This window comes from Salmo trutta, chromosome 20, assembly GCF_901001165.1.
Source record: "Salmo trutta chromosome 20, fSalTru1.1, whole genome shotgun sequence".
NCBI classification, from domain to species: domain Eukaryota; kingdom Metazoa; phylum Chordata; class Actinopteri; order Salmoniformes; family Salmonidae; genus Salmo; species Salmo trutta.
Window position 1 is genome coordinate 1008371 of NC_042976.1, and position 101801 is coordinate 1110171.

Below are 101801 nucleotides of genomic sequence, written 5' to 3' on the forward strand. Positions count from 1 at the left end.
GGTCCACTCGGGCTGGGCCGGAGGGCAGGAGGGTCCACTCGGGCTGGGCCGGAGGGCAGGAGGGCCACTCTGGCAGTTCAGGGCAGTCTGGCCACTCTGGCAGTTCAGGGCAGTCTGGTGACTGTTGACTGGCGGGCAGCTCTGGTGACTGTTGACTGGCGGGCAGCTCTGGTGACTGTTGACTGGCGGGCAGCTCTGGTGACTGTTGACTGGCGAGGCTGGGCTGACACACTAGACTCCTGATGCGTGGGGCTGGTATTGGACGTGCCAGCCTGGAGACACGCACCTCCATGCTAATGCGTCTAGCGGGAAACACCGGACCGAAAGGGCGTACTGGCGGTCTTGAGTGCAGGGTTGGCATCACCCCTTCCGGCTCGATGCTCCTCTTGCCCTGGCACCTGCGGGGCGCTGGTACTGGGCGAACTGGGCTGTGCGTCCGTATAGGCGAGATGGTGCGTACCACAGCGTAACATGGCGGCCTCCACCTCATACGCACCTCCCTGTAGTCACGGGTAGCTGGCTTACGGCTCTTCCCTAGCCTGGCCAAGCTACACGTGTGCCCCCCCCCAAAAAAAAAATCTTGGGGCTGCCTCTCGGGTTTCCTTAGCTCCCTCTCCTCATAGAATCGCCTCTCCGCTCTCGCCGCTTCAATCTCCCACTGCGGGAGGCGATAGTCCCCAGCCTGAGTCCATGGTCCCTCTCCGTCCAGGATTTGCTCCCAAGTCCATTCCTCCTTTTTTCTCTCCTGTGGCTTCCTCCTCTTCTGCTGCTTGGTCCTTTGGTGGGTGGTTCTGTAACGGTTGTCTTCATAAATGGACCAAGGCGCAGCAGGTATGTGAATACTCATGGTTTTTTATTACCAAAAAAGAGTAACGCATCCACTTGAAAAAACAATAAAGTTGACAACAGTAACAGTTTTACATGCTATGAACGCAGTGCAAAAACAACCACCCACAACCGCCAGTGACAAACATACTCCTACATATATGACTCCCAATCAGGAACAACGATCCCCAGCTGTTCCTGATCAGGAGTCACAAGACACAGAGAACATTCAAACACACACACAAGACTGCCACGTCCTGACCCCCAAACTACTACAACAGCTCCATCTGCTGGTCAGGACGTGACATCAAGGCCTACCTTCAAACTCAGTGCCTCTTTGCTTGACATCATGGGAAAATCAAAAGAAATCAGCCAAGACCTCAGAAAAAAATGTAGACCTCCACAAGTCTGGTTCATCCTTGGTAGCAATTTCCAAACGCCTGAAGGTACCACTTCATCTGTACAAACAATAGTACGCAAGTATAAACACCATGGGACCACGCAGCCATCATACCGCTCAGGAAGGAGACACATTCTGTCTCCTAGACATGAACGTACTTTGGTGTGAAAAGTGCAAATCAATCCCAGAACAACAGCAAAGGACCTTGTGAAGATGCTGGAGGAAACACGTACAAAAGTATCTATATCCACAATAAAACGAGTCCTATATTGACATAACCTGAAAGGCCGCTCAGCAAGGATGAAGCCACTGCTCCAAAACCGCCATAAAAATGCCAGACTACGGTTTGCAACTTCACATGGGGACAAAGATCGTACTTTTTGGAGAAATGTCCTCTGGTCTGATGAAACAAAAATAGCACTGTTTGGCCATAATGCCCATCATTATGTTTGGAGGAAAAAGGGGGAGGCTTGCAAGCCGAAGAACACCATCCCAACCGTGAAGCACAGGAGTGGCAGCATCATGTTGTGGGGGTGCTTTGCTGCAGGAGGGACTGGTGCACTTCACAAAATAGATGGCATCATGAGGTAGGAAAATTATGTGGATATATTGAAGCAGCATCTCAAGACATCAGTCAGGAAGTTAAAGCTTGGTCGCAAATGGGTCTTCCAAATGACAATGACCCCAAGCATACTTCCAAAGTTGTGGCAAATGGCTTAAGGACAACAAAGTCAAGGTACTGGAGTGGCCATTGCAAAGCCCTGACCTCAATCCTATAGAAAATGTGTGGGCAGAACTGAAAAAGCGTGTGCGAGCAAGGAGGCCTACAAACCTGGCTCAGTTACACCAGCTCTGTCAGGAGGAATGGGCCAAAATTCACCCAACTTATTGTGGGAAGCTTGTGGAAGGCTACCCGAAACGTTTGACCCAAGTTAAACAATTTAAAGGCAATGCTACCAAATACTAATTGAGTGTATGTAAACTTCTGACCCACTGGGAAAGTGATGAAAGAAACAAAAGCTGAAATAAATTATTCTCTCTACTATTATTCTGACATTTCACATTCTTAAAGTAAAGTGGTGATCCTAACTGACCTAAAACAGGGAATTTTTACTAGGATAAAATGTCAGGAATTGTGAAAAATCCATTTGTGGTTTCAGGGTGGGTCGGAAAGGAGTTGGGTGCAGTTGAGTCAGTAAAGGTAACCTTTAGTGGACTTGTGACATTTGTTTGTGTTTCTTCTGCCCAGCGGAAGGGGGCTGTCCATGTCACGGAACTTGTGTCAAGATCTGTTTCCTGCTCTTAGGGACAGGGCACCATGGAATCGGTGAGGGGAAACAGAGTTGGGTGCTGTGGAATCGGTGAGGGGAACCAGAGTTGGGTGCTGTGGAATCGGTGAGGGGAAACAGAGTTGGGTGCTGTGGAATCGGTGAGGGGAAACAGAGTTGGGTGCTGTGGAATCGGTGAGGGGAAACAGAGTTGGGTGCTGTGGAATCGGTGAGGGGAACCAGAGTTGGGGTGCTGTGGAATCGGTGAGGGGAACCAGAGTTGGGGTGCTGTGGAATCGGTGAGGGGAAACAGAGTTGGGTGCTGTGGAATCGGTGAGGGGAAACAGAGTTGGGGTGCTGTGGAATCGGTGAGGGGAAACAGAGTTGGGTGCTGTGGAATCGGTGAGGGGAAACAGAGTTGGGTGCTGTGGAATCGGTGAGGGGAACCAGAGTTGGGTGCTGTGGAATCGGTGAGGGGAACCAGAAGAGGTCTGGTGATAATTGTTTGTGTTTCTGCTGGTCAGAGGTAGAAGGAGCTCTGTGTTAAACGAACGGGGGCAAGAGATGGGAATTGTTTTGCTCTCTAGAAAAGGGCTCCACTGAAAGGAGTGATTACTGGGGGTAGAGGTAAATGTGAAAGGAGGGATTACTGGGGGTAAAGGTAAATGTGAAAGTTGACCAACTGAAGAGGAAGATTCCTGGTGTTTGTGATGCTCGTCGTTTGGTACGACGCAGACAGGGTGGGGAGACTCAGACAGGGTGGCGAGACTCAGACAGGGTGGGGAGACTCAGACAGGGCTGCGAGACTCAGACAGGGTGGGGAGACGCAGACAGGGTGGCGAGACTCAGACAGGGTGGGGAGACTCAGACAGGGCGGGGAGACTCAGACAGGGTGGCGAGACTCAGACAGGGTGGCGAGACGCAGACAGGGTGGGGAGACGCAGACAGGGTGGTGAGACTCAGACAGGGCGGGGAGACTCAGACAGGGTGGGGAGACTCAGACAGGGCGGCGAGACTCAGACAGGGTGGGGAGACGCAGACAGGGTGGGGAGACTCAGACAGGGTGGGGAGACTCAGACAGGGCGGGGAGACTCAGACAGGGCGGCGAGACTCAGACAGGGCGGGAGACTCAGACAGGGTGGGGAGAGTCAGACAGGTTGGCGAGACTCAGACAGGGTAATGAGTGTAGGGTTAGATGGTAGATGGTAGGGTATTTAAATAGTGAGTAGGGTGGTGGGTTGGTAATGGGTGTAGGGTTAGATGGTAGGGTATTTAAATAGTGTAGTAGGGTGGTAGGTTGGTAATGAGTGTAGGGTTAGATGGTAGATGGTAGGGTATTTAAATAGTGTAGTAGTGTGGTAGGTTGGTAATGAGTGTATGGTTAGATGGTAGATGGTAGGGTATTTAAATAGTGTAGTAGGGTGGTAGGTTGGTAATGAGTGTAGGGTTAGATGGTAGATGGTAGGGTATTTAAATAGTGTAGTAGGGTGGTAGGTTGGTAATGAGTGTAGGGTTAGATGGTAGATGGTAGGGTATTTAAATAGTGTAGTAGGGTGGTGGGTTGGTAATGAGTGTAGGGTTAGATGGTAGATGGTAGGGTATTTAAATAGTGGAGTAGGGTGGTGGGTTGGTAATGAGTGTAGGGTTAGATGGTAGATGGTAGGGTATTTAAATAGTGTAGTAGGGTGGTGGGTTGGTAATGAGTGTAGGGTTAGATGGTAGATGGTAATGAGTGTAGGGGTAGATGGTCGATGGTAGGGTATTTAAATAGTGTAGTAGGGTGGTGGGTTGGTAATGAGTGTAGGGTTAGATGGTAGATGGTAATGAGTGTAGGGGTAGATGGTAGATGGTAGGGTATTTAAATAGTGTAGTAGGGTGGTGGGTTGGTAATGAGTGTAGGGTTAGATGGTAGATGGTAATGAGTGTAGGGTTAGATGGTAGATGGCAGGGTATTTAAATAGTGTAGTAGGGTGGTGGGTTGGTAATGAGTGTAGGGTTAGATGGTAGATGGTAGGGTATTTAAATAGTGGAGTAGGGTGGTGGGTTGGTAATGAGTGTAGGGTTAGATGGTAGATGGTAGGGTATTTAAATAGTGGAGTAGGGTGGTGGGTTGGTAATGAGTGTAGGGTTAGATGGTAGATGGTAGGGTATTTAAATAGTGTAGTAGGGTGGTAGATGGTATTGAGTGTAGGGTTAGATGGTAGGGTATTTAAATAGTGGAGTAGGGTGGTAGGTTGGTAATGAGTGTAGGGTTAGATGGTAGATGGTAATGAGTGTAGGGTTATATGGTAGATGGTAGGAATATTTGTTGATTTATTCATTTTAATTTTCAAGCAAAGTGTAAAGGAGTTATACTCCAGTCTAGTAAGTGGCAGTAATGCAACAGTTATTGGATGCCAACCACCGTTAAACCTCCTCGAAGAAGAAGGAGGAGTAGGAGGAGGAGGCTATCAGCAAAACGACCACACCTTCACATATTGTGCAGTCTTGTTGAGGCGGAGTCATTTCAAAAGGCTGTCAGCCAACACAAGGAAAGTCACCGACAGCACTGCCTGCACCAGCTCCTAACTTGTATTTCAACGAGAATAATTATTATTTGACAGAATTTCTCCAGTCGAAGTTGATCCGTATTCCAGTCGCTGCTGAAATGTCTGATTTAGAGAGACTGAAGATGACGGGCGCTGGGAAAGCTATCGCCTTGTTGACAAGTGGCGGAGATGCACAAGGTACAGGATGATTAGGGAAACGGACAAACATCTCTCCAGTTATTTATCAACTAGGGCTATGTTGTGTTAGTTGTGTAATCCCTACAGCTCGTCGGTCATATGTTAACTGCTAGTTATTTCACTTTGATCATGATTTTAAACTATTATTTTACGCAAGTTGTTGACATGGGGTTTTGACAGCTGAAAGGAAAGAACGAAGGGCTTGACAATATTATCAAATAAATGTGTTTTCGTGCATTTTTGCAGATATGACTCGTTCCATTTATAATGTTGTAAAAGTCGTAATATCCAGGTTTTGTGTCCTTATCCATCGATTTAATAGAATCAGTTTGCAAAACGTTTGTGGAAGCGCTACTTTAAACTGAAGGTGCGTTTGATTGAGATCACTCAGTACGCCGGGTTGGCGGATTTCGTGTTTAGAACCAATATAATGCTGTGAAAAGTGTAACCTCTGGCAGTATTTCGCACCGGGCGAGCTAGACGAGCGCACCCCTATTAGCGCACTACGTCAGTGAGTGTGTATTGGACCATACGTGCAGCATGTCAGGTAGGAGAGAGGAGGAGCCATTTATTACATTCCCGTTGCATGTTTGAGCAGAGACCTTCAAGGTTACAGACTCAGCCTACTGCAGAACTAGACAGTGGAGGACCATCCTACTTAGTGAATTTCATACAATTCAAATCAAAGTTTTTTTGATACAGTGAAATGCTTTACTTTCTCTAACCAACAGTGCGATTTTTTTTAAGTTAAAAAAGGTATTAAGTGAACAAATTAAAACAGTCAAAAAGACAGTGAAAAATAACAGTAGCGAGGCTATATACAGGCACCAGTTAGTCAGGCTGGTTGAGGTAGTATGTACATGTAGATACGGTTAAAGTGACTATGCAGATATGATGAACAGAGAGTAGCAGTAGCATAAAAGAGGGGTTGGTGGGTGGTGGGACACAATGCAGATAGCCCAGTTAGCCATTTGATTAGCTGTTCAGGAGTCTTCCAGTCTTCCACCAGATCAGAGGCAGTAGGGACGACCAGGGATGTTCTCTGTTTAGTGAGTCCTCCAGATCAGAGGCAGTAGGGATGACCAGGGATGTTCTCTGTTTAGTGAGTCCTCCAGATCAGAGGCAGTAGGGATGACCAGGGATGTTCTCTGTTTAGTGAGTCCTCCAGATCAGAGGCAGTAGGAATGACCAGGGATGTTCTCTGTTTAGTGAGTCCACCAGATCAGAGGCAGTAGGGAGGACCAGGGATGCCCTCTGTTTAGTGAGTCCTCCAGATCAGAGGCAGTAGGGATGACCAGGGATGTTCTCTGTTTAGTGAGTCCTCCAGATCAGAGGCAGTAGGGATGACCAGGGATGTTCTCTGTTTAGTGAGTCCTCCAGATCAGAGGCAGTAGGGATGACCAGGGATGTTCTCTGTTTAGTGAGTCCTCCAGATCAGACGCAGTAGGGATGACCAGGGATGTTCTCTTGATAAGTGTGTGAATTGGACCATTTTCCTGTCGAGTACTTTTGGGTGTCAGGGAAAATGTATGGAGTACATTTGAAAAAAAGTACATTATTTTCTTCAGGAATGTAGTGAAATAAAAGGAAAAGTTAAAATATAAATAGTAAAGTAAAGTACAGATACCCCAAAAAAACTACTTAAGTAGTACTTTAAAGTATTTTTAGTACTTTACACCACTGATTATTATCCATAGTGTCCATCATTCTGCTGGCACTGGTCGCGCTGAGAAGTCTGAAATATAGTCCAACCTGCAAGTGGTTTCACTAGTAAAATATTCTCAATCCCTTTTGAGAATGAAAAAGGCCCACAATTCCAGTTTTCAAGCTCAAACTAACAAACGTCAAAGAAACGACAAGAATCCACCAGTGTTTTTCAAATCTGGGCTCCTGCGTATCGCCAGCTGTTTTGCACAGACAGACAGGAGACAATATTATTAACTGTTACGACGTGAACTTGTCTGCTAAATTACATGTTTATTCTGTGTCACTCAACTCTCATTCATGAGTCTTGTTTGTACTGAGAGGGATATAGCTAGATATGTTAATGTGTTTGCTGTAATCGTGGATGGAGACGGACAGATAGAACCTGGTAGAACAAATGATCGATAGGCCTAATTCATCATAATTATCTGTAGAAATCTGACCTGATCGATAACCCTAATTCATCATAATTAGCTGGAGAAATCTGACCTGATCGATAGGCCTAATTCATCATAATTAGCTGGAGAAATCTGACCTGATCAATAACCCTAATTCATCATAATTAGCTGGAGAAATCTGACCTCATCAATAAGCATAATTCATCATAATTATCTGGAGAAATCTGACCTGCAATTTATAAACAAAATTGCTGTAGTTATAATTCGTAAAACTTTCATTTGTATTACTTTGAAGGGATCCAAATGGCAAATTAATCTATACATTTCTACATATATTAAACCAGGGGGGAAAAAAGTAACATTTTATTTAGGACTTACTGAGTCTGGCTTTAAAATGAATAAAATGCCATGATCTGCTATTGGTCAATATTGCCCTTGGTGACCTACCATGGGTGAGCTACCATGGGTGAGCTACCATGGGTGAGCTACCATGGGTGAGCTACCATGGGTGAGCTACCATGGCTGCCTTATGGAATTGTGTAAGGGATAATGTAACGAGGGGCTATGCATTCTCTGGTAAATATTGAAGGGCATGGAAGGTGTGGCAGAGTGGAACTGATCTTCCAATAAGTTGCATTATGTCCAGAAAACGCATAGAGTCCTGAGATGATTATCTCTTTTGTACCATGGCTATAATTTAACACATTTACCACTAAAAATGCGTTCATTTAGGACTCCCGAGTGGGGCAGCGGTCTAAGGCACTGCATCTCAGTGTACGAGGCAGTCCCTACAGTCCCTGGTTCGAATCCAGGCTGTATCCCATCTGGCCCGTGATTAGAAGTCCCATAGGGTGGCCCAGCATCGTCCGGGTTTGGCCCGGGGTAGGAACAAAACAGAACAGACTAGGACCCAGTGGTCAATGGCTAACTGCTATCCTAGTCCCTACAAATAAGAGTTTGTTCTTAACTGACTTGCCTAGTTAAAGAAAAGTTCAATAAAAAATAAGGTAGAAATGGGTTTAACGTCAATTTACTAGATACTGTAGCTACAGTAGTTGCCGGGGCTAACCAAACCGTCACTTTTGTTATTATGAAAATCAAATTCAACAATACCAAAACTGTTTTCAATTCCCACTTTTTCTTTCAAATGCAGCTCAAACAAAACATGTAAAAATGAACTATAGCCATTGAATTCTACCGTGCTGATATACCATGCGTTATTGGGAAATAATACACACTCTAGAATGCCCTTCAAGCCAACCAGAAACGAGTATTCAACAATGCCATGGTATAATAGATTGTAGTGTCATGTAAATGCTTCATAATGCAGAAACCTCAATGTCCTAACTATCTAAACACATGACTCTGGTAGCTAGTCCCTCCTGTCCTGTCCTGTCCTGTCTGTGTATAAACCATCTACTGATATTGTATGAACTCTTGACCTGTAGTATGTTCTGACCCCTGTCACATGACCAGGGTCAGAGCCTCAGCTATGGGCCACTGTCCCTGATCAGGTGACTGGGGTGACACGGTAATGATGTGAGAATTGAAGGATCGATCAAACCTACTACGGATGAAGATGTAGAATACCAGTATAGACTGGATATAACTACGTCCTAAATGGCACCCTATTCTTTTTATAGTGCACTACTTTTGACCAGGCGCCCCCATTGGGACTATATAGGGACTAGGGTACCATTTAGTCATCGACCACTTGGTCTGTTGTGTTTTGTTCCACACCATCCTCCTTCAATGTGTTTTGTAATAATTTGAATCAGACGTTCTATTAACAATGTCTTGCTGAGTCCTGTAAAGTACAACTGTTGGAATATTTTCATATCATTTTTCTCTCTTTTTTGTAGCTGGCCTACATGATGATTAATTTATTATGGATGACCTCTCCTGGAGAGTTTAGTTCTTTTCATTTCAGGAAGCTTTAGAATGATTGGTTGTCTTTAACACAATAATTATTATAATTTGACAGAAAACACAATTACACGCTGAGTGATGAAAGGTGTTATTAATGTACATGTCATGTCTTTGGATTTACTTTTTATTTTTTATTTTGTTGATCAGTCTTGGGTATGTATGGTTGAAGAACCTAACTATCTCTCTAGTATTATCCCTCTATTGGCAGCTGCTCTACCTAACTATCTCTCTAGTATTATCCCTCTATTGGCAGCTGCTCTTCCTAGCTATCTCTCTAGTATTATACCTCTATTGGCAGCTGCTCTACCTAACTATCTCTCTAGTATTATACCTCTATTGGCAGCTGCTCTACCTAACTATCTCTCTAGTATTATCTGTCTATTGGCAGCTGCTCTACCTAACTATCTCTCTAGTATTATCTGTCTATTGGCAGCTGCTCTACCTAACTATCTCTCTAGTATTATCCCTCTATTGGCAGCTGCTCTACCTAACTATCTCTCTAGTATTATCTGTCTATTGGCAGCTGCTCTACCTAACTATCTCTCTAGTAGTATCCCTCTATTGGCAGCTGCTCTACCTAACTATCTCTCTAGTATTATCTGTCTATTGGCAGCTGCTCTACCTAACTATCTCTCTAGTATTATCCCTCTATTGGCAGCTGCTCTACCTAACTATCTCTCTAGTATTATCCCTCTATTGGCAGCTGCTCTACCTAACTATCTCTCTAGTATTATCTGTCTATTGGCAGCTGCTCTACTTAACTATCTCTCTAGTATAACCCCTCTATTGGCAAATGCTCTACCTAACTATCACTGTACTATTATCCCTCTATTGGCAGCTGCTCTTCCTAGCTATCTCTCTAGTATTATACCTCTATTGACAGCTGCTCTACCTAACTATCTCTCTAGTATTATCTGTCTTTTGGCAGCTGCTCTACCTAACTATCTCTCTAGTATTATCCCTCTATTGACAGCTGCTCTACCTAACTATCTCTCTAGTATTATCTGTCTATTGGCAGCTGCTCTACCTAACTATCTCTCTAGTATTATCCCTCTATTGGCAGCTGCTCTACCTAACTATCTCTCTAGTATTATCCCTCTATTGACAGCTGCTCTACCTAACTATCTCTCTAGTATTATCTGTCTATTGGCAGCTGCTGGGAACCAGAGCCATATATACATGTGTATACATATAGTACGGCTCTGTTGGATCTATTACAAAATAATCATCTGTCTGATATGAGTCTGGGGTTAGTCAGTAGTCAGTAGTCTGGGTTAGTCAGTAGTCTGGGGTTAGTCAGTAGTCTGGGGTTAGTCAGTAGTCTGGGTTAGTCAGTAGTCTGGGGTTAGTCAGTAGTCTGGGGTTAGTCAGTAGTCAGTAGTCTAAGTTAGTCAGTAGTCAGTAGTCTGGGTTAGTCAGTAGTCAGTAGTCTGGGTTAGTCAGTAGTCTGGGTTAGTCAGTAGTCATTAATCTGGGGTTAGTCAGTAGTCTGGGTTAGTCAGTAGTCAGTAGTCTGGGGTTAGTCAGTAGTCTGGGTTAGTCAGTAGTCTGGGGTTAGTCAGTAGTCAGTAGTCTGGGTTAGTTAGTAGTCAGTAGTCTGGGGTTAGTCAGTAGTCTGGGTTAGTCAGTAGTCTGGGGTTAGTCAGTAGTCTGGGATAGTCAGTAGTCTGGGTTAGTCAGTAGTCAGTAGTCTGGGTTAGTCAGTAGTCAGTAGTCTGGGGTTAGTCAGTAGTCTGGGTTAGTCAGTAGTTTGGGATAGTCAGTAGTCTGGGTTAGTCAGTAGTCTGGGGTTAGTCAGTAGTCTGGGTTAGTCAGTAGTCAGTAGTCTGGGTTAGTCAGTAGTATGGGTTAGTCAGTAGTCAGTAGTCTGGGTTAGTCAGTAGTCAGTAGTCTGGGGTTAGTCAGTAGTCTGGGTTAGTCAGTAGTCTGGGGTTAGTCAGTAGTCAGTAGTCTGGGGTTAGTCAGTAGTCTGGGTTAGTCAGTAGTCTGGGGTTAGTCAGTAGTCTGGGGTTAGTCAGTAGTCAGTAGTCTGGGTTAGTCAGTAGTCTGGGGTTAGTCAGTAGTCTGGGTTAGTCAGTAGTCTGGGGTTAGTCAGTAGTCTGGGGTTAGTCAGTAGTCAGTAGTCTGGGTTAGTCAGTAGTCTGGGTTAGTCATTAGTCAGTAGTCTGGGTGTCAGTAGTCTGGGTTAGTCAGTAGTCAGTAGTCTGGGGTAGTCAGTAGTCTGGGGTTAGTCAGTAGTCTGGGGTTAGTCAGTAGTCTGGGTTAGGGTTAGTCAGTAGTCTGGGGTTAGTCAGTAGTCTGGGGTTAGTCAGTAGTCTGGGTTAGGGTTAGTCAGTAGTCTGGGTTAGGGTTAGTCAGTAGTCTGGGTTAGTCAGTAGTCTGTCTGATTAGGAACCTTCAGGAGGAAGTAGTAGCCAGCCTTCCTGTTTTGTACTGTGTATCTTAACTACAACCAGCACTATGCTGACCCATGTCGCCTGCTGCCTGCCTGCTGCCCTGGTTTGTCAGCATTGTCTGTCCATCATTCTATCTAGAGCCATCACTATAACACTTGCTGTTGAAGTCACATACACTACATGGACAAAAGTATGTGTTCACGCCTTCAAATTAGTGGATTCGGCTATTTCAGCCACACCCGTTGGTGTATAAAATCGAGCACACAGCCATGCAATCTCCATAGACAAACATTAGCAGTAGAATGGTCTTACTGAATAGCTCAGTGACTTTCAATGTGGCACCATCACAGGATGCCCACCTTTCCAATAAGTCAATTCGTCAAATTCGTAGGTAGGCCACACAAGCTCACAGAACGGGACCGCCGAGTGATGAAGTGCGTAAAAATTGTCTGTCCTCAGTTGCAACACTCACTACTGAGTTCCAAACTGCCTCTGGAAGCAACGTCAGCACAATAACTGTTCATCGGGAGCTTCATGAAATGGGTTTCCATGGCCGAGCAGCCGCACACAAGCCTAAGATCACCATGTGCAATGCCAAGCGTCGGCTGGAGTGGTGTAAAACTCGCTGCCATTGGACTCTGGAGCAGTGGAAATGCGTTCTCTGGAGTGATGAATCACGCTTCACCACAGTCCGATGGACAAATCTTGGTTTGGCGGATGCCAGGAGAACGCTACTAGCCTGAATGCATAATGCCAACTGTAAAGTTTGGTGGAGGAGGAATAAGGGTCTGGGGCTTGTTTTTCACGCTTCGAGCTAAGCCTCTTAGTTCCAGTGAAGGGAAATCTTAATGCTGCAACATACAAAACATACAATGACATTCTAGATGATTCTGTGCTTCCAACTTTGCAGCAACAGTTTTTATTTTATTTGTATTTATTTAACGAGGCAGATTTGGGGAAGGCCCTTTTTTGTTTCAGCATGTTAATGCCCCCGTGCACAAAGCGAGGTCCATACAGAAATGGTTTGTCGAGATCGGTGTGGAAGAACTTGACTGGCCTTCACAGAGCCCTGACCTCAACCCCATAGAACACCTTTGGGATGAATTGGAACGCCAACTGCGAGCCAGGCCCTAATCGCCCAACATCAGTGTCCGACCTCACTAATGCTCTTATGGCTGAATGGAAGGAAGTCCCCCGCAGAATGTTCCATCATCTAGTGGAAAGCCTTCCCAGAAGAGTGGAGGCTGTTATAGCAGCAAAGGGGGACCAACTCCATATTAATGACTTCCCAGAAGAGTGGAGGCTGTTATAACAGCAAAGGGGGACCAACTCCATATTAATGCCTTCCCTGAAGAGTGGAGGCTGTTATAACAGCAAAGGGGGGACCAACTCCATATTAATGCCTTCCCAGAAGTGTGGAGGCTGTTATAGCAGCAAAGGGGGGGACCAACTCCATATTAATGACTTCCCAGAAGAGTGGAGGCTGTTATAGCAGCAAAGGGGGGACCAACTCCATATTAATACCCATGATTTTGGAATGAGATGTTCGACGAAAAGGTGTCCACATACTTTTGGTCATGTAGTGTATCATGGTTGAATTTCACAGCCTTTATATCAAGGCTCATGACAATAAATGTTTTTAATGGTGTTGTTACCAGAGTATGCAGATAGCTTGGATTGAACAGTTACTGTTCTGGGGTAGCTACAACAAATGGGCTTCAGAGCAAAGCAGGTTTAAAGAGATTTTATCAGGTCTATTTATATATATAGGTTAATCAGACTCATGTTTTTTTTCTCTCTCTCTCTCTTTCTGTCTCTCTTTTCTCTGTCTTTCGCTTTCTTACGCTCTCTTTCTTTCGCTGTGTTTCTGTCTCCCCGTCCCCCACGTTACAGGTGACTTACCCCTGTGCTTCTGTCTCCCCGTCCCCCACGTTACAGGTGACTTACCCCTGTGTTTCTGTGTCAGTGTCTTCAGCTGTAATCATTCTTCTCAACTCGAAAGTACCCAACACATGTTTATTTTTTGTCCCGCCTTCCTTCCTTCTTCTCCTTTTGAATGGCATTATGATCAACCAATCCTGTCAATTTCCTATATAATCCAGTGTACAGTGCAATGGGAACCAGGAAGAATAATAAAATCAAAGCAAATAGCTGCATGGAATAAACTCTGATGTACTGTACCAAACACATCTCTTTTCTGATCACTCATTTGTTGTCCTCTTCAGTGTTTCTGTGTGTGACTGTGAGTTTTATTGTCTTTATTGTGAAGATATAATATATTCAAGAAACCAATAGAACTGTCTTGTGGACGTTTTGATGACGTCATATATCACGGAGACTGTTTACGCTGATTATGACAGTAGGCAGATTATGGCATTAGTCATGTAAACATCTTATTTTGCTTATATTAAATCAGTGTAAGGTTAAAAATCAAAGTAAGCACGTACCGATTAAAACACCTGGTTTTCTGAACAATCTTTCAAATTATTAGGACATGCAATCTTTCAAATTATTAGGACATGTAAACACCTTATAATCGGTGTTCCAGCGGTGTGTTTGATCTGACTTGCTGCTGGCACCAGCTGAGCGAGCCTTGCTCTTTAGCACGAGTGAAGTGAGTTCGGAACAACTAAATGTATGTGTCACAGAAGTAGCTTTCACAAACAAACTATATGTCCGAACTTTTTATGGTAGAACTTTATATGGTAGAACTTTTTATGGTAGAACTTTATATGGTATAACTTTATATGGTAGAACTTTTATAGTAGAACGTTATATGGTAGAACTTTATATGGTAGAACTTTTTATGGTAGAACTTTATATGGTAGAACTTTTATAGAACTTTATATGGTAGAACTTTATATGGTAGAACTTTATATGGTAGAACTTTTTATGGTAGAACTTTATATGGTATAACTTTATATGGTATAACTTTTTATGCTAGAACTTTTTATGGTAGAACTTTATATGGTAGAACTTTTATAGTAGAACGTTATATGGTAGAACTTTATATGGTAGAACTTTTTATGGTAGAACTTTATATGGTAGAACTTTTATAGAACTTTATATGGTAGAACTTTATATGGTAGAACTTTTATGGTAGAACTTTATATGTTAGAACGTTTATGTCAGGCGCGTCGTAAAAAGTGGACCAAGGTGCAGCGGGGATCATGCTCATCTTCCTTTTTTCATTTGGATAAACGTGAACACTGAACAATAGAAACAAACAACGACGAAAAACAGTCCTGTAAGGCCACACAGCCATACATGGAACATTACCCAAAAACCCAAGACACAAAATAACCCCTTACTGGTCAGGACGTGACAGTTGATTTTGATTTTGATTTTCTGCATTTATTAGATTACCATCAGGCAGCCTGATTTCATATGTGTTCATGTAAACAGGATTATTATTATGGAAATCGTTCTTGCAAAGCATGTAAACGTTTTAATCAAACTATTATATTAATCTGACTATCCATAATAATCACATGTAACCATACTGAAGTATAAACTCATCTTGTCTACAAGTCTGGTAGGCTATATTATATAATTTAATATTTATTGCACATTTGCAATACAAATGTATCTAGTCACATTTTTTGTTGAAAAAGAAAAATGACCATGAACATACTAGCTAATAGATATAGTTGAAGTCGGAACTATAGTTTTGGCAAGTCAGTTAGGACATCTACTTTGTGTATGACACAAGTAATTTTTCCAACAATTGTTTACAGATTATTTCACTTATAATTCACTGTATCACAATTCCAGTGGGTCAGAAGTTTACATACACTAAGTTGACTGTTCCTTTAAACAGCTTGGAAAATTCCAGAAAATTATGTCATGGCTTTAGAAGCTTCTGAAAGGCTAATTGACGTCATTTGAGTCAATTGGAGGTGTACCTGTGGATGTATTTCAAGTGTAACGGTTGTCTTCATAAATGGACCAAGGCGCAGCAGGTATGTGAATACTCATGGTTTTTTTATTACCAAAAAAGAGTAAAGCATCCACTTGAAAAAACAATAAAGTTGACAACAGTAACAGTTTTACAGGCTATGAACGCAGTGCAAAAACAACCACCCACAACCCCCCAGTGACAAACATACTCCTACATATATGACTCCCAATCAGGAACAACGATCCCCAGCTGTTCCTGATCAGGAGTCACAAGACACAGAGAACATTCAAACACACACACACAAGACTGCCACGTCCTGACCCCCAAACTACTACAACAGCTCCATCTGCTGGTCAGGACGTGACAGTACCCCCCCTCAAGGTGCAGACCCCGGAATGCACCTAACCACAAAACAAAACACCAACAAACAAAATCCCCAACAAAACCCATAAACACTAACCCTTAAACAATAAGGGAGGGAAGGGAGGGTGGCTGCCGTCACCGACGGCACTGTGCTACACCCTCCCTCCCCAACCGACCTATCCTGGAGGTGGCTCAGGTGCAGGACGTTGACCTTGCTCCACCTTCGGTGTCGCCCACTTTGATGGCGCCGATAGCTGCGCCGGGCAGACGGGCCACTCGGGCTGACCCTGGCAGACGGACCACTCGGGCTGGGCCGGGGGACAGGAAGGCCCCTCGGGCTGGGCCGGGGGGCAGGAGGGCCACTCGGGCTGGGCCGGAGAGCAGGAGGGCCACTCGGGCTGGGCCAGAGGGCAGGAGGGCCACTCGGGCTGGGCCGGAGGGCAGGAGGTCCACTCGGGCTGGGCCGGAGGGCAGGAGGGTCCACTCGGGCTGGGCCGGAGGGCAGGAGGGCCACTCTGGCAGTTCAGGGCAGTCTGGCCACTCTGGCAGTTCAGGGCAGTCTGGTGACTGTTGACTGGCGGGCAGCTCTGGTGACTGTTGACTGGCGGGCAGCTCTGGTGACTGTTGACTGGCGGGCAGCTCTGGTGACTGTTGACTGGCGAGGCTGGGCTGACACACTAGACTCCTGATGCGTGGGGCTGGTATTGGACGTGCCAGCCTGGAGACACGCACCTCCATGCTAATGCGTCTAGCGGGAAACACCGGACCGAAAGGGCGTACTGGCGGTCTTGAGTGCAGGGTTGGCATCACCCCTTCCGGCTCGATGCTCCTCTTGCCCTGGCACCTGCGGGGCGCTGGTACTGGGCGAACTGGGCTGTGCGTCCGTATAGGCGAGATGGTGCGTACCACAGCGTAACATGGCGGCCTCCACCTCATACGCACCTCCCTGTAGTCACGGGTAGCTGGCTTACGGCTCTTCCCTAGCCTGGCCAAGCTACACGTGTGCCCCCCCCCAAAAAAAAATCTTGGGGCTGCCTCTCGGGTTTCCTTAGCTCCCTCTCCTCATAGAATCGCCTCTCCGCTCTCGCCGCTTCAATCTCCCACTGCGGGAGGCGATAGTCCCCAGCCTGAGTCCATGGTCCCTCTCCGTCCAGGATTTGCTCCCAAGTCCATTCCTCCTTTTTTCTCTCCTGTGGCTTCCTCCTCTTCTGCTGCTTGGTCCTTTGGTGGGTGGTTCTGTAACGGTTGTCTTCATAAATGGACCAAGGCGCAGCAGGTATGTGAATACTCATGGTTTTTTATTACCAAAAAAGAGTAACGCATCCACTTGAAAAAACAATAAAGTTGACAACAGTAACAGTTTTACATGCTATGAACGCAGTGCAAAAACAACCACCCACAACCGCCAGTGACAAACATACTCCTACATATATGACTCCCAATCAGGAACAACGATCCCCAGCTGTTCCTGATCAGGAGTCACAAGACACAGAGAACATTCAAACACACACACAAGACTGCCACGTCCTGACCCCCAAACTACTACAACAGCTCCATCTGCTGGTCAGGACGTGACATCAAGGCCTACCTTCAAACTCAGTGCCTCTTTGCTTGACATCATGGGAAAATCAAAAGAAATCAGCCAAGACCTCAGAAAAAAATGTAGACCTCCACAAGTCTGGTTCATCCTTGGTAGCAATTTCCAAACGCCTGAAGGTACCACTTCATCTGTACAAACAATAGTACGCAAGTATAAACACCATGGGACCACGCAGCCATCATACCGCTCAGGAAGGAGACACATTCTGTCTCCTAGACATGAACGTACTTTGGTGTGAAAAGTGCAAATCAATCCCAGAACAACAGCAAAGGACCTTGTGAAGATGCTGGAGGAAACACGTACAAAAGTATCTATATCCACAATAAAACGAGTCCTATATTGACATAACCTGAAAGGCCGCTCAGCAAGGATGAAGCCACTGCTCCAAAACCGCCATAAAAATGCCAGACTACGGTTTGCAACTTCACATGGGGACAAAGATCGTACTTTTTGGAGAAATGTCCTCTGGTCTGATGAAACAAAAATAGCACTGTTTGGCCATAATGCCCATCATTATGTTTGGAGGAAAAAGGGGGAGGCTTGCAAGCCGAAGAACACCATCCCAACCGTGAAGCACAGGAGTGGCAGCATCATGTTGTGGGGGTGCTTTGCTGCAGGAGGGACTGGTGCACTTCACAAAATAGATGGCATCATGAGGTAGGAAAATTATGTGGATATATTGAAGCAGCATCTCAAGACATCAGTCAGGAAGTTAAAGCTTGGTCGCAAATGGGTCTTCCAAATGACAATGACCCCAAGCATACTTCCAAAGTTGTGGCAAAATGGCTTAAGGACAACAAAGTCAAGGTACTGGAGTGGCCATTGCAAAGCCCTGACCTCAATCCTATAGAAAATGTGTGGGCAGAACTGAAAAAGCGTGTGCGAGCAAGGAGGCCTACAAACCTGGCTCAGTTACACCAGCTCTGTCAGGAGGAATGGGCCAAAATTCACCCAACTTATTGTGGGAAGCTTGTGGAAGGCTACCCGAAACGTTTGACCCAAGTTAAACAATTTAAAGGCAATGCTACCAAATACTAATTGAGTGTATGTAAACTTCTGACCCACTGGGAAAGTGATGAAAGAAACAAAAGCTGAAATAAATTATTCTCTCTACTATTATTCTGACATTTCACATTCTTAAAGTAAAGTGGTGATCCTAACTGACCTAAAACAGGGAATTTTTACTAGGATAAAATGTCAGGAATTGTGAAAAATCCATTTGTGGTTTCAGGGTGGGTCGGAAAGGAGTTGGGTGCAGTTGAGTCAGTAAAGGTAACCTTTAGTGGACTTGTGACATTTGTTTGTGTTTCTTCTGCCCAGCGGAAGGGGGCTGTCCATGTCACGGAACTTGTGTCAAGATCTGTTTCCTGCTCTTAGGGACAGGGCACCATGGAATCGGTGAGGGGAAACAGAGTTGGGTGCTGTGGAATCGGTGAGGGGAACCAGAGTTGGGTGCTGTGGAATCGGTGAGGGGAAACAGAGTTGGGTGCTGTGGAATCGGTGAGGGGAAACAGAGTTGGGTGCTGTGGAATCGGTGAGGGGAAACAGAGTTGGGTGCTGTGGAATCGGTGAGGGGAACCAGAGTTGGGGTGCTGTGGAATCGGTGAGGGGAACCAGAGTTGGGGTGCTGTGGAATCGGTGAGGGGAAACAGAGTTGGGTGCTGTGGAATCGGTGAGGGGAAACAGAGTTGGGGTGCTGTGGAATCGGTGAGGGGAAACAGAGTTGGGTGCTGTGGAATCGGTGAGGGGAAACAGAGTTGGGTGCTGTGGAATCGGTGAGGGGAACCAGAGTTGGGTGCTGTGGAATCGGTGAGGGGAACCAGAAGAGGTCTGGTGATAATTGTTTGTGTTTCTGCTGGTCAGAGGTAGAAGGAGCTCTGTGTTAAACGAACGGGGGCAAGAGATGGGAATTGTTTTGCTCTCTAGAAAAGGGCTCCACTGAAAGGAGTGATTACTGGGGGTAGAGGTAAATGTGAAAGGAGGGATTACTGGGGGTAAAGGTAAATGTGAAAGTTGACCAACTGAAGAGGAAGATTCCTGGTGTTTGTGATGCTCGTCGTTTGGTACGACGCAGACAGGGTGGGGAGACTCAGACAGGGTGGCGAGACTCAGACAGGGTGGGGAGACTCAGACAGGGCTGCGAGACTCAGACAGGGTGGGGAGACGCAGACAGGGTGGCGAGACTCAGACAGGGTGGGGAGACTCAGACAGGGCGGGGAGACTCAGACAGGGTGGCGAGACTCAGACAGGGTGGCGAGACGCAGACAGGGTGGGGAGACGCAGACAGGGTGGTGAGACTCAGACAGGGCGGGGAGACTCAGACAGGGTGGGGAGACTCAGACAGGGCGGCGAGACTCAGACAGGGTGGGGAGACGCAGACAGGGTGGGGAGACTCAGACAGGGTGGGGAGACTCAGACAGGGCGGGGAGACTCAGACAGGGCGGCGAGACTCAGACAGGGCGGGAGACTCAGACAGGGTGGGGAGAGTCAGACAGGTTGGCGAGACTCAGACAGGGTAATGAGTGTAGGGTTAGATGGTAGATGGTAGGGTATTTAAATAGTGAGTAGGGTGGTGGGTTGGTAATGGGTGTAGGGTTAGATGGTAGGGTATTTAAATAGTGTAGTAGGGTGGTAGGTTGGTAATGAGTGTAGGGTTAGATGGTAGATGGTAGGGTATTTAAATAGTGTAGTAGTGTGGTAGGTTGGTAATGAGTGTATGGTTAGATGGTAGATGGTAGGGTATTTAAATAGTGTAGTAGGGTGGTAGGTTGGTAATGAGTGTAGGGTTAGATGGTAGATGGTAGGGTATTTAAATAGTGTAGTAGGGTGGTAGGTTGGTAATGAGTGTAGGGTTAGATGGTAGATGGTAGGGTATTTAAATAGTGTAGTAGGGTGGTGGGTTGGTAATGAGTGTAGGGTTAGATGGTAGATGGTAGGGTATTTAAATAGTGGAGTAGGGTGGTGGGTTGGTAATGAGTGTAGGGTAAGATGGTAGATGGTAGGGTATTTAAATAGTGTAGTAGGGTGGTGGGTTGGTAATGAGTGTAGGGTTAGATGGTAGATGGTAATGAGTGTAGGGGTAGATGGTCGATGGTAGGGTATTTAAATAGTGTAGTAGGGTGGTGGGTTGGTAATGAGTGTAGGGTTAGATGGTAGATGGTAATGAGTGTAGGGGTAGATGGTAGATGGTAGGGTATTTAAATAGTGTAGTAGGGTGGTGGGTTGGTAATGAGTGTAGGGTTAGATGGTAGATGGTAATGAGTGTAGGGTTAGATGGTAGATGGCAGGGTATTTAAATAGTGTAGTAGGGTGGTGGGTTGGTAATGAGTGTAGGGTTAGATGGTAGATGGTAGGGTATTTAAATAGTGGAGTAGGGTGGTGGGTTGGTAATGAGTGTAGGGTTAGATGGTAGATGGTAGGGTATTTAAATAGTGGAGTAGGGTGGTGGGTTGGTAATGAGTGTAGGGTTAGATGGTAGATGGTAGGGTATTTAAATAGTGTAGTAGGGTGGTAGATGGTATTGAGTGTAGGGTTAGATGGTAGGGTATTTAAATAGTGGAGTAGGGTGGTAGGTTGGTAATGAGTGTAGGGTTAGATGGTAGATGGTAATGAGTGTAGGGTTATATGGTAGATGGTAGGAATATTTGTTGATTTATTCATTTTAATTTTCAAGCAAAGTGTAAAGGAGTTATACTCCAGTCTAGTAAGTGGCAGTAATGCAACAGTTATTGGATGCCAACCACCGTTAAACCTCCTCGAAGAAGAAGGAGGAGTAGGAGGAGGAGGCTATCAGCAAAACGACCACACCTTCACATATTGTGCAGTCTTGTTGAGGCGGAGTCATTTCAAAAGGCTGTCAGCCAACACAAGGAAAGTCACCGACAGCACTGCCTGCACCAGCTCCTAACTTGTATTTCAACGAGAATAATTATTATTTGACAGAATTTCTCCAGTCGAAGTTGATCCGTATTCCAGTCGCTGCTGAAATGTCTGATTTAGAGAGACTGAAGATGACGGGCGCTGGGAAAGCTATCGCCTTGTTGACAAGTGGCGGAGATGCACAAGGTACAGGATGATTAGGGAAACGGACAAACATCTCTCCAGTTATTTATCAACTAGGGCTATGTTGTGTTAGTTGTGTAATCCCTACAGCTCGTCGGTCATATGTTAACTGCTAGTTATTTCACTTTGATCATGATTTTAAACTATTATTTTACGCAAGTTGTTGACATGGGGTTTTGACAGCTGAAAGGAAAGAACGAAGGGCTTGACAATATTATCAAATAAATGTGTTTTCGTGCATTTTTGCAGATATGACTCGTTCCATTTATAATGTTGTAAAAGTCGTAATATCCAGGTTTTGTGTCCTTATCCATCGATTTAATAGAATCAGTTTGCAAAACGTTTGTGGAAGCGCTACTTTAAACTGAAGGTGCGTTTGATTGAGATCACTCAGTACGCCGGGTTGGCGGATTTCGTGTTTAGAACCAATATAATGCTGTGAAAAGTGTAACCTCTGGCAGTATTTCGCACCGGGCGAGCTAGACGAGCGCACCCCTATTAGCGCACTACGTCAGTGAGTGTGTATTGGACCATACGTGCAGCATGTCAGGTAGGAGAGAGGAGGAGCCATTTATTACATTCCCGTTGCATGTTTGAGCAGAGACCTTCAAGGTTACAGACTCAGCCTACTGCAGAACTAGACAGTGGAGGACCATCCTACTTAGTGAATTTCATACAATTCAAATCAAAGTTTTTTTGATACAGTGAAATGCTTTACTTTCTCTAACCAACAGTGCGATTTTTTTTAAGTTAAAAAAGGTATTAAGTGAACAAATTAAAACAGTCAAAAAGACAGTGAAAAATAACAGTAGCGAGGCTATATACAGGCACCAGTTAGTCAGGCTGGTTGAGGTAGTATGTACATGTAGATACGGTTAAAGTGACTATGCAGATATGATGAACAGAGAGTAGCAGTAGCATAAAAGAGGGGTTGGTGGGTGGTGGGACACAATGCAGATAGCCCAGTTAGCCATTTGATTAGCTGTTCAGGAGTCTTATGGTTTGGGTGCAAAAACTGTTGAGAAGCCTTTTGGTCCTAGACTTGGCGCTCCGGTACAGCTTGCCGTGCGGTAGTAGAGAGAAGAGTATATGACTTGGGTGGCTGGGGTCTTTGACAATTTTTAGGGCCTTCCTCTGACACCGCCTGGTGTAGAGGTCCTGGATGTCAGGAAGCTTGGCCCCACCGATGTACTGGGCCGTACGCACTACCCTCTGTAGTGCCTTGCGGTCGGAGGCCAAGCAATTGCCGTACCAGGCAGTGATGCAACCAGTCAGGATGCATGTTGCAGCTGCAGAAACCTTTGAGGATTTGAGGACCCATGCCAAATCTTTTCAGTCTCCTGAGGGGGAATAGGTTTTGTCATGCCCTCTTCACGACTGTCTTGGTGTGTTTGGACCATTCTAGTTTGTTGGTGATGTGGACACCAAGGAACTTGAAGCTCTCAACCTGCTCCACTGCAGCCTCGTTGATGAGAATGGGGGAGTGCTCAGTCCTCTTTTTCCTGTAGACCACAATCATCTCCTTAGTCTTGATCACGTTGAGTGAGAGGTTGTTATTCTGGCACCACACTGCCAGGTCTCTGACCTCCTCCCTATAGGCTGTCTCATCGTTGTCAGTGAGCAGGCCTACCACTGTTGTGTCGTCAGCAAACTTAATGATGGTGTTGGAGTCGTGCCTGGCTATGCAGTCGTGGGTGAACAGGGAGTACAGGAGGGGACTGAGCACGCACCCTTGAGGGGGCCCCCGTGTTGAGGATCAGTGTGGCAAATGTGATGTTACCTACCCTCACCACCTGGGGTCGGCCCGTCTTGAAGTCCAGGATCCAGTTGCAGAGGGAGGTGTTTAGTCCCAGGATCCTTAGCTTAGTGATGAGCTTTGAGGGCACTATGGTGTTGATGTGAGTCATTACCAGCCTCTCAAAGCACTTCATGGCTGCGGATCTGAGTGCTACGGGTCTGTAGTCTTTTAGGCAGGTTACCTTAGTGAATAAGTGAAACCTTAAAGTTAGCCTTTTTTTGATAAAACTACACTAAATATGTCAATGTCACCAAATAACTGTTTTGCGGTGAAGGTCTACAGTAGCCTAAACAGCACTCTGTAGCTGGAGGACGGCTATTTTCCATCCTCCTCTGGGTACATTGACTTCAATACAAAACCTAGGAGGCTCATGTTTCTCAACCCCTTCCATAGACTTGCACAGTAATTATGACAACTTCCGGAGGACGTCCTCCAACCTATCAGATTTCTTGCAGCATGAACTGACACCCAATCAAAAGATCACAGAATGAATCTAGTACTGAAAGCATAAACTACAGCTAGCTAGCATTACAGTGTATATAACATGCAGTAGTTGACTCAAAGAGAGAGAGACAATAGTTGAACAGTTTTTAACAATGAGAAGCAGCAGAGAGAACAAGAGAGAGCTAGCTATATTCTTTTGTATTTTTTTTCACTTTCACACTAGCTAGTCATTGATGTCCCCAGACCCGGGCTTTCTGGGTTTTAAGCCCGAATGATTTTGTCTCAGCTCCGACCGAGTATTCTGCCCTGCTGGGATGGTGTAAAACAAACTAGGCTACACTGCAATACTCCAACATGAGCCCCGGACTGCCCTGCCTTTTTAATGCTGCCTAAAACCAGCATTTCTGTAAACGGTGGTACTTTAGGAAGCAGAGTCAAAATAGTTTTCCAAAGTCATTTTTGATTCGTCCAAAGAAATTATATTTCGGCGCGTGTGGGGCGACTGCTCATTCCCTGAGGGCGAGAGCGCAAAGATGAGAAGGACGGAGGTAAACTTTGTTAGCTTGCTATTACTATAGCCCACGATGATGTAATTCAGAGTTATTGACCTCGCAGTAAGCCAGATGTAATTCAGAGTTATTGACCTCACGGTAAGCCAGATGTAATTGAGTTATTGACCTCACGGTAAGCCAGATGTAATTCAGAGTTATTGACCTCGCGGTAAGCCAGATGTAATTCAGAGTTATTGACCTCACGGTAAGCCAGATGTAATTGAGTTATTGACCTCACGGTAAGCCAGATGTAATTCAGAGTTATTGACCTCGCGGTAAGCCAGATGTAATTCAGAGTTATTGACCTCGCGGTAAGCCAGATGTAATTCAGAGTTATTGACCTCGCCAGATGTAATTCAGAGTTATTGACCTCACGGTAAACCAGATTCCAGTAATTTACATTTCAACATGTTGACTCAAAAGCTGCACTGACAGATAATGTCATTGTAAATAAGAATTTGTTCTTAACTGACTTGCGTAGTTAAATAAAAGGTTAATACAATATTTAAAAAAATGACGAGTATAGACATTTTTTATGAGCATGGCCTCATTACTGGCCCAGCGCTCTGACCACTAGGCTACCTGCCACCCCGATATTAAACAATATATGATCAAAGAAATCTATAGTATGACAGATGTATTTTTTTTATTGCAGTTTGTAATCTGACCCTCTGATATCCAGGAATGAATGCAGCTGTCCGCGCTGTGACCCGGATGGGGATATTTGTTGGAGCCAAGATGTATCTCGTATATGAGGTACTGTTATCCATACACCATCTATTTTACCAAGATGTATCTCGTATATGAGGTACTGTTATCCATACACCATCTATTTTACCCCACTCCAGTTTTAAAACATATCGTTCATTACCCTGTGTCTTACAGTTAGTTACCCTGCGTCTTACAGTTAGTTAGCCTAGTTAGCCTGTGTCTTACAGTTAGTAAGCCTGTGTCTTACATGGTCCCATGTGGCTCAGTTGGTAGAGCATGGTGTTTGCAACGCCAGGGTTCTGGGTTCGATTCCCACGGGGGGCCAGGATGGAGAAGAAATGTATGAAATGTATGCATTCACTACTGTAAGTCGCTCTGGATAAGGGCGTCTGCTAAATGACTAAAAATGTTTTTTTGTTTTTTTAAGTAAAATGTCTTACAGTTAGTTAGCCTGTCGGTTAGTTAGCCTGTCGGTCAGTTAGCCTGTATCTTACGGTCAGTTAGCCTGTGTCTTGCGGTTAGTTAGCCTGTCGGTTAGTTAGCCTGTCGGTTAGTTAGCCTGTCGGTTAGTTAGCCTGCGTCTTGCGGTCGGTTAGTTAGCCTGCGTCTTGCGGTCGGTTAGTTAGCCTGCGTCTTGCGGTCGGTTAGTTAGCCTGCGTCTTGCGGTCGGTTAGTTAGCCTGCGTCTTGCGGTCGGTTAGTTAGCCTGCGTCTTGCGGTCGGTTAGTTAGCCTGCGTCTTGCGGTCGGTTAGTTAGCCTGCGTCTTGCGGTCGGTTAGTTAGCCTGCGTCTTGCGGTCGGTTAGTTAGCCTGCGTCTTGCGGTCGGTTAGTTAGCCTGCGTCTTGCGGTCGGTTAGTTAGCCTGCGTCTTGCGGTTAGTTGGCCTAGTTAGCCTGTGTCTTGCGGTTAGTTGGCCTAGTTAGCCTGTGTCTTGCGGTCAGTTAGCCTAGTTAGCCTGCGTCTTGCGGTTAGTTAGCCTGTGTCTTGCGGTTAGTTAGCCTGCGTCTTGCGGTTAGTTAGCCTAGTTAGCCTGTGTCTTGCGGTCAGTTAGCCTAGTTAGCCTGCGTCTTGTGGTTAGTTAGCCTGCGTCTTGCGGTTAGTTAGCCTGCGTCTTGCGGTTAGTTAGCCTGCGTCTTGCGGTTAGTTAGCCTGTCGGTTAGTTAGCCTGTCGCTTAGTTAGCCTGCGTCTTGCGGTCGGTTAGCCTGCGTCTTGCGGTCGGTTAGCCTGCGTCTTGCGGTTGGTTAGCCTGCGTCTTGCGGTTGGTTAGCCTGCGTCTTGCGGTTGGTTAGCCTGCGTCTTGCGGTTAGCCTGCGTCTTGCGGTTAGTTAGCCTGTGTCTTGCGGTTAGTTGGCCTAGTTAGCCTGTGTCTTGCGGTTAGTTGGCCTAGTTAGCCTGTGTCTTGCGGTCAGTTAGCCTAGTTAGCCTGCGTCTTGCGGTTAGTTAGCCTAGTTAGCCTGCGTCTTGCGGTTAGTTAGCCTAGTTAGCCTGTGTCTTGCGGTCAGTTAGCCTAGTTAGCCTGCGTCTTGCGGTTAGTTAGCCTGCGTCTTGCGGTTAGTTAGCCTGCGTCTTGCGGTTAGTTAGCCTGCGTCTTGCGGTTAGTTAGCCTGCGTCTTGCGGTTAGTTAGCCTGCGTCTTGCGGTTAGTTAGCCTGCGTCTTGCGGTTAGTTAGCCTGCGTCTTGCGGTTAGTTAGCCTGCGTCTTGCGGTTAGTTAGCCTGCGTCTTGCGGTTAGTTAGCCTGCGTCTTGCGGTTAGTTAGCCTGCGTCTTGCGGTTGGTTAGCCTGTGTCTTGCGGTTAGTTAGCCTGTCGGTTAGTTAGCCTGTCGCTTAGTTAGCCTGCGTCTTGCGGTCGGTTAGCCTGCGTCTTGCGGTCGGTTAGCCTGCGTCTTGCGTCTTGCGGTCGGTTAGCCTGCGTCTTGCGGTCGGTTAGCCTGCGTCTTGCGGTCGGTTAGCCTGCGTCTTGCGGTCGGTTAGCCTGCGTCTTGCGGTCGGTTAGCCTGCGTCTTGCGGTCGGTTAGCCTGCGTCTTGCGGTCGGTTAGCCTGCGTCTTGCGGTCGGTTAGCCTGCGTCTTGCGGTCGGTTAGCCTGCGTCTTGCGGTCGGTTAGCCTGCGTCTTGCGGTCGGTTAGCCTGCGTCTTGCGGTCGGTTAGCCTGCGTCTTGCGGTTAGTTAGCCTGTGTCTTGCGGTTAGTTAGCCTAGTTAGCCTGTGTCTTGCGGTCAGTTAGCCTGCGTCTTGCGGTTAGTTAGCCTGCGTCTTGCGGTTAGTTAGCCTGTGTCTTGCGGTTAGTTAGCCTAGTTAGCCTGCGTCTTGCGGTTAGTTAGCCTGCGTCTTGCGGTTAGTTAGCCTGCGTCTTGCGGTTAGTTAGCCTGCGTCTTGCGGTTAGTTAGCCTGCGTCTTGCGGTTAGTTAGCCTGCGTCTTGCGGTTGGTTAGCCTGCGTCTTGCGGTTGGTTAGCCTGCGTCTTGCGGTTGGTTAGCCTGCGTCTTGCGGTCAGTTAGCCTGCGTCTTGTGGTCAGTTAGCCTGTGTCTTACATGTCCAAGGCTTCTTTGTTTCCTTCAACTGACATTATCAGTAATATGACAATAGGATGTTCTGCTCCGTCATGACCAGTATTGATCTGATTGCAAGGGGTGATTTGATGTTTTTTTCTCTCAGGGCTACCAGGGTCTGGTGGATGGAGGGGACAACATCAAGCTGGCCCACTGGCAGAGTGTCACCAACATCATACAGCAGGTAATAGTGACCTATAGTAGCTAATGCACTCTGAAAGAGAAATCTAAACTCTACTGGTGTCAGGTGTTATGATCAGAGCCATTTACATGGGATGATCAAAAGACCGGGACCAGAAATCATCTCTGGCATTTCTACCACACTGGACCATTTTCTTCCTTGAGCCCCATTATTATCCAGATCATTAGAATTGTTCTAAAATAAAAAACAACAATACCCAATAGGAAGAAAAATAATTCCCGCCCATCTGGCATTTGTCTGAAATGCCAGATTGTCTTTATTTTTTTTAAATTTAACTTTTATTTAACCAGGAAAAACCCATTGAGGTTAAAAAAACTATTTTTCGAGGACGACCTGGCAAGGAGGCTAAACGGGGGAATAGCAGCGTGTCCAGTACACCCCTGGCTTGAGCTTTGATGGTGAGGGAAGGAGAAATATTTGAAGTGATCACCTACTGTGTCGGCGGGTCAACATGATGAACTGTGTCTCTTTCTCTGATCCTCATGACATGTCTCTTCAGCATCTGGTTTGATTGAACTATTTCTCTCCAAAAAGAGTGAGGTCCAGAAGTATTGGGACAGTAAACACGTGTCTAGTTTTCATGCGAGTAAAGTCATACCGTATAAATACAAAAATCACGAAAGCTGTGATAATTAGTTTATTCGACATGGTGGGATCTTTTTGAGTCAGTAAAAAGACAGTGGAAAATCTTTTTTTTTTTTTTGTATAAATTGTATAAATGCTGACAGGTCATTTGACATGTTGGGATCTCTTTGTCAGTAAAATTAATAATGTGAGAAATGGATGGAAATACTTTATGTGCAAATGTTGATATAATAACCAGTTTATGGAAGGTAACTTGGAGTCAGGTGAGGATATGGCTCCTCCCACTACGACTCTGGGAAACCATGCAGTTTATTAGACTACAGATGAAATAACTGATGAACTTCACAGGGTGGTGATAGCACAGGGTGGTGACCTTCACGGGGTGGTGAACTTCACAGGGTGGTGAACTTCACAGGGTGGTGATAGCACACGGTGATGAACTTCACAAGGTGGTGAACTTCACAGGGTGGTGACCTTCACAGGGTGGTGACCTTCACAGGGTGGTGACCTTCACAGGGTGGTGACCTTCACAGGGTGGTGACCTTCACAGGGTGGTGATAGCACAGGGTGGTGACCTTCACAGGGTGGGGATAGTACGCGGTGATGGGCTTGATGCTCCTTTCCAATAAATATCAAGGGTCTTATTCTGGTGACATGATGAAATGTACACTGGGCACCAGTACTGAGTCGATGTGCAGGGGTACAAGGTAGTTGAGCGAGATATGTACACATACACTGAGTGTACGAAACATTAGGAACACCTTCCTAATATTGAGTAATATATTCGTCTGGACTCTACAAGGTGTCGAAAGCATTCCACAGGGATGCTGGCCCATGTTGACTCCAATGCTTCCCACAGTTGTGTCCAGTTGGCTGGATGTCCTTTGGGTGGTGGACCATTCTTGATACAAACTGTCCAGCAGCGCTGCAGGTCTAGACACACTCAAAACGGTGCGCCTGGCCCCTACTACCATACCCTGTTCAAAAACACAAATCTTTTGTCTTGCCTATTCACACTCTGAACGGCACACATATACAATCCATGTCTCAAGGCTTAAAAATCCTTCTTTAACCTGTCTCCTCCCCTTCATCTACACTGATTTGAAATGGATTTAACAAGTGACATCAATAAGGGATCATAGCTTTCACCTGGATTCACCTGGTCAGTCTGTCATGAAAAAGCAGGTGTTCCTAATGTAGGTAGGGATAAAGTGACTAGACAACAGGATAGATAATAGACAGTAACAGCTGCATATGTGATGAGTCAAAGAGATGGTCAATGCAGATAGTCCAGGTAGCTATTGGTTAAATCAAATGTATTTGTCACATGCGCCGAATACGTCAGGTATTTGGTGTTTTATTAGGATCTCCATTAGTTCCTGCCAAGGCAGCAGCTACTCTTCCTGGGGTTTATTATGGATTCCGATTAGTTCCTGTCAAGTCAGCAGCTACTCTTCCTGGGGCTTATTATGGATCCCCATTAGTTCCTGCCAAGGCAGCAGCTACTCTTCCTGGGGTTTATTATGAATCCCCATTAGTTCCTGCCAAGGCAGCAGCTACTCTTCCTGGGGTTTATTATGGATTCCGATTAGTTCCTGTCAAGTCAGCAGCTACTCTTCCTGGGGCTTATTATGGATCCCCATTAGTTCCTGCCAAGGCAGCAGCTACTCTTCCTGGGGTTTATTATGAATCCCCATTAGTTCCTGCCAAGGCAGCAGCTACTCTTCCTGGGGCTTATTATGGATCCCCATTAGTTCCTGCCAAGGCAGCAGCTACTCTTCCTGGGGTTTATTATGAATCCCCATTAGTTCCTGCCAAGGCAGCAGCTACTCTTCCTGGGGCTTATTATGGATCCCCATTAGTTCCTGCCAAGGCAGCAGCTACTCTTCCTGGGGTTTATTATGGATCCCCGTTAGTTCCTGCCAAGGCAGCAGCTACTCTTCCTGGGGTTTATTATGGATCCCCGTTAGTTCCTGTCAAGGCAGCAGCTACTCTTCCTGGGGTTTATTATGGATTCCGATTAGTTCCTGTCAAGTCAGCAGCTACTCTTCCTGGGGCTTATTATGGATCCGTATTAGTTCCTGCCAAGGCAGCAGCTACTCTTCCTGGGGTTTATTATGGATCCCCATTAGTTCCTGCCAAGGCAGCAGCTACTCTTCCTGGGGTTTATTATGAATCCCCATTAGTTCCTGCCAAGGCAGCAGCTACTCTTCCTGGGGTTTATTATGGATCCCCATTAGTTCCTGCCAAGGCAGCAGCTACTCTTCCTGGGGTTTATTATGGATCCCCGTTAGTTCCTGCCAAGGCAGCAGCTACTCTTCCTGGGGTTTATTATGGATCCCCGTTAGTCCCTGCCAAGGCAGCAGCTACTCTTCCTGGGTTTTATTATGGATCCCCATTATCTGTTGCAAAAGCAGCAGCTACCCTTCCTGGGGACCACATGAAACATGATACAGAACATTAATAGACAAGAACAGTTCAAGGACAGAACTAAAAAAGGCACAGGTAGCCTACATATCAATACATAGACACAAACTATCCAGGTCAAATAGGGGGAGAGGCGTTGTGCCGTGAGGTGTTGCTTTATCAGTTTTTTTGAAACCAGGTTTGCTGTTTATTTGAGCAATATGAGATGGAAGGAAGTTCCATGCAATAAGGGCTCTATGTAATACTGTACGCTTTCTTGAATGTGTTCTGGATTTGGGGACTGTGGGGGGAGGGGGGACCTGGTGGCATGTCTGGTGGGGTAAGTGTGTGTCAGAGCTGTGTGTAAGTTGACTATGCAAACAATTTGGGATTTTCAACACAATGTTTCTTATAAAAAGAAGTGATGTAGTCAGTCTTTCCTCAACTCTTAGCCAAGAGAGACTGGCATGCATAGTATTTATATCATCACTCTGATTACAATGAAGAGCAAGACGTGCCGCTCTGTTCTTGGCCAGCTGCAGCTTAACTAGGTCTTTCCTTGCAGCACTGGACCACACGACTGGACAATAATCAAGATTAGACAAAACTAGAGACTGCAGGACTTGCTTTGTGTCAAAAAAGCAGAGCATCTCTTTATTACGGCCAGACCTCTCCCCAACTTTACAACCATTGAATCTATATGTTTTGACCATGACAGTTTACAATCTAAGGTAACGCCAAGTAATTTAGTCTCAACTTGTTCAACAGCCACACCATTCATTACCAGATTCAGCTGAGGTCTAGAACTTAGGGAATGATTTGTACCAAATACAATGCTCTTAGTTTTAGAGATGTTCAGGACCAGTTTATTACTGGCTACCCATTCCAAAATAGACTTAAGGGTTTCAGTGACTTCATTAGCTTTGGTTGCTGATGTGTATATGGTTGAATCATCAGCATAAATGGACACACATGCTTTGTTCAATGCCAGTGGCAGGTCATTGGTAAAAATAGAAAAGAGTAGAGGGCCTAGAGAGCTGCCCTGTAGTACACCACACTTTACATGTTTGACATTAGAGAAGCTTTCATTAAAGAAAACCCTTTGAGTTCTATCTGATAGATAGCGCTGAATCCACTATATGGCAGAGGTTGAAAAGCCATAACACATGCTACGTTTTTCCCAACAACTGGCTATGGTCAATAATATCAAAGGCTGCACTGAAATCTAACAGTACAGCTCCCAAAATCTTATTATTATCAATTTCTTTCAACCAATTATGAGTCATTTGTGTCAGTGCAGTACATGTTGAGTGCCCTTCTCTATAAGCGTGCTGAAAGTCTGTGGTTCATTTGTTTATAGAGAAATAGCATTGTATTTGGTCAAACACATTTTTTTTCCAACAGTTTGCTAAGAGCTGGCAGCAAGCTGATAGGTCTGCTGTTAGAACCAGCAAAGGTCGCTTCCCTCCAGGCCTGAGAACTAGTGATGCACCGATATGACATTTTTTGGCCGATATCCGATATTTTCCTTTCCAAAAAGATACCGATTACCGATATTGAAAATTAGCTGCCTTTTAAGCATTCTTGTACAGTTAAATAGTTATAACACACACGAACGCAGCGGTCTAAGGCTCTGCATCTCAGTGCTAGAGGCGTCACTACAGTCCCTGGTTCGAATCCAGGCTGTATCACATCTGGCCGTGATTGGGAGTCCCATAGGGCGGTGCACAATTGGCCCAGCGTCGTCTGAGTTTGGCCGGGGTAGGCCGTCATTGTAAATAAGAATTTGTTCTTAACTGACTTGCCTTTGCTAAATAAAGGTTACTCACACACACACACACCACACTGACCAAAAAGTTATTTTGTTGGCATTTACGTATGTCCCCATTACCAGTAAAACATAATCAAAACCTATTTCTTTCACTTAATTGCTGTGCTGTTTCATTGTTCATTTGTTCAGTCGTTTCATTCTCAACCAGGATTTCTATGGAACGCCGTTTGGGTCAAAAAAGATACAAATAGTGTTATTTGACGTGTCAAGTTTGTTGACCAACCTATTTAACTAGGCAAGTCAGTTAAAACCTGTTGAGGCCAGGGGGCAGGATCTTATCCCGGTATTGGGATTCATTGTCATGTGACCATGGCGGGGAATTCAAAACTGCAAGAGTAATCATTTCAAATAATCAAATAATCAACTATTTTCCTACATTTGAAAGATATATCTCCTAAATCTAACCACGCTGTCCGATTTTCAGAGGCTTTACGGAGAATGCATAAAGTTAGGTTATGTGAGGAGAGTACATTGACAATAGCTGCGTGTAATGTTTAGCCAATTCAAAGAAGGGCATCAACAGACAGAAAACTAGCTAGAATTATGCACTTACCTTTGACAATCTGCATCAGATGACACTCATAGGACATTATGTTATACAATACATGCATTTTTAGTTCCATCAAGTTCATATTTATATCCAAAAACAGCATTTACAGTCGCGGTGAAATTCAGAATTTTTTTCGGCTCGAATGCTCCCAGTGAATCCAGCATTACAAATCACGGAATTACTATTCGAAAACATTGGTAAATTATAATATTGTCATTCAAAGAATAATATATTATCATCTCGTAATTGCTACCGAATGGCCAGATCTCAAAATAACTTTACTGGGAAATCACATTTTGCAATAAACTGGGTACTATGCTAACAACAACAAGCTAAGCTATAAGCTAAGCTAAGCTAAGCTATACAGTTAGCATTAGCATCATCTAATATCGATAATAACATTCTAAATATCCCCTTACCTTTGATTATCTCCATCAGAAGGCGCTGCCAGGGATCCCAGGTCCAGAACAAATGTGGTTTCTTTTGACAAAGTTCATAATTTATGTCCAAATAGTTAGCGTTCAGTAGGCTCCCACAAAATGAGGTGGGCAGTGTAAAGTCACGCCGAAAAGCAAAAAAAAACCTAGTAAATAGTCTATTTACGTTTGTTCAAACATGTCAAACGTTGTTTAGCATTAATCTTTTGGTCCATTTTTAACGTGAAACATCAGTAAACATCAGTAATATTTTCACACAACCTATCAAGTGTCTAGAATAAACGATTATGACAGACACTCTTCTCAGATTTATGCGCAGGCGCAAAAAATGAAGTGATGACGTGTCAACTTACAAGCATTCTAATTCGGTCTGTATTCATCACAGATGCTTCAAACAACTTTATAAAGATCGTTGACATCTAGTGGAAGCCTTAGGAGTTGCGAACTGAATCCTTTCTCACTATGGTATCTATAAAACAATGACACTAAATAGTACAGTCACAAAATTCTCATTTTTTAAATCTATTTTTCACAGGTTTTTGCCTGCAATATGAGTTTTGTTATACTTACAGACACCATTCAAACTGTTTTAGAAAATTCAGAGTGTTTTCTATCCAAACCTGAACAATAATATGCATATTCTAGCTTCTGAGTTGGTGTAGGAGGCAGTTAAAAATGGGCACATATTTTTTTCCAAAATTCTCAATACTGCCCCCTAGATCAAACAGGTTAAGAACAAATTCTTATTTTTCAATGACGGCCTAGGAACAGTGGATTAACTGCCTTGTTCAGGGGCAGAACGACAGAGTTGTACCTTGTCAGCCCGGGGATTCGATCTAACAACCTTTCAGTTACTGGCCCAACGCTCTAACCACTAGGCTCCCTGCCGCCCATAATTTAATGCGTTCATACATTTTTTACATAGTTATTTCACATTGATTACACTATCACTCATATTTCATGTCACAACGATCTATCGATACGTCTGCTATGATGCTGGTAAAGTTGTCTCGCGCACCTACAGTGCTGGTCATAAAGAAAAAAAGCTAGCTAGCTCATGGATACAAACAATGTTCTTCCCCAAAAACATAGCAAAACGACGATCTGTTTCAGTAGCTATATAGTTAGCTAGCTAACTATATAGCTAGGTGTCTTCATCAAAAATAAACCTAATTTATAAGACAGTTCTTATTTGATTAATGGTCGGACCCATCTATGTGAAGCTAGCCACAATAAGGATTAGCCACAATAAGGATTAGCCACAATAAGGATTAGCCTCAGTAGTGGACTTTGCGGTTAGCCTTCAGAATAAAAGTATGTCATTGACAGTGATGCAAATGAATAAAAATAGTTGAATTATACCATCCTTTAATAGAGCATGCTAAACGAGGTTGGAATGTTATAGAAAATCAACAAAAGACAATAATTTTGACAAATCTGTTGAAATCACAATGGATGTAATAGACTTTAGAATTGCATCGAGGCCATCCTTATTTCACTGTCCAGCCTTACCTATGGATTATTTCACTGTCCAGCCTTACCTATGGATTATTTCCCTGTACAGCCTTACCTATGGATTATTTCCCTGTACAGCCTTACCTATGGATTATTTCACTGTACAGCCTTACCTATGGATTATTTCACTGTACAGCCTTACCGATGTTTTGGAGTCTGATAACTCTGAGGAGGACGTTGGGAAAAAATGATCTTGGGTATTGAGTAGACGGTTACCCCATTTCATTGACCAATCCTTAGGTAAAGCTGTACAGTGCAATATGAATATCAATACACACAATAGGCTGACTGGGGAGGTGATTTCACACAGTCACAGTCCCGCGATAAGAGCTACAACGCTAATATTTGCGTAAACTCTCCCCAGTTGTGTTCTGTGGGTGTCACCGAGTAGACTGATACCACATTTCATTGCTTCACATTCCAACCTTGTTTAACATTATCTAGTCTAAATATGACATGATTCCACCAATTGTAACCTTGTGCATCGCTTTCAAAGAGGTACTTTTATTTAGAAGGCAATCCGCAAATTCCACTATTGTGCCTAATCCTTATTGTGGCTAGCTTATTGTGGCTAGCTTCACAATACACAACACACTCACTAGCCAGATGAAGCTAGCTGGTTGCTTATAACGTTAGGTTTGGGCAACAGGGTTAAGTAAATTTTATGAACTGAAGTTCAATTTCAATAGGTGAACAACAAGTGGCTACTTAGATAATACTTACTCACAAGGATTCCTAAATCATTGCTAAGAATAGTGAAAAATGACTGCAGTTTGTACTGGTCATTGTTTTCAGGCTGGTTGTATTGGTGCTATCTTGGTACCAAGCTAAAGCTAGCTAGCTAGCTAGCTAAGCTACCCCAGAATTTGCGGTTGAACAAATAGTGCTTTATTACCAACTCGGTATTGTAAACACATAGTTTGTGGCCGGTGTTTGCTTGTTTGCAGACTTTTTTTTGTACAGCTTTGACAGTGATACTGATAGTAGTGGTGACACTTGGCTTACAGATTCAGAACACACAACATTCTATAATAGAACTGTGCAATTTGACGTGTCAAATTAAAAGCTTATTTAACACGTCAAATAGTGTTATTTGTCAAATAGTGTTATTTGACATGTATCTTTTTTTGACACGCTCACTGTTCGTTGATGGCATTTTCTATCTAAGTTTGCCCACTTTGCCAATGAAGTAACTATTAAAATAATTAGCAACATCAAATGGTTTTTGTGATGAATAAGCCATCTGATTCGATGCCCAGTGATGTACTGGGCCGTACGCTCTGTCGCGCCTTGTGGTCAGATGCCGAGTTTTTGCCATACCAGGTGGTGATGCAACCGGTCAGGATGCTCTCTATGGTGGAGATGTATAACTTTTTGAGGATCTGGGGACCCATGCCAAATCTTTTGACGTGCCCTCTTCACAACTGTCTTGGTGTGCTTGGACCATGATAGTTTATTGGTGATGTGGACACCAAGGAACTTGAAACTCTCAACCGCTGAACTACAGCCTCATCAATGTGAATGGGGGCCTGTTCGGCCCACTTTTTCCTGTAGTCCACGATCGGCTCCTTTGTCTTGCTCACATTGAGGGAGAGGTTGTTGTCCTGGCTCCACACTGCCAAGTCTCTGACCTCCTCCCTATAGGCTGTCTTGTTGTTGTCGGTGATCAGGCCAACCACTGTTGTGTCGTCAGCAAACTTAATGATGGTGTTGGAGTCGTGCTTGTCCATGCAGTCGTGGGTGAACAGGGAGTACAGGAGGGGACTGAGCACGCACCCCTGGGGAGCTCCAGCGCTGAGGATCAGCGTGGCAGATGTGTTGTTGCCTACTCTTACCACCTGGGGGCAGCCCGTCAGGAAGTCCAGGATCCAGTTGCAGAGGGAGGTGTTTAGTCCCAGGGTCCTTAGCTTAGTGATGAGCTTTGAGGGAACTATGATGTTGAACGCTGAGCTGTAGTCAATGAACAGCATTCTCACATAGGTGTTCCTTTTGTCAAGGTGGTAAAGAGCAGTGTGGAGTGCAATTGAGATTACATCATCTGTGGATCTGTTGGGGGTGGTATGCGGTTTGGAGTGGGTCTAGGGTTTCTGGCATGAGGACATTTCTCCAAAAAGTACGATCTTTGTCCCGTTGTGAAGTTGCAATCCGTAGTCTGGCTTTTTTATGGCGGTATTGGCTGCGTGGTCCCATGGTGTTTATACTTGCGTACTATTGTTTGTACAGATGAACGTGGTACCTTCAGGCGTTTGGAAATTGTTCACAAGGATGAACCAGACTTTTGCAACAGTTTTATTTATCGGCTTTTCATTTACTTTTTTGTCCGAAAGCCGGCAATTGCCAGCTAACGGAAAAGCTGCAGCCAATTGGCTATGCAGCCAGACTTATTTGCCATTCCTTTTGCCTCATCCCTCTCAACCATAACACATTTTTATGGATTTAAGTTTTTATAGTAATTTTCTTAATGTGTGCATGCTTATTAGTAACTGGAATAAGCAATTTCTTAAATGCTATAATTGCAATGTCTGGTTGTGTCCCATTGTACACCACAGACCAGAAAATATTATTTACATCTTCAACATAGGAATCAAAACCTATTGTTTGACCTCTTATACACTATATTAGGCCCAGCCTTTGGAACTTTGGTTTACCTAGACATGGCTTCGATATTATAATCATTCACATCCTATGGATATGAATGATGCTTTAGAGCAGATTTCTGCAGCATTAGTAAAAGATGTGATCAATGCATGTGGATGATTTCATTCCTGTGCTGTTTGTAAATACCCTGGTAGGTTGACTGATAACCTGAACCAGGATGCAGGCACTGGTTACAGTTTAAAGCTTTTTCTTGAGTGGACACCTTAATGAAAGCCAGTCAATATAGGTCACCCAGAAAATATGCCCCTCTAATGATATCACATACATGATCAAGCATTTCACACACATTATCCATATTCACTTAGTGGTCTAAAGCAACTTCCCACAAGAGTAGGCTTTAGGTGAAGCAGGAGAACCTGTAGACATGTTACTAAAACAGCATTTAACATGAGATCCTCTAAGCTTTACAGGAATATGACTCTGAATATAAACAGCAACACCTCCCCCATTGGCATTCCTGTCTTTTCTGTAGATGTTGTAACCATGTATTGCTATCGTGAAGGGTGTTATCTAAGTGTGTTTCAGAGATAGTCACTATATGCATGTTATCTATTACTGGCAAGTTATTGATTTCTTGAGCCTTGTTTCTTAGGCTACAGTGCCTTCAGAAGGTATTTACTCTGCCTGACTTTTTACACATTTTGTTGTTACAAAGTGGGATTGAAATTGATTTTCATTGTCATTTTTTATCAACGATCTACACAACACATTCTGAAATGTCAAAGTGGAAGAAAAAATTGAACATTTGTTATTAAGAATGAAGGAAAAATAAAACGTGTGTGTGTGTATATACACACTATCTTGATTAGATAAGTATTCAACGCTCTGAGTCAATACAGGTTAGAATCACCTTTGGCCACGATTTACAGCTGTGAGTCTTTCTGGGTAGAGCTTTCCACGCCAGGATTGTGCAACATTTGCCAATTATTCTTTTCAAAATTCTTCCAAGCTCTGTCAAATTGGTTGTTGATCATTGCTAGACAATCATGTTGAGTTCTTGCCATAGATTTTCAAGCAGATTTAAGTCAGAACTGTAACTCTGCCACTCAGGAGCATTCACGCTTCTTCGTATGCAACTCCAGTGGAGATTTGGCGTTGTGTTTTAGGTTATTGTCCTGCTGAAGTGTAGAGAAGGAGAAGGTAGGTGGTCGTGGTTTCCTCAGCAAGTTGTGAAACGCTACGATTTGCTTTCTTAGGGTAGAAAGCTCAGTCTGATCGATAGTCCTCCGCAAGTAGGCCGTTGTTGCATTGAAAATCCGGTTGGTCCACAGTGTCCCGGAAAATAGCATAGGAAACACAACTCCTACAACGCAGGAAGCATTCGCCTCCATGAGAAGAGGCAGTCCCAAATCGGGAAAATCCAAGCAGCTATCTTTTTATTTATTTTTATTTAACCAGGTAGGCCAGTTGAGAACAAGTTCTCATTTACAACTGCGACCTGGCCAAGATAAAGCAAAGCAGTGCGACAAAAAAACGTTTGTTAGCTTGATGGCTAGCAGCTCTTTGAAAGTGGCAGCTCTAGCCTTTAGCGCAGTGCGGACTTTGCCTGTAATCCATGGCTTCTGGTTGGGAAATGTACGTATGGTCACTGTGGGCATGACGTCATCGATGCACTTCTTAATGAAGCCGGTGACTGATGTGGTAAACTGATGTGGTAAACGTCACTAATACTTCCTGTTTTGAGTTTTTTGCTTCTAAGCAGGAATCATGAGGATAGAGTTATGGTCAGATTTGCCAAGTAGAGGGCGAGGGAGAGTTTTGTATGTGTGGACTAAAGGTGACCTAGACCTGTTTTTTTTTGTTTTTTTTCGCCTCCAGTTGCACAGGTGACATAAAAATCACCAGCTACTATGGTGCCGCCACAGGATGTGCATTTTCTTGTTTGCGTGCAATGAATATGGAACCAAATACTACACTTTTTACTGCTTTAATACACATACTGTGAATTTGTCCAAATACTTTTGGTTTCCTAAAATGGGGGGGGGGGGGGAGAGACTATGTACAAAAAGTGCTTTAATTTGTAAACGGTTCACCTGACATGGATGAAAATAATCTCAAATTAAAACTGACAGTCTGTACTTTAACCTTTAATTTCAATTCCAAAGTGCTGGAGTACAGAGCCAAAACAAGAATTAAAATTGTCACTGTCCCAATACTGTTGGAGCTCACTATCTCTTCTGTGTTCTCTCCCTCCCTGCCTGTCTAGTTCTGCTTGTCAGATGGTAAGTGTCTTTCTGCGTGTGGTGCTGTAGCCTGTAGCTCATCAGTCTCTCATCAGTAGATAAATAGCAGAGATGTAATTGCCGCAATCTTATGTTCTAGTGCGTTTTTATACTCTTATCAATGTTTTAAAGCAGTTTAATTCAGTGTTTCGTGTGTGTGTGTTTGTATTGTTGAATGTTATACAACGGGTGGTTTTGATCCTGAATGCTGATTGGTTAAAACTGCGTTCCAGTCGGTGTCTATTCCACAAGTTACCACCGGCTAAATCTATGACGTTGAAATGCCTATTTACTCTGTTCCATCTGACTGCGCAATCCACTGTCTCAGCCCAGCCAGGCAATTTATAAACTTGATTTCCACTATAAAAAATATCTAGACATTATCTCACATTTCTTTTAGCCTAATATTTTGTTTTCAAAAGCGGAGATTTTTATAAACCTTGCTGTCTGTCTCTCCGATGTATCCCACCTCTGACACATGTTTAAATGGACTCCCGCGTGACACAGCGGTCTAAGGCACTGCATCTCAGTACTAGAGGTGTCACTACAGACCCTGGTTCGATTCCAGGCTGTATCACAACCGGCTGTGATTGGGAGTCCCATAGGGCAGCGCACAATTGGCCCAGCGTCGTCCAGGTTTGGCCAGGGTAGGCCGTCATTGTAAATAAGAATTTCTTCTTAACTGACTTGCCCAGTTAAATAAATGTTCAATAAAAAAAAAAAATGTAAGATTTGCAACATTGTTTCACTATTCAAAGTTTACCTCCAGATGTCTGTCTGGATGAGACAGAGAGGCAGGCAGTGTTTCCCAGCCAGTCGAAATCATGAATCATCATTTTTATGCATACAGTTAATTCGGAAAGTATTCCCTTTTTCCACATTTTGTTACGTTACAGCCTTATACTAAAATTGATCAAATTATTTTTTTCCCTCATCAAAAACACAATACCCCATAATGACAAAGCGAGCACTGTTTTTTTTTGTTGTCATTTATAAAAATGTAAAAAAAGATGCCTTATTTACATAAGTATTCAGACCCTTTGTTATGAGACTCAAAATTGAGCTCAGGTGCATCCTGTTTCCATTGATCATCCTTGAGATGTTTCTACAACTTGATTGGAGTCCACCTGTGGTAGATTCAATTGATTGGACATGATTTGGAAAGGCACACACCTGTCTATATCAGGTCCCACAGTTGACAGTGCATGTCAGAGCAAAAAACCAAGCCATGTGGTCAAAGGAATTGTCCGTAGAGCTCAGAGACAGGATTGTGTCGAGGCACAGATCTGGGAAAAGGTACCAAAACATTTCTGCAGCATTGAAGGTCCCCAAGAACACAGTGGCCTCCATTCTTTAAAAAAATTAATAAAACAAAATTGAACCTTTTTATTTAACTAGGCAAGCAAAACCCGGATGACGCGAGGCCAATTGTGTGCCGCCCTATGGGACTCCCAATCACGGCCAGATATGATACAGCCTGGATCCGAACCAGGGACTGTAGTGATGTCTCTTGCACTGAGATGGCAGTGCCTTAGACAGTGCCTTAGACTGCTGCACCACTCAGGAGTTCTAATTCCCCAATCCCATTTTTAAATGGAAGAAGTTTGGAACCACCAAGACTCTTAAGAGCTGGCCTCTCAGACCAAACTGAGCCATCGGGGAGAAGGGCCTTGGTCAGGGAGGAGACCAAGAACCCGATGGTCTCTCTGACAGAGTTCCTATGTGGAGATGGGAGAACCTTCCAGAAGGACAACCATCTCTGCAGCACTCCACCAATCAGGCCTTTATGGTAGAGTGGCCAGACGGAAGCCACTCCTCAGTAAAAGGCACATGACAGCCCGCTTGGAGTTTGCAAAAAGACACCTAAAGGACTCTCAGACCATGAGAAACAAGATTCTCTGCTTTGACGTAACCTTGATTGAAGTCTTTGGCCTGAATGCCAAGGGTCACGTCTGGAGGAAACATGGCACCATCCCTACGGTGAAGCATGGTGGTGGCAGCATCATGCTGTGGGGATATTTTTCAGGGACTGGGAGACTAGTCAGGATCGAGGCAAAGATGAATGGAGCAAAGTACCGAGATGTCTTTGATGAAAACCTGCTCCAGAGATCTCAGGACCTCAGACTGGGGCGAAGGTTTACCTTCCAACAGGACAACGACCCTAAGCACACAGCCAAGACAACGCAGGAGTGGCTTCGGGACAAGTTTCTGAACGTCCTTGAGTGTCCCGGACTTGAACCCAATCCTACATCTCTGGAGAGACCTGAAAATAGCTGTGTGGCAACGCTCCCCATCCAAGCTGACGGAGCTTGAGTGGATCTGCAGAGAAGAATGGGAGAAACTCCCCAAATACAGGTGTGCCAAGCTTGTAGCGTCATGCCCAAGAAGACTCAAGGCTGTAATCGCTGCCAAAGGTGCTTCATTAGAGTACTGAGTAAAAGTTCTGAATACTTATGGAAATGTGGTATTTCAGGATTTTTTTGTTTCTAGATTTGCAAAAATGTCTACAAACCTGTTTTTGCTTTGTCGTTATGGGGTATTAGTCAAGCATAAGGCTGTAACGTAACAAATTGTGGAAAAAGTCGAGGTCTCAATACTTTCCAAATGCACTGTATATACAAAGAAATGTAAATTGAAAAAAGGCCAAACAAAACGAAGTGCAGCTAGTTTACAGCCTTTCCAGCTTCAGTTTGAACTAATTGTGTTAGCTGTGGTGTTAGCTGTGTTGTTGGCTAGCTCCTCTGAACAACAGTGTTCTGATGAGAGAGCAAATGTTCTATGCCAGGAGAAATCACTCCTCATTAGCTCATTGTTATGGATCTATCCAAATAAAATATCACTAGGAAACAGCTTGCAGATACTTTGCTGTTATTCTGGCTGCACTTTTTGACGCGACTGTAAGTTCGCCTTATTTGGCTCGCTAGCAGGCAAGGGATTAGAACGTTGCCAGTATGGCAATGGAACATTTAGAACGAACGACTGGGTCGCGTCCATAGATACAGAACAAAAAGACTGACCAACTGGGTTTCGTCCATAGATACAGAACAAAAACAACTGGGTCGCGTCCATGGCAACCGAGCCGATAGAACAAACGACCAGCCGGCTTGGGTAGCAACCCTAGATTTGAGTCGGAACTATATCTTATGGAAGGATGAAATAGTATTAATAAATTAATCAATATAACTTTTGTAATGAATATATGTAAATTATTTTAATAAGTTGTTATCCCGCTGTATAAATGTGATAATGCCCCATACCCGTGCCAATATATCCTCCAAACACCGTCTTCTCGGGCATTATCAGTTAACTGCTTGTTCTCAGAGTTGTCCTAATGCTGTGTGTAGACGGGCTGAGTGTCCCTCCCTGTCCAATGGATGCTGTGTTGTATAATAGCCTGTACATGTTATGTGTGGGTGCTATCCATCGCTATGGTGCTATCCATCGCTATGGTGCTTTCCATCGCTATGATCGCTATGGTGCTATCCATCGCTATGGTGCTTTCCATCGCTATGATCGCTATGGTGCTTTCCATCGCTATGATCGCTATGGTGCTTTCTATTGCTATGGTGCTTTCAATTGCTATGGTGCTTTCTATTGCTATGGTGCTTTCCATCGCTATGGTGCTTTCTATTGCTATGGTGCTTTCTATTGCTATGGTGCTTTCCATCGCTATGGTGCTTTCCATCGCTATGCAGTTGTTAACTATTAGTCTGGAATGCTGCTTTTCATTTAAAAGCGCTGCATAGTCAATCCAACGTCTGCATTGGTCGTGCAGCTTTTACGGTGATATGGCATCTGCAGAAGTGTTGCAGACCAGAGAAGTTGTAAAGGAAGTGAGTTTCTGTTTATACAGGATCTTCCTCCCCCACCTACGGTCAACAAATCATGTCAATGCGGAGCGATGCAGAGTTGTTACAAAATTAGGTAGGAGCACGCCGACGCGGTAGGGAGGCGCACGCCGACGCGGTAGGGAGCACGATTTGACCTCTGCAGATATAACGGATTGACCCTCGCTCCCCGGCACATATACTATTGCAGCATAGATACTGGAGAGTGAATGTGGTCTCCTTCGGTCTCTCCCTCAGGGTGGCACGGTGATCGGCAGTGCTCGCTGTAAGGTCTTCACCACGCGGGACGGTCGCCTGGCAGCAGCCTTTAACCTGGTGAAGAGAGGCATCGCCAATCTGTGTGTGTGTGGAGGAGACGGCAGCCTCACCGGAGCTAACATCTTCAGGAGCGAGTGGAGTGGACTGCTGGCTGAATTGGTTCAGAAAGGTAGCAGTCACACACACACACACACAGACAGAGACACACACAGACACACACACACAGAGACACACACACACACACTCTTAAGAAAATACTTATTATGTAATGAACACATTATGCTTTATAGATCTTTAGCTTTTCCGATTCATTTCACCATATTTTGGGTCAGGATATGGCACACAGTATCCAGTGTGTGTGTGTGTGTGTGTGTGTGTCTCTGTGTGTGTGTGTGTGTGTGTGCGTGCGCGCCCTGCAGGCCGGATCACAGACACCCTAGCGAAGCAGCATGATCACCTGAACATCGTAGGGTTGGTTGGATCCATAGACAACGACTTCTGTGGGACAGACATGACCATCGGCGCAGACTCCGCCCTGCATCGCATCATGGAGATAGTGGACGCCATCACTACCACCGCACAGAGGTACAATTCAGTTTAATCAGTTTACATGTTAGTCTTTAACAGACGCTCTTATCCAGAGAGAAACACAGGTCGAGGACTATACATCCTATACAACAACACAGGACTAGGACTATACAACAACACAGGACTATACATCCTATACAACAACACAGGACTATACATCCTATACAACAACACAGGACTATACATCCTATACAACAACACAGGTCTATACATCCTATACAACAACACAGGACTAGGACTATACATCCTATACAACAACACAGGACTATACATCCTATACAACAACACAGGACTATACATCCTATACAACAACACAGGACTATACATCCTATACAACAACACAGGACTATACATCCTATACAACAACACAGGACTATACATCCTATACAACAACACAGGACTATACATCCTATACGACAACACAGGACTATACATCCTATACAACAACACAGGACTATACATCCTATACAACAACACAGGACTATACATCCTATACAACAACACAGGACTATACATCCTATACAACAACACAGGTCTATACATCCTATACAACAACACAGGACTAGGTCTATACATCCTATACAACAACACAGGACTAGGACTATACATCCTATACAACAACACAGGACTAGGACTATACATCCTATACAACAACACAGGACTATACATCCTATACAACAACACAGGACTATACATCCTATACAACAACACAGGACTATACATCCTATACAACAACACAGGACTATACATCCTATACGACAACACAGGACTATACATCCTATACGACAACACAGGACTATACATCCTATACGACAACACAGGTCTATACATCCTATACGACAACACAGGTCTATACATCCTATACGACAACACAGGTCTATACATCCTATACGACAACACAGGTCTATACATCCTATACGACAACACAGGTCTATACATCCTATACGACAACACAGGACTATACATCCTATACGACAACACAGGTCTATACATCCTATACGACAACACAGGACTATACATCCTATACGACAACACAGGACTATACATCCTATACGACAACACAGGTCTAGGAATATACATCCTTATTGGACATGATTTGGAAAGGAACATACCTGTTTATATAAGGTCCCACAGTTGACAGTGCATGTCAGAGCAAAAACCAAGCCATGAGGTTGAAGGAATTGTTCGTAGAGCTCAGAGACAGGATTGTATCGAGGCACAGATCTGGGAAAGCGTACCAAAACATTTCTGCAGCGTTGATAGTAAAGTGATGAGACAATCAGGAGAGATAATAAACACAGTAGCAGCAGCGCGTGTGAGAAGTATAAATTCAATTCAATGACAACATTAATGCGGTTTGTACTAAATTTCTTTTTAAATCCGTTCTGAGTAAAGAGTTTATTTTACAGCCACCAGCGTGCATTTGTCCTGGAAGTCATGGGACGCCACTGTGGGTAAGTTAAGTTCTGCATGTTAATGTTGTGTTATTGTTATGAATGACCTCTGTAACCTCTCTAAAACAGGCTATTCCATTACATGAACGTTCTCCCTCAACAGGTATCTAGCGTTGGTGTCCGCACTGGCCTCCGGAGCAGACTGGCTCTTCATCCCAGAGGCCCCACCAGTAGACGGATGGGAAGACCACATGTGTGCCCGTCTGGAGCATGTGAGACTGGCTGGGACTACTACTATATCATGTTCTATTTCATTCTATACTGTTCTATCCTGTTCTATTTCATTCTATACTGTTCTATACTGTTCTATTTCATTCTATACTGTTATATCCTGTTCTATTTCATTCTATACTGTTATATCCTGTTCTATTTTATTCTATACTGTTCTATACTGTTCTATTTTATTCTATACTGTTCTATCCTGTTCTATTTTATTCTATACTGTTCTATCCTGTTCTATTTTATTCTATACTGTTCTATACTGTTCTATTTCATTCTATACTGTTCTATACTGTTCTATTTCATTCTATACTGTTCTATCCTGTTCTATACTATCCTGTTCTATCCTGTTCTGTTCTATCCTGTTCTATCCTGTTATATTCTATACTGTTCTATCCTGTTATATTCTATACTGTTCTATCCTGTTATATTCTATACTGTTCTATCCTGTTATATTCTATACTGTTCTATCCTGTTATATTCTATCCTGTTATATTCTATCCTGTTCTATCCTGTTCGATCCTGTTCTGTTCTGTTCTGTTCTGTCCTGTTCTGTCCTGTTCTGTTCTGTCCTGTTCTGTTCTGTCCTGTTCTGTTCTGTCCTGTTCTGTTCTGTCCTGTTCTGTTCTGTCCTGTTCTGTTCTGTCCTGTTCTGTTCTATCCTGTTCTGTTCTGTCCTGTTCTGTCCTGTCCTGTCCTGTCCTGTTCTGTTCTGTCCTGTTCTGTCCTGTTCTATCCTGTTCTGTTCTGTTCTGTTCTATCCTGTTATGTTCTGTCCTATACTGTTCTATCCTGTTATGTTCTATCCTGTTATGTTCTATCCTATACTGTTCTATCCTGTTATGTTCTATCCTATACTGTTCTATCCTGTTCTGTTCTATCCTGTTCTGTTCTATCCTGTTATGTTCTATCCTATACTGTTCTATCCTGTTATGTTCTATCCTGTTATGTTCTATCCTATACTGTTCTATCCTGTTATGTTCTATCCTATACTGTTCTATCCTGTTATGTTCTATCCTATACTGTTCTATCCTGTTATGTTCTATCCTATACTGTTCTATCCTGTTCTGTTCTATACTGTTCTATCCTGTTCTATTCTATACTGTTCTATCCTGTTATATTCTATTCTATCCTGTTCTATTATATTCTATCCTGTTCTGTTCTATTCTGTTATATTCTATACTGTTCTATCCTGTTATATTCTATCCTGTTATATTCTGTTATATTCTATCCTGTTCTGTTCTATCCTGTTATATTCTATCCTGTTATATTCTATTCTATCCTGTTCTGTTCTATCCTGTTATATTCTATACTGTTCTATCCTGTTATGTTCTATCCTATACTGTTCTATCCTGTTATGTTCTATCCTATACTGTTCTATCCTGTTCTGTTCTGTCCTGTTCTGTCCTGTTCTGTTCTATCCTGTTCTGTCCTGTCCTGTTCTGTCCTGTCCTGTCCTGTTCTGTTCTGTCCTGTTCTGTCCTGTTCTATCCTGTTCTGTTCTATCCTGTTCTGTTCTGTTCTGTTCTATCCTGTTCTGTCCTGTTCTATCCTGTTCTGTTCTATCCTGTTCTGTTCTATCCTGTTCTGTCCTGTTCTATCCTGTTCTGTTCTATCCTGTTATGTTCTATCCTATACTGTTCTATCCTATACTGTTCTATCCTATACTGTTCTATCCTATACTGTTCTATCCTGTTATGTTCTATCCTATACTGTTCTATCCTGTTCTATCCTGTTCTATTCTATACTGTTCTATCCTGTTCTGTTCTATTCTGTTTCTATTATATTCTATCCTGTTATGTTCTATCCTATACTGTTCTATCCTGTTATGTTCTGTCCTATACTGTTCTATCCTGTTCTATTCTATACTGTTCTATCCTATACTGTTCTATCCTGTTATGTTCTATCCTATACTGTTCTATCCTGTTATGTTCTATCCTATACTGTTCTATCCTGTTCTATTCTATACTGTTCTATCCTGTTCTATTCTATACTGTTCTATCCTGTTATATTCTATTCTATCCTGTTCTGTTCTATTCTGTTATATTCTATTCTATACTGTTCTATCCTGTTCTATTCTATACTGTTCTATCCTGTTATATTCTATACTGTTCTATCCTGTTCTATTCTATACTGTTCTATCCTGTTATATTCTATACTGTTCTATCCTGTTATATTCTATTCTATCCTGTTCTGTTCTATTCTGTTATATTCTATACTGTTCTATCCTGTTCTATTCTATTCTATCCTGTTCTGTTCTATTCTGTTATATTCTATACTGTTCTATCCTGTTATATTCTATTCTATCCTGTTCTATTCTATTCTGTTATATTCTATTCTATTCTATCCTGTTCTGTTCTATTCTGTTATATTCTATTCTATCCTGTTATATTCTATTCTATCCTGTTCTGTTCTATTCTGTTATATTCTATACTGTTCTATCCTGTTATATTCTATTCTATCCTGTTCTGTTCTATTGTTATATTCTATTCTATCCTGCTATATTCTATCCTGTTCTATTCTATCCTGTTCTGTTCAATTTTATTCTATTCTACATGGAACAAAAATTGAAATGCAACAATTTCTAAGATTTTACTGAGTTACTGTTCATATCAGGAAATCGGTCAATTGAAATAAATTCATTAGGCCCTTATCTATGGATTTCACATGACTGGGCAGGGGTGCAGCCATTGGTGGGCCTGGGAGGGCAATGGCCCACCCACTGGGGAGACAGGCCCAGCCAATCAGAATGTTGTTTTTTTTCCCCACAAAAGGGCTATATTACAGACTGAAATACTCCTCCTCAAAATGTCTTGGATTATCTTTTTCAGATCATGAAACATGGGACCAACACTTTTTACATCAATCAAATTTCAATCAAATGTATTTATACAGCCCTTTTAATATCATGTCACAAAGTGCTATACAGAATTCCAGCCTAAAACAGCAAGCGATGCAGATGTAGAAGCATGGAAAGGCAGAAACCTAGGAAGAAACCTAGAGAGGAACCAGGCTATGAGAGGTGGCCAGTCCTCTTCTGGCTGTGCCGGGTGGAGATTATAACAGAACATGGCCAAGATGTTCAAATGTTCATAGATGACCAGCATGGTCAAATAATAATAATCACATTGGTTGTCGAGGGTGCAACAGGTCAGCACCTCAGGAGTAAATGTCAGTTGGCTTTTCATAGTTGAGCATTCAGAGGTCGAGAGAGGTCGAGAGAGGTCGAGAGAGGTCGAGAGAGAGAGAGAACAGTTAAGTTCACACAGGACACCAAATAAGACGGCATAATTACACCAGATAGGACCGATTGACCCGCGCCCCCTGGCACATAGACTATTGCTGCATAGATACTGGAGGCTGAGACGGGGGGTATGTAGGTATGTACGGCAGGACCAAATCGGAGAGACAGGTAGGAGCAAGCCCATGAAATGCTTTGTAGGTTAGCAGTTAATCTTTGAAATCAGCCCTAGCCTTAACAGGAAGTCAGTTTAGAGAGGCTAGCACTGGAGTAATATGATAAAATCTTTGGGTTCTAGTCAAGATTCTATCAGCCGTGTTTAGCACTAACTGAAGTTTATTTAGTGCTTTATCCGGGTAGCCGGAAAGTAGAGCATTGCAGTAGTCTAACCTAGAAGTGACAAAAGCATGAATAAGCTTTTCTGCATCATTTTGTTTTTACAGAAAGGTTCTGGTTTTTGCAATATTATGAAGATGGAAAAAGCTGTCCTTGTAATATTCTTGATATGTTGGTCAAAAAAGAGATCAGGGTCCAGATTTTTTTGGGGGCTTCACCACTTCATCGAAATGTACAGCTGTGTATCATCCGCATAGCAGTGACGTTGTGTTTACGAATGACATCACAAAGAGGTAGAATATATAGTGAAAACAATAGTGGTCCTAAAACGGAAACATGAGGAACACCGAAACCATTTGATTTTTCAGAAGACAAACCATCCACAGAGACCAACTAATATCTTTCTGACTGTTGCGATCTAAACCAGGCCAGAACTTGTCGGTGTAGACCAGTTAGGTTTTCCACTCTCTCCAAAAGAATGTGGTGATTTGATGGTGTCAAGCAGCACTATGGGGCCTCCCGAGTGGTGCAGCGGTATAAGTCACTGCATCTACAGACCCGGGTTTGATCCCAGGCTGTTTCACAGCCGGCCGCCACTGGGAGACCCACGAGGCAGCGCACAATTAGCCCAGCATCGTCTGGGTTAGGGGAGGGTTTGGCCCGTCGCGCTCTAGCGACTCCTTGTGGCGGGCTGGGCGCGTTCACGCTGACTTCGGTAGCCAGCTGTACGGCGTTTCCTCCGACTGGCTTTCGGTTTAAGCGAGCACTGTGTCAAGAAGCAGTGTGGCTTGGCAGGGTCGTGTTTCGGAGGACGTGTGACTCTTGACCTTCGCCTCTCTCTCGAGTCCGTATGGGAGTTGCAGCCATGGGACAAGACTGTAACTACCAATACCACGAAAAAGGGGTAAAAAGGTAACACAAAACAAAGCAGCAGGGTCAGGGAGGACAGATAGAAAGTCTTGGTCTGACGCCATTAAAACCTAATTTACCACCTTCACGAGTGCAGTCTCAGTACTACATGTTGCATTTATAGTTTCGTTCAGTATATATTCTATCCTTTTCTGTTATTTCTGTTCAGTATATATTCTATCCTCTTCTGTTATTTCTGTTAAGTATATATTCTATCCTCTTCTGTTCAGTATATATTCTATCCTCTTCTGTTCAGTATATATTCAGTATATATTCTGTATATATTCTGTATATATTCTGTATATATTCTGTATATATTCTATCTTCTGTTATACAGGGCATTCGGAAATTATTCAGACCCCTTGACTTTTTTTTCACATTTTGTAATGTTACAGCCTTGATTTGGAAAGGCACACCTGTCTATATAAGGTCCCACAGTTGACAGTGCATGTCAGAGCAAAAACCAAGCCATGAGGTTGAAGGAATTGTCTGTAGACCTCAGAGACAGGATTGTGTTGAGGCACAGATCTGGGGAAGGGTACCAAAACATTTCTGCAGCATTGAAGGTCCCCAAGAACACACTGCCTCCATCATTCTTAAATGGAAGAAGTTTGGAACCACCAATGCTCTTCCTAGAGCTGGCTGCCCGGACAAACTGAGCAATCAGGAGAGATGGGCCTTGGTCAAGGAGGTGACCAAGAAGCTGATGGTCACTCTGACAGAGCTTCAGAGTTCCTCTGTGGAGATGGGAGAACCTTCCAGAAGGACAACTGTATCTGCAGCACTTTACCAATCAGGTTAAGTAAAATGCACATGACAGCCTGCTTGGAGTTTGCCAAAAGGTACCTAAAGGACTCTCAGACCATGAGGAACAAGATTCTCTGGTCTGATGAAACCAAGATTGAACTCTTTGGCCTGAATGTCTGGAGGAAACCTGGCACCATCCCCACAGTGAAGCATGGTGGTGGCAGCAGCATGTTGTGGGAATGTTTTTCAGTGGTAGGACCTCAAACTGGGATGAAGGTTTACCTTCCAACAGGACAACGACCCTAAGCACACAGCCAAGACAACGCAGGAGTGGCTTCGGGACAAGTCTCTGAATGTCCTTCAGTGGCCCAGCCAGAGCCCAGACTTGAACCCGATTGAACATCTCTGGAATGACCTGAAAATAGCTGTGCAGCGACGCTCCCCATCCAACCTGACAGAGCTTGAGAGGATCTGCAGAGAAGAATGGGAGAAACTCCCCAAATACAGGTGTGCCAAGCTTGTAGCGTCATACCCAAGAAGACTCGAGCCTGTAATCACTGCCAAAGGTGCTTCAACAAAGTTAAGAACAAATTCTTATTTACAATGACGGCCTACCCCCCCTGGCCAAACCCTCCCCTAACTCGGACAGCGCTGGGCCAATTGTGCGCCTCCCTATGGGACTCCCGATCACGGCCGGTTGTGACACAGCCTGGGAATGAACCAGGGTCTGTAGTGACACAGCCCGCTGCGCCACTCTGGAGAAAAGTACTGAGTAAAAGGTCTAAGTAGTTATGGAAATGCCATATTTCCAGGTTTTGTTTTAAATTAATTTACAAGATTAATTTTTAAAAATGTAGCTTTGTGGTATTGTGTGTAGTTTGATTGAGGGGGAAAAAACGATTTAATCAATTTTAGAATAAGGCTGTAACGTAACTAAATGAGGTCTGAATACTTTCCGAAGGCACTGTACATGCAGTATATAGTCTGTTCTATGTTCTGTTACGTTCCCCAGTTTCTGTGTTGTGGTTTTGTGTGTGTGTTTCAGGATGGATTCCTATATCCTGTTCTGTTCTATTCTAAATGCGATTCTATGTTCTCTTATGTTCTGTTCTATATTCTGTTCTAGATTATTTTCTGTTCTATATTCTGTTCTTTTGTATTCTGCTCTGTTCTATACTCTGTTCTATTCTGTTCTATGATCTATGCTATATTTTGTTCTGCTTTGCTCTGTTCTATATTGTGTTTGTTCTGTTATATTATGTTCTGTTATATTATATTCTGTTCTATTATGTTATTCTGCACTATTGTATTATATTCTGTTCTATTCTATATTTTATTCTGCTTTGCTCTGTTCTATATTGTTATATTCTATGTTCTGTTTTGTTCTATATTCTGTTCTGTTATATTCTGTTCTGTTATATTATGTTCTGTTCTGTTATATTATGTTCTGTTCTATTATATTATGTTCTGTTCTATTATATTATGTTCTGTTCTGTTCTATTATATTATGTTCTGTTCTATTATATTATGTTCTATATTCTGTTCTATTATGTTCTATATTCTGTTATATTATGTTCTATATTCTGTTCTGTTATATTATGTTCTGTTCTATTATATTATGTTCTGTTCTATTATGTTCTGTTCTGTTCTATTATATTATGTTCTATATTCTGTTCTATTATGTTCTATATTATGTTCTATATTCTGTTCTATTTTATTATGTTCTATATTCTGTTCTATTTTATTATGTTCTATATTCTGTTCTATTTTATTATGTTCTATATTCTGTTCTATTATATTATGTTCTATATTATGTTCTATATTCTGTTCTATTATATTATGTTCTATATTCTGTTCTATTATATTATGTTCTATATTATGTTCTATATTCTGTTCTATTATATTATGTTCTTTATTCTGTTCTATTATATTCTGTTCTGTTCTATTATATTATGTTCTATATTCTGTTCTATTATGTTCTATATTATGTTCTATATTCTGTTCTATTTTATTATGTTCTATATTCTGTTCTATTATATTATGTTCTATATTATGTTCTATATTCTGTTCTATTATATTATGTTCTATATTATGTTCTATATTCTGTTCTATTATATTATGTTCTTTATTCTGTTCTATTATATTCTGTTCTGTTCTATTATATTATGTTCTTTATTCTGTTCTATTATATTATGTTCTTTATTCTGTTCTATTATATTCTGTTCTGTTCTATTATATTATGTTCTTTATTCTGTTCTATTATATTATGTTCTGTTCTATTATATTATGTTCTTTATTCTGTTCTATTATATTATGTTCTTTATTCTGTTCTATTATATTCTGTTCTGTTCTATTATATTATGTTCTTTATTCTGTTCTATTATATTATGTTCTGTTCTATTATATTATGTTCTGTTCTATTATGTTCTGTTCTATTATATTATGTTCTATATTCTGTTCTATTATGTTCTATATTATGTTCTATATTCTGTTCTATTTTATTATGTTCTATATTCTGTTCTATTATATTATGTTCTATATTCTGTTCTATTATATTATGTTCTATATTATGTTCTATATTCTGTTCTATTATATTATGTTCTATATTATGTTCTATATTCTGTTCTATTATATTATATTATGTTCTATATTATGTTCTATATTCTGTTCTATTATATTATGTTCTTTATTCTGTTCTATTATATTATGTTCTATATTATGTTCTATATTCTGTTCTATTATATTATATTATGTTCTATATTATGTTCTATGTTCTGTTCTATTATATTATGTTCTTTATTCTGTTCTATTATATTCTGTTCTGTTCTGTTCTTTTCCATTCTGTTCTAAAGAGCCAAATACACTGAAAGACACTGGTGTAGTGTGTGTGTGTGTGTGTGTGTGTGTGTGTGTGTGTGTGTGTGTGTGTGTGTGTGTGTGTGTGTGTGTGTGTGTGTGTGTGTGTGTGTGTGTGCGCAGAGTCGCAGTAATACAGTTTGTGTGTGTGCAGAGTGTCAGTAATACAGTGGTCTGGTGTGTGTGATGTGTTTTTGTGTGCAGAGTCGCAGTAATACAGTAGTGTGTGTGTGTGTGTGTGATGTGTTTCTTTGTGTGCAGACTCGCAGTAGGGGTTCTAGACTGAACATAGTAATCATCGCTGAAGGGGCCATCAACAGAGCTGGTGAACCCATCTCTTCAAGCTACGTCAAGGATGTACGTCGTTAAGCAGCTCATTCTGTGTGCCTCTGTCTTCACATGATCAACTCTGTCTTCACATGATCAACTCTGTCTTCACATGATCAACTCTGTCTTCACATGAAACCCCGATCAACTGCATCAATATTAATCTCACAGTGACTTCGTGTACTTTGTGGGACCATGACAATGAATGCGTCACAAATTTGACCCTGTTCCCTTTGTAGTGCACTATAAAGAGAACAGGATGCATCCCATGACTATATAAACATCTGTGTTCCCTTTGCTGACTTAACCTCGTTTCTCCACGTCTATTCCCTGACTGACTGCTCCTCTCTCCACGTCTATTCCCTGGCTGACTGGCTGCTCCTCTCCACGTCTATTCCCTGGCTGACTGGCTGCTCCTCTCCACATCTATTCCCTGACTGACTGGCTGGCTGCTCCTCCCTCCACGTCTATTCCCTGACTGACTGACTGCTCCTCTCTCCACGTCTATTCCCTGACTGACTGGCTGACTGCTCCTCTCTCCACGTCTATTCCCTGACTGGCTGACTGCTCCTCTCTCCACGTCTATTCCCTGGCTGACTGGCTGCTCCTCCCTCCACGTCTATTCCCTGGCTGACTGCTCCTCTCTCCACGTCTATTCCCTGACTGGCTGACTGCTCCTCTCTCCACGTCTATTCCCTGACTGACTGGCTGACTGCTCCTCTCTCCACGTCTATTCCCTGACTGGCTGACTGCTCCTCTCTCCACGTCTATTCCCTGACTGGCTGACTGGCTGCTCCTCCCTCCACGTCTATTCCCTGACTGACTGACTGGCTGCGCCTCTCTCCATATCTATTCCCTGACTGACTGACTGACTGCTCCTCTCTCCACGTCTATTCCCTGACTGACTGACTGACTGACTGGCTGCTCCTCTCTCCATATCTATTCCCTGACTGACTGACTGACTGCTCCTCTCTCCACGTCTATTCCCTGGCTGACTGACTGGCTGCTCCTCTCTCCACGTCTATTCCCTGGCTGACTGGCTGCTCCTCTCTCCACATCTATTCCCTGGCTGACTGACTGACTGCTCCTCTCTCCACATCTATTCCCTGGCTGACTGGCTGCTCCTCTCTCCACGTCTATTCCCTGACTGACTGACTGACTGGCTGCTCCTCTCTCCATATCTATTCCCTGACTGACTGGCTGACTGCTCCTCTCTCCACGTCTATTCCCTGACTGACTGGCTGACTGCTCCTCTCTCCACGTCTATTCCCTGGCTGACTGACTGGCTGACTGCTCCTCTCTCCATGTCTATTCCCTGACTGACTGACTGCTCCTCTCTCCATGTCTATTCCCTGACTGACTGACTGACTGACTGGCTGCTCCTCTCCATATCTTCACGTCTATTCCCTGACTGACTGACTGACTGACTGGCTGACTGCTCCTCTCTCCACGTCTATTCCCTGACTGACTGACTGACTGGCTGACTGCTCCTCTCTCCACGTCTATTCCCTGGCTGACTGACTGACTGCTCCTCTCTCCACGTCTATTCCCTGACTGACTGACTGCTCCTCTCTCCATGTCTATTCCCTGACTGACTGACTGACTGGCTGCTCCTCTCTCCATGTCTATTCCCTGACTGACTGACTGGCTGACTGCTCCTCTCTCCACATCTATTCCCTGGCTGGCTGGCTGACTGGCTGCTCCTCTCTCCACGTCTATTCCCTGACTGACTGACTGACTGGCTGACTGCTCCTCTCTCCATATCTATTCCCTGACTGACTGGCTGACTGCTCCTCTCTCCATGTCTATTCCCTGGCTGACTGACTGACTGACTGCTCCTCTCTCCACGTCTATTCCCTGACTGGCTGACTGACTGGCTGCTCCTCTCTCCATATCTATTCCCTGACTGACTGGCTGACTGCTCCTCTCTCCACGTCTATTCCCTGACTGACTGGCTGACTGCTCCTCTCTCCACGTCTATTCCCTGGCTGACTGACTGGCTGACTGCTCCTCTCTCCATGTCTATTCCCTGACTGACTGACTGCTCCTCTCTCCATGTCTATTCCCTGACTGACTGACTGACTGACTGGCTGCTCCTCTCCATATCTTCACGTCTATTCCCTGACTGACTGACTGACTGACTGGCTGACTGCTCCTCTCTCCACGTCTATTCCCTGACTGACTGACTGACTGGCTGACTGCTCCTCTCTCCACGTCTATTCCCTGGCTGACTGACTGACTGCTCCTCTCTCCACGTCTATTCCCTGACTGACTGACTGCTCCTCTCTCCATGTCTATTCCCTGACTGACTGACTGACTGGCTGCTCCTCTCTCCATGTCTATTCCCTGACTGACTGACTGGCTGACTGCTCCTCTCTCCACATCTATTCCCTGGCTGGCTGGCTGACTGGCTGCTCCTCTCTCCACGTCTATTCCCTGACTGACTGACTGACTGGCTGACTGCTCCTCTCTCCATATCTATTCCCTGACTGACTGGCTGACTGCTCCTCTCTCCATGTCTATTCCCTGGCTGACTGACTGACTGACTGCTCCTCTCTCCACGTCTATTCCCTGACTGACTGGCTGACTGCTCCTCTCTCCATATCTTCACGTCTATTCCCTGACTGACTGACTGACTGCTCCTCTCTCCATGTCTATTCCCTGACTGACTGACTGACTGACTGCTCCTCTCTCCATATCTTCACGTCTATTCCCTGGCTGACTGACTTGCTGACTGCTCCTCTCTCCATGTCTATTCCCTGACTGACTGACTGACTGCTCCTCTCTCCACGTCTATTCCCTGACTGACTGACTGACTGCTCCTCTCTCCACGTCTATTCCCTGACTGACTGACTGACTGCTCCTCTCTCCACGTCTATTCCCTGACTGGCTGACTGCTCCTCTCTCCACGTCTATTCCCTAACTGACTGACTGCTCCTCTCTCCATGTCTATTCCCTGACTGACTGCTCCTCTCTCCATGTCTATTCCCTGGCTGACTGGCTGACTGCTCCTCTCTCCATGTCTATTCCCTGGCTGACTGCTCCTCTCTCCATGTCTATTCCCTTGCTGACTGACTGCTCCTCTCTCCATATCTTCATGTCTATTCACTGACTGACTGTCTCTGTCTCATGTCTCTGTAGCTGGTAGAGAAGAGGCTGGGCTATGACACCCGGGTCACTGTCCTCGGTCATGTACAGCGAGGGGGAACACCCTCAGCCTTCGACCGGGTGCTGGTGAGTTGAGCTCCTTAACACTTTATGCACTTGTTATACGCTCCCTGGAGGCCCCTACTGTACCGGAGGCCCCTACTGTACCGGAGGCCCCTACTGTACCGGAGGCCCCTACTGTACCGGAGGCCCCTACTGTACCGGAGGCCCCTACTGTACCGGAGGCCCCTACGGTACCAGTTTAGATTGGAGTAGTGGGGGGTTTGGAGTGGAGTAGTGGGGGTTTGGTTTGGAGTAGTGGGGGTTTGGTTTGGAGTAGTGGGGGGTTTAGGGTAGTAGTGGGGTGTTCATGTTGGATTGTGTATACTGAAGCTGCAGTTTGTCAGAGGGTGTAATAGTGAATGGAGGGTTCAGAATGTAAGAGTGGCGCTGTACCAGCTGGCTGCTCCACTATCATTTAAAATATTAAATAAAATACTATTTTATTTCATATATTATTTGCTATCATTTCAGGCTCTAGATGGCAGGAAATGGCAGTGATGGGTGTTCAAAAAAATCTGAGTCCAAAGTCCTACGGGACCTGCCCTGTGCCTCGTACTCAGCAGCGCCACCTTGTTAAGGCCTACGGACCTGCCCTGTGCCTCGTACTCAGCAGCGCCACCTTGTTAAGGCCTACGGACCTGCCCTGTGCCTCGTACTCAGCAGCGCCACCTTGTTAAGGCCTACGGACCTGCCCTGTGCCTCGTACTCAGCAGCGCCACCTTGTTAAGGCCTACGGACCTGCCCTGTGCCTCGTACTCAGCAGCGCCACCTTGTTAAGGCCTACGGACCTGCCCTGTGCCTCGTACTCAGCAGCGCCACCTTGTTAAGGCCTACGGACCTGCCCTGTGCCTCGTACTCAGCAGCGCCACCTTGTTAACTCCTGTCATGTTGTTATTCCACAGAGCAGTAAGGTGGGAGTGGAGGCAGTAGTCGCTCTGTTAGAGGCCACTCCAGAGACCCCGGCCTGTGTCATCGGCCTGTCAGGAAACCAGGCTGTCCGCCTGCCTCTTATGGAGTGTGTACATATGGTGAGGTAGCTTCCTGTTTCAGAAGTGTTGAACCACTAACAAATTCTCCTAACAATAAACAATCCTGAATGGTTTTTGGTCCCATGTCTGTAAATCTAATCCCTTGTACATTTCCTCTCTCAAGCTCTGCAACAGAGCAATACAGTCTTAATGTTTTTGAGGGAGGGTAGTGAGAGGGATTTGCACAAAGCTAATTCTGACGATCGTATGATGTGTGTCTCGCCTGTAGACTAAAGAGGTTCAGAAGGCCATGAATGAAAAGAGGTTTGATGAAGCCATCCAACTGAGAGGAAGGTGAGGTGTCAAATATCTATATGAATATGATCTTTATAATGAATTATCTATATGAATATGATACACCACGTGACCAAAAGTATGTGGACACCTTTTCGTCGAATATCTCATTCCAAAATCATGGGCTTTAATATGGAGTTGGTCCCCCTTTGCTGCTATAACAGCCTCCACTCTTCAGGGAAGTCATTAATATGGAGTTGGTCCCCCCTTTGCTGCTATAACAGCCTCCACTCTTCTGGGAAGTCATTAATATGGAGTTGGTCCCCCCCTTTGCTGCTATAACAGCCTCCACTCTTCTGGGAAGGCATTAATATGGAGTTGGTCCCCCCCTTTGCTGCTATAACAGCCATAAGCGCATTGGTGAGGTCGGGCGCTGTTGTTGGGCGATTTGGCCTGGCTCATAGTCGGTGATCCAATTCATCCCAAAGGTGTTCTATGGGGTTGAGGTCAGGGCTCTGTGCAGGCCAGTCAAGTTCTTCCACACCGATCTCGACAAACCATTTCTGTATGGCCCTCGCTTTGTGCATGGGGGAATTGTCATGCTGAAACAGGAAAGGGCCTCCCCAAACTGTTGCCAAAAAGTTGGAAGCACAGAATCGTCTCGCATGTCATTGTATGCTGTAGTGTTAAGATTTCCCTTCACTGGACCTAAGGGGCCCGAACCATGAAAAACAGCCCCAGACCATTATTCCTCCTCCACCAAACTTTACAGTTGGCACATTGAATTCGGGCAGGTAGCTTTCTCCTGGCATCTGCCAAACCCAGTTTTGTTCATCGGACACTTACAGTTGACCAGGGGCAGCTCTAGCAGGGCAGACATTTGACCAACTGACTTGCTGTAAAGGTGGCATCATATGACGGTGACACATTGAATGTCACTGAGCTCTTCAGTACGGGGCCATTCTACTGCCAATGTTTGTCTATGGAGATTGCATGGCGGTGTGCTCGGTTTTATACACTTGTTATCAATGGGTGTGGCTGAAATAGCTGAATCCACTTACTTGAACGGGTGTCCACATACTTTTGTACCGTGCCTTCGGAAAGTAGTCAGACCCCTTGACTTTTTCCACATTTTCTTACATTACAGCCTTATTCTAAAATGTATTCAATTTTATTTTTTCCTCATCAATCTACACAATACCCAATAATGACAAAGCAAAAACAATGTTTGCTAATTAATACAATTTAAAAAAATGAAATATCACATTTACATAAGTATTCAGAACCTTTACTCAGTATTTTGTTGAAGCACCTTTGGCAGTGATTACAGCCTCGAGTCTTCTTGGGTATGACGCTACAAGCTTGGCACACCTGTATTTAGGGAGTTTCTCCCATTCTTCTCTGCAGATCCTCTCTTTTTAGGTCTCTCCAGAGATGTTCCATCGGGTTCAAGTCCGGGCTCTGGCTGAGCCACTCAGGGACATTCAGAGACTTGTCCCTAAGCCACTCCTGCGTTGTCTTGGCTGTGTGCTTAGGGTTGTTGTCCTGTTGGAAGGTGAACCTTCGCCCCAGTCTGAGATCCTGAGATCTCTGAAGCAGGTTTTCATCAAGGATCTCCCGGTACTTCGCTCCGTTCATCTTTGCCTCGATCCTGACTAGTCTCCCAGTCCCTGAAATACATCCCCACAGTATGATGCTGCCACCACCATGCTTCACCGTAGGGATGGTTCCAGGTTTCCTCCAGACGTGAGGCTTGGCATTCAGACCAAAGACTTCAATCAAGGTTACATCAGACCAGAGAGTCTTGTTTCTTATGGTCGAGAGACTTTAGGTGCCTTTTGGCAAACTCCAAGTGGGCTGTCATGTGCCTTTTTACTGAGGGGTGGCTTCTGTCTGGCCATTCTACCATAAAGACATGATTGATGGAGTGCTGCAGAGATGGTTGTCCTTCTGGAAGTTTCTCCCATCTCCACAGAGGAACTCTGGAGCTCTGTCATTGGGTTCTTGGTTACTTCCCCTACCAAGGCCCTTCTCCCCCGATTGTTCAATTTGGCTGGGCTGGCAGCTGTAGGAAGAGTATTGGCGGTTCCAAACTTCTTCCATTTGAGAGCTGTCATTATGGCGAAGGGTGGCTACTTTGCAGATTCTCAAATATATTTTGATTTGTTGAATACTTTTTTGGTTACTACTTGATTCCATATGTGTTATTTCATAGTTTTGATGTCTTCACTATTATTCTACAATGTAGAAAATAGTACAAATAAAGAAAAACACTGGAATGAGTAGGTGTGGCCAAACTTTTAACTGGTACTGTATAAATATATTAGACGAATATAGATACAGCCCATACACACACCAGTCTCAACGTCAACAGTGAAGAGGCGACTCTGGGATGCTGGGCTTCTAGGCAGAGTTCCTCTGTCCAGTGTCTGTGTTCTTTTGCCCATCTTAATCTTTTATTTTTATTGGCCAGTCTGAGATGTGGCTTTTTCTTTGCAACTCTGCCTAGAAGACCAGCATCCCGGAGTCGCCTCTTCACTGTTGACGTTGAGACTGGTGTTTTGCGGGTACTATTTAATGAAGCTTCCAGTTGAGGACTTGTGAGGCGTCTGTTTCTCAAACTAGACACACTAATGTACTTGTCCTCTTGCTCAGTTGTGCACTGGGGCCTCCCACTCCTCTTTCTATTCTGGTTAGAGCAAGATTGCGCTGTTCTGTGAAGGGAGTAGTACACAGCGTTGTACGAGATCTTCAGTTTCTTGGCAATTTCTCACATGGAATAGCCTTCATTTCTCAGAACAAGAATAGACAGGCGAGTTTCAGAAGAAAGTACTTTGTTTCTGGCCATTTTGAGCCTGTAATCGAACCCACAAATGCTGATGCTCCAGATACTCAACTTGTCTGAAGGCCAGTTTTATTGCTTCTTTAAGCAGAACAACAGTTTTCAGCTGTGCTAACATAATTGCGAAAGAGGTTTTCTAATGATCAATTAGCCTTTTAAAATGATAAACTTGGATTAGCTAACACAACGTGCCATTGGAACACAGGAGTGATGGTTGCTGATAATGGACCTCTGTACGCCTATGTAGATATTCCATAAAATATCAGCCGTTTCCAGCTACAATAGTCATTTACAACAACGTCTACACCATATTTCTCATCAATTTGATGATATTTTAATGGACAACAAAATGTGCTTTTCTTTAAAAAAAAAAAACACAAGGACATTTCTAAGTGACCCCAAACTTTTGAACGGTAGTGTATTATGAAGTATGTATGTAAATGTGATATAATGAATGTGATATTAAGAACATTTTGATATATGTTTTCTGAATATTATATCTTCGTTGTTTAGGAGCTTTGAGAACAACTGGAACATATACAAGCTGCTTTCCTTTCAGAAGCCTGCTGTTACCAAGGTAGTGTATTGTACTTTATTATTATTGTATTTTATTTTACCTTTATTTAAACTAGGTAAGTCAGTTAAGCACAAATTCTTATTTACAATGACGGCCTAAACCCGGCCAAACCTGGACGACGCTGGGGACTGTAGTGTGGCTGGGGACTGGGGACTGTAGTGTGGCCGGGGGACTGGGGACTGTAGTGTGGCCGGGGGACTGGGGACTGTAGTGCGGCCGGGGGACTGGGGACTGTAGTGCGGCCGGGGGAATGGGGACTGTAGTGACGTCTCTTGCACTGAGATGCAGTTCCTTAGATCGCTGCGTTACTTGGAAGCCTTAATATTCACTGTGAGACATTACTCCCATGACATGGCTGTAGACTCCTCCTCTGTCCCATCTTTCTTCAGAGCAACCACACGCTGGCGGTGATGAATGTGGGCGCTCCGGCAGCAGGGATGAATGCAGCGGTCCGGTCTGCTGTCAGAGTGGCGCTGGCTTACGGTCACAAGGTCTACTCTGTCAATGACGGCTTTGAGGGGCTGGCCAACGGAGCGGTGAGGATATAGTCTCTTTAGTATACAACACTAAACATGCGATGGATGGATGGAGAGAGAGGCAGTAGATTGATTCAGCAGTATTATCCAGATGGATGGAGAGAGAGGCAGTAGATTGATTCAGCAGTATTATCCAGATGGATGGATGGATGGATGGATGGATGGATGGATGGATGGAGAGAGACAGTAGATTGATTCAGCAGTATTATCCAGATGGATGGAGAGAGAGGCAGTAGATTGATTCAGCAGTATTATCCAGATGGATGGATGGATGGATGGAGAGAGAGACAGTAGATTGATTCAGCAGTATTATCCAGATGAATGGAGAGAGAGACAGTAGATTGATTCAGCAGTATTATCCAGATGGATGGAGAGAGAGAGACAGTAGATTGATTCAGCAGTATTATCCAGATGGATGGAGAGAGAGAGACAGTAGATTGATTCAGCAGTATTATCCAGATGGATGGATGAAGAGAGAGGCAGTAGATTGATTCAGCAGTATTATCCAGATGGATGGATGGATGGAGAGAGACAGTAGATTGATTCAGCAGTATTATCCAGATGGATGGAGAGAGAGGCAGTAGATTGATTCAGCAGTATTATCTAGTATTACGATGAGAGAGACAGTAGATTGATTCAGCAGTATTATCCAGATGGATGGATGAAGAGGGAGACAGTAGATTGATTCAGCAGTATTATCCAGATGGATGGAGAGAGAGAGAGAGACAGTAGATTGATTCAGCAGTATTATCCAGATGGATGGAGAGAGAGAGAGAGACAGTAGATTGATTCAGCAGTATTATCCAGATGGATGGATGGAGAGAGAGACAGTAGATTGATTCAGCAGTATTATCCAGATGGGTGTAGCAGCCTATAAATACCAGCCTATAGCCTAGTGTCACCTGTCAAACAGGTAGGATTACCTCTCATTTCTTAAATAGGAAGAAATAGGCTCCATCACAAACTAACTGCAGCTCTTTAAGTGTTGCAGTCATTTCAGTCGCTGTAGTAGCTGACGTGTATAGTGTTGAGTCATCAGCATACATAGACACTCTGGATTTACTCGAAGTCAGTGGCATATCATTAGGTAAGATTGAAAAAAGTAAGGGGCCTAGACAGCTGCCCTGAGGAATTCCTGATTCTACCTGGATTATGTTGGAGAGGCTTCCATTAAAGAAAACCCTCTGTGTTCTGTTAGACAAGTAACTCTTTATCCACAATATAGCAGGGGGTGTAAAGCCATTATAGCAGGGGGTGTAAAGCCATTATAACAGGGGGTGTAAAGCCGTAACACTTATGTTTTTCCAGCAGCAGACTATGATCGATAATAGCAAAAGCTGCACTGAAGTCTAACAAAACAGTCCCCACAATCTTTTTATCATCAATTTCTCTCAGCCAGTCATCAGTCATTTATGTAAGTGCTGTACTGGTTGAATGTCCTTCCCTATAAGCATGTTGAGTTTGTTGTAAATTTGTTTACTGTAAAATAGCGTTGTATCTGGTCAAATACAATTTTTTTCCAAAACTTTACTAAGGGTTGGTAACAGGCTGATTGGTGGGCTATTTGAGCCAGTAAAGGGGGCTTTACTATTCTTAGGTAGCGGATTGACTTTAGCTTCCCTCCAGGCCTGAGGGCACACACTCTCTAGTAGGCTTAGATTGAAGATGTGGCAAATAGGAGTGGCAATATCGTCCACTATTATCATCAGTCATTTTCCATCCAAGTTTTCAGACCCCGGTGGCTTGTCATTGTTGATAGACAACAATCATTTTTTTACTTCTTCCACACTCACTTTACATAATTCATAATTACATTGTGATAATCCATGTGGGGATAATTGTGACAGAGAGAACTGACTGATTTATAATCCCCACTGCACATTTTCAAATCGGAACAATAAAGATATTGATTGACTGAGGTGTGTGTTCTTCCTCTACCAGGTGACAGAGATCGAGTGGCACGGTGTGGCTGGATGGACTGGCCAGGGTGGATCTCTTTTGGGGACTAAACGGTCTGTTTTAACAATGATGATTATGAGGGAAAGCAGTCGATAGTTTGTACTTAATGTGGTTATTGGCGTGCCCTTTTTTTACATTTTATTTTTAAAATTAGGAAGATGTCCTCCTGAATTGTGTTTAGTGTGGGGGTTCTTTGTGTTCTACAGAACCCTTCCCAGTACTTGCATGCAGAAGATCGTGGACACCATCAACAAGCATGGAATCCAGGCTCTGCTGATCGTCGGTGGATTTGAGGTACCAGTTACAGACAAACAGAACATTATATTGAGATTGGTGTTAGTATTCCTTATTAATGGCGTACATGGCGGGCGTGCTGCATCAGATGATAACCTCTCTTCCTCAAAATGTTGTGTTTTTAGTCACATATGTTCTGTTTTGATTTGATCTTTCTACGATGTACTATTTCATTTTAAAGTTCATGTCATTAGCTGTTAGAAAGACTAAACAACGTGACTGTGTTGATGAGTATTGGATCATTTATGAAATAATACTGTGGTTCGATAGTCACTGCTAACGGCCTCCGTCTGATGGTGTGTGTGTGTGTGTTCTCTCTACAGGCATACGAGGGCGTGTTGGAGTTATATGACGCTCGCGGTAGTTTTGACGAGTTGTGTATCCCGATGGTGGTGATTCCTGCCACTATCAGTAACAATGTGCCCGGGACAGACTTCAGTCTGGGGGCTGACACGGCCGTCAACGCTGCTATGGAGGTCAGTCTGATATTTCACGAAAGATAAAACCCAAATCGAACCCAAATAAAACCCAAATAAAACCCAAAGGGTCATTTCCAGTGTGGTCGTCTCTGGCAACAAGATGGCAGGTGAATCTAGATTGACACTGTAAACTCAGTGAGGCCAACCAGATGTCTAGACCAGGCCCCTTCACCTCCAACTCTGTTCCCTTAGCTGGGCCTGTTTTTAGCATAGTAACATCACACAGAGCCCTCGTAAGAGTTTATATGTTAGGAAGTTAAATGTGCAATCCACTGTTGAAACAATAACAAGGTGGACTCCCTGCCACTGTTTTGGAGAAATGTTATAGTTGTAACCATGTTTATAGTTGTAACCATGTTTATAGCTGTAACCATGTTTATAGCTGTAACCATGTTTATAGCTGTAACCATGTTTATAGCTGTAACCATGTTTATAGTTGTAACCATGTTTATAGCTGTAACCATGTTTATAGCTGTAACCATGTTTATAGCTGTAACCATGTTTATAGCTGTAACCATGTTTATAGTTGTAACCATGTTTATAGCTGTAACCATGTTTATAGCTGTAACCATGTTTATAGCTGTAACCATGTTTATAGGTTTAACCATGTTTATAGGTTTAACCATGTTTATAGGTTTAACCATGTTTATAGCTGTAACCATGTTTATAGTTGTAACCATGTTGTAACCATGTTTATAGTTGTAACCATGTTATAGTTGTAACCATGTTTATAGTTGTAACCATGTTTATAGGTTTAACCATGTTTATAGCTGTAACCATGTTTATAGTTGTAACCATGTTTATAGTTGTAACCATGTTTATAGTTGTAACCATGTTGTAACCATGTTTATAGTTGTAACCATGTTTATAGGTTTAACCATGTTTATAGGTTTAACCATGTTTATAGTTGTAACCATGTTTATAGTTGTAACCATGTTTATAGTTGTAACCATGTTTATAGCTGTAACCATGTTTATAGTTGTAACCATGTTTATAGTTGTAACCATGTTTATAGTTGTAACCATGTTTATAGTTGTAACCATGTTTATAGTTGTAACCATGTTTATAGTTGTAACCATGTTTATAGTTGTAACCATGTTTATAGCTGTAACCATGTTGTAACCATGTTTATAGCTGTAACATGGTTATAGCTGTAACATGGTTATAGCTGTAACATGGTTATAGTTGTAACCATGTTTATAGTTGTAACCATGTTTATAGCTGTAACCATGTTTATAGTTGTAACCATGTTGTAACCATGTTGTAACCATGTTTATAGTTGTAACCATGTTTATAGCTGTAACCATGTTTATAGTTGTAACCATGTTTATAGTTGTAACCATGTTTATAGGTGTAACCATGTTTATAGGTGTAACCATGTTTATAGTTGTAACCATATTTATAGCTGTAACCATGTTTATAGTTGTAACCATGTTGTAACCATGTTTATAGCTGTAACCATGTTTATAGCTGTAACCATGTTTATAGTTGTAACCATGTTTATAGCTGTAACCATGTTTATAGGTTTAACCATGTTTATAGCTGTAACCATGTTTATAGGTTTAACCATGTTTATAGTTGTAACCATGTTTATAGGTTTAACCATGTTTATAGCTGTAACCATGTTTATAGCTGTAACCATGTTTATAGGTTTAACCATGTTTATAGTTGTAACCATGTTTATAGGTTTAACCATGTTTATAGCTGTAACCATGTTTATAGGTTTAACCATGTTTATAGCTGTAACCATGTTTATAGCTGTAACCATGTTTATAGCTGTAACCATGTTTATAGTTGTAACCATGTTTATAGTTGTAACCATGTTTATAGTTGTAACCATGTTGTAACCATGTTGTAACCATGTTTATAGCTGTAACCATGTTTATAGCTGTAACCATGTTTATAGGTTTAACCATGTTTATAGTTGTAACCATGTTTATAGTTGTAACCATGTTTATAGCTGTAACCATGTTTATAGCTGTAACATGGTTATAGCTGTAACCATGGTGTAACCATGGTGTAACCATGTTTATAGCTGTAACCATGTTTATAGTTGTAACCATGTTGTAACCATGTTGTAACCATGTTTATAGCTGTAACCATGTTTATAGCTGTAACCATGTTTATAGTTGTAACCATGTTGTAACCATGTTTATAGTTGTAACCATGTTGTAACCATGTTTATAGCTGTAACCATGTTGTAACCATGTTTATAGGTTTAACCATGTTTTATAGCTGTAACCATGTTTTGAGGCTATACAGTGTTTGTTTACATTTACTTTGGTTACGAACAAAGGAGTAAAACAAGCTTATATTTGGGGTTCCGATGGGGTACGACAGTTGCACTAAACTCATGTGTCCAAAAATTGATGTAGGAACTGCAGATTGGCCCTTTTTAGTCTGTTTTAGCTGTCTCTAACCTGTCCGTCTGTCCGTCCGTCTGTCTCTCCGTCCGTCCGTCCGTTAGAGTTGTGATAAGATTAAGCAGTCAGCTTCAGGGACCAAGAGAAGGGTGTTCGTGGTGGAAACTATGGGAGGCTACTGTGGTTACCTGGCAACCTACGCCGGTATCGCCGTGGGAGCGGACGCTGCTTACATCTTCGAGGACCCCTTCAACATCCAGGACCTAAAGGTGAGAACCAGACTGCTGCTGGCACCCTGTTCCCTACTCTGGTCCAAAGTAGTTAGGGTGCCATCTCAGACTCTCACTAGGGTGCCATTTCAGACTAGCAGACACTCACTAGGGTGCCATCTCAGACTCTCACTAGGGTGCCATCTCAGACTAGCAGACACTCACTAGGGTGCCATCTCAGACACTCACTAGGGTGCCATCTCAGACTCTCACTAGGGTGCCAGCTCAGACTCTCACTAGGGTGCCAGCTCAGACTCTCACTAGGGTGCCAGCTCAGACTCACTAGGGTGCCAGCTCAGACTCTCACTAGGGTGCCAGCTCAGACTCTCACTAGGATGCCAGCTCAGACTCTCACTAGGGTGCCAGCTCAGACTCTCACTAGGGTGCCAGCTCAGACTCTCACTAGGGTGCCAGCTCAGACTCTCACTAGGGTGCCAGCTCAGACTCTCACTAGGGTGCCAGCTCAGACTCTCACTAGGGTGCCAGCTCAGACTCTCACTAGGGTGCCAGCTCAGACTCTCCCTAGGGTGCCAGCTCAGACTCTCCCTAGGGTGCCAGCTCAGACTCTCCCTAGGGTGCCAGCTCAGACTCTCCCTAGGGTGCCAGCTCAGACACACACAGTCTTCACTAGGGTGCCATCTCAGACACACACAGTCTTCACTAGGGTGCCATCTCAGACACTCACACAGTCTTCACTAGGGTGCCATCTCAGACTAGCAGTCTTCACTAGGGTGCCATCTCAGACTAGCAGTCTTTATCCCAGACAGACCACGGAGTCATTTCATATGGATGGACTGTTGGTTAGACTTCTTGAACAGAGTGATAAATGATCCATGTAGTCTTAATAAATACGAACCTGCCCTTTCAGACTAACGTGGAGCATCTCACAGAGAAGATGAAGGAAGACGTCCAGAGGGGTCTGGTGCTGAGGTAAGACCCCGCTATAGAGGTTAACGACAAGACCCCTCTATAGAGGTTAACGACAAGACCCCGCTATAGAGGTTAACAGGTAAGACCCCGCTATAGAGGTTAACAGGTAAGACCCCGCTATAGAGGTTAACGACAAGACCCCGCTATAGAGGTTAACGACAAGACCCCGCTATAGAGGTTAACGACAAGACCCCGCTATAGAGGTTAACGACAAGACCCCGCTATAGAGGTTAACGACAAGACCCCGCTATAGAGGTTAACGACAAGACCCCGCTATAGAGGTTAACGACAAGACCCCGCTATAGAGGTTAACGACAAGACCCCGCTATAGAGGTTAACGACAAGACCCCGCTATAGAGGTTAACGACAAGACCCCGCTATAGAGGTTAACGACAAGACCCCGCTATAGAGGTTAACGACAAGACCCCGCTATAGAGGTTAACAGGTAAGACCCCGCTATAGAGGTTAACAGGTAAGACCCCGCTATAGAGGTTAACAGGTAAGACCCCGCTATAGAGGTTAACAGGTAAGACCCCTCTATAGAGGTTAACGACAAGACCCCGCTACATCCAGAGGGGTAGTTAATATAGTGAATGATGGGCTCTCGATGGTTCTGTCTCTGTAGGACAGTTAATATAGTGAATGGTGGGCTCTCGATGGTTCTGTCTCTGTAGGACAGTTAATATAGTGAATGGTGGGCTCTCGATGGTTCTGTCTCTGTAGGACAGTTAATATAGTGAATGGTGGGCTCTCGATGGTTCTGTCTCTGTAGGACAGTTAATATAGTGAATGGTGGGCTCTCGATGGTTCTGTCTCTGTAGGACAGTTAATATAGTGAATGATAGGCTCTCGATGGTTCTGTCTCTGTAGGACAGTTAATATAGTGAATGATAGGCTCTCGATGGTTGTGTCTCTGTAGGAATGAGAAGTGTCACCTTCACTACACCACTGATTTCATCCACAAGCTGTATTCTGCCGAAGGGAAGGGCATCTTCGACTGTAGGGTCAACGTGCTGGGGCACCTCCAGCAGGTACGGAACGAACACAACCACACTGCTAAAAGCGTACATGTTAAAATGCAACCTTATATTTAAAGGGATGATGAGTTTTGTTAATAAGGAAATGAGGGGATAGACGTAGATGATGTAGAATGTGAAATGCGTGAATGATCAAATATGGTTCCTTTTCTTTCTGTTTTTGAAATTAACTGATTTATCTCTCGCCTGTCGTTCTAGGGAGGTGCACCGACACCCTTCGACAGAAACTTTGGCACCAAGCTGGGTGTGAAGGCTGTGCAGTGGCTCACAGAGAAGATGATGAACAACTTCAGACAAGGTACCGCTTGTGTCCCGAATGGCACCCTTTTCCCTACATAGTGCACTACTTTTGACTAGGGCCCATAGGACTGTGGTTAAATGTAGTGAACTATGAAGGGAAGAGGGTGCCAAGGCTCTGGTTAAAAGTAGTGAACTATGAAGTCACTATAAAGGGAGGAGTTTTATCTCTGATTCAACAACATGTAGCCGTGGAAACCGGGTGGTAGATATATAATGTTTATCTCCTCGTCGACTTCTACCATTCCAGGTCGTGTGTTCGTCAACGCCCCAGACACAGCGTCTGTCATCGGCTTCAGTAAGAAGGTCCTGTCCTTCATTCCTGTGACTGACCTTAAGGCACAGACCGACTTTGAGTGAGTAGAGTACCACAGCTCTTGTCCATCCATCCAAACCTGTTGTCACGAAGTGCTTTACAGTGTGGTTTTTACAGTGTGTGTGATTTTAGTCCCTAAGCAGGCAGTAAAATCTATCTTCTCCCGTAGGCACCGGATGCCCAAGGTCCAGTGGTGGCAGAACCTGCATCAGATCCTGAAGATGTTGGCCAAGCATCAGACCAACTTCAGCGAGTACGTCCCTGGAGAGATGGAACATGTGACCCGCCGCTCTCTCAGCATCGACACCGGCTTCTAGAACACACGCTGACACCGGCTTCTAGAACACACACTAACCCTGGACTGTAGACACACTGGCTTCTAGACCACACACTAACCCTGGACTGTAGACACACTGGCTTCTAGAAAACATACTAACCCTGGACTGTAGACACTGGCTTCTAGACCACACACTAACCCTGGACTGTAGACACACTGGCTTCTAGAACACATACTAACCCTGGACTGTAGACACACCGGCTTCTAGAACACACACTAACCCTGGACTGTAGACACACTGGCTTCTAGAACACATACTAACCCTGGACTGTAGACACACCGGCTTCTAGAACACACACTAACCCTGGACTGTAGACACACCGGCTTCTAGAACACATACTAACCCTGGACTGTAGACACACTGGCTTCTAGAACACACACTAACCCTGGACTGTAGACACTGGCTTCTAGAACACATACTAACCCTGGACTGTAGACACACCGGCTTCTAGAACACATACTAACCCTGGACTGTAGACACACCGGCTTCTAGAACACATACTAACCCTGGACTGTAGACACTGGCTTCTAGAACACATACTAACCCTGGACTGTAGACACTGGCTTCTAGAACACATACTAACCCTGGACTGTAGACACACCGGCTTCTAGAACACACACTAACCCTGGACTGTAGACACACTGGCTTCTAGAACACACACTAACCCTGGACTGTACACACACTGGCTTCTAGAACACACACACTAACCCTGGACTGTAGACTCCCAACACTCCCAACTTGTCTGTCTGTCTTCCCTGTTTATCTAAACAGGGGTCCTTGTTATACCTGGACTGTTTGAGACTACCTAGACATCAGGCCCTTGTTATACCTGGACTGTTTCTGAGACTATCTAGATATCAGGCCCTTGTTATACCTGGACTGTTTCTGAGACTACCTAGACATCAGGCCCTTGTTATACCTGGACTGTTTCTGGTCTATACTGGTTTAAAGGCTATTCAAAACATTTGTGTTTTGTGTTCTTGTGGGACCAAAACATTTGTGTTTTGTGTTCTTGTGGGACCAACACGTTTATGTTTTGTGTTCTTGTGGGACCAACACGTTTATGTTTTGTGTTCTTGTGGGACCAACACGTTTATGTTTTGTGTTCTTGTGGGACCAACACATTTATGTTTTGTGTTCTTGTGGGACCAAAACATTTATGTGTTGTGTTCTTGTGCGACCAACACATTTACGTTTTGTGTTCTTGTGGGACAAACACATTTATTCATTTATTTGACCTGTTATTCAATTATTTAACCTGGTATTGTCATGTTTGTGCCTACATGTAAACCTGAACAAATCACTGACAACTATACAGTCAATGTAGAACACTGGAAATCAGCTATTACTATTCTGGATGTGTCTGTCTGTACAAGATGTTCAGAATAGCAATAGTCGCCAAGATAGAAATGTGAATTCATGTCATTGTTATAAAGTAATGTCATAAATAAAAACATTTGAAAGTTCTACTCAGATTATCAGCTTTTATTTTAAATATAAATACAACTGCATTTTGAATAATGTATGTTAACAATTGTTTATAAATAAGTATGCATGTGTTATAATAAAAGATGGGACACTGAAGTCGACGTTTTAGCTTTGTACTGTATCATTGTTGATCACCTAAAAGATCACGTCCGGGACACAGCTGCATGTGAGCTCTCACAATTTTCAATGTTTTTTTTTTACAAAAGGGTAGGTTGGATAAACTTGGATTTTTCGGGCAGGGACATATGCAGGATGCTACCCTTCACAGCATGGCCTTTCGCTCTAGATCAAAACGCCAAACCTACAACCCATATTTGACCCAAATTAACCGGCGAGATCACAGCTACAAAGGTTTCCTGTTTCCAAGCTATACTGAGGGTGCTCTAGCAAACAAACAGCAGATTACATTTACATTTTTACATTTTAGTCATTTAGCAGATGCTCTTATCCAGAGCGACTTACAGTAGTGAATGCATACATTTCATTTTCTGTGCTGGCCCCCCGTGGGAATCGAACCCACAACCCTGGCATTGCAAACACCATGCTCTACCAACTGAGCCACAGGGAAGGCCAAGAGACCTGAGGACACCATCCAACCTGGAGCTGAGTGAGCAGTGTTTGGTCTGATGCTATTTTGAATGCCAAGAAGAAAAAAAAACAAATTCATGAAAAATAAAGTACATTACAATGATATATTTTACTTTATGGGGACTGAATGCTGAGTTAAGGCTCCCAGGCTTGCTAGGACAAACCAGATACAAATTCACTAAGCACTAAGGTGTGAAGGAAAAATGTGTCGAGGCCTTTGGGGCCCAACAAGTGGCAGGAGTCTTTGACACGTCCTCTGAAGCCCCCTCCTGCTGTTCAGAGACCATTCACTGGCATTTTCTACAAGAAATCAGCCTCCAGAAATATAAGCTTCTCCCAAGTGGGTATGACACCTACTCCCATTGCCTGCTGCTTGGATTCCACCTGGCGATCTGTTCACCGTCTGCCCTGGCCTGTCTCCCCCTCTCTGTTCACCGTCTGCCCTGGCCTGTCTCCCCCTGTCTGGTACAGGTACCTCTGCCACACTCACCCTTCTCTCCCGAGCTTTCGCTCGCCTTCAGCACACAGGCACTGTTGGGGCGAGTGACTCTGAACTTACAATGGCTAGCCCCAAGTCGTTAACTTCTTATAGGCAGGTGGGACGCTAGCGTCCCACCTGGCCAACATCCGGTGAAATTGCAGAGCACGAAATTCAAAAATACCAAATTAAATTAAAATATTTAACATTCTTGAAAATATGTTATACATCAAAATTAAGCTTAACTTCTTGTTAATCCAGCCGCTGTGTCATATTTCAAAAAGGCTTTACGGTGAAAGCAGACCATGCAATTATCTGAGGACAGCGCCCCGCATACAAACACATGAAAATAATTTTTCAACCAGGCAGGTGCAACACAAAAGTCAGAAATAATGATATAATTAATGCCTTACCTTTGAAGATCTTCTTCTGTTGGCACTCCAAAATGTCCCAGAAACATCACAAATGGTCCTTTTGTTCGATAATGTCCTTCTTTATGTCCCAAAAATGTCCATTTTATTTGGCGCGTTTGATTCAGAAATACACCGTTTTCAACTCGCCCAACATGCCTACAAAGTATCTAATAAGTTACCTGTAAACTTGGTCCAAACATTTCAAACGACGTTCCTAATCCAACCTCAGGTACCCTAAAATGTAAATAATCGATAAAATTTAAGACGGAATAAACAGTTTCTAATACTGGATAAAAACAACGTGGAGCGTGTTCCTGTTCACGCGCACCAAAACAGTAGAGTCCACCTGGAGTGACACTTACAATGAATAGGACTACTTCATTTCTCAAAAGAAAAACATCAAACAATTTCTAGACTGTTGACATCTAGTGGAAGCCATAGGAACTTCAACCAGGTTCCTAACAATAAAGGGTATCCCATACAAAACTATTGGAAAATCCTATGACCTCAATTTTATTTTCTTCCCTGGATGGTTTGTCCTCAGGTTTTCGCCTGCCAAATAAGTTATGTCATACTCACAGACATTATTTTAACAGTTTTAGAAACTTTAGAGTGTTTTCTATCCGAATCTACCAATTATATGCATATCCTAGGCTTCTGGGCCTGAGTAACAGGCAGTTTACTTTGGGCACGCTTTTCAATCCGGATGTCAAAATACTGCCCCCTACCCAGGAGAGGTTAAGTCAGGGTTCATATTTGACTCAGCCATGCCTCCTTGCCCGTCCAATATTTCCTAATCTCCCACCCCTTCTAATGTGACTATCCCCAATGCTTCTCCCTCTTTTCCCCCTGCCCCGCTACAAAGTTTCTCCCTGCAGGCAGTCACTGAGTCCAAGGTGATTAAGGAGCTCCTTAAACTTGACCCCAAAAAAACATCTGGGTCAGATGGTTTAGACGCTTTCTTCTTTAAGGTTGCTGCCCATATCATCGCCAAGCCTATCTCCAACCGTTTTAACCTGTCTCTCCTCTCTGGGGAGGTTCCCATTGCTTGGAAGGCAGCCACGGTTCGTCCTTTATTTAAAGGAGGAGATCAAGCAGATCCTGCCTATTTCTAATTTGCCCTGTTTATCAAAAGTGTTGGAAAAACTTGTCAATAATAAGCTGACTGGCTTTCTTGATGTCTATAGTATTCTCTCTGGTATGCAATCTGGTTTCTGCTCAGGTTATGGATGTGTCACTGCAACCTTAAAGGTCCTCAATGATGTCACCATTGCCGTTGATTCTAAGCAATGTTGTGCTGCTATTTTTATTGACTTGGCCAAAGCTTTTGATACGGTAGACCATTCCATTCTTGTGGGCCGGCTAAGGAGTATTGGTGTCTCTGAGGGGTCTTTGGCCTGGTTTGCTAACTACCTCTCTCAAAGAGTGCAGTGTATAAAGTCAGAACATCTGCTGTCTCAGCCACTGCCTGTCACCAAGGGAGTACCCCAAGGCTAGATCCTAGGCCCCATGCTCTTCTCAATTTCATCAACAATATAGCTCAGGCCATAGGAAGCTCTCTCATCCATTTATATGCAGATGATACAGTCTTATACTCAGCTGGCCCCTCCCCGGATTTTGTGTTAAACGCTCTACTACAACAGCTTTCTTAGTGTTCAACAAGCTTTCTCTGCCCTTAACCTTGTTCTGAACACCTCCAAAACAAAGGTCATGTGGTTTGGTAAGAATAATGCCCCTCTTCCCACAGGTGGGATTACTACCTCTGAGGGTTTAGAGCTTGAGGTTGTCACCTCATACAAGTACTTGGGAGTCTGGCTAGACGGTACACTGTCCTTCTCTCAGCACATATCAAAGCTGTAGGCTAAAGTTAAATCTAGACTTGGTTTCTTCTATCGTAATAGCTTCTCTTTCACCCCAGCTGCCAAACTAACCCTGATTCAGATGACCATCCTACCCATGCTAGATTACGGAGACGTAATTTATAGATCAGCAGGTAAGGGTGCTCTCAAGCGGCTAGATGTTCTTTACCATTCGGCCATCAGATTTGCCACCAATGCTCCTTACAGGACACATCACTGCACTCTATACTCCTCTGAAAACTGGTCATCTCTGTATACCTGTGGCAAGACCCACTGGTTGATGCTTATTTGTAAAACCCTCTTCGGCCTCACTCGCCCCTATCTGAGATATCTACTGCAGCCCTCATCCTCCAAATACAACACCTGTTCTGGCAGTCACATTCTGTTAAAGGTCCCCAAAGCACACAGATCCCTGGGTCGCTCGTCTTTTCAGTTCGCTGCAGCTAGCGACTGGAACGAGCTGCAACAAACTCTTCATTCAAAGGCTCAATCATGGACACTCTTACTGACAGCTGTGGCTGCTTTGTGTGATGTATTGTTGTCTCTACCTTCTTGCCCTTTGTGCTGTTGTCTGGGCCCAATAATGTGTGTACCCTGTTTGGTGCCGCTACCATGTTGTGTTGCTGCCATGTTGTGGTTCTACCATGTTGTGTTTCTACCATGTTGTGGTGCTACCATGTTGTGCTACTACCATGTTGTTCTGCTACCATGTTGTGTTTCTACCATGTTGTGCTTCTACCATGTTGTGCTTCTACCATGTTGTGTTGCTACCATGTTGTGCTGCTACCATGTTGTGTTGCTACCATGCTGTGTTTCTACCATGTTGTGTTTCTACCATGTTGTGCTGCTACCATGTTGTGTTGCTACCATGTTGTGCCTCTACCATGTTGTGCTGCTACCATGTTGTGCTGCTACCATGTTGTGCTGCTACCATGTTGTGTTGCTACCATGTTGTGCTTCTACCATGTTGTGTTGCTACCATGTTGTGCTGCTACCATGTTGTGCTTCTACCATGTTGTGCTTCTACCATGTTGTGTTGCCACCATGTTGTGCTGCTACCATGTTGTGCTGCTACCATGTTGTTGTCATGTTGTGTTGCTACCATGCTGTGTTGTCATGTGTTGCTGCCTTGCTATGTTGTTGTCGTAGGTCTCTCTTTATGTAGTGTTGTGGTGTCTCTCTTGTCGTGATGTGTGTTTTGTCCTATATTTTTATTTTTAATCCCAGGCCCCCGTCCCCGCAGGAGGCCTTTTGCCTTTTGGTAGGCCGTCATTGTAAATAAGAATTTGTTTTTAACTGACTTAAATTTTCAAAAATGAATGATGGAACACTGAAGTTGATGAGACAAGGCTGAGTATAGCCCATGAAGATCTCCTCCACAGCACAAGCCCGAGGGGGCGAAAACCGGACAGGAAGATCACGTCTGTGACTCAACCCACTCAAGTGATGCACCCCTCCTAGGGACGGCATGGAAGAGCACCAATAAGCCAGTGACTCAACCCCTGTAATAGGGTCAGAGGCAGAGAATCCCAGTGGAGAGAGGGGAACCGGCCAGGCAGAGACAGCAAGGGTGGTTCGTCGCTCCAGTGCCTTTCCGTTCACCTTCACATCCCTGGGCCAGACTACACTCAATCATAGGACCTACTGAAGAGATGAGTCTTCAGTAAAGACTTAAAGGTCGAGACAGAGTCTGCGTCTCTCACATGGGTAGGCAGACCATTCCATAAAAATGGAGCTCTATAGGAGAAAGCCCTGCCTCCAGCTGTTTGCTTAGAAATTCTAGGGACAATTAGGAGGCTTGTGTCCGTAGCGTACGTGTAGGTATGTACGGCAGGACCAAATCAGAGAGACAGGTAGGAGCAAGCCCATGAAATGCTTTGTAGGTTAGCAGTAAAACCTTGAAACCAGCCCTAGCCTTATCAAGAAGTCAGTGTAGAGAGGCTAGCACTGGAGTAATATGATCAAAGTTGTTGGTTCTAGTCAGGATTCTAGCATCCGTATTTAGCACTAACTGAAGTGACAAAAGCATGGATAAGTTGCCGATTTTTGAAATGTCACGAAGATGGAAAAAAGCTGTCCTTGTAATATTCTTGATATGTTGGTCACAAGAGAGATCAGGGTCCAGAGTAACGCCGAGGTCCTTCACAGTTTTATTTGAGACGACTGTACAACCATCATGATGAATTGTCAGATCCAACACCCTGCTTCCCTCTACACTCAACTCATTCTCGCCTGTCATCACCTGGCACCGCCTGTCATTACCTGGCACCGCCTGTCATCACCTGGCACCGCCTGTCATTACCTGGCACCGCCTGTCATCACCTGGCACCGCCTGTCAAAACCTGGCACCGCCTGTCATCACCTGGCACCGCCTGTCATCACCTGGCACCGCCTGTCAAAACCTGGCACCGCCTGTCAAAACCTGGCACCGCCTGTCATCACCTGGCACCGCCTGTCAAAACCTGGCACCGCCTGTCATCACCTGGCACCGCCTGTCAAAACCTGGCACCGCCTGTCATCACTTGGCACCGCCTGTCAAAACCTGGCACCGCAATTGATTCACCCTCACTCTGGTCATATTCAACTTCCTTTTCTAGCTCTCCCAGAAGTTCTGTGCAATCCTCCATTCCATATTAACTCAGGATATATTTCCCTATTCTTCTTTTTCCCTTGTCCGCCATCTTCCCCTTCACCAAGTCTTCCAGAAGGTTTCTACAATCCCCCGCTTCCAGTGGCGAGCCATCATTGTTTTAGCATATATTTTTTTTTGGGGGGGGGGGCTTGCCTGTTTTACATGTTATTTGATATCAGTATCAATGTAAAAAAAGAAGTATAATGAGCTTATAAATAATATTATTAATATAATACTAATAAAGCCGCATACAAACATGGTCTCTTGTCATCCCACTCGGAATTGTAAATCCAGCCTCTTTCTAAAGCTACGACCTGAAGATCAATGACGTCATCAATGACGTCATGATGATTCGACCTTGTTCCCCCCCCCCCCCGAGTTCCCAGTTGTTTTGAAATCACCATAAATCCAGAGAATGACAGACTTTAATGACAAAATTTGCCCACGAAGGACCACCGCGCCACCTTCTTGTACAGCACAACAAGGTGAGTCCAAAAACGCATTGTATGCTGCTGCATAAATGATGTAATATGCCAGGGAGATGTGTATACTGTAGCTAAGAAAGTAATACTAAGTGTATGTTGTGTAGTAAACTGTTAGTAGCCCATGTGCCTCACCTTAATCATTTGGTCTATTTTTCACCTCTTAATTTCACCTACTGTTCTGACTTGGTGGTGCACATGCCTGTAACCTATTTTAGAGAAGTGTAATCATTGAATATTGTAAGAGCTTTCATTATCTGCTTATATGCCCCCTTTATTTATCCTACGGTTTTGACTTAGTGTATAGGGAGAATACTGTAAGAACGGCCCATGTTCGGAATTCTGTAGCTGTACATTTCAGAAGTGCTAAACAAATAGTTAAATTGACTACGTCCATCTAATGTCTTTATCAAAATTACAGATTGCCTCTTACATGTACATTTCAGTCATTTAGCAGACGCTCTTATCCAGAGCGACTTACAGTAGTGAATGCATATATTTCATACATTTATTCTCCGTACTGGTCCCCCGTGGGAATCGAACCCACAACCCTGGTGTTGCAAACACCATGCTCTACCAACTGAGCTACACGCTTGTTGTCCCCTTATGCCATAGTTTGTACATCTCAATTGTCAGTAGAAACCACATTTGTTTAAGCAAGTCAGCCATATCAGCTATGTTTTTTTTAAAGGCAGTAAATGAGGCTGAATGAACTGTTTCGCTGCCAGACAAGGCTCTGGTGATAACCAGGTGTAGCAGTGGTAAGATGTTGGGACTGCTGTTGGGACTCTGCTGTTGGGACAGCTTTATGTAGGCCCTAACCGTTTGTCACCGTTATAGCACAATTAATGTATTGTTTAGTGTTGTGGTTTTGCTGACATGCATCCCACTTATTTTTTATTTTTTTGTCCCACCAACATTGATATGCTAAAATCGCCACTGCCAGCTTCATATTTATTCATAATATGTTCCAGTTTCTTCCTTTTTCCCCTTGTCCGCCATCTTCAACCCATCCTCCCCTCTCCCAGGCAAACCTTGCTGTGGATTAGCGTTTCCATCGCAGTTCCATATCTACACGGGATTGGCCAGGACAGCGGTGGAGGGGCGGGGATTAGTGCCATTCTGGAATTAACACACCCAGGGTTGCCATGTTCGCAAGTTTTCTGTCAAACTGGGCTACTTTTGAAAACGACGTTGCGGCTGAAAATGTATTGTTAACGGGGTTTGTTGGTTTTTTCGGGGCTACTAAATTGCACCGCGGCCGCCATGTCGTTTCTCAGGCTGTCGCTGAGTGGGTGGTGGGGAGGGCCGGAGCGGAGTGAGTGGGTGGTGGGGAGGGCCGGAGCGGAGTGCGTTAGAGCTCAGCAGTTTAGTCCACTATTGACTAAATTACTTAGAGGAGACCGAGCAGCGCACGACATGACAACGTTTTAGGCTATTTAGTTCATTAGCTTTAATTTATAAAGTTAATTTATTATTTATTATTAGCTAGTTTCTATTTAACTTGTCATAATGATGCGCAAGTGGACATTTTCAAACGGAGGTTATTGAACTCCCACGCGTGGAAAAATACTCAATGAAATTGACGTTTAAATGTGGAGAATGATACATCTGCATCTGTTGGCCATCAAGTAGCCTTTTCATTTATATTCCATAGTCGGCTACCACTTGATTCGTGGGTTGATGTTGAAATGACTATATCACTGGAGTCGTTGCAAATCAATTTGTGCATCTGGAGCTGGAAAACGCATTTAATAAATAGCCTACAACTTCAGTGTATTGGTGTTGTAACCTTGTGTTATTAGGCTATTGATGGCCTTGTTTAGTTCATTAAATTGGCATTTATCACAGATTGGCAGTAACAGTCAGTCAGATTGGCAGTAACAGTCAGTCAGATTGGCAGTAACAGTCAGTTGGTCAGATTGGCAGTAACAGTCAGTTGGTCAGATTGGCAGTAACAGTCAGTCAGATTGGCAGTAACAGTCAGTCAGATTGGCAGTAACAGTCAGTCAGATTGGCAGTAACTGTCAGTCGGTCAGATTGGCAGTAACTGTCAGTCGGTCAGATTGGCAGTAACAGTAACAGTCGGTCAGATTGGCAGTAACAGTCAGTCAGTCAGATTGGCAGTAACAGTCGGTCAGATTGGCAGTAACAGTCGGTCAGATTGGCAGTAACAGTCAGTCAGATTGGCAGTAACAGTCGGTCAGATTGGCAGTAACAGTCAGTCAGATTGGCAGTAACAGTCGGTCAGATTGGCAGTAACAGTCGGTCAGATTGGCAGTAACAGTCAGTCAGATTGGCAGTAACAGTCGGTCAGATTGGCAGTAACAGTCAGTCAGATTGGCAGTAACAGTCGGTCAGATTGGCAGTAACAGTCGGTCAGATTGGCAGTAACAGTCGGTCAGATTGGCGGTCAGATTGGCAGTAACAGTCAGTCAGATTGGCAGTAACAGTCGGTCAGATTGGCAGTAACAGTCGGTCAGATTGGCAGTAACAGTCGGTCAGATTGGCAGTAACAGTCGGTCAGATTGGCAGTAACAGTCAGTCAGATTGGCAGTAACAGTCAGTCAGATTGGCAGTAACAGTCAGTCAGATTGGCAGTAACAGTCAGTCAGATTGGCAGTAACAGTCAGTCAGATTGGGCTAAAGGTAAAAATGAAGAAAACAGCTCTGGCTGTTGTTGACACATTTTGGTTCATATACATATAAATATTTAATTCAGTGATTTGAAATGATAACAACTTCCTCAGTAGTCTATTCCAGCAGGCTATTGGGAAAACAACAAGTACTTCTTACCTCGAAATCGCCAAACTATTCATGTTGAAATAAATGACTGTGTTAATTTGAGCTAAGCAAGCTGCTGAATCATTCAGTTGACATCTTGACTACATCTTGTCTAGGCTACTGTAGTCTATCTGAGATGAGATGTAGGCCTTTCAGTTGACATCTTGACTACATCTTGTCTAGGCCACTGTAGACTATCTGATATGAGATGTAGGTCTATCAGGGGCTACTGTAGACTATATGAGATGTAGGTCTATCAGGGGCTATAGGCTACTGTAGACTATCTGATATGAGATGTAGGTCTATCAGGGGTTACCGTAGACTATCTGATATGAGATGTAGGTCTATCTGGGGCTACCGTAGTCTATCTGATATGAGATGTAGGTCTATCTGGGGCTACCGTAGACTATCTGATATGAGATGTAGGTCTATCAGGGGCTATAGGCTACTGTAGACTATCTGATATGAGATGTAGGTCTATCAGGGGCTATAGGCTACTGTAGACTATATGAGATGTAGGTCTATCAGGGGCTATAGGCTACTGTAGACTATATGAGATGAGATGTAGGTCTATCAGGGGCTACTGTAGACTATCTGATATGAGATATATGCCTTTCAGGGGCTATAGGCTAAATACATCTAACTAAACAAACCATGGCAAAGTTTAATTACAATCATAAACCCAGATTTTAGTATGTAGCCTATATGCCTATTGAAATGACAGGTCAATATGGGCCATTTTATAACTGTTTTTAGGTTAACATCTGGTACATATTAATGACATAATTGCCAGAAAATAGCCAAACATTCATCTTTTTTTTTTATTTATTCGTCAAAATGTTTATTTCTCAGAGATTTCCTCTGTCCCATCTTTCCTCATTCAAACTCTCCTGTCAGATGTATCTATAGTTATGCACATGTGTAACATTTATTTATTTACAATTATAAACTTGGTTTGAGTCATGAATGCTGATTGGCCTAAAACCGTTGTAACAGCAATAAGGCACCCTGGGGGTTGTGGTACATGGCCAATATACGGCTGTATCCAGACACTCCACGTTCTGTCATGATAACAACACATTTTATTTGTCACATGCGCCGAATACAACAGGTGTAGTAGACCTCACAGTGAAATGCTGAATACAACAGGTGTAGTAGACCTCACAGTGAAATGCTGAATACAACAGGTGTAGTAGACCTCACAGTGAAATGCTGAATACAACAGGTGTAGTAGACCTCACAGTGAAATGCTGAATACAACAGGTGTAGTAGACCTCACAGTGAAATGCTGAATACAACAGGTGTAGACCTTACAGTGTAATGCTGAATACAACAGGTGTAGTAGACCTCACAGTGAAATGCTGAATACAACAGGTGTAGTAGACCTCACAGTGAGATGCTGAATACAACAGGTGTAGACCTTACAGTGTAATGCTGAATACAACAGGTGTAGTAGACCTCACAGTGAAATGCTGAATACAACAGGTGTAGTAGACCTCACAGTGAAATGCTGAATACAACAGGTGTAGTAGACCTCACAGTGAAATGCTGAATACAACAGGTGTAGACCTTACAGTGTAATGCTGAATACAACAGGTGTAGTAGACCTCACAGTGAAATGCTGAATACAACAGGTGTAGTAGACCTCACAGTGAAATGCTGAATACAACAGGTGTAGTAGACCTCACAGTGAAATGCTGAATACAACAGGTGTAGTAGACCTCACAGTGAAATGCTGAATACAACAGGTGTAGTAGACCTTACAGTGAAATGCTGAATAAAGTAATCCTTCTAACCCCCCCCCCCCCCCCTTAAAAGATTTAGATGTACTATTGTAAAGTGGTTGTTCCACTGGATATCATAAGGTGAATGCACCAATTTGTAAGTCGCTCTGGATAAGAGCGTCTGCTAAATGACTTAAATGTAAATGTAATGTAAATGAATACAACAGCTGTAGTAGACCTCACAGTGAAATGCTGAATACAACAGGTGTAGTAGACCTCACAGTGAAATGCTGAATACAACAGGTGTAGTAGACCTTACAGTGAAATGCTGAATACAACAGGTGTAGTAGACCTTACAGTGAAATGCTGAATACAACAGGTGTAGTAGACCTCACAGTGAGATGCTGAATACAACAGGTGTAGACCTTACAGTGTAATGCTGAATACAACAGGTGTAGTAGACCTCACAGTGAAATGCTGAATACAACAGGTGTAGTAGACCTCACAGTGAAATGCTGAATACAACAGGTGTAGTAGACCTCACAGTGAAATGCTGAATACAACAGGTGTAGACCTTACAGTGTAATGCTGAATACAACAGGTGTAGTAGACCTCACAGTGAAATGCTGAATACAACAGGTGTAGTAGACCTCACAGTGAAATGCTGAATACAACAGGTGTAGTAGACCTTACAGTGAAATGCTGAATACAACAGGTGTAGTAGACCTCACAGTGAAATGCTGAATACAACAGGTGTAGTAGACCTCACAGTGAAATGCTGAATACAACAGGTGTAGTAGACCTCACAGTGAAATGCTGAATACAACAGGTGTAGTAGACCTTACAGTGAAATGCTGAATAAAGTAATCCTTCTAACCCCCCCCCCCCCTTAAAAGATTTAGATGTACTATTGTAAAGTGGTTGTTCCACTGGATATCATAAGGTGAATGCACCAATTTGTAAGTCGCTCTGGATAAGAGCGTCTGCTAAATGACTTAAATGTAAATGTAATGTAAATGAATACAACAGCTGTAGTAGACCTCACAGTGAAATGCTGAATACAACAGGTGTAGTAGACCTCACAGTGAAATGCTGAATACAACAGGTGTAGTAGACCTTACAGTGAAATGCTGAATACAACAGGTGTAGTAGACCTTACAGTGAAATGCTGAATACAACAGGTGTAGTAGACCTTACAGTGAAATGCTGAATACAACAGGTGTAGTAGACCTTACAGTGAAATGCTGAATACAACAGGTGTAGTAGACCTCACAGTGAAATGCTGAATACAACAGCTGTAGTAGACCTCACAGTGAAATGCTGAATACAACAGGTGTAGTAGACCTCACAGTGAAATGCTGAATACAACAGGTGTAGTAGACCTTACAGTGAAATGCTGAATACAACAGGTGTAGTAGACCTCACAGTGAAATGCTGAATACAACAGGTGTAGTAGACCTTACAGTGAAATGCTGAATACAACAGGTGTAGTAGACCTTACAGTGAAATGCTGAATACAACAGGTGTAGTAGACCTCACAGTGAAATGCTGAATACAACAGGTGTAGTAGACCTTACAGTGAAATGCTGAATACAACAGGTGTAGTAGACCTCACAGTGAAATGCTGAATACAACAGGTGTAGTAGACCTCACAGTGAAATGCTGAATACAACAGGTGTAGTAGACCTTACAGTGAAATGCTGAATACAACAGGTGTAGTAGACCTCACAGTGAAATGCTGAATACAACAGGTGTAGTAGACCTCACAGTGAAATGCTGAATACAACAGGTGTAGTAGACCTCACAGTGAAATGCTGAATACAACAGGTGTAGTAGACCTTACAGTGAAATGCTGAATAAAGTAATCCTTCTAACCCCCCCCCCCCTTAAAAGATTTAGATGTACTATTGTAAAGTGGTTGTTCCACTGGATATCATAAGGTGAATGCACCAATTTGTAAGTCGCTCTGGATAAGAGCGTCTGCTAAATGACTTAAATGTAAATGTAATGTAAATGAATACAACAGCTGTAGTAGACCTCACAGTGAAATGCTGAATACAACAGGTGTAGTAGACCTCACAGTGAAATGCTGAATACAACAGGTGTAGTAGACCTTACAGTGAAATGCTGAATACAACAGGTGTAGTAGACCTTACAGTGAAATGCTGAATACAACAGGTGTAGTAGACCTTACAGTGAAATGCTGAATACAACAGGTGTAGTAGACCTTACAGTGAAATGCTGAATACAACAGGTGTAGTAGACCTCACAGTGAAATGCTGAATACAACAGCTGTAGTAGACCTCACAGTGAAATGCTGAATACAACAGGTGTAGTAGACCTCACAGTGAAATGCTGAATACAACAGGTGTAGTAGACCTTACAGTGAAATGCTGAATACAACAGGTGTAGTAGACCTCACAGTGAAATGCTGAATACAACAGGTGTAGTAGACCTTACAGTGAAATGCTGAATACAACAGGTGTAGTAGACCTTACAGTGAAATGCTGAATACAACAGGTGTAGTAGACCTCACAGTGAAATGCTGAATACAACAGGTGTAGTAGACCTTACAGTGAAATGCTGAATACAACAGGTGTAGACCTTACAGTGAAATGCTTACTTACAAGCCCTTAACCAACAATGCAGTTTTTAAGAAAAATACCTAAAAAAATAAGAAATAAAAGTAAAAAATAATTAGAGCAGCAGTAAAATACCAATAGTGAGGCTATATACAGGGGGGTACAGAGTCAATGTGTGGGGGCACCGGTTAGTGGAGGTAATTAAGGTAAAATATATACATGTGGGTAGAGTTATAAAAATGACTATGCATAGATAATAACAGAGAGTAGCAGCGGTGTGGAGAGGGGGGGGTGGCCATGCAAATAGTCTGGGTAGCCATTTCATTAGCTGTTCAGGAGTCTTATGGTTTGGGGGTAGAATCTGTTTAGAAGCTTCTTGGACCTAGACTTGGTGCTCTGGTACCACTTGCCGTGCGGTAGCAGAGAGAACAGTCTATGACTAGGGTGGCTGGGGTCTTTGGCAATTTTTAGGGCCTTCCTCTGACACCGCCTGGTGTAGAGGTCCTGGATGGCAGGAAGCTTGGCCCCGGTGATGTACTGGGCCGTACTCACTACCCTCTGTAGTGCCTTGCGGTCGGAGCAGTTGCCATACCAGGCAGTGATGCAACCAGTCAAGATGCTCTCGATGGATCTGTTGGGGTGGTATGCAAGTTTCTGGGATAGTTTCTGTTTGAGTTTCTGGGATGATGATGGTGTTGTGATCCATGACCAGCCTTTCAAAGCACTTCATGGCTACAGATGTGAGTGCTACGGGTCAGTAGTCATTTAGGCAGGTTACCTTAGTGTTCTTGGGCACAGGGACTATGGTGGTCTGCTTGAAACATGTTGGTATTACAGACTCGGACAGGGACATGTTGAACATGTCAGTGAAGACACTTGCCAGTTGGTCAGCGCATGCTCAGAGTACATGTCCTGGTAATCCGTCTGGCCCAGCGGCCTTGTGAATGTTCACCTGTTTAAAGGTCTTACTCACATCGGCTGCGGAGAGCTTGATCACACAGTCGTCCAGAACAGCTGATGCTCTCATGCATGCCTCAGTGTTACTTGCCTTGAAGTGAGCATAGAAGAAATGTAGCTCGTCTGGTAGCTCGTTGGTAGGACATACGTGCTTTTAGTTCGTCCAATTTTTTTATCCAGTGATTGTTGGACAATAGTACGGATGGCAAAGGCAGATTAGCCACTTGTTAATGATTCCTCACAAGGCACCCCATCTCTTTCCGCGATAACTCTTCGGTCTTTTTCTCCTGCGAATGATGGTGCTGTCCTCAGTACCTTACTGTTTAATCACTCCACGTTGGGTCATGTTTAAGAACAGCCCGTAGCACCATACCCCCCTCATGCCTTATTTCATAATCAGAGCAGTCAAATGAGTTAAATCATCCACTGATAGAAAATTATCTGGGCAGTTTAATAAAGGCGAATTATCTTTTCTCTTGCGACATAATCAAATTAGTTTATTAAGTCATGTCTTAGTAAGTAATAATTATTATTTTCATGAAATCCAAATTTCGCGTCTATCGTAGTTACAAGTTACGTCGGTAGTTACAAGTTACGATATTCCGTCTTAATTGGCTCGGTAACATTATGGGATAATTGTTTATTGTATAAATGTGACAACTCCTCACTTCCTGTGTGAAAAACATCTGTATGTTTATTTTCCTGTCCTTTTGTTCTGGATTTGTGTGGTCATCAGGATACTAAATGTACCAGTCCTGGCAACCCTGCCTCCATCGGTGAACAGCGTAGTGGTGTGGAGCGGATAAAATAACACAAATACTATACCTCCGTTTCGGTGGTAAATCATTTTAAGGTAAGACATATTGTCTTTGAGTGTAAATGCAAACGATTTTCCACCCCGCCGGTATTTTGTTTCGACAAAATAAGGGATATCTATCTGGGTGTGATGTGATTTAAAGGGGAAAAAACCATTGACGGTTACGTTAGTTTCTCCGCTACCATTTAATGCTGATACAATCTACCGGAAACCTTTTGTCTGATGCATTGATGCATGATGTGGCCTCCATGTTGAAAATATACTGATGTTGTAATGGTGGGTTTTCACGGCTCCATCGTTGTCAAAGCCGTGGTGAGGTTACATTAGTACATTGGTAGGATAGACGTGATCCACAGCAGAAAATGATGTCGACGCTTTTATACAGCATTGGCCGTCTTATCGGACAACCTTTTCATTCATTAAATTATATGAAATGTAGTTTTCTAGGCCTATATAAATATATATATATATATATATATAAATGTGTGTGTGTATTTGAAATGGTATTGTCAATGTGCATATAAATCGAGACGAAAAATACGGGTATTTAAGTAAATAATGCAGTAACATGAAGTGTAACCTAACCCCAGTATTATTACTGTGTGCAGAAATATCTTCCAAGCACTCCTAACGTTCTCTGGTTGTTTTTTTCTCCCTTTGTTCAATTCTGTCAGTGCTTTTCTTCTGAGAATACCTGCTCTCACACAGAATGGACACATGTAGTCCGCACTGTTTCCCAAGTGATCAATAGTCCCAGGCCCAGTCAGGAGGTAAGGCCTAGAGAGGTGTCCCAGTCAGTAGGTAAGGCCTAGAGAGGTGTCCCAGGCAGGAGGTAAGGCCTAGAGAGGTGTCCCAGGCAGGAGGTAAGGCCTAGAGAGGTGTCCCAGGCAGGAGGTAAGGCCTAGAGAGGTGTCCCAGCCCCAGGCAGGAGGTAAGGCATAGAGAGGTGCCCCAGCCCCAGGCAGGAGGTAAGGCCTAGAGAGGTGTCCCAGTCAGTAGGTAAGGCCTAGAGAGGTGTCCCAGGCAGGAGGTAAGGCCTAGAGAGGTGTCCCAGCCCCAGGCAGGAGGTAAGGCATAGAGAGGTGCCCCAGCCCCAGGCAGGAGGTAAGGCCTAGAGAGGTGTCCCAGGCAGGAGGTAAGGCCTAGAGAGGTGTCCCAGGCAGGAGGTAAGGCCTAGAGAGGTGTCCCAGGCAGGAGGTAAGGCCTAGAGAGGTGTCCCAGCCCCAGGCAGGAGGTAAGGCCTAGAGAGGTGTCCCAGGCAGGAGGTAAGGCCTAGAGAGGTGTCCCAGGCAGGAGGTAAGGCCTAGAGAGGTGTCCCAGCCCCAGGCAGGAGGTAAGGCCTAGAGAGGTGTCCCAGCCCCAGGCAGGAGGTAAGGCCTAGAGAGGTGTCCCAGCCCCAGGCAGGAGGTAAGGCCTAGAGCGGTGTCCCAGGCAGGAGGTAAGGCCTAGAGAGGTGTCCCAGCCCCAGGCAGGAGGTAAGGCCTAGAGAGGTGTCCCAGGCAGGAGGTAAGGCCTAGAGAGGTGTCCCAGGCAGGAGGTAAGGCCTAGAGAGGTGTCCCAGCCCCAGGCAGGAGGTAAGGCCTAGAGAGGTGTCCCAGCCCCAGGCAGGAGGTAAGGCCTAGAGAGGTGTCCTAGGCCCAGGCAGGAGGTAAGGCCTAGAGAGGTGTCCTAGGCCCAGGCAGGAGGTAAGGCCTAGAGAGGTGTCCCAGGCCCAGTCAGGAGGCCCCAGGCAGGAGGTAAGGCCAAGAGAGGTGTCCCAGGCCCTGTCAGGAGGCCCCAGGCAGGAGGTAAGGCCTAGAGAGGTGTCCTAGGCCCAGGCAGGAGGTAAGGCCTAGAGAGGTGTCCCAGGCCCAGTCAGGAGGCCCCAGGCAGGAGGTAAGGCCTAGAGAGGTGTCCCAGGCCCAGTCAGGAGGTAAGGCATAGAGAGGTGTCCTAGGCCCAGTCAGGAGGTAAGGCCTAGAGAGGTGTCCCAGGCCCAGTCAGGAGGCCCCAGGCAGGAGGTAAGGCCTATAGAGATGTCCCAGGCAGGAGGTAAGGCCTAGAGAGAAGTCCCAGCCCCAGGCAGGCGTGAGTCAGTATGTTTTATTGACTTCCATTATCCTCCAAGAGTTGCTGAATCTCTTCTCTACTTCAGTTTTCTCCTCAATTCATGCACCTTGGGGTTTGGAGTGTGAGGTAGCAGCAGTGATCTTTCCCCTCAGTCAGTCAGTATGGCCCAGGCAGAGCCCCAACCCAGTGGGGGTAACAGCCCCCAGCTCATCTCCCTCCAGTCGGACGTGTCCGAGGCATCGGGAAACCACGTCGAGGTGGGCTCCGCCAACCGGAGGAAGAGGAAGAGGAAGGAGCCCAGACCTGAGTCCATCATTGTGTATCGCTCAGACAATGAGAGGGGACCCGTGGAGGAGCAGGGGGGAGAGGAGGGAGGTGGCGAGAGGAGCACAGAGGAAGGGGCCAAGTTCCTCAACACACCCACCGGCGAAGGTGAGACATCAGTGGTATAGTTGTTTCCATAACATGCCAGATATCTGGTATGGTACGACAGGTTGTTTCCATAACAGGCCAGATATCTGGTATGGTACGACAGGTTGTTTCCATAACATGCCAGATATCTGGTATGGTACGACAGGTTGTTTCCATAACATGCCAGATATCTGGTATGGTACGACAGGTTGTTTCCATAACATGCCAGATATCTGGTATGGTACGACAGGTTGTTTCCATAACGTGCCAGATATCTGGTATGGTACGACAGGTTGTTTCCTTAACAGGCCAGATATCTGGTATGGTACGACAGGTTGTTTCCTTAACAGGCCAGATATCTGGTATGGTACGACAGGTTGTTTCCATAACGTGCCAGATATCTGGTATGGTACGACAGGTTGTTTCCATAACATGCCAGATATCTGGTATGGTACGACAGGTTGTTTCCATAACGTGCCAGATATCTGGTATGGTACGACAGGTTGTTTCCATAACGTGCCAGATATCTGGTATGGTACGACAGGTTGTTTCCATAACATGCCAGATATCTGGTATGGTACGACAGGTTGTTTCCATAACATGCCAGATATCTGGTATGGTACGACAGGTTGTTTCCGTAACGTGCCAGATATCTGGTATGGTACGACAGGTTGTTTCCATAACAGGCCAGATATCTGGTATGGTACGACAGGTTGTTTCCATAACAGGCCAGATATCTGGTATGGTACGACAGGTTGTTTCCATAACATGCCAGATATCTGGTATGGTACGACAGGTTGTTTCCATAACATGCCAGATATCTGGTATGGTACGACAGGTCGTTTCCATAACATGCCAGATATCTGGTATGGTACGACAGGTCGTTTCCATAACATGCCAGATATCTGGTATGGTACGACAGGTTGTTTCCGTAACATGCCAGATATCTGGTATGGTACGACAGGTTGTTTCCGTAACATGCCAGATATCTGGTATGGTACGACAGGTCGTTTCCATAACATGCCAGATATCTGGTATGGTACGACAGGTTGTTTCCGTAACATGCCAGATATCTGGTATGGTACGACAGGTCGTTTCCATAACGTGCCAGATATCTGGTATGGTACGACAGGTCGTTTCCATAACGTGCCAGATATCTGGTATGGTACGACAGGTTGTTTCCATAACATGCCAGATATCTGGTATGGTACGACAGGTTGTTTCCATAACATGCCAGATATCTGGTATGGTACGACAGGTTGTTTCCATAACATGCCAGATATCTGGTATGGTACGACAGGTTGTTTCCGTAACGTGCCAGATATCTGGTATGGTACGACAGGTTGTATCGTTGGGTTGTTTCCATAACATGCCAGATATCTGGTATGGTACGACAGGCTGTTTCCATAACAGGCCAGATATCTGGTATGGTACGACAGGTTGTATCGTTGGGTTGTTTCCATAACATGCCAGATATCTGACATGTCTTTCCATGTCTAGCTGACTCTTCCCTCTAAAAGCCAACTTCCATGCAGAGAAGAATCATTCTGAAATGTATTTGGTGAACTGTTCTGTGGATGTTTTTGTATTCTGTCTTACTAGTGTCATAATGTTGTTGTTGTTTGTCTCCAGGAGGCTGGAGCTTACTAGTGTCATAATGTTGTTGTTCTTTGTCTCCAGGAGGCTGGAGCTTACTAGTGTCATAATGTTGTTGTTGTTTGTCTCCAGGAGGCTGGAGCTTACTAGTGTCATAATGTTGTTGTTGTTTGTCTCCAGGAGGCTGGAGCGACAGGAGCATGCCCCCAGACAGCCGTTATGTGACCTTGACCGGCACCATCACCAGAGGGAAGAAGAAAGGTCAGGTTGTAGACATCCATGTGACTCTAACAGAGCGAGAACTTCGGGACATGGCCCTCTCTAAAGAACGTCTGGACGCTGAGTGTGAGAGGGGCCATGGCTCCAAGTGTTCCTGTGGCTTCGGGGTTTTTCAGGGCCCACATGTAATCCTCTGGAGCCTATTGTGTGCTCCCTTGGTATTCCTTATCGCCTTCATCACGTCGTTTTACTATGGAACGCTCACCTGGTACAACGTGTTTCTGGTCTACAACGAGGAGAGAACATTCTGGCACAAGATCACCATCTGCCCCTTTCTCATCGTCTTCTACCCCATGCTAATCATGCCCATGGCTCTGTCCCTGGCTCTGTATTCCACCCTGGCGCAGGTCTCCTGGGTTTTTAGTGAGTGGTGGCTGTCTGTCCGGGACCTGGAGAAGGGGTTCTGTGGCTGGGCCTGTGGGAAGCTTGGGCTTGAAGACTGTTCTCCATATAGTATCGTGGAGCTTCTGGACTCTGACAACTTCTCAGGGAGCATGCAAGGGAATAACAAGGTCCCCGGCGAGGATGCTCAGACGTCCTCTGTGTGAGACTGGGGTTGTGTTCACTAGGAAGAAAACGAGTCGAAACAGGTTATTACTACCTGAACTTGTCCGTTATGAAACACTTTTTGTTGTTGTTGCAATGGTGTACCTACTAATGAATATAACCCTGGACTGGCATCATGAACACAAACACACAAACTCACATAGTTGTCATACTTTCACAAATTTTTTTTTGAATACCATCAAAAAGCTGATTTATTGGTTTAACTTACACTCGTTACTAGTTTATCTAACCTCGCATTCTGACTGGTTGTTTATCGAAGTGAACTCTGTGGTTATTGTTCCAATCACCATGTTGTTGTTATGTTTTAAATGTTTTTTATTTTTTTATTTATTTGAATATTTCAACCACTAGCTAGTTCAGCTGTAAGTGTTGTAAATGGATGTTTTGTATCGTAGGACGGGGTTATTAAAATATGTTTAAATTAAATGTACTGATGAACATGAAGGGTTGCTAAAATACTGCCGAAAGTTTACTGTATACGACACAGAGGATCAAACACAAGACCTATCTATCAAACATATTGATAGATTTCTGTTGGAAAAACTGTTGCACTGAAATCCTCGTTAAGACAGGCAGGAAGTTACCTTATTTTATATCTAATGTACCTGCATGAAGTAATACTTTACCTTTCTCTCTTTCGGGTTGAAGAGATGACATTTAATGCTGTGGTAGGATGGGAAGGAACTCTGGGGCATTCATTCAGCAGACAAGAATGTAGAATTAAGATTTGAAGGATTTTGGTCCGTACCTCTGTTCTCTATATAAAGGTGTGTGTGTGTGTGTGTGTGTGTGTGTGTGTGTTGTTCACTCACTCTTCACATCATGTTTGTTGCTCACCATGAGATAAAATGTATGGAAATAAAACCTGAATCATTTTCACAGTTCAACAGTGGGGTCATTTTGTCACGTTTTAATGTTCTATCTTTATGATTATTAGGTACACTACATGACCAAAACTATGTGGACACCTGCTAGTTTAACTGCTTGTTTATCATCTCATGGACCCCTGCTGGTTTATCATCTCATGGACCCCTGCTGGTTTAACATCTCATGGACCCCTGCTGGTTTAACATCTCATGGACCCCTGCTGGTTTAACATCTCATGGACCCCTGCTGGTTTAACATCTCATGGACCCCTGCTGGTTTATCATCTCATGGACCCCTGCTGGTTTAACATCTCATGGACCCCTGCTGGTTTATCATCTCATGGACCCCTGCTGGTTTAACATCTCATGGACCCCTGCTGGTTTAACATCTCATGGACCCCTGCTGGTTTATCATCTCATGGACCCCTGCTGGTTTATCATCTCATGGACCCCTGCTGGTTTATCATCTCATGGACCCCTGCTGGTTTAACATCTCATGGACCCCTGCTGGTTTAACATCTCATGGACCCCTGCTGGTTTATCATCTCATGGACCCCTGCTGGTTTAACATCTCATGGACCCTGCTGGTTTATCATCTCATGGACCCCTGCTGGTTTAACATCTCATGGACCCCTGCTCGTTTAACATCTCATGGACCCCTGCTCGTTTAACATCTCATTCCAAAATCATAGGTATTAATATGGAGTTCCCCCCCCTTTGCTGCTATAACAGCCTCCACTCTTCTGGGAAGTCATTAATATGGAGTTGGTCCCCCTTTGCTGCTATAACAGCCTCCACTCTTCTGGGAAGGCTTTCCACTAGATGTTGGAACATTGCTGCAGGGACTTGCTTCCATTCAGCCATAAGAGCATTAGTGAGGACGGGCACTGATGTTGGGTGATTAGGCCTGGCTCTCAGTCGGTGTTCCAATTCATCCCAAAGGTGTTCTATGGGGTTGAGGTCAGGTCTCTGTGCAGGCCAGTCAAGTTCTTCCACACCGATCTCGACAAACCATTTCTGTATGGCCCTCGCTTTGTGCACGGGGGCATTGTCATGCTGAAACAGGAAAGGGCCTTCCCCAAACTGTTGCTACAAAGTTGGAAGCATAGAATCGTCTAGAATGTCATTGTATGCTGTAGCGTTAAGATTTCCCTTCACTGGAACTAAGGGGCCCGAACCATGAAGAATGGTCCCAGACCATTTTCCCTCCTCCACCAAACATTACAGTTGGCATTATGCATTGGGGCAGATAGCTTTAAAGCAACTCATTGCTTGATCCAACTACAAAATACCTTACAATTGGATGTTCTGGTGCCGCTCGGGCAATTTAAATATTGATTGGGAACCTTCTTATTGAGGACTGTAACTGTTTTTCTTGAATATTTGTGTTTTGCTGTATTTGACTGGTTTTATATTGGATTAGGTTATGTCTTATGTACAGTAAATGCAGGGTTCCCTTGTGAAAGACCCTGGTCTATGCAGGGGCGGCAGGTAGCCTTGTGTTTAGAGGAGGCAGGTAGCCTAGTGGTTAGAGCGTTGGGCCAGTAACTGAAAGGTTGCTTGATCGAATCCCCGAGCTGACAAGGTAAAAATCTGTCGTTCTGCCCCTGAACAAGGCAGTTAACCCACTGTTCCTAGGCCGTCATTGTAAATAAGAATTTGTTCTTAACTGACTTGCCTTGTTAAATAAAAAAATGCAGGGCTCCCTGTTGAAAGACCCTGGTCTCCCTGCTTAAATAAAGAAATCAGTGTGGATAGTGTACAGTGGCTAATCAAATTGTATTTGTCACATGCACCACATACAAGCCCTTAACCAACAATGAAGTTTTAAGAAAATATTTGCTAAATAAACTAAAGTTTAAAAAAGTAACATAATAAAATAACAATACCGAGGCTATATACAGGGTATTACGGTACAGAGTCAATGTGGAGGCTATATACAGGGTATTACGGTACAGAGTCAATGTGGAGGCTATATACAGGGTGTTACGGTACAGAGTCAATGTGGAGGCTATATACAGGGGGTACCGGTACAGAGTCAATGTGGAGGCTATATACAGGGTATTACGGTACAGAGTCAATGTGGAGGCTATATACAGGGTATTACGGTACAGAGTCAATGTGGAGGCTATATACAGGGGGTACCGGTATGGTTGTACAGTCTGGATGGTTGTACAGTCGTCTCAAATAAAACTGTGAAGGACCTCGGCGTTACTCTGGACCCTGATCTCTCTTTTGAAGAACATATCAAGACTGCTTCAAGGACAGCTTTTTTCCATCTACGTAACATTGCAAAAATCAGAAACTTTCTGTCCAAAAATGACGCAGAAAAATTAATCCATGCTTTTGTTACTTCTAGGCTCGACTACTGCAATGCTCTACTTTCCGGCTACCCGGATAAAGCACTAAACAAACTTCAGTTAGTGCTAAATACGGCTGCTAGAATCCTGACTAGAACCAAAAAATTTGATCATATTACTCCAGTGCTAGCTTCCCTACACTGGCTTCCTGTTAAGGCAAGGGCTGATTTCAAGGTTTTACTGCTAACCTACAAAGCATTACATGGGCTTGCTCCTACCTATCTTTCCGATTTGGTCCTGCCGTACATACCTACACGTACGCTACGGTCACAAGACGCAGGCCTCCTAATTGTCCCTAGAATTTCTAAGCAAACGGCTGGAGGTAGGGCTTTCTCCTATAGAGCTCCATTTTTATGGAATGGTCTGCCTACCCATGTGAGAGACGCAGACTCAGTCTCAACCTTTAAGTCTTTACTGAAGACTTATCTCTTCAGTAGGTCCTATGATTAAGTATAGTCTGGCCCAGGAGTGTGAAGGTGAACGGAAAGGCTGGAGCAACGAACCGCCCTTGCTGTCTCTGCCTTGTCGGTTCCCCTCTTCCCACTGGGATTCTCTGCCTCTAACCCTTTTACAGGGGCTGAGTCACTGACTTACTGGTGTTCTTCCATGCCGTCCATGGGAGGGGTGCGTCACTTGAGTAGGTTGAGCCACTGACGTGGTCTTCCTGTCTGGGTTGGCGCCCCCCCCTTGGGTTGTGCCGTGGCAGACATCTTTGTGGGCTATACTCGGCCTTGTCTTCGGACGGTAAGTTGGTGGTTGTAGATATCCCTCTAGTGGTGTGGGGGCTGTGCTTTGGCAAAGTGGGTGGGGTTATATCCTGCCTGTTTGGCCCTGTCCGGGGGTATCATCGGATGGGGCCACAGTGTCTTCTGATCCCTCCTGTCTCAGCCTCCAGTATTTATGCTGCAGTAGTTTATGTGTCGGGGGGCTAGGGTCAGTCTGTTACATCTGGAGTATTCTCTTGTCTTATCCAGTGTCCTGTGTGAATGTAAATATGCTCTCTCTAATTCTCTCTTTCTTTCTCTCTTTCTCTCGGAGGACCTGAGCCCTAGGACTACCTGGCATGATGACTCCTTGCTGTCCCCAGTCCACCTGGCCATGCTGCTGCTCCAGTTTCAACTGTTCTGCCTGCGGCTACGGAACCCTGACCTGTTCACCGGACGTGCTTGTTGCACCCTCGACAATTACTATGATTATTATTATTTGACCATGCTGGTCATTTACGAACATTTTAACATCTTGACCATGTTCTGTTATAATATCCACCCGGCACAGCCAGAAGAGGACTGGCCACCCCTCATAGCCTGGTTCCTCTCTAGGTTTCTTCCTAGGTTTTTGGCCTTTCTCAGGAGTTTTTCCTAGGGAGTTTTTCCCAGCCACCGTGCTTCTTTCACATGCATTGCTTGCTGTTTGGGGTTTTAGGCTGGGTTTCTGTACAGCACTTTGAGATTTCAGCTGATGTACGAAGGGCTATATAAATAAATTTGATTTGATTTGATTTGATTTTGATTTGATTTTTGATTTACCGGTACAGAGTCAATGTGGAGGCTATATACAGGGTATTACGGTACAGAGTCAATGTGGAGGCTATATACAGGGGGTACCGGTACAGAGTCAATGTGGAGGCTATATACAGGGGGTACCGGTACAGAGTCAGTGTGGAGGCTATATACAGGGGGTACCGGTACAGAGTCAATGTGGAGGCTATATACAGGGGGTACCGGTACAGAGTCAATGTGGAGGCTATATACAGGGGGTACCGGTACAGAGTCAATGTGGAGGCTATATACAGGGGGTACCGGTACAGAGTCAATGTGGAGGCTATATACAGGGGGTACCGGTACAGAGTCAATGTGGAGGCTATATACAGGGGGTACCGGTACAGAGTCAATATGGAGGCTATATACAGGGGGTACCGGTACAGAGTCAGTGTGGAGGCTATATACAGGGGGTACCGGTACAGAGTCAATGTGGAGGCAATATACAGGGGGTACCGGTACAGAGTCAATGTGGAGGCTATATACAGGGGGTACCGGTACAGAGTCAATGTGGAGGCTATATACAGGGGGTACCGGTACAGAGTCAATGTGGAGGCTATTTACAGGGTATTACGGTACAGAGTCAATATGGAGGCTATATACAGGGGGTTACAGTACAGAGTCAATGTGGAGGCTTTATACAGGGGCTACCGGTACAGAGTCAATGTGGAGGCTATATACAGGGGGTACCGGTACAGAGCCAATGTGGAGGCTATATACAGGGGGTACCGGTACAGAGCCAATGTGGAGGCTGTATACAGGGGGTACCGGTACAGAGTCAATGTGGAGGCTATATACAGGGGGTACCGGTACAGAGTCAATGTGGAGGCTATATACAGGGTATTACGGTACAGAGTCAATGTGGAGGCTATATACAGGGTGTTATGGTACAGAGTCAATGTGGAGGCTATATACAGGGTGTTACGGTACAGAGTCAATGTGGAGGCTATATACAGGGGGTACCGGTACAGAGTCAATGTGGAGGCTATATACAGGGGGTACCGGTACAATGTGGAGGCTATATACAGGGGGTACCGGTGTGGAGGCTATATACAGGGTGTTACGGTACAGAGTCAATGTGGAGGCTGTATACAGGGTGTACCGGTACTGAGTCAATGTGGAGGCTGTATACAGGGTGTACCGGTACTGAGTCAATGTGGAGGTTATATACAGGGGGTACCAGTACCGAGTCAATGTGGAGGTTATATACAGGGGGTACCGGTACAGAGTCAATGTGGAGGCTATATACAGGGGGTACTGGTACAGAGTCAATGTGGAGGTTATATACAGGAAGTACCGGTACAGAGTCAATGTGGAGGCTATATACAGGGTATTATGGTACAGAGTCAATGTGGAGGCTATATACAGGAAGTACCGGTACAGAGTCAATGTGGAGGCTATATACAGGGTATTATGGTACAGAGTCAATGTGGAGGCTATATACAGGGGGTACCGGTACAGAGTCAATGTGGAGGTTATATACAGGGGGTACCAGTACCGAGTCAATGTGCGGGGGTACAGGTTAGTCGAGGTCATTTGTAAGGGTAAAGTGACTATGCATAAATAATAAACAGCAAGTAGCAGCTGTGTAAAAACAAAGGGAGGGTTGGGGTGTCAATGCAAATAGTCCGGGTGGCCATTTGATTAATTGTTCAGGAGTCTTATCGCTTGGGGGTAGAAGCTGTTAAAGAGCCTCTTGGACCTAGACTTGGCGCTCCGGTACCTCTTGCCACCCTCCATTTCCTGTAGTCCTCGATCAGCTCTTTCATCTTTGTCTTGCTCACGTTGAGGGAGATGTTTTAGTCCTGGCACCACACTGCCAGGTCTCTGACCTCCTCCCTATAGGCTGTCTCCTCGTTGTTGGTGATCAGGTCTACCACCAGGTCTCTGACCTCCTCCCTATAGGCTGTCTCCTCGTTGTTGGTGATCAGGTCTACCACCAGGTCTCTGACCTCCTCCCTATAGGCTGTCTCCTCGTTGTTGGTGATCAGGTCTACCACCAGGTCTCTGACCTCCACCCTATAGGCTGTCTCCTCGTTGTTGGTGATCAGGTCCTACCACCAGGTCTCTGACCTCCTCCCTATAGGCTGTCTCCTCGTTGTTGGTGATCAGGTCTACCACCAGGTCTCTGACCTCCTCCCTATAGGCTGTCTCCTCGTTGTTGGTGATCAGGTCCTACCACCAGGTCTCTGACCTCCTCCCTATAGGCTGTCTCCTCGTTGTTGGTGATCAGGTCTACCACCAGGTCTCTGACCTCCTCCCTATAGGCTGTCTCCTCGTTGTTGGTGATCAGGTCTACCACCAGGTCTCTGACCTCCTCCCTATAGGCTGTCTCCTCGTTGTTGGTGATCAGGTCCTACCACCAGGTCTCTGACCTCCTCCCTATAGGCTGTCTCCTCGTTGTTGGTGATCAGGTCTACCACCAGGTCTCTGACCTCCTCCTTATAGGCTGTCTCCTCGTTGTCGGTGATCAGGCCTTCCACTGGTGTGTTGTCAGTGGTAGGCCAGTCATAATTATGGCTAAACCCTGCCTATTTCTAAAATGTCTCTTTTTAAAATCTGATTTTAAACCTAACCTTAACCACACTGCTAATGTTGCTAATGTTATGTCTAACCCTAACCTTAAATTTCAACCAAAAAGCTCATTTTTGTTTTGATGATATTTTGATCCCCCATTATAGACAATAGGAGTATGGCAGTCTTCGTGCTGAATATTTGTGGATATACCATTTTTTCCCAACATAATCATAGCACCAATACTTGCTTCTATTTCACCAGATGTATCTCTTTGAACCGATTACTTTAAAATCACACACAGACGAAGTTCTGAGAATAATTTAGTAGCTAATGGCAGCCTGCAGTACCCTGGTTGGCCTTCCACATGAGAGGGGGCTGCACTGAGCTAGCCTGCAACGTCACTTCCTACAATAGCTCAAACTGTGCATACGTTTCCAAAAACTCCATTTAGCAAGATGGCCACATGTAGCAAGATTACAATATCCCCAACTCCCAGTACCAATGGCTGTTCCAGGTAGTTACCACACCCCCCAGTACCAATGGCTGTTCCAGGTAGTTACCACACCCCCTACCCCCAGTACCAATGGCTGTTCCAGGTAGTTACCACACCCCCTACCCCCAGTACCAATGGCTGTTCCAGGTAGTTACCACATCCCCTACCCCCAGTACCAATGGCTGTTCCAGGTAGTTACCACATCCCCCAGTACCAATGGCTGTTCCAGGTAGTTACCACATCCCCCAGTACCAATGGCTGTTCCTTAACTTCATCCTAGCAGTTAGTCTCATTTGACTGATCAACCCTGACTGGAGCTTGATTCTGTCCTCGTGACTGATTAACCCTGACTGGAGCTTGATTCTGTCCTCGTGACTGATCAACCCTGACTGGAGCTTGATTCTGTCCTCGTGACTGATTAACCCTGACTGGAGCTTGATTCTGTCCTCGTGACTGATTAACCCTGACTGGAGCTTGATTCTGTCCTCGTGACTGATTAACCCTGACTGGAGCTTGATTCTGTCCTCGTGACTGATCAACCCTGACTGAAGCTTGATTCTGTCCTCGTGACTGATCAACCCTGACTGGAGCTTGATTCTGTCCTCGTGACTGATCAACCCTGACTGGAGCTTGATTCTGTCCTCGTGACTGATCAACCCTGACTGAAGCTTGATTCTGTCCTCGTGACTGATCAACCCTGACTGGAGCTTGATTCTGTCCTCGTGACTGATCAACCCTGACTGGAGCTTGATTCTGTCCTCGTGACTGATCATCCCTGACTGGAGCTTGATTCTGTCCT

General features: G+C 44.3%; 2 protein-coding genes across 31 annotated transcripts; both read left to right on the plus strand.

Moving 5' to 3' along the window:
- Nucleotides 1–21319: 21319 nt before the first annotated feature.
- pfkla (phosphofructokinase, liver a) lies at nt 21320–72995 on the plus strand. 2 transcript variants are annotated; one of them, XM_029701956.1, is made up of 22 exons: nt 21320–21575; nt 25048–25121; nt 27731–27808; nt 44116–44305; nt 44556–44721; nt 46134–46178; nt 46282–46390; nt 54748–54843; nt 57955–58047; nt 58926–59051; nt 59281–59345; nt 62641–62704; nt 63094–63240; nt 65182–65252; nt 65406–65493; nt 65817–65969; nt 68440–68604; nt 69473–69534; nt 70454–70565; nt 70770–70869; nt 71119–71224; nt 71354–72995. In XM_029701956.1, exons 1-22 carry the CDS (start codon nt 21497–21499, stop codon nt 71499–71501), a joined length of 2337 nt encoding a protein of 778 aa, XP_029557816.1. In that variant the 5' UTR covers nt 21320–21496; the 3' UTR covers nt 71502–72995. The 2 variants fall into 2 exon arrangements, with proteins under 2 accessions (XP_029557816.1, XP_029557817.1); XM_029701957.1 differs by lacking the exons at nt 21320–21575; nt 25048–25121 and adding an exon at nt 25157–25173.
- Nucleotides 72996–88055: 15060 nt separating this feature from the next.
- On the plus strand, nt 88056–94112 carry tmem169b (transmembrane protein 169b). 29 transcript variants are annotated; one of them, XM_029701975.1, is made up of 5 exons: nt 88058–88362; nt 89001–89659; nt 89765–89779; nt 89953–90807; nt 92563–94112. In XM_029701975.1, exons 4-5 carry the CDS (start codon nt 90537–90539, stop codon nt 93207–93209), a joined length of 918 nt encoding a protein of 305 aa, XP_029557835.1. In that variant the 5' UTR covers nt 88058–88362; nt 89001–89659; nt 89765–89779; nt 89953–90536; the 3' UTR covers nt 93210–94112. The 29 variants fall into 29 exon arrangements, with proteins under 29 accessions (XP_029557846.1, XP_029557835.1, XP_029557834.1 ...); XM_029701974.1 differs by having other exon boundaries at nt 89001–89507; nt 89539–89560; nt 89623–90807; XM_029701986.1 differs by lacking the exon at nt 89765–89779 and having other exon boundaries at nt 88056–88362; nt 89001–89096; nt 90528–90807.
- Nucleotides 94113–101801: the final 7689 nt, after the last annotated feature.

Coding starts and splice junctions, on each gene's coding strand:
- pfkla (XM_029701956.1), top strand. CDS start 21,497: ATGTCTGATTTAGAGAGACTGAAGATGACGGGCGCTGGGAAAGCTATC. Junction 44,306..44,555: donor GGCTGAATTGGTTCAGAAAG/GTAGCAGTCACA, acceptor CGCGCCCTGCAG/GCCGGATCACAGACACCCTA. Junction 62,705..63,093: donor AGAAGCCTGCTGTTACCAAG/GTAGTGTATTGT, acceptor ATCTTTCTTCAG/AGCAACCACACGCTGGCGGT.
- tmem169b (XM_029701986.1), top strand. CDS start 90,537: ATGGCCCAGGCAGAGCCCCAACCCAGTGGGGGTAACAGCCCCCAGCTC. Junction 90,808..92,562: donor CAACACACCCACCGGCGAAG/GTGAGACATCAG, acceptor GTTTGTCTCCAG/GAGGCTGGAGCGACAGGAGC.